The 134,135-nt window shown below is 41.1% G+C and overlaps 2 protein-coding genes and 1 long non-coding RNA gene across 4 annotated transcripts; 1 reads left to right on the top strand and 2 right to left on the bottom strand.

The window, feature by feature from the left end:
* Positions 1–12,560: 12,560 nt before the first annotated feature.
* On the top strand, positions 12,561–49,087 carry NAALAD2 (N-acetylated alpha-linked acidic dipeptidase 2). Of its 2 annotated transcripts, XM_076328329.1 has the most exons (19): positions 12,561–12,642; positions 14,184–14,295; positions 17,360–17,546; positions 19,537–19,638; positions 20,393–20,518; positions 21,190–21,376; positions 22,485–22,578; positions 22,860–22,958; positions 25,165–25,250; positions 25,851–25,970; positions 26,396–26,478; positions 30,025–30,088; positions 32,755–32,822; positions 37,904–37,995; positions 39,384–39,474; positions 41,300–41,564; positions 44,965–45,046; positions 46,011–46,103; positions 47,785–49,087. In XM_076328329.1, exons 1-19 carry the CDS (start codon positions 12,561–12,563, stop codon positions 47,972–47,974), a joined length of 2,223 nt encoding a protein of 740 aa, XP_076184444.1. In that variant the 3' UTR covers positions 47,975–49,087. The 2 variants fall into 2 exon arrangements, with proteins under 2 accessions (XP_076184444.1, XP_076184445.1); XM_076328330.1 differs by lacking the exon at positions 14,184–14,295 and having other exon boundaries at positions 12,567–12,642; positions 17,389–17,546.
* Positions 44,964–53,396, bottom strand: LOC143155497 (uncharacterized). The gene is made up of 2 exons (XR_012994426.1): positions 53,089–53,396; positions 44,964–45,052 (listed from the first exon to the last, which is right to left on the bottom strand). It is a non-coding gene; the product is annotated as an uncharacterized LOC143155497 (long non-coding RNA).
* Positions 53,397–57,515: 4,119 nt separating this feature from the next.
* On the bottom strand, positions 57,516–77,558 carry CHORDC1 (cysteine and histidine rich domain containing 1). Its single transcript, XM_076328328.1, has 11 exons — positions 77,426–77,558; positions 71,813–71,862; positions 69,703–69,759; positions 69,067–69,227; positions 68,362–68,462; positions 67,336–67,394; positions 65,183–65,253; positions 64,869–64,974; positions 63,010–63,129; positions 62,278–62,340; positions 57,516–61,738 (listed from the first exon to the last, which is right to left on the bottom strand). The coding sequence occupies exons 1-11, from the start codon at positions 77,487–77,489 to the stop codon at positions 61,595–61,597; spliced, it is 996 nt and encodes a 331-aa protein (XP_076184443.1). The 5' UTR covers positions 77,490–77,558; the 3' UTR covers positions 57,516–61,594.
* Positions 77,559–134,135: the final 56,577 nt, after the last annotated feature.

The following is a 134,135-nucleotide window of genomic DNA, read 5'->3' as shown; positions in this document are numbered from 1 at the left end:
TGCTTAATTTTTTGAGAGGAGAAGATCCTCAGATGGACTCAGTCCAGCTCTTTCCCCAAGCCCTAACCCAGCCATTTATCCAAGGGATTTGAGGTCAAATACATTATGCTCCATGCGGTTGGGGTGTTTCCCCACTCACTTGTCAGCACGAAGCTTTTCTGATCTCCATTCTGAGAAGCCTAATACTTGGTGCTGACTTCTCTTGAGACAGCTGCTGTGATTTTTATCCTTAGTTTATCCAGCACCATCTTGGATGTTACTGACCCCACTACAGAAAACCACCACAATTTTCAAAATTGTTCAAAATTGTTTCAAAATTGTTAAGACAGCCCAGCACTCGTTCTGTTTTTTCTCAATATACTGGCCTGCAACTTGTGCCTGTTCAACAGCTTCTTCAAGAGCTGGTAAGACATCTTTGCGTCTTTATCCGGGGCTTGCTGAGAGACGGAAAGACAGACAGCAGATGGCAATAATGACAGCATGATACGTAATCCATGGTACGCTGTCTGCACTTGTAAGTGTGTACCTCAGACTCCTTCGTTTCTGTGAGGAAGGAAGCAAAAGTGTCTAGTTCCGCAAGCCCTAAGTTAGACATGGCAGCATCTAGCATTTAGACGTGTTCTGAAGTTCTTGATCAGTTTTTAAATTTAAAATAAAGATGCTTTTTAGTCTTCAAGAACTTCTATGAAAATTCTGATAAGAACATTCTTCTCGCTAAATCATTTCTTATTGTCAGTCTTCTATGGAGTCTAGATATAGCCACTGCAGCCTTCAGTTCCTCAAAGACTATTCCAGGCAGAAGTAGCTGATATCGTTACTGGACAGCAAAGAGCAAAGCCTATGTAGCTAATTGCTGAAGCTACATCATTTGTAGTCAGCTGTCCAAGCCATATGTCAAAATATATGCATGGATGCATATGCAACTGTCCATTTCCTGTATGTGTCACTAGGATTATGAGTTCTAAACAAAAAACGAAAAAATGAAAGAATAGTTGTGTATGCACTGAGAAATGTTATTTCACATGACTCATTTACTAGGATGATACAAAGAAGGAAGGGTCACATTTCACATTTATGAACAAAATCAGGCCAACTGACACGTGCCAGCAAATGAAGACTTCTAGTTCATACCAGACAAGTGGGGAACAATGGTTAAATAAATAAGTAATATGCATTAAAAGCACTGTCTGTTAATAGGTTCTTGCAAACTTTGTAGCTGCACTGAGAAACATTTCCAGTCCATTGATTCTTAGAGCTCAAAAAACTGTCTGAACCAGCCACATGAGCAAGGAGGTGTATGCTATGAAGCAGTCTACTAAGGAAAGGCAGACAATGAGAAGCCAGATACAGGAATAACTACTTCTAAGCATCTGTGGTTTTTTGTTAGATCTGCCAGGGTATCTCAGGGGCATAGCTCAAGCCCTGAGTGTGAAAGCCTTTCCTATATAAGAAGTCAAGATAAGGTTTGTGTGCTAATTCTCCTTCAGTGAAGTAGAACTTCAAACAACATTAAGAAGTCTTTTATTTTTAGACTTCTACAGTGAGTTGAAATTCACCCTTAACACTGCCAAAGTGCTGTTGACAAGGTTAGCTGTTTTGGCTCTCAAGCTTTGATATTATTCCATAGGAATTGGCCAACAAAGACTGTTGAATTGAGTTTAAAAAAAAAAAAAAAATCAGTTGTTAACAGGAACAAAACCCAAAATCAACTAAGTGTGTTGAATTTACAGTTCATTGATCATCTAATGTGAGCCAGTTGTTCATGTAACTACAGATGTTTTCAGCTAGAGATGGGCATCAGCAGAGTTGTTTACTATAATCAACTTTCAGTTCTTCTATTTTCTAAATATGCTGTAATTAATACTTGGAAGAACTAAGATCCTAATTCCAGACAGCTCCTTGCAAATGCTCATTGGGCTTTTACAGTTACTGCAGACAAACTCACAGAGTCATTGATTTACATACAGCAGCAGATGAGAATTACAAGACAAGAGCTTTAGAAGTACGTAGTAAGCAGAGGGAGGAACCTAGCTGGCACAGTGGTATTGTTGAGAGCATCCTTTCCCATCTGAGCAATTACATTAAAGAATCTGGAGGAGAAATGAAAAAGGAATGGTATTTTTTGAAGAAAGTACTTTGTATCATATGATCACAAATTGGATGCTGTCAGCATTTTCCAAAGAACTCCATACAATGCCTATCCAATGCACTAAGAGTCTAAATCAAACGAAATGAAAGCATACCCATGTGTGGAAAAGGTAGAAACTATACTTGTATTAAAATGAATCCTTGCTATCATGAAATCAGCAATGTCAGTGTTACTTTGGCTGGAAAGTCTGTTGACCTGGCAGCATAATTTCTAAATTAAGATGCTGTCGACACAGATCTTACTGAAAGTGTTCATTTAGTTGAGACAGAGTAATCACTGGTAGTCAAGATCTTTGAGATGGGACCTGTGCTCATGTCTGCTTGTATGAGCAGTTTGAAATGTGCTGCTGGACTACAGACAATACTGTGGTGGAGCAGAGCAGCCAAGTCTCACAGCTGGAGTCAGAGTAAATTGTATTCTTTCACTTGATGGACAAGTGAATGTTTCCAGGGATGGGGTATCCACCACCTCTCTGGGCAACTTGTGCCTGTGTTTCACCATCCTCACCGTAATCAATTTCTTCCTTATATCTAGTCTAAATCTACCCCCCTTTAGTTTAAAGCCATTCCCCCTTGTCCTGTTGCAACAGGCCCTGCTAAAAAGTTTGCCGCCATCTTTTTTATAAGTCCCCTTGAAGTACTGATAGGCTGCAATAAGGTCTCCCTGAAGCCTTCTCTTCTCCAGGCTGAACAACCCCAACTCTCTCAGCCTTTCTTCATAGGAGAGGTGTTCCATCCTTCTGGTTGTTTTTGTGGCCCTGCTCTGGACCCGCTTCAACAGGTCCACGGAAGAAGCAGCAAATAATCCCATACTCAGCTGGGAGAGAAAAATAAATGTTTCAAGAATTTAGGGCTGGAAAGAATACAAAATTTACAATTTATGAAAATAGGAGGTTTCAGAATGTGGCTTTATTCAACACTGGAGTAGGACTACAACAAAACTTGCTTGAAAACAGTTGATGGCACAGTTGTTTGGTAATAAATTCAAGCAATACATATGTGAAGTTCATTACTTTTCTATGCCAGCTGAAGAGCATGGACTTGGATATGACAGGGTAAGTTTGCAGGGCTGGTTTATGAAGACTGTCACTTTCTTCCCTAGTGAATATTTCACTTGTTTACAAGACCTGAAGGGGTTTAGGAAAGAAAAGATCAGCCCAGATTAGCCAATAACTACAGCACCTCAACCTAGTCAGAATGAGGATTTTTTTTTACAGGGGATTTAACTTTCTGAGGGAAAATGTTGTAACTCTAGGGCTCTTCTAAGTAACAAACTTCCCTGCCACTTATATCAAACTCCCACTCATGCACTGGTATTTCTGAGCCATCAGACAGCCAAGGAAACACAAAGAAACTGCTCAAACATCTCCATCAATGGATGGATCAGTCCAGGGCACCCAAGATCTCTGTTCTTTTCCACCCACTCAATGTTACCACCTCCAAACTTTTAAAAAGTGGTAGTCATCGTCACCGGGTAAGACAGGATCCAAAAGCACAAAATTAAGAATAGGTCTGCAAGACGGATAGTGGGTTTTCTGCCTGCTCCTTTTAATTGCTGCTTAGCCACTTTATTATACAGATTCTCACTGTCCTAAGCACACCCTGTAAGCTGCTTTTGCCTCCTGTACTGCAGTTTCACCTGGCCACAGGAGGATGACACCTCCAGCTCTTTTATTCAGGCCACAACATAACAATAAAGTGATTCCTCAGGCAGTCCATGCTCAGGATCCCTTTATGGACTTACCTGATCCCACAGCAACTCACTTTTCCCACCTGACAGCACATCCCTTTCCTCTTGCCACTCCTACAGCTTTTTAGCTTTTTTAACTGGTCCAAGTAGAGGCACAAGTTATAGCAGAGCTTGCTTCGGGATACTCTCTCTCCTCTTTCCTGGACCTCCAGGGTCGAGAAGGCTATAGAAGACCACACAGCAAAGCATCAATGCTAATCAGAGAGGAGGTGAGAGAGAAACTTGCGGCTGGCATGGGTTTGCCCTGAAGAGGCCTGAGAGGTTGGGGCTGCCCCGTGGCCAGAAACAGCCGGTTCCAGCCGGCTCCGTGACAGACCCACTGCAGCCACAGATGAGCTCATCAGCCAATTGGTGGGGCCCCTGTGAAAACATAGTTAAGAAAGGGCAAATATGCTGAAAGAGCAGAGGAGGGAGTTAAAAAAAAAAAAAAAGAACAAGTGAGAAACAGCAGTGTGAGCACCTAGGTGAGAGGAGGAGGAGGAGGGGGAGCAGGTGCTCCAGCTGCCGGAGCAGGTCTTGCCCTGCAGCCTGGGGACGAGGCTGCGGTGGAGCAGATACCCCCACTGCAGCCTGTGGAGGACCCCACACCAGAGCAGCTGGATATTTCCCAAATGAATTGCAGCCTGTGGGGAGCCCACGCAGGAGCAGGGGAACAGTGCGAGGAGGAAGGAGCGGCAGAGAGGGGCGGTTAGGTACTGACCATAACCTCCATCCCCCTGTGCCGCGTGGGATGGGGGTGTTGGAGGACTCAGGAGTGAAAGGGTGAAGTTCAGCCTGGGGAAAAAAGGGCGTGGAAGCCATTGTTTTACTTTTTGTCTTTGTTTCCTACTACCTAAATCTATTTTAATTGGCAATACATTAAATTAATTCTCTGCAGGTAAGTCTGTTTTGCCCATGATGGTAACTGGTCGGCAATCTCCCTGTCTTTATCTTGACCCATGAGCATTTTCATTCTCTGTTCTCCCCCATCCCGTTGAGGAAGGGGAGTGAGCGAGCAGCAGGGTGGGACTGTGGCCCTTAGCCAAGGTTAACCCACCACAACTGTGAGTATAGCTCATTGTTTCTAAACCTTGTTCATGACTATCGTAGAAATCTTATACAGCAGCGCAGCATTTTTTATCCGCATCGCTTTTTGAAGACTGCATATGCAGAGAGATCATGGCAAATTGTGAGCAGCCACTTCTTTTAATGGAGTTAAGCGTTTGCATTGGTCAACAGCATTGACGAAGATCAGCTCTAGTTCAGCATAAAAATAAGTGTTAATCTGAACTCTAATAGAAACATGGATAGAGTAAGTTAAGATTGCTTAAGCGTATGCAACATAGGGCCCCTTATACTGTTCATAGTCTGCTAGGATGGGATTCATTTCACTGAACTTCACCCTTCCATGCATATATGCAAGTTATGTCCAAGACTCACTCTATAAAAAGCAGAGGAGAAGAAAAAAAAACACATCTAAGGTATAACTTGTCTCATTCTAAATCAATGTCTGAAGCAGGTCGAAAGATTTGTGCCTAAAAAGCACACGTTTCTCACCACAGATTTCTGACATAGGAAGCCTACTTCAGAAGGTGAGAAACTGGCGTTGTACATATCTAAACGAGATGAGGTGAGTCTCGCCTCTAATGCCTGCTTGGTCCATTCTGTGCTGGTTTACCAATACTTTTAAGAGACACATCATGCAATACCTGACTAGGTATTGACCTAGAGACCCTGACTAGGGTCTCTAGCACAAGCCACAAAAATGTAGTACCCTAGGTCATAAAAGATGTGGTCCACGGAAATGCACAAAACCCAGTCTTTAGCGTTTATCATTTGAATGATACTCAATGCCCTGTGAAGAAGCCCTGCACATCTGTCAAGGTATATAGAACAAGTAGGATATGAAAATATTGATCAGCAATAAGGGAAAAGAGGTTCACAAGTCATACGAGGACTGCGAAACCCCAGCTTGGTACCACAGAAATATGAGACATCAGCTTCACAGACCGTGTTGGAATTGAAACAGAATGATCAGGCATTCCTAGTGTGATTAAGTGACTTGATTTCATGTTATCTTTAAAAAGTAATCGAGACAAAATATTATTTCAGTGGTTTTGCATCATAGGTCAGAAAATAATCACTCATGAGAGGTACCTTAACCTTGAACTGTAGGGATTTGAATCAGGCTTCAACTCTGAGGAAGGACTTTGCTTCAAACTGAATTCAAACCTCTCTCCTCTGCGCTCTTCGTATCCTTGGGCGACAGACTGGGAAAAGGCAACTTTCCATTTAGCCAGTCCAGTCTAACCCAGTGAGCCCCACACTGCACCTCTCCTGGTGTGTTACTTCAACGCCTCCAAGTGATACGTGTGGCACCAGGGCTAACATTTATCACGACAGATCTTTCTATAATACTCTTCCTATTGTAAACCAAAATCTTTTCTCAACACTCTCTGATTAACGTAAGAATGTCACACTCGGCTTTGCAAAACATGAGGTTTATGCACTTCCTTGCTATCCATTGACATTTCTGGACAGGTCTGGCTCAAACAATCAGAGCAGGAGGAGAGGAAACAACAGCATAGATGTTAAATTGCCAATGAGTTTAAGGCTCAGCGTCTCATCTAGACAGTACTCTAATTGTGTACCTTAGTTGCTTTGTAGTATGTAATTAGCAATCTCATTGATTCAAATAAGAATAAAAAGAGTCACAGAAAGGCAGCAAATGAGATTCCCTCGCATAGTCCCTTACATAGGAATTAAAAGCGTGCTATGCCAGCTCTCACAACATAGTCTACCCCGAGACATCTGAATGACAAAAATTAGCTTAGATACTTTGGTAAAACTTAGCTTCTACTGTGATTTTGACAAGTTACTAAGATATTCATAAGATACCAGTATTGTATTATGGACATAGACTTAGAGTTATAATTTCCTGAGAATTTGAGGGTTTTTTTAAATCTATGTAATGAAAGATTGGAAAAAAATCTTCCGTAAAAGTCTGCCCTGGATTTGATGCAACATGTGGTAATATTTCAATCAAGAAATTGAGAATAGCAGCCATATGCATCCATATGTGAATCTATAAGGGATTCCGTGGATAACGGATGTTTTCTGAGACAGAACAGGTAAGACAGTGAAAAGTTTGCCTTTGATGGCCTCAGGTGATAATTTCCAGAGATGTGCGCTTGACAGCAAATGACCTTGTAGTGAGGTCTGCGTGTGTCGTGGTTTAATCTCAGTCGGCAACTGAACACCACGCAGCCGCTCGCTCACTCCCCCCAGTGGGATGGGGGAGAGAATCGGAAGGGTAAAAGTGAGAAAAACTCATGGGTTGAGATAAAGACAGTTTAATAGGGAAAGCAAAAGCCACGCATGCAAGCAAAGCAAACCAAGGAATTCATTCACTCCTTCCCATCGGCAGGCAGGTGTTCAGCCATCTCCAGGAAAGCAGGGCTCCATCACGCGTAACGGTTACTTGGGAAGACAAACACCATCACTCCAAACGTCCCCCCCTTCCTTCTTCTTCCCCCAGCTTTATGTATTGAGCATGACGTCCCATGGTATGGAATATCCCTTTGGCCAGTTGTGGTCAGCTGTCCTGGCTGTGCCCCCTCCCAGCTTCTTGTGCCCCTCCAGCCTTCTCAGTCAGTAGAGCATGGGGAGCTGAAAAGTCCTTGACTAGTGTAAGCATTACCTAGCAACAACTAAAACATCGGTGTGTTATCAACATTGTTCTCACCTTAAATCCAAAACACAGCTCTGTATCAGCTACTAGGAAGGAAATTAACTCTATCCCTGCCGAAACCAGGACAGTGTGGAGCCCATATAACACCCATATAAGGCCCTCGACATCCTTCCTCGTCGGACTGACTTACGGACACGACCCTTGGCTCGCGCCCCGCGCGTTTCCACGCGGCTCTGCGATTGACCCGTCGGTGTGTTTTCAAACCGTCCTGCCCATGTGATCCCAGCGCACCCTCTGATTGTCTCCCCGCTTCCCGTAGATCAGGAAGTGTTCCTATAGAACAACATGCAGATGTATATAGAGACATTTCTGTATATATATACATGTGAGTGTACCAACGTGTATAAATATATGTTTATTTATACATAGATACACTTTACATGTATAAATACATGTGTATTTATATATGTGTACATATTGCACATTATATATTATATTTATACACACACATATAAAAATATAGTAAGGAAATAAGAGTCATAAGGAAAGCCCCAAAAGGTTTCCCAAAGACCCCACACAAACCAGAAGAGCCAGACAATGGGTTCATAAATCAGAAACTTTATTTCGAGGTCAGTTTCAGGCAGAGAAGGCGGGTGGCGCAGAGCTCCCCTTGTCCACGGCTGTGGGGAGCTTCCAGCTGCCTGTGAGACCGTGGCGCGGCGCAGACTGGGGCTGTGTGGGCTTCCTCATCCTCAGGTCAAGGGCTTTGCAGAAAGCTGCAGAAATCTCCAGCTGAGTGGCTGAGGAAGGAGGGGACAGGAGTGCGCCAGGGTCTAGTTGTGTCCCTGTCTGGGCCTGAGGCTGTGAAAAATAGGACAGTATGTACAAACAACGGGAGCAGCCACCCTCGGTCACCATGGGCAGCCCCTGCCCAGGGCTCTCCCAGCCTCAGGCCAAGGCTGTCAGTCCCACGTCTCCCTGGCAGCCCGGAGACACCCATCCTGGGGTGGCCGTGTCACCAACCCCACCACCAGCCTGCTGCCCACTGTGACATGGCCACTACATTGCTGGGGCTGGTGCCAGGAGCAGATAGCTCAAAAATGGCACCGGCCAGGTGTTACTTTGGTTCCTTATCTTTATGTCGATGTCCTTGTAGAAAGCTGCAAATCTCTCTGGCTGAGTGGCTGAGGACAGGGGTGCGCCATGCTCTGGTCGCGTCCTCTTTGGGGCCTCTGGCCCCAGAAGGCAAAGGAAGAGCAGCCACTAACTCTTGCACCAGAGGCACCCCCTGCCTCCCTGCCTGTGGCCCAGCCGTCCCCTTCCCTGCCCTCTTCCCTGTCCTCTCACCTCTCACCTCACCCACTGGCTCGCCTCCAGCCTAGGCTGGCCCACCGCGCAGCCCTTTCTATACCCTCCCTGGGCCGGCCGTGTCACCGACCCCCCTGTGACACGGCCCCTGCCCACGTTCTGCCTGCTGTGACAGAGCCGCTATAGAACCGGGGGAGGGGGGTGCCAGGGGCTGATGGAGGGCCCAGCCCTCGGCTGCCCAGGGAAAAGGGCTGTTGCTCTTCAGATTTACTCAAATGCGGTGGGACAGATGGTAACTCAGGCCTATGAGGAAAATGACCGACACAGCCCACTGTTGCTCCTGTCTGTGTGGGGACAGCCTCTCGCCCAGGGCTGCGGCCATGTCACAGCCCCTCATCGCTCCCAGCCCATCCCACCTCCCCTTGGCCTCCTCCTTGCTGTCAGGGCTGGGGCAGGGAGAGGTGGAGCCCAGCATGAGGGTGCAGACAAATAAATGTGGTGTCTAAACACTGGGGAGCAATTCAGGTGGTTAACATACTGACCTAGTGCCACTTTGGCTGCCTGAAAGCCTAACATCCTGTGAATATACATGAAATGGGCGGAATACTGGACCTGGGAGAAATGCATACCCAGGTGGGGTACGCTAAGGCATCTGAAATGGCACCAAGTACTTATTTTAATTCCAGTTGCAGCGCCTGGAACTCCACTGGCTCCATCTATGGAGAGTTAGCTCACACCTGGCTGCACAGAGCAGGATTCAGTTGTCTGAAAATAGGCTCTGAAGTATCACTTTAGGTGCTGTGAGAAGTCTCATCTGACCTGTAGCTGCTGCACCAGAACAGGGCAGGCCTGATATAAATGCTGCCCTGTACTGCTCTGCTCTGTCTAGAGGTCTCGGATACTCCATGAGCTCCCAAATGGCACCGGGTATTCTTCTGTTAGGAACTGAACACCCTCTGTACAGAATAATTCAAGCGCTTAAAATTAGGTGCCTAGTGCACTTATCCTAGGGTATCTGGCCTCATCCCAGGAGGCCTCCCATAGATCCTGTGTCATCTATGGCAGCTCTATAGCATAGAGGAGTCGGGAGTGGAGAAGTAAAGTTAAGCTGGAAAAATTGGGTGCGATGTGGGAGAAGAGGTTTTAATTTTCGTCTTTGTTTCTCACTACCCAAGTCTATTTTAATTTGCAATAAATTAAGTTATTTTTCCCTAAGTCAAGTCTGTTTTGCCTATGATGGTAATTGGCAAGTGATGTCCCTGTCTTTATCTCAACCCATGAGCTTCTTCATCTTATTTCCTGCCCCTGTTCTGTTGTGGAGGGCATGTGATTCAAGGCATAGATTTATACTGTATAGAATCATAGAATCATTAAGGTTGGAAAAGACCTCTAAGATCATCGAGTCCAACAGTCAACCCAACACCACCATGCCCAATAAACCATGTCCCTAAGCGCCGCATCTACATGTCTTTTAAATTCTTCCAGGGATGGGGACTCAACCACTTCCCTGGGCAGCCGGTTCCAATGTTTAACAACTCTTTCAGTAAAGAAATTTTTCCTCACGTCCAATCTAAACCTCGCCTGGTGCAACTTGAGGCCATTTCCTCTCGTCCTATCGCTTGTTACTTGGGAGAAGAGACCGACACCCACCTCGCTACAACCTCCTTTCAGGGAGCTGGAGAGAGCGATGAGGTCTCCCCTCAGCCTCCTTTTCTCCAGGCTAAACAACCCCAGTTCCCTCAGCCGCTCCTCATAGGACTTCTTCTCCAGACCCCTCACCAGCCTCATTGCCGTTCTTTGGACACGCTCCAGCACCTCAACGTCCTTCTTGTAGTGAGGGGCCCAAAACTGAACACAGGATTCGAGGTGCGGCCTCACCAGTGCTGAGTACAGAGGCATGATCACTTCCCTAAAGTGTGTGTTACACTTACATTTAAATGGAACGTAATATATTCCACCGGTGGTCAATCCATGGAATGTAAGAACATGCCACAACTAATAACTAATAGTACTAGGACTGTATTTTAAGTGGTAGAAGTCACTTGGTTGCTACTGTTGTTCAAACTCAGCATTGCTGGTGTCCTTATCACTTTAAAAAGATAGAAATAAATACACTTCATACTTTTTCACTGTTGCTATTCTTACCTTCTTCATCCACTGATGTTATCATCATGTGAGCTCTAATTTAGATAGTAATCTCCAAAAGTCCTTGTCATTTTACTGTCTATTATGTGCCAGTCCTACACCTGTGGTGCTGTATAAATGCTAATAATACATCAATATGCTCATTCTTTATAAGTTCTGTAGGTGGAATTCCATCTGGTTTGTATATGTCAAGTGAGATGCTCGTGTGAAAAGTCCTTGCTTTTCAGAATTTGTGATGGCTTATGAGCAGTTGGGAAATGACAGAAAAAAAGATCACAAAACTGGACGTGCTTATTATTTGAACAGACATCCAGACGTATGCTTAAGACAGTGGCTGGGACTGGTGCAGAATACCCAAGTGGTGTAATTCTTCTCCAATCTCTGAAAAGCCTTAGTGAAGTAATTAGGACATTAAGCAGTCTTTTCAGCTGTTTCTGAATCTTTTCAGCTCAACCTAGTGTATTTAAGAAAGTTTTGATACTTAGAGCACTGCCATCTCTTTCACAAGATGTATCTACTTTGGACTCTTTTGGGAGTGAGTGGTAAGAACTCAGAGCATGTCCAGGCTCTCAGAAGAGCTTTCCTCCCTTCAGCCAGATAACTGGTCTCAGATGGGCAGGTCCTCAGTTCCAGAAAGATCAATCTTGGCTTCCACGTAGCCGTGCAGGTACTCACCAGCAGGGAGTGATGTGCAGGGCCAGGGCAAGTTTGTACAAAATATGATGATTCTATAATTCTATGAAAGTATCTTGACTATTCCCTGGGCTGAAGTTGTGTCCTTTCCCATGAGATACTGATGGATTTGGCTGAATTAGACTAGGAAAACTTGATCCTAGGAACCTTGTAATCCAAAATGTAAAAAAATAGAGAATATAGGAAATAATTCTGCAACATTTCCCAGTTGCAAATTGGATGACATCTGGAAGCATCCCCACTGGCTAATCTAAATTGTATTCTGAGCTGCTCTAAGTATTCATCACTTGCCAAGGATTAATGTAACCACGGATTACAAAGGGGAGCAATTCAGTGCTTCCTTGGTAAAGAGAAAACAAGTTTTCCCTTCCTCCATTTCATCTCTTGGCCACTTCCACTGGAACAAATACTGATTGTGATTAAGCCTAAAACAGGAACTTTCAAAACCAGAAAGTCCTGATAATTAATAGAGATTAGCCTTTAAAATAGTACTTATGCATTGCTTGGTGCACAGTCTAGATGCATATTTGTTACAGAGATACACATACAGCTACACACAAGCTGTCTTGCGGGGTGAGACTAAGAAATGGAAGTGTTTTTTATTGCACTCGGAAAATCATATCATCATCATCCAGGGATTAAGTCTGCTTAGGCAGGAGGAGAGCTTAGAATCACAGAAGCTGGGGCAGCCCTGGGGCTGAGGGGGGGAGAAGGAGGAGGAGGAGGAGGAGGAGGAGGAGGAGGAGGAGGAGGAGGAGGAGAGGGAGGAGAAGGAGGAGAAGGAGGAAGGCAGCTGCTTGCCTGCCCTCCTTGCAGCCTGCAGAGCTGCCGGCCACCGGTGCCTGTATGGCCAGGAGCAAGGCCACCCTCTGCACATGGCTAGGCTGCCCCGGGCTGCTGGGCTGTTTCTTGCTGGGCTTTCTTGCAGGTGAGTACCGAGCCACCGGGGCTCAGCCCGCAGCCTTTGACCTCTGCAGATACTTTTGTGTGACTTCTGTTGTGATTAACTCCCCATCAGGGAGCTTTTACTGCTATTTTTAGGGGTGTTATAAAATACTCATCACTGTTTTTCTAAGAGGTTGTTCTCTCTAGCAGTTTTGGTCTTTAGGGAGTGAGGAATGTAACGGCTGCTTGCTTCAGCCCAAGACGAGCCCTGGTAAATTGACAGCTTCCCATAATGGGCAGTCAGACGTTCAGAGGAGAGATTAACAGAAGAGTTTGAGACTTCTCTGACTGCAAAACCTCCAGGATTATTGTTTTATTTGTATTTCCTGATTTTTACTGAAGATCTATTTAAATGCTCCTATTCAGTTGCTATTTTAGAAATTAAGGGCAGAATGTAGAGGAGGAGGAGTTTTGACTGACAGCCAAGAGTGGAGTTGCTGAATTTTCCATCACGTACAACGAACTTCACTAGAACATTAGATTCTTTTCTGCAGTCACTTGCAGCATTTGATTTTAAGTCTAAAAGTGCATGTCTGCATCTGTCCTTTTTAAACTTGTGTTGTAGCGCACACCTAAGGCTAAAGCATGAAAGAAAAATCCATGAGGGCTATTAAATATCAAAAACATTAGTTTGATTTAGGAGATCCCTCAGCTGGAAATTTCTGGTGCTTGTGCTATTCTTACACATTTCCCCGAACATGATCTTTTGGCCATGCTCCAAAACAGGATACTGGGAAAGATGGACCTTTGGTCTGATCCAGTATCACTGTTATGTTCAGAGTGTTACTACAATTGCATTTAAGTCTAACAGGTCATAAGTATTGTGCATGTGACAGCACATATACTTGGCTTTATTATTACAATTTTCCCAGTTTGGGATTTTCTAGCTATAATAGTAAAAGGATTTGGGTTTTTTAAAGACAAATTCATATAGTTGATATACTCTGTCCTTTCAGGTTTATGACAACTGAAAAATCTTTAACTTTTAAAAACTGACTAGGGTCACAGTTAACTTTATTCTTTTAATTATTAAATAGACTAACCCCACCCTTCCCAAATCTGTAACTTTTATAATGCTGGCAGGGTGGCTGTTGAGTCCTAGACCTTCACTTTAAACATGCTTATGCAGATAGTTTTAAATATATGTATAAATTAAATAAGGGAAGTTCATCATGAGTATCAGGAGTTCAAACCTCCCACTGCAAACAGTTAACTGGGAATTTAAACTATAGTTTAAAACTAATGAGAGATGAATCTGCCTTAAAAAGGGGACTGTATTTACCAGAGATTTAGGGCGTGCTCTTCTAATTATGTCACTTTTTTGGCAATTCAGTCAATGAAGTATATTTTACTTTTCTGTTTCACTTCCATGTTCGAGCCAGCAAACGCTGACAGAGGGTGCTCTAAGCCCTGTTCATCCCTGTGGTTTTAATGAGACTGTTCAGTACTTTAAGTTGCACATGGGCTCAAATATGTGAGGACTGGTGTTCTTGCTAAGTAGGAAGCATTTCAAATGTGTTTCAGGATGGTTTACAAAACCGACCAACCCCCCCCCCACCTCTTCAGATGTCTATCAAAATGTGAGACAGAAACTCGTGGCTGAAATGAAAGCAGAAAACATCAAGCAATTCCTTCGGTAAGCCCTGTGCATCTTGGTTTTTGAATAATTTTATCTGTCACAAAAGCCAGAAAGTGATAACATCAGCTCCAAGGAACAGCCTCTGAAAGCAGAGCTGTTAAGATGCTTTGGAAGTATTTAGTTTCTACAGAATGTCTGGAGGAAGGAGAAGGGAGAGACTCAAAACCCTTCTGTTCCCTCCCTCCCTGTTTTTGAAGTTACTTTTTTGGAGTGGTTGTACTGTTAAATGTATTTCCCTCAAGCTCCATTACTGCCAGCGCTTATCACGCTTTTTTATTATGGTTTTCCATAGTCTTGATTTAATGCAGTGTAAGTGTCTGGTTTTTCCTCACGAGTGTCTGAAGCCATGACATTGGATAACTTTGCTTTGTCTCAGACTGGGATGATTTTACTGTATTTGAGATACACTGCTATTAATTACATTTGAGTGATAATCTGTCCAGTGTCTCCTTAAACTTTCTGTTTGAGTAGCTAGTCTAAGTAGAAAATGAATATATTAAAAATGCAGCATTAAAAATGATACAAAGTTTGCATGGCACTGAGTTGCGTGTATTGTTACAACGGATAATGCCTTCAGTGTGGCCATATTGGATACTGTGCTGTTAATCGCGTGCTTGAGATCCCATTATGCCCTGTCTTCTGTTTCAGAAGGTGAAGGGCCCTGTCCAAGCGCAGTGTGTGTGTATGGTTGGTTAAGTCAAGTCTTGCATGGTGTAATTGTTATTAAATAGGCCTTTTTTTGCATTCCAGTGCATCCATGCGGTTCTTTCAAAACATCTAAAATGCCAGGGATATAGAAATACCCTCCTCACTGGAAATGAGAAAAAAATCATTCTTGTGCATTTTTATATCTTCTACAGAGGAACAAATATATTCACACAAAAAGTAAACAAATATAACCTCTGGTTAGTAACATGTTGGTATTCAACATGTAAGTCAGCAGCTGCATCATAAACATCAAAGGATTGCTGACAAATTTGATTTCTGCACGTTTATTCTAAACCCAAAAGGTTTCATTTCTAACATCAATTAGCCTTTTAAGTCTATAGGCCTTATCTTATTTTGTATTTGTTGCTCTCAGTAGATTAGAGAGTTCCTGAAGATTATGTTTGGGTGAGAGTCTAGGCAACATTGAGACTGATGACAGCATGAAATAGCTCTGCAATTACGCTAAAGTTTCTTGGCCATAGGGTATTAATGGTGTCTGGTTTGTCTGCTTGCTTTGATAATGGGCCAAATGCTTCATACTGTTTTTTTTCCTAAATTCACATAAAAAGCAGGAACTGCAGAAAAACTATATTAATATACTATCAAAAAAGTTTGTTAAAAGCATAAAAAAATGTGAACTTGAGAATTTTGATCCATATTCTTACCTTTTTAAACTACTAACTCTGCTTTTATCAAGTGGGGAAAACAAACTGTGAGTCTCAGAAAATGCAGTCACCTTGACCTTAGCATTGAATCATAGCTCTGGAAAGGATGAAACTGTTTGGAAATGTAAAATTGAAAAAAGGCATCATGTGTTGTTCAGTGTATTTTTCCTGATGGCATATGTCGTGTTTAAACTAGAGTACTAAAAGAATCAAAAGGTACTTAAAATACTTAGAGAATTAAAATGCAAGAAGAAAATAGGCAACAAGCTTTGGCAAAGGTTGCTTCCAGAGCTCGGTGCATACCCGCACAGTTTAAAGAGAGGGAATGACAACAACAGAGAGCAGAAGGTTGTGGTCTACATAGAGAATCTAGATGCATTCCAATCCAGGGAGCCAGGTGGGTTTGACATGAAAGATCTGGATGTTATGATTGCAAGGTTGCTGTCTGTGAGAAGTTCTGGTGACTGAATGAGGTCCCCGGTGGCTGAAAAAGGCTGATGTTATGTCCATCTTTAAGTAAGGCAAGAAGGACAATCTGAGGGGACTGTGGGCTGGTCAGCTTCACTTCAGTCCCTGGAAGGGTGACCAAACATCCTTCTGGAATCTGTTTCCAAATACATGAAGGACACCAAGATAGTTAGGAACAGCCAGCATTTTTTTACTATTTGTAAATAATAATAATAAAAAAATCACTACTGATCAGGGTGATTGTCTTCTCTAAGGAAATGACTGGCTGTGTGTATCAGTGGAGATGTTACAGTGGCTGTAACATCCTTGACTTTAACAAGGCTTTGGACATCGTCTCCCGCAGCATTCTCATTTGGAAGCTGAGGAAGCGTATACTGAAGAACAAGTTGTTACATGGGTTGAAAATAGGCTGAACTGATAGGTTGAAGTGGTACTAATCATGGTATTTGGCACCACTGATTTTTGGTAATTAATGGTATCTGACATCCTTGGGGCAGCCGTTAAGAAGTAGCCTGTTGAGAATCCGAAGCTGGTGCTTAGTACCCGGCTGCCTCATCAGTGTTCACCGTAGCTCATTCGTTCAGTGGGCCAAACAAATTCTGGACAGATTTGCGTAGGGTAGCCCAGAGGGGATGGATATTGTTTCTGACTTTTTATCACCATTATGTATTATATCTGATCTGGATGTAAATGTTGTTAAGAAGGCTTTTATTATTCAGGCTTTTGATTAAGAAAAAAAGAACAAATCTCTGCAGATAATTTGACATAATGATTTTCAAGTTAAACTTATTAGTACATGTTATGCCAACAATGTACTAACCCATCCTCAGATACCAGAATTATTTGGAAGGCTTCTTTCTGAATGTGTAGTTTTTCTGGATCTATTTCTGCTCCTTGCATACTGTTCATATTCTTTTGCTGAATTTTTTTGACGCTGATTTTCACTGCTTCTGTGTAGATGTGGTTGTTTCTGTTATGCAAAGAGAAAGGTTCAGCTGACTTATCTTACGGCCTCCGGAAAGATCCTCTGCTGTGACTACATTTTGTGCTTACGCTGATGCAGACTGATAAACAATCATGTTATACAGCTCAGACTTTAACTATAAGACCTTACTTTCCATGCATGTGGCTTGAAGATAAGCTTTATACGCACTGATCGGAGTTCACTGTTGTGCTTCTCTGCATTTGCTGCCTATTAGCGATTTTCTGTTTTATTCTAGCTCGTTTACCAAGTTGCCTCACCTCGCAGGAACTGAACAGAATCTTCTTCTTGCCAAACAAATTCAGGACCAGTGGAAGGAATTTGGACTGGATTCAGCAGAACTCGTTCATTATGATGTGCTTCTTTCATACCCAAATGAAAAGCAGCCAAACTACATCTCAGTAATTGATGATCAAGGGAATGAGGTGATCTTTTTAATGATTAAACTATATTTATGTAAGACTTCTTTAAAGAAACAGAATCTTCCTCTGTTTTCCCACCCACTCATCCCAGCATGTGCTTTATAATATGATAAAAAATACAGCACAAAGGGAACTCATATTTAGAAATGGTTTTCCAGACTGTGCAGCAGGACAGAGTAGAGTGGCTGAAATCTCAGTGCCTCATACGGTAGAGAGAGGATGTGTGGAGAGGCTGAGATTAACACCAATAGACCATAACGTATAAGAATGGCCATACTGGTTCAGATTAAGGATATATCTAGGCCAATATCCTGTTTCCATAAACAACCTGAAGTGTATGCCCAGGTGTCCTGGTTTCAGCTGGGACAGAGTTAATTTTCTTCCTAGTAGCTGGTACAGTGCTGTGTTTTGGATTTAGGGTGAGAATAATGTTGATAACACACCGATGTTTTAGTTGTTGTTAAGTAGTGCTTACACCAGGCAAGGACTTTTCAGCTTCTCATGCCCTGTCAGTGAGAAGCTGGGAGGGGGCACAGCCAGGACAGCTGACCCAGACTGGCCAGAGGGATATTCCATACCATGGGACGTCATGCTCAGTACAGAAACTGGGGGGAGTTAGCCGGGGGAGGGGTGACCGCTGCTCGGGAACTGGCTGGGGATCGGTCAGTGGGTGGTGGTGAGCAATTGCATCGTGCATCACTTATTTTGTATATTCTTTTATCATCATTATTATTATTATTGTTATTATTTCCCCTTCCTTTTCTGTCCTATTAAACTGTCTTTATCTCAACCCATGAATTTTACTTTTTTTTTTTCTCTCTGATTCTCTCCCCTGTCCCACTGGGGAGGGGGGGGATTGAGCGAACGGCTGTGTGGTGTTTAGCTGCCTGCTGGGTTAAACCACTACAACAGGGAAGTTTAAGAACAAATTAATGTATTTAAGGCACGCAATTCTTCCAGTGTCTAGCTGTTTTCAGCTCAGGGTTTCTCTGAGCATGATGCAATTAGTCTCTTTAAGAATCCTCATTAGACCTCTTCTCCAAGTATTTATCCAGTTAGTAACCCTTGTTAGATCTCTTCCAAGTACCTGTCCAAACTCTGCTTGAATATCTGTACACGTTTTGCTTCCACAACATGCTGAGGTAAGGAATCCCACACAGATACTATCCACTGTGTGAAGTACTGCCTTGTTTCATTTGCTCTGAACCTGATCCTACTGGCTTCCTATGGTGTCTCCTAAGTTAATGTTGGAAGTAATAATGAACTGTCAGGCTATAGTCACCTTCTCCATTTTGTACACCCAGGGGAATTAAAGAAGTAGATGTAAAATCTGACAAGGAGCCTGAGCGAGGAGAGGAGATGGGACTGCTAGAGAAGCATCATAGCACATAGGTAGGGATGAAGAGCCCTGGTAGAAACTGAGAAATATGTGCTTGGGGATGACTTGAGCTTAGAGGTGAAAGAATGGAGAAATTCTTCCAGAAACTCCCTTAACACAGTCTCCCATGTATAATCTCACAAGGTGACAGAGTGAACGTGAACCTTGAGGCAACATGAGTGTTACAATAGATAGTGATGAAAGGCAGCATGTTTAACTGGAGCGTAACTAGCAAAGAGGTGAAGAGAGGAGTAATAATACAGGTGGGAGTAATCACAAAAAATACCTGTGATGGCGTGGGTGAACTATGTGTCTTTTTATTGTCACCATCTCTTGGCAATTTTCAGCTACTTCTTTGCTTAGGTTCAGGCAGTGGCTGATGAGCACCTTCTGACAAGCGATCTATCTCTGTATTCATATCTGCATTCTGCTATAAAAATTCAGCTATGTATCCCTAGCTGGCTTTTTGTTTGAACTTACACATGATAGTTAGAACTGTATTTTTTGCTAACAATTTATGGAAACTAGCATATCATTCGCAATAACCAAGCTTAGTGTGCAAACTTGTGCCTGGAGGTAGGTGTTTGACCAAAGACTTCTGTTGTTTGTTGATAGATTTTCAATACATCATTGTTTGAACCACGTCCACAGGGGTATGAAAATGTTACTGATATACTACCACCGTATAATGCTTTTTCAGCACAAGGAGTGCCAGAGGTAAGAAAAAAAAGAGTAGGAGTATTATTAGCTGAAGTCATATTTTGCAAAACACTTAATGTGTAGATTGCTCCAACTTCTCAACATATTTCTTGTAGTAGTTTTAATTGACCATTAGTATAAGAGAACACGCAAGGACAGCTAGGCCACATATTGTGCGAAGGTTAGAAGTCTCCTATTAGAAAAAAAGCTTTCTCAAATTGCTAGAAATCTGAATGACATAATAAGTGAAAAGCTTTTATCTTTATGGAAAATGATGGATACATCTTAGATTATTCCACATTACTCAATCACACGGAGAGGACTTGCATTAAGTGAATGTCTTCAAAGGCTATAAAAGTCCCTCACTTAATCTGATAATTCATGAAGGAACAAGTCAGGGACAACACTGCATTGCATAGATGTATTAAATTATATAATAGTGAGTGTTTGTGTATGCAAGGAATACCACTATTTTTTCATGGCCACAGAAGTTTGTCAGTTTAGCAAAGTACATTGGTTTAGTTTCCAACGTCAGTTTATAGGACTGCTGTTAAGTGCAGTATAATATAGAAAGGTCAGCAGTTTGAACCAAGGCTTTCTATAAAATATTATGGAAATATTTTGCTATTGTTTTTATGGGCACTGGATCTCATTTGTAGAAATGCAAAATAACTATGTCATACATAGTGAATCAAATTGTGTATTTCTGGAAACGGATATTTTGTTTGTTGAATGACCAGTTGCCATGAAACTGCTTTTCTTTTCTGTGCAGGCAGATCTCATATATGTGAATTATGGCCGCACCGAAGATTATTTTAAGCTGGAGCGTGAAATGGGAATTAACTGTACAGGAAAGATTGTCGTTGCCAGATATGGGAAGATCTTCAGAGGAAACAAAGTAAGGGTTGTGTTTTATTTTTCCCTCTGTGGGTCAGGCATTGCTCGTGGTAGAGCCAGTGGGAGTTAATGCGGGCTTCAAGTTGAAACATATGAGCAGAAGGAAGCCTGCAATGTACCCATTGTGACTGCATTCTAAGAATAACTTCCAAAACAATAAAACCAGATGAATGTATTAATCTCCTGAGACTGAGATGACTGCAAACTCCTTAGGCAGTTCTTGCAAGAGATTAGTTTAGGGAACTGAGTAGTCTGCAGAGCCAAGGCTTTTAATACTTTTCATCCATAGAACTGCAGTATTTTGCAGAAGTAAGTATTTGACAAGGAGTCTGATGCAGAGAGATTGAATAACTAACTCTTCTGACTTTAGACAACAACTCTGACAAAATTGGTGGTCCCACGACAGTGGGGATAGTTGTCAGTTTTGTGCCTCAATTTTATGTCCTGTGCTTTATTTCATAGCCTTGAGCTATGACTAAAAGTGTGACACAAATAATGAACATACTGTGTTTCACTGTGGTTTGTTCTTCTGCTGAGTCTCTGGTCATTTTCACTCTTCTACATATGTAACTTCTAAAGCTATGTCCCCATGGAATTAAATTGCAACATTCAGATTTATTACTGCATTGAAAAAAAGAAAAACGCATTTCTTAAACACAAATCATTTCACAGGTTAAAAATGCCATATTAGCAGGAGCCCAAGGGATCATACTTTATTCAGACCCTGCTGACTACTGTGCCCCAGGAGTAGATGCTTATCCAGATGGCTGGAACCTTCCAGGCGGAGGAGTCCAGCGAGGCAATGTGTTAAACCTGAATGGAGCTGGGGACCCTCTGACACCAGGTTATCCTGCAAAAGGTGAGTGAAAGTTCTGTACCCTGAGCCATCAAGTACTTTATATACGTGCTGAAAGTTATTGTGGCACTAGAAATTCATCTGTTTTCAGTACAGATGCAGAGAAAAAAGCTTCTTAAAATTATTTTTAGCAGTAGTTAATTTTCCTGTTGCAGACTAAGTTCTACCTGTATGTCATTTCAAGTGGTTGCTTTTGAGTTAGGCAGGAAAAGTGAGTTCTTAGGAAAATCTCTTTGTATGATCCCAGCCTTGTAACTCTTAGAAAAGCAGGACATGTAGGTTTACAGACTGTGAAGCAGTAGAAAATGGCTGATAATTAAATATCTGTGTTTCTCAAGAGGACCAGTTTAAACTAGATTATAGTCTATTATCAAAGAGGAGTAATAGCCTTGCTTGGAGGTATGTTTCCTTGCTGATCCTAAATTCCAAGCAGAAAAACAGTTTAAAATCCTATTTACAGGGAGTAAAATTTCTGTAATAAAAATAACAGTAGCCTGGAGTCTTTTGAAACTTGGCACCATGTACTTGTCTTGTCCTTGTAGGCATCCTGAACTCAGTCTGAACTAAGGTGCCTACCAGTCCTGTCTGCTGATGGGATGGGAACACAGGGGTGCTTCTGGAAAGCTCACTGGCTTGTGTGACCATTGTTGGGGGCATGAGACAACACCATACTGAAAAAACAGGATAGACTGTGTGTGCCTGGCCTACCAGATTCAGAGAGACATTGACTGTCTTCAATATAGGTAAATGCATCTGTGGATGTCTTCTGCAGCTTGTCAACAGGCTGCACAGGGGCCGTCTTCCCCTCACACACCAGCTTGGTTATCCCACAGTCAGTTTTGAGGACATGTAATAATATGGATGGACAGCAAATCTAACCTTGCATCACATGTGGGGATTTCTCTTACACAGTTGTGCAGATGCACTATTGGGTTTGTGGTTCTGTCATTACATTTTGGTTTCCTAGAAGCAATATCTAAGAAATGATGTAAGAATCAAAAAATTGATGCATGCTTGTGGCTACTGGTGGCTGCACTGTTCAAAAGTATTTCCAGTTTGGTGAAAGTTGCTAAGAACACTATAAACTTGACATTTTGTTCTGGTTTCTCAGAGTACACTTTCAGGTACAAAGTTAATGAAGGTGTAGGGATTCCCAAAATCCCAGTTCATCCCATTGGATATCACGATGCAGAAGTATTATTACGGTGAGTATACATCAGTCCTCCTCACCAGAAGTCAGTATTCACAAATGTGCGGCGAAATTTTTCATACTAAGATGGTAAAATCTATGCTGTTACTTGTATTTATTGCTCTTTTGTAGTAGTGTATGCTTCAGAAAATGTGGAAAATTCAAAGCAATCTGTTTCTGGCATAATGTTTTTAAGCATTTAGTAAACCCACCTTGTTTTAGGTGCAGTAATCATTAAAGGAATTTAAGGTTTTAGCCTACTGGTCAACTACATTTGTCTTGGTTTTCACTTAACAGTTCAATGGGAGGACCTGCAGCTCCAGACAGCAGCTGGAAGGGAAGTCTCAACGTGTCTTATAACATAGGGCCAGGATTTGCAGACAACTCTTCTACAAGGTCTGTTTTAACACTTGTTTATTTATAAAATATTGCAAAAAAAATCTCAACAAGAAAAAGACTGTGAAACAATACATCTAGAGATAACTCTGGAGAAATTTACTTCCTTCTGAGTGGGCAACACTTGGTGATAATTATTCGAATTTGAAAATAAATTATCAAAACTATGGTTTTGGTCAGCGTCCCCAGTGTCAATGGATAGACAGATTCAGAGGGTATAGGTCCAGCCCTGTCATTCCAACTTCAATCCTTACTTTAAGGTTCAGACATTGTTTCACTGGTCCTTTTAAAAATGTCTATATAGCAGTAAGTAGACATTTTTTAATACTGTTGAATTAAGCCTAAACCTCCTTCTCACTTCAAGTTTGGTCTTTCTTTTCTGTTTCTGATGACCAAGGAGACAATAGGACAGCCAGCTTGTACCAGTCCAACGGGGAAGGACTGACAATTCAGTAGTTCTACATGTTTCCCTTGTCCACTGGAAGCCTCCCAGGGTTTCTGTGAACTTAGAGCTGTGAAGTGTGGCAGTAATTTCGGAGTCCATCAACTGTTCTCCAAAGCTGGTAGGCTCCATGGTTGAAAGCCCTGAACAATAACAAGACGGAAGAGCCCAAAGCACATGTATCTTACTAAATTGTTTGGGAGGAACTGGCCTTTGACCAATTGGATTAGCAATACTATGTTTGTGGTTTACATTTTTTCAGCTCTAACAGAGAAATACAACTGCCCAGGTCTCCAGCACTAGCAAGAGTTGCTCTCTAGCAGACCAAGCCACATAACAATTGCATTTGGTGAGCAGGGATTTGACTGGCTGTCAAGGACTGTCACAGCATTCTTCCTTGTTTGTGACTGATGAGATAAGCTGCAATAGATAAAGCTAAAGATCACTTTTCTATCACTTTTTCACATAAAAATACGTTCAGCTTACTTGCGAAATTATTCTATGAGGACTGGTAGCGGACAGCAATGAACAGTGTGTAAAAATTGGTGTATCGTTATCACTGCTCCACCTCTTGCAAAACAAGAGCATGCCTGAATATATAATTTTATGAAGACTTCATTGATCATTATTCTTTTCTGCTCTGCTTTAACACTAGCTGAAAATGAATAAAGTAGAAATAAATAAATAAGAAACAATATTTGACATAATTAAGGTGCTGTTTGGAATGTCTTGAAGAGCAACAATGAGAAAAGAAACAATATGATTCATCCACAAAACATATACATGGGAAATATTTTTGAATGCACTTTTTACCATCTTCCTACCTGATGGGGTAACAGTTTTTGTAAATATGGGCTAATCCTACATATGCTTCTTTCTCAGAGTAGCTCCATATCAAAATGAACCTTTTGAGTCTAGGTAGAAAGTCACTTGCACATGGAAAGTGTGCAAGTATATGCATGCTCAAGGCCCCGGTGTCAGTTATTTTCTGGGCAAAGATCCAGTAGCTGTCCTGAAGTAGGTTTTGATTTTGACAGCTGTGCAGATTTGCTGCTGAAAAGATAACTTCAAATGTGAAACTCTTGGGGTTTTGCCAGACACAAAAAAAGCATTGTTTGATGCTTTGTTTCTTCTACAGGTTACGAGGGGCTGAATACTACATTATTTTTAGCTCTCCTAATACCTGAATTTCCTTCCTTTTTATAAAATTTCACAAGTGGATTTTACTGGGGTGGGAGGGATGGAGGATTGACAAATCTTGATCACTTAGATCTGCTGTCCTAAACAGAGATTTCAATTTATTCCTGGATGAATATTTCTAATGACTTTCTCTCCAAGTTCTATCTTATTACATGGAATTGTGCTACAAAACCAGTGTATTCTTCATAAAAATATGTATATCCACAATTATCACTTTGGTCAAAATATAAATGTATTTTTAATTACTGTATAATGCTTTTCAGTTTACTCCTCTAATACACAATTATCCGATTGACTCCCATAAATAACAATTCAATAAATTCTGTAAATGTTTGAAAGTTTATAGATTGGCTCACTTCATAGGGTTGTTTCTAAGGCATCTTTCTGTCAGCAGGTTAACCTGAAATAAAAAATGGGACACTGATACAGCATGACAGTTAGATCAGTGCTGAACACACAAAGCAGAACAGAACAGAACAAACTTTCTGGCTTACAAGCTATTACGTTGACTTTTTATTGCCTTCTCAGTCAGAAATGGTTACTCCATACTGCTTTTCATTTCAGAAAAGTCAGAATGCATGTTCATACAAACAATAAAATAACACGAATTTACAATGTCATTGGCATCCTCAGAGGAGCTGTGGAACCAGGTGAGCATCGGGTGCTTGAGGATTTTAATTCCTTCTTTATTTTGTGTTTGGTGAAATTGTTCTCATGTTGCAAGAAACTTGAAGTTTTTTAGATAGCCAGATGATATGGAATCTGAGAAGCCCTTAAGAGTTGTCCTGTCCCTCCCATCACACAGTTTTTCATTGGCATTCCCAGGAGTATATTTGAATGAGAATGCTAGAATGGTAGATGTCAGAGAATTTTTTTATAACACCTGTCATTTTACAGTTGGTTTCCCCTTACGTCATTCATACATTTTGCCTTTGCAAAAATTAACACAATGGAAAGTACAGAAAACGAGTAATGATTTGGGACCTCAACATACTATTGTTGATACTTAGTAGCAGGCCATATACATGAAAGACTTTTAAGTGGAAAAATATGTATAAAATATTTCTTGTCTTCATTTATATACTTCAGTAGAGTAAGTGAATGATTGCAGATTACTTTAAAAAATAATTTTGTAGCACTGGTATTAAACTTCATATTTCATTTGATACAAGTAGGGATACAACCAAGGGAAATACAGGTAACCTAAACGCATTTTTAATTAAGGATGGTTATTGTGTGTTTGTTTCCAGACAGATATATTATTTTAGGAGGTCATAGAGACTCTTGGGTATTTGGTGGTATCGATCCAACTACGGGTGCAGCTGTTCTGCAAGAGGTTGTACGGAGTTTTGGTAAAATGAAGATGGAAGGTAACTTATTTATTACAGACATAAAATGATGGATATGGAAAACAGCAGCTTTGAGGAACTGTGTTGAATGTTCCCATAAGCAGTTGCGTTGATTTAACTTTTCACCTCCACAGAAAGTTTTACTTCTCATTATGAAAGATGCAAATTCATTGAAGAGATGCATATGTAGCATTGCATCTTAGTTGGCTGAATTTATTCCCTCACGTCTCTCATCAGTGTAATAATACCCTTTTAGAATGAAAATATTGCATTAAGAAGAAATGCCTCTGCAATAATACGTTCCTCTAAGGAGTTGAGAGGATTTTTTTTTACTGCTATATCAATTGAGTGCTATTTTTTTAAAGTCATTTCAATTAACTGTGGTGATCTTTCACTAGACTTTCTAACTTCAAGTTGAATTTTCAAGTTTAACTATGTGATTGCAGGTTGGAGACCTAGGCGAACTATTATTTTTGCTAGCTGGGATGCAGAAGAATTTGGATTGTTGGGTTCCACAGAATGGGCTGAGGTAAATAAAAAATAGCGTAAAGAAAGCAAAACTTGAATGTCTGTTGCAGGCAGCTGCAGTACCCAGTGGCATCTATTCCTAGACTGCAATCAATAGCTTCAAGGTAAAACTGGAGCACAACAGACTCCTTCAGGTGCCATGAGGCCCTCATGTATTTATACAAATTACCTACCTAACTTCTTACAACATAAGGGTACTAACTCTTCTAAGATTTAAAAATCTACTTTGATTCAAAGTCTGTCGCGGATGGAGTGAGACTGCACTTCACTCATAAGAGAGAAGCAACAATACTTTATTGATAGAAAACAGTGAGTTAAAGTGTGAATTAACAAAGTTCAATGGTAAATGTGACAGTGAACAAGATTCAATGGCAAGGTACACTTGATTATTTACTGCATAGAGGACAGGGTCAGACAAAACTGTCAGGGAGACCCTCCCGTTGAGTCATGAGGTTCAGAAAAGCCTCCCTTGCTTTCTAAACTTCTCAGAGAGGAGTTTAGGTGCGGCTGGATCCAGTCCTAGTCCCAGTCTTGGTCAACAGTATATGTCTAAAGGATTATATACGCGCAATCAATCCTTTATATCACTTAGCTAAGATTTCAAAGTTTAGCATGCTATTAGTCACTTACCGAGGATCTGTCACGGCAAGGAATCTCTCAACCTCGAGGACTAACCTTGAGAGGCGTCCCTACTCAAGGGGAGATCCCACCATGCAGCCTGCTACTGTGCAGGAGAGCTCAACGGGCTCTTGGGCAGCTCACTATTTATAGGGGTAAGATGATTGACTCATAGTCATATTTGCACACTGATAACTGTGGTTAGGTGGGCGTATTTCTCACAATAACCAAGGGCTATTGTGTTGTTATCTGGCTCCCAAATCCACTTAGTTAATGGACAAAGCTATCACTATCAGCATCCATTAACAACTGCCCCTGGTAGTTATCGCTTGAGCAGGGTTACAGGAGATAAAGGTCAGGTTGGGTGCGGGAGCACACCGTCACACTCCATCCGCGACATGGTCTCTATGTAGAAATCTATCCCTTCATTTAACAGAATGATAGCATTTTATATAACCTAAATTGGTTTAATTTCTGACTTTCTATTTGAGAAATTCCTTAGTTTCTATAAACAAAAGTCCAGATCATGTACCTGTGATCCATAAGCACACAAAGCCCTTTGTGTGGAAATTAATCCTCCTGGGCAAATGAAAGGGTAGGTAATCTATGACTGAATTGTTCCAAATTCCTGTGAAACTTCCAGTATTGTAGAGTCTCAGGGGCAGGACAATCGATTAATTCTGTATTGGGATCCCTGACTATATTCCTGCCTGATAGAAGGATGTTGGGAAATTCAGAAGTGAGGTTCCGAATGTTTTTCTCTTCCTTTCTCTGTTGGGCATGTTCAGTTCTTAACCCTGTAAGTGGATTTGTTCAACCCTGGTAAGAAATATAGGTCTTATGAGAGTTTTCATTGCTTTGTCTGTAAAATCCAAATTAGAAATAGAGCAGGCAGAAAATTGTCTGATGAAACACATTTCTGCTGAACTATGTCAATTTATTAGTACTGAATGGTTTAACAGAAATGTGTTGTCTGTTCTTCTGTTAGAATTTTATTTACAACGTTGTATTTAGATATGTGGATAGAGCTTTCAAAATCTATAAAATAAAATATTTTAATCTTTTTGTTTTAGTTTATTGGCATGTATTTCAGTAAACCATAAAATTGCATAGCAAAATGACACGTGTCAGAGGAGGGAACAAAACCAGAGATATGCTCTCAGACACCAAAGGGATTCCATCATTCTGCTGTTAACAAAGCTGATATTTCTATTCCTTTGGATTTGCACTAATTCTTTCTCCCATAAACTGTTTGGCTTCCAGCTGCAATAGACTCTCTGCATCTTGCTGTTGGTTTATGGGACATTAGATGAAGAAAGCATGATTTAAATTATCTTTCAAATCATTTACTGAGAGATTTTAAAGAGTTGGCATTAAAGTTTCATCCCACCTGAACTCCACTAGTAACAAAAGTATGCTGTATATAAAACTTTATTTGTGATTTCTTTGTCTATGTATCTGTGCACATAGACAGCATATAGATGCTGTCAAGAAAAAACACACAATTGTTTTAACTATGAGGAATATGAAACAATGATACTTAAAAGATCAATTTCTTCTGAGCAAGTCATGAATACATTAGGAGTTCTTTTTATGTTTGATTTGTTCACATATTGCTACTGCTGTTCTGTAATGTTTTTTGTTTAATAATTTAATATCTAGTAATCTATCATCCATTATTTCCTGAAATGGCAGCTGTACTAGATTAGAAAGCCATGAGCACAATTCATATTTGAACCTCAATGTTTTTATATTATTGCTTTCTTGCTTTATCTTGGTGGTGTGCATTCCTCCTCTTTGACACCTAGATTAGATTCAATTTATCTAGAGACATTCCTCACAGTTTACACTCATGTTTCTGCAGCTGCCAGATCTGTCATCTACTAAATCTCGAGGAACATTAACCCATGATATTCACCGTCTTCAGTGTGAGAAAAAGACTTGTGCAACTGTGGCAACATCCTTTTGTTACATAGACAACCTCCATTCCTCATAAATGAAGGAATTTCTCTATGTTGCAAATATGCTTTTGCATATATGCAAGGCCTCATGTAGGCGTATACAGGCTTGCTTCCTCCCTTCATATTCTTTTGCAGAATCTCCTCTACTGTTTGTTTTAAAGATATTAATTTGGTTATGAAGCTATCAATTACCAATTCAATTTTTAGTTCATGTGACTTACAAATGATTAGTTGGGTTATAAATTGAATGAATCAAGTAACAATTACTAACCTAATTAGAATATCTATCACAAAGCCAAGACTTAGTAAAATACCACTTACTGATTAGAATATCAATTTCAAACATAATTACCAGTTTGCAAAAAATTAAACAAGCATGTGTATATATTTAGCGTGAAAGCAATGCTTGGTTGACTCAAAACAGTCAGTCAAATTCATTTTAATAGGAAATGTCAGTGCTTTGACTCATCCCTTTTTGAAATGGAAGAGTGTAGAAATGACAGCAATACTCGCTTTATCAGTGTTAACACTGAGTTCAGTGCTGGGAGCTCACACGAGTAACTAGGGATTAAAAGCGTGGAGGAATTCTGGCTGACCTCACAGTCACATGTTGCATGTTCAAAAAGCACTGCAAGTGCAGAGTTAAGACGCATGTATAACCTTAATTTACCCTGTTACAACGCTGTTCAGTAATTTTCCTGTTCCATCATGCTCCTGTGTGATGCAGCAGGCAGCACCTACATTTTGTGGATGTTTTCCACAACAAATTAAGTCCCAGAAAGCAGGAGTGAATTTCATATGCTCAGATCATTGACCCATCCTCAAACATTAATATAATCGGTAAAGTACATAGTGCTACTTAACCTGACTGGGTTCTTAAAGGTAATGCTGTAAAAAACAGTGCACTTAAAATGCTCTTGACTAAATGTCACTAATTGAAAGTAATAATTGCACTTTTACAACCCCAGGAAAATGCCAGAGTCCTCCAGGAACGGGCAGTTGCTTACATCAACACAGATTCTTCTATAGAAGGTGTGTCTTTTATTTTTAAACTCACTTTACTTCACAGATGTCAATTTTAATAGTTCACTGTGTATTATTTATTGCATCCAGAGCTGGCAAACTATTAAGATAGATAATGTGATGTTCAGAGTAAGTGTAGCAAATACAGAATTAAGTGGAGAGAGAGAACAATTTAAATTCTCATGTTGCTTTCTTGTTGCAAATAGCACCATCCATGAGCTGCAGCCCACGTGTCTGGACTCCAGAATGTCTCCTCTGGAGGAGTTTAGTATTCTGTGCTAATGAACTGAGCGGTCTGAATGTTAAACTCTCTCTTAACTGCATTAGCTTTAATTTACAATTACAGTTTTAATATATGACAGACTGCTCCTTGTTCTGCTTGCAGCTCCAGCTCCTTTCCCTGTGGAATTATAATATTTTGGGACACTAATTTATTATGATCTTAAGATAATTTGTGTCAAGACCTTAGGCTTTCATTTTGTGGGGGTGGGACCCATTTTGGTGCTTTGGGCCAGTGTGGTCACCTTTGTTCATTGCTATGAGCAGGGAGAATATGCAGGGAGTTACATATGTATTATGGCAGGGCTCTTCTAGAAAAATAAGCGCTGAATAGTGTTTCACAAAAAACCTGATCCACCATTATCCAATTTACTATGCCCTTCAGAGTATGAGAAGAATCTGTCATACAGGAATGCTGCTTAGAAGCTGTACTTTGAGTTTTGGGCCCAACACTATGACCTAAATCACAAAATCCTTCTTAAATTATACTGAGCTTTATTACAGAAGGACTTCATTTACTGTTGTCTGTGCTGAGACAATAGCCAGTAAAGTCCTGTGAAGCTGTCCTGTGTCATAACCTCAGTTATTTAGGGCATTGATCTTCCCATGTTAAACCAAACTTAATTGGGCTTACTGTGTGTGAATAAAATGGATATCAACAGGAATATTTAAGAACTCTTTTTATGCCTGTTAGATGAAAATTTTGTCTGTCACAAAAGGATTGGAAAGAAAGAAAAGCCAAACCCAGTTTCTAAATGCTCAGTTGGAGCTGGGGTATAGGGAGGGTTAGAGCTGTTCCTTCAATTATGCAGCCTACATGTTGTGTAAAAAGTAGAGCAGAATTTCACGCCTAGAAGATCTCACGAATGAAATAATAGCTTTACAACTGCTTCATATTCTCAGCATGGACTGTAACACGTATTTTTCAGTTGGTTTGCAGCCAGCGTGCTGCTGCCTTAACAATTTTCTTCTAAATCTTGATTATTCAAACATGTCTCTTGCTTTATGCATTAAAGAAAATGTGAAAGTAAAACCACTGGAAAAGAAATATGTAATAAGGAAAAGAACACCGTGTTCAGTGTGCTGTTTTAAGTATCTTGGACATCTTTCACCTGACTGAGCATTAAAATCCCCTGTAGAGCCATAGCATCCATGTACTCTGCCGATTATTTTGTTTATCATCATACATCTCCAGAGCACTTCTTATGCCACGTTTTGGACAGCAAATTATTTCTATTCATTGTCCTTTAGCAATGAAAAGAAGAATAGTGGGTCATCCTTTTGAGCATTTTTGTGACTTTAATTTCCAGTTCTCAAATATAGACTCTCCTTGGAAACATTAATAAAATTATCTAGTATTTTTTCCATCATCATGGGGTTTTCTGTAATTGTCAGTCTAGTCCTCTTGTGAGTACACACTGTGCAAAGGTCTAAAGCCATATCAAAACCTAATAACTGTGTTATCTGAGAGCCTATGTTTTATTATATCAAACCCTTCTCACCCCTCTTCCCCTCTTTGTTGTTGTCCATATTTGAGGGCAGAGGTGTTCGCCCAGCTGCTGTCCGGTGGCTGTAGTCTATAGAGAAGACTGCTTTACACTCCTGCCTGCCTCAAAAGTGGCGATAGTTTCTTTTTGATGGGGCTCTGGCTGCTGTAACTGATAACTTTGGTATGAGATACTTACCTAGCTCAACATAGCCCGCAGGCAGCATGAAAACCTCATGGGTGTAAAGTGCAGAAGCCACAGTGTGGTGGTAAAAGGGGAGATTTAGGAGCCAGTAGATGAAAACATTACTGTGTATCTTTGTTGCCTCCTATTTGGGTGAGACTTAGTTCTGAAATATAAAATGCCAAATGTCTTGCAAGTCTCTTACTCAGAAGATGACCTGTCTTTCAGATACAGTCTGCAAAAACATTGAAAAAGTACTCTTTATGATAAGAGAAGAAGAGCTGCATTGAAAGACTTCTTAACACTTCTTGCAGGGAATATGTCTTTCCTGCTGCACGGTTCCTGAACGCACTAACTTTATTTTTAACATCCTACAAAAAGTAGGATGTTACCATTGCCTTCTGTTTAACACAAGCTTCAGGGAGTGTATGAGTGACAAGGGCTTGCAGCTAATGAGGGATAGTTAGGCATATTTTAGAACTATGGGAAGGCTTAATTGCATTACTGTGTATGTACTGTAACCAATGCATCATTGTCGTGTAGTAGCAGCAGCTTATACAATGTGACCAAGTAGTGTCTTTCTGTATATAGTCTGAGGCACGTTCTCAATTCTTGCCTTGGAGTCAAGAAGTTTGTCTAAGAAAGGACTACAGGGTTTAATCCATTAAGAAGATAATGCCACTGGTACATGAAGGGAAAATTTCCATGTCTTTGTTTCATTTTCAGGTAACTACACATTAAGAGTTGACTGCACCCCTCTTCTCTACCAACTGGTGTATAATCTAACAAAAGAGGTACAGAATCAGAGCGTCTATTATTTGTGACTTTCTAAGAATGTAAAACTGCAAGTTTATTGGGTAAAATTGGATTATTGTATAATACTGGATTTCTCTTATTGCTGTGCTGGAAGAATCTTGATCCCACCAAAATCAATAGCAAAACATCCCATCAGTGGTACACAGTCCAGGCTCACAGTTCCTCAGTATTCTTAGAAAGGTTGAAATGTGTCACTGACATAAGTGGAATATTATTTGTAATATATAGTAAAAATAATAATAATAAAAACAAGATAATAAAACACTTGAGCAAGATCAATTCTCTAAAGTGATAAGCATTCAAGGAATTAAATTGCATTTTAGATTTCCATTTCATGTGCAAAAGATAATCTATTCATTTTCACATTGGCTAGCTAACATTTTCTCTCTGTTCCCCCTGAATCTCCTCCGTATCTGACTGAGCCCCTGAAATACTGTGATAAATATTGAAGGATTGAGCGGGTTTTGTAACAGGCCAGATGTATGGATTTGCATGATTCCTTTCCTTTCCTTTCCTTTCCTTTCCTTTCCTTTCCTTTCCTTTCCTTTCCTTTCCTTTCCTTTCCTTTCCTTTCCTTTCCTTTCCTTTCCTTTCCTTTCCTTTCCTTTCCTTTCCTTTCCTTCCCTTCCCTTCCCTTCCCTTCCCTTCCCTTCCCTTCCCTTCCCTTCCTCCCTTCCCTTCCCTTCCCTTCCCTTCCCTTCCCTTCCCTTCCCTTCCCTTCCCTTCCCTTCCCTTCCCTTCCCTTCCCTTCCCTTCCCTTCCCTTCCCTTCCCTTCCCTTCCCTTCCCTTCCCTTCCCTTCCCTTCCCTTCCCTTCCCTTCCCTTCCCTTCCCTTCCCTTCCCTTCCCTTCCCTTCCCTTCCCTTCCCTTCCCTTCCCTTCCCTTCCCTTCCCTTCCCTCTCCCCTCCCCTCCCCTCCCCTCCCCTCCCCTCCCCTCCCCTCCCCTCCCCTCCCCTCCCCTCCCCTCCCCTCCCCTCCCCTCCCCTTCCCTTCCCTTCCCTTCCCTTCCCTTCCCTTCCCTTCCCTTCCCTTCCCTTCCCTTCCCTTCCCTTCCCTTCCCTTCCCTTCCCTTCCCTTCCCTTCCCTTCTCCCCTCCCCTCCCCTCCCCTCCCCTTCCCTTCCCTCCCCTTCCCTCCCCTCCCCTCCCCTCCCCTCCCCTTCCCTTCCCTTCCCTTCCCTTCCCTTCCCTTCCCTTCCCTTCCCTTCCCTTCCCTTCCCTTCCTTCCCTTCCCTTCCCTTCCCTTCCCTTCCCTTCCCTTCCCTTCCCTTTCCTCCCTCCCCTCCCCTCCCCTCCCCTCCCCTCCCCTCCCCTCCCCTCCCCTCCCCTCCCCTCCCCTCCCCTTCCCTTCCCTTCCCTCCCCTCCCCTCCCTCCCCTTCCCTTCCCTTCCCTTCCCTTCCCTTCCCTTCCCTTCCCTTCCCTTCCCTTCCCTTCCCTTCCCTTCCCTTCCCTTCCCTTCCCTTCCCTTCCCTTCCCTTCCCTTCCCTTCCCTTCCCTTCCCTTCCCTTCCCTTTCCTTCTCTTTCCTTCTCTTTCCTTCTCTTTTCTTTTTTAATTTTATTTTCTTATAAACTCTTTCCATCTTACTCTTTCTTCCTTGCCGGGGAAGGCTAACATGTTCAAATGTTAGCTGTGACACTTTGCACACTGAAGGGCATTCTGCTTCGCCTATGAAAATGTCCATGTCCCTAGTCCTGCAGGGCCCTGGGTAAAATAACTTACTTTCTGTCTGCAGCAAGCCATTTACCCAGGGATATGTTTTTCTGCAAAAGATAAACAAAGTTAAAAAATGCTCTGGTACTAAAAAATAGTACCTCACTCGTGATCTTAAGTCAACTATTGCTGAGTTTGAGTAGAAAACTTCCATTGAAGTACCATACGAAGTACTTGAGACTGGCTCTTTGAAAATTTTCCTGTTCAGTGTTATTTAAGCTTTTAACAGTAGAAGTATAATGTAAACAATAGAAAACCTGACAACTATTCTGTAATTCCATGCTGTCTCCTTGCTAAAAAACTCCTAGAAGTACATCATATTCAGCCATATTCTTCATAGCTCCATTTGTAAAGGGGATTATTTTATGGTAAACAGTTGTCAGTGAAAAGTCTGACTATTTCTTGAGCTCCTTAAAGCCACTGTTGGAATATCTTAGATTTTTTTTTTGTTAGCTTGTTATAGACAAAATTCACAACTACTTTTTCTTTTCTGTTGTTCCACAGAGCAGGATTCTGCAACAACATTCTGATTCTCTGCTGTTCTCTGCTTTCTGTAGACAGCCAAAGAACACTTTGCCCAGTTTTATCATATTGTGTCTGTCCAAAGAATCTCATCTGCAATCCTTTTTTTCTAGAGGAGTGTTTTCCTCTTTTTTTACTGCTAAACCTGGGACTGCCTCTCATCTTTTTGAAAAATAAAATTGTGGTTCAATTTTTACAGTGATTCAACATTGTATTTTTCATTTCAGAACGATCTTTTCTTTACAGTGTTGATGTGCCACCAGTGACCTCCAGTGATCCATAAATCACAGGCTGTGAAACCTTTCTCTAGAACACTTACACTCTTTTGAACTTTTCTGTAAGATCATTCATAGAGATCGTTGGAATTTTCCTAAGGAAAAAGATGTTTTGATGGACTCTTGGAGAGAAGTCAGGGATACCAAAGGGTGTTTGCTGAAGGACCACTTCTAGCTAGGACAACGTTTCTGTTGACATAGAAACATGTATACAGATGACTGATAGACCCTGTAGAAATGTGGCACATCTTTTACTTGGCTCACTGCTTCTAGCATCACAGGATAAAATTCATTTAAGGGTTCAAACATCTTTATTCTCCAGGTCTCTAAAAATTCCAGTGAATTGGATTAGCAAAAGAGGGAGAGAAACTAAAGCAACAGCTAGAAGAGGGAAGCACTGTTTTGCGGAGGGATGTGCTTAATTTTCTTAATTTTTTTTCTTCACTTGAATTTGGGTAACCTCTTACAAAGATAACCAAAGACTACAATCTGTACCTTTGCTAATCTATTGTGTCTTTTCCACTAATCTGAAAAAAACCCTAATTTCTGTAAGGGCTAGAAGGACTAAGGCAGAGTGATTATATTCTTAGTTTTGCTATTTCAACTGAAATGCATTTGGGTTTGGATGACATTGGGAAGATAGATGTACACATCAAAGCCTCAACCCATTAAGTCTTTGCATATCCTGGTTGTTAGTTTCTTGAATAGGAATAGTGAGAAGTCCTGTGCACCTCAGGAGTCCTAGTTAATTCTTGGAAACAGCATAAATGGGACCAAAATGTTTCCTATGCTTTGCATTAGGCTTTTGCATGGGATTGAATTTCATTCAGAAAGCCCAGTATGTGAAAGAATATTAGTGCAGATGTGGGTGATTATGCATGTCCAAAAGAAAGTTATTTCTGTTCATATTAAAGAGTCCAACATCCAGCTATCCAACATCCCAAGACCTCTTTGCTTTTCTTGTTTTTCAGTGAGCCACTTCTCACCAAAAGAATGTAGTGTACACATGAAGTGGTGTCTTTCAAGGAGTTCTGCATTTAAGTGTGGTCCTCAGCATACAGATGGGACATTCAGCTGTGGAAAGTCTTTTTTGGCCCTGGTCTACTGCTAGGCTTTAGACAATTGGTAGCCACCGGCCAGCGTCTGCAATAGTTCAACTCCAATTCCCCTGTTCTGATCATCACTTCTTACTTTGTATTTATACTTAAAGAACTCTGCATCTTCCCTTGAGGTAGCAGTAAGCTTATGCTGATTCTAGATTTGGATCTAAATCAGGGCAAATAGTATGTTTTATTAGGCTCTCAGTGTTGTATGAAAAAGCTGGCCAATGTTTTTTACATGACCAGAGCCATCAGAATAACATCTCTGCCAGAGCATGGAGTGCTTTTACTCCCATATGTGAGAGTTCAGCTTGCTCTTATTAATGTACCGTTTTCAATTTAGCCCTAGAACTTCACCAAAGTGCTCTGAAAATGACAGCAGCCAAGCAGTTACTTCACAAAGTTGTTATTTTTCTGCTAGCTGCTGACATAATCTCAGAGGTCAGAACTTCTTTCTGATTTTCAATTTGGAGTCTGTATATTTTTCAATGCAGAATTTATGTCTTGACAATACTGCGGGACCGTGTATCTAGCCATGAACATTTATGCTTTGTATTTTGGAAAAAAAAAAAAAAATCCCACTCCTCTGCACATCATAACTAATCTTATATTTAAAGGACCATGTCTATTAAAGATTGTTTAAGTGTAGATGGAGACCAGGGCCAGAGTCTTGATTAATTTTTACCTCTGCTACAGATTTTCTAAGAGCTTTGGTCAACTAACTTTATGCTCTTTCATAGTTTTCCCGGCTGTATGATGGCTTTACTAATACTTACCTTTTCCATCCTGGTTGCATAGCTTTTTGATTTTTTTTAAGGTAAGGGTGGGACCTACATTTGTACTTACAGTGTCTTGCACAATGGTGCTCCAGTCTTGGTTGCATCCCCTTGGCACTGCTGTAATATAGTTAATGACTGGTTTTGGCCCTTCCTTCTAGCACAATTCTTCTGTACCCTTCCTACAGCAAAAAGCAGTCAAATTTCAGGCTCAGCCTGTTGAGAGAATATTGCTGCTGCACGGGGCAAACCTCCACAGGGTTAGGGCTGTCATCTCCCTTTGCCTGCTGAAAGGAAAGCAGCTGGGGCATCCTGGCTGCTGGAGGAGCTCCATAGTGCTATATATGCTGTTGTGTGCGTACATACACAGTGCTATAATAAGGTGTTAAGAAGTCCTGGAAATCTCCAGGATCCACTTCCCCCAGAAGTGGATGAGCTCCAGCTAGTGTTCTTGAGCTTTTAACCTGCTCTTCCCCACTGTATATGGTTGGTTCCTAAGATGCTCTTCATGGTTGGGATCCATAAATGTATGTAACAAATGTAAATAGTGTATGTACACTTCCTTGCATGCAGCAATACTGTTGATTAATAATGATGCAGATAGCTGTAAAGGTCTCCTTTCATACTGAATTGTTAGAGGTACTACCAATGATTTTATAATCTTTTCCTCTCCAGATTTTAAGCCCTGATGAGGGTTATGAAAATAAGTCTCTTTATGAGAGTTGGCTTGAGAAAGATCCTGCAACTGAAAAGAATAGCTACCCCAGGTAAGTTGTTAATCTGTTTTTTCTTTCTCAATAATTTCATCATATCATAGCATGGCTACTCTCCAGAATTTTTCAAGATGTGCTATTGATGACAGCAATACAAAACCTTTCAGTACAAGGTGACTCTCTAGCAATATCTTTTAAAGTAAAATAAAATAAAATGTTATGACTTTTTTAATGATGGTGACATCTATGCCTGCTGTAAAATGAAACCTCACACTTTTTAATGGCCTTTTATTAGTGGAAAAGCAATTTGGAAAGCAATCAAAAAAGACCAGGGCGGGGAAAGAGTTCAAAATATAGTTTAGTCACCCTACTAGATGAGATAATATCAAAATTGTTAGGATAAGCAAATGCTCAGTTGAAAGAAACTGCCTAGAGCGGTAATTAAAAAACTCTTGTGATACTTATTCTTTCTTTATACAATGGATGTAAATTTAATACATTACAAAGCTATATCTGAAGGTATTAAAACTCTAAAATGCTGTTTGAGCCTGTGACTTGTAGGGCTGTGGCATTACTCACGTAAGGTAAATAGAACTGCCCCTTTGTGTGATTTGACCAAAATGTTCTGCGTGTATTACCCTGTCTTTCAGGCCCTGGTAAGATGAGTTTCTAGATTCATTAGACTCGCTGAGATTTCTTCCTTTTGAAAAAGCTGCCAGACCTGACCTTTCTCAGTTGATACAAATAGTTCCTTGCAGAAATTTATACTAACAGAAGAACTTTAGCTGGGTTATTTTTTTTAGCTGAGAAACACCAATTATTCACCAGGCTAGACATTTAAACCTAAAACTTAATATAAAACTTAAATAAATATTTGAAAATACTTGGAATATTACATCTGTCTTTATCATCATTTTCTTCTTTTCCTCTGTCTTGCCACATCTACCCAGCAGATGGCAATATTTACTTGTAAGTAACATATAATTGTGTCTTCTGCGGTAGAAATTATTTGTCTTTGCTTCTACTGTGGAATATGCTAAGTATATAAACACATCTGTCTTTACATATATTGCTGCCCAATTCATATTAGTTTGGAAATAAATGATTGAAGTTTTAAGATTGCAGAGACATGTCTGATACATTTTTATGGCTCTTGTGCATAATGTGTACTTTTTTTTTTAAATGTGGTCAGTGCCATAAACAGGATTGCTACCTTTAAAAAATCTTCCTAGCTATACAAGATACTGAATTAGTGTGGTGGAATAAAATCAGTTAGAGTAATTAAGCTTGCCACTCATCTAGTCTCTGATCTTACTAGTGTCCCTGATGTGCCTTCCAGAAGAACTGACCTCCATTTCTTTGAAAAATCTGCATTTTGCATAAATTACTACCGTACTATAAAGCAAGAGCTCTCACTGAGATGTTGTCTTTTCTACATGTAGAATAAACAAACTGGGATCAGGCAGTGATTTTGAAGCTTACTTTCAGCGATTGGGAATTGCATCGGGCAGAGTCCGTTATACCAAGAATAGGGTAAGTCTTCCAGATTGCTTGAAGAAGTTTGATAGTGCTGAACAGTCATACTTTAAAAGCATTTATTCATAATTAATAAAAAATCTTCAAAGAATCTTTGACTGGTTTGTATATCAATGCCATTTTTTTAATTTAGCAAGAAACCTGAATGTTTGGAGACTAAAACATGTTACAGTGTTGTGTATATTCTATAGGCTGTCAAGTTCACATAAAGATATTTATAGAATCTGGTTGGAGGTGTATATTCCATTCCACCATACTATTAGTAGCCCCTTTAATCTACAAATCTTCCTGGATTGTGTTCAGAAATAACTACACAAGATAAAAAGGGGCCATGATAGAGGATTTCTGCTATCCAAAACCCCAAACTGTTTTCACTGCTAGTGAAGGCAATCTCTGTACAATGGAACTGAAGGCAGGTCTGTGTAGGCAGAGAGAAGGAAGCCTGCTCACTTAATCTTGTGCAACAGTCCATGGATTCAGGTTGGTTTAGTTTCTTAAAATGAACACACAAAAATGGAAGGATAGTAAATTGTGTTTTGTAGCAAATAGCTTTTTTGATTTGGAAACTGTGCAAAACATCATAGAATCATAGAATCATAGAATCATTGAGGTTGGAAAAGACCTCTAAGATCATCGAGTCCAACCGTCAACCCAACACCACCATGCCCACTAAACCATGCCCCTAAGCGCCTCATCTACACGTCTTTTAAAAACCTCCAGGGATGGGGACTCCACCACTTCCCTGGGCAGCCTGTTCCAATGTTTCACCACTCTTTCAGTAAAGAAATTTTTCCTTACATCCAATCTAAACCTCCCCTGCCGCAACTTGAGGCCATTTCCTCTCGTCCTATTGCTAGTTACTTGGGAGAAGAGACCGACACCCACCTCCCTACAACCTCCTTTCAGGTAGTTGTAGAGAGCGATGAGGTCTCCCCTCAGCCTCCTCTTCTCCAGGCTGAACAGTCCCAGTTCCCTCAGCCGCTCCTCATCAGACTTGTTCTCCAGACCCCTCACCAGCCTTGTTGCCCTTCTCTGGACACGCTCCAGCACCTCAATGTCCTTCTTGTAGTGAGGGGCCCAAAACTGAACACAGGATTCGAGGTGCGGCCTCACCAGTGCCGAGTACAGGGACACAATCACTTCCCTACTCCTGCTGGCCACACTAGTTCTGATCCAGGCCAGGATGCCATTGGCCTTCTTGGCCGCCTGGGCACACTGCCGGCTCATGTTCAGCCGGCTGTCGACCAACACCCCCAGGTCCTTCTCTGCTGGGCAGCTTTCCAGCCACTCTTCCCCAAGCCTGTAGCGCTGCATGGGGTTGTTGTGACCCAAGTGCAGGACCCGGCACTTGGCCTTGTTGAATCTCATACAGTTGGCCTCGGCCCATCGATCCAGCCTGTCCAGGTCCCTCTGCAGAGCCTTCCTACCCTCAAGCAGATCAACACTCCCGCCCAACTTGGTGTCGTCTGCAAACTTACTGAGGGTGCACTCAATCCCCTCATCCAGATCATTGATAAAGATATTAAACAAGACCGGCCCCAGTACTGAGCCCTGGGGAACACCGCTCGTGACCGGCCGCCAACTGGATTGAACTCCATTCACCACAACTCTCTGGGCCCGGCCATCCAGCCAGTTTTTGACCCAGCGCAGAGTCCACCTGTCTAAGCCGTGAGCCGCCAGCTTCTCTAGGAGAATGCTGTGGGAGACAGTGTCAAAGGCCTTGCTGAAGTCCAGGTAGACCTTTGAGTCGTTAAGTGATCAATACATCCCTTAACTGCAGTTAGAATGCAGGGCACTGACAAATTTCCTTGCTCTTTTTCAGAAAGTGGACAAATTCAGCAATTATCCTGTTTACCACACTGTGTATGAGACCTTTGAGTTAGTGGAAAAGTTTTACGACCCCACCTTCAAGAAACAGCTAACAATTGCCCAGTTACGAGGCAAACTGGTTTATGAACTGGCAGATTCCCAGGTCATTCCATTCGACTGTAGAGATTATGGAGAAGCCTTAAAAGGATATAGCAATAGAATTTATAAATTGGCCAAGAAACATGAAGAACAGCTGAAAACTTACAAAGTATTGTTTGGTGAGTAATAGCCACAAGACTATTTCTTAAGTGCATTAATTGGAATTATGCAAGGACATGTTATATCACAGAACCATAGAATAGTTTGGGTTGGAAGGGACCTCTAAAGATCATCTAGTCCAACCCCCCCTGCTGTGGGCAGGGACATCTTCAACTAAATCAGGTTGCTCAGAGCCCTGTCTGTTATAGCTCTGAAAATGAACTCCTTACTTTCCTGTTTCAATCCTGTTTTCCTGTTTCAATCCTGCCATCATAAAAAAGAGCCTCTAATTTTCTTTTTCTAAACATAACACAGGTTTAGCACATTATTGTCTAGATGAGAGGGTTATAACAGTTTTCATGCATATTATTACAGTGCTCATGACCAGTCATGGACCACAATCAAATGCAGAACAAAGAGATATATCAGCCTGCTTCTCACTTTCTTGCTTAAAAAAGAAGACAAGTTAAATGTTTATGGCAACTGCCTGGAACTTGAGAGACACAGGTGCCCATTCCTCCTCCGCCAAAGACTTCATCTGACCCTGGGAAACTTGCTTACCATCTGTCTCAGTGCCTGGATACCGCTTTTAGGCAACAGAAGCACTTCTCTAACTCTTCTGCATAAGCATATCCATTTGCTGAGCACCTGAACACATTGCAATGAAGCAAATAAAACCAGTCGGAAGCAGCAGGGTGTCCTGGATCCCAGGCTAGGATAGCTTCCACAGTAATTTTCTTTCTCTCCCTCTCTCTCTCTTCTTTCTTTCTTCTTGTCTCATTCACCCCTTGTGTTTCTGGACCAAGGAGGATTTTTCAGTCAGTCCTAATTCACTTGCTAACTAAGGGACCCATGGTTTAGAGACATTAACTAGCTTTTTGGAGATGCAGTACTCTTTCGGGTTGTGTGAAACATTAGAAGTAACTCAAATCGAATCCTCATTTGGAGAAAACTAAAAATGATGTTTAAAACTTCATGTAATGGCTTAGGTGAAAAATTCTTGACTATTTTGAAAAGTCACCCTTTTTTGTAAAAAGGCCACTGGAGACAGGAAGCCTTGCATGGTGGATCATCTGGTCTGAGATTTTGCATAACACAAGGATTTATTTCCATATGTTCTTGTGTTTACTGCAACATATCTTGTAAGGAAACACCAAGTCTGGACCTTCTTTTTGCAAAATTTCTGTTAAATCATTTATTTTCATTGTTTGGGTTTCTTTCTCATTTCAGATTAGAAGTTGCCCAAACTATCTTCTGACCAATGCATCCATTTTTGTTCCTAGATTCTAGAAGCAATCTTTTTGTTAGCTTCCCCCCAACAAGTATCACTGAACCCTCTCCTTAATAACTGTATAGATGTGTCACTTTGACCAGTTTTTTACAAGGCGTATTTTTTAGTTTGAAAATACTCTTCTCTGATGCCTGATCAGTTTTAAATTATTTCTTGAATGAAACTATAACTTTTAATTTTTGTTTATTCTATTACACCAGAGTGCATTAAAATGCATAGGTAGTTTTTACAATACTGTGAAAATTAAAATTCATTTCACTCAGAATTTTCATAGGATTGCCTATTGACAGCACTGAATGTCAGAAAATTGTTAATTAAGCCTGAATAAATCACATAATTGGCTTTCAAAATAATAGATTAGGGTTTTTGTTTGCCTTTGGATTCACATTTCAGCTGCTCCTCTGCAACAATGAAGGCTGGAAACCTTTTTTCATTAAATATGTACTTGTAGTCATATGCTATCATCAGGAACTAAGATTTGCAGGGAGAAAAAAAAAAAAAGAAACATTGTGATACTTTCTAGAAAAACCACCACTGACAGCACTGAATAGCGAGTGAACATGAGCACAAATTCTCTTACATATTTTCAGATGACCTTTCTTTTTTTTCTCTTAAATCCCCTCCTACTGCTTCTGAAATATAATCTGTTGCCATGATACAACCATGATGTCAGCAGGGCAGAACTCTGTCCTCTGGCAAACTCAGAACTATTGCCACAGTTGTGGATGAGTGTACATTCTCACTCTCACAACATGACATAGGTCTGTCTATACTGCAGTCCGTAAACAGGTCACATCATACATAAAATCTGTGCCTCTAATGTAAACTAAACAAAAATATTAATACAAGAACAAGCAAGTGTAGGCTGGTGATGAATAAGTGAGTTTGCTAGAAATAGAAGAGCAAACGAGACTGCAGAACAGCTTTCAATAGGAGTCCTGGGAACAGAAAGCCTATCACGCTAAACAGTGTGATAAATCTATCTACAGAAAGCCTATCACACTAAAATAGTGTGATAATTTTATAAACAGTGAAGGGCCATAGTTGCCAACAGAGGACTGGATTTAGGAGATGACCTAATCTTATGCCCCATATTCCTGTACGATCAAAGAGAGGATACTCTGGTTTAGCTAAAGTTTTCTGAAACTCATGGGCAAAATGTACAAGTTGTAAACCTTCCTTCTTTGTAATTGAGTTAAATTTTGATAAGGCCAGAAGTTCTTCTTCTCATAACATCCACCTTTTACTTATTCTACAAAAATTAGTTGTATAAATTGATAGTTTTCCCAGGTCTGTATTAAATAGACCCTTCCACAGGAAAATCGTCACAGCTGATACTGTCATTAAAAGAAAGGCCTGCTGCTTCTTTGTCTAAGGTATTCCACATGGCTTGGATGTACTGCCAGGGACAGAGCAGGAAAAAGCCACTGACTTACCCGCCAGCCTGCCTGCGCATAGTCAGGCGTAACAGGCAAAATCCTGGGGTTTGAGTAGCAGCACTGTGGGACGGCACGCAGGGTCACGGCAGAGACATCTCCTATGCTGTAATGTAGTGCACGTGTGGAGCAAGCACGGGACTTGGCTACTTCAGTCTACCCTGTCTATCACGGTGTTCCATAACAGTTGTGTCTTTTATGCCTCACCTAATACTATTTGATATACATATCACACTATTCCATTATGATATGAATAGGACATAATGTTCCAAGAGGGAAATCCTGCTGTCCTTCCACAGCCTGCTGGAAGAGCTGGTATTTTTTTGTGTAAGTCAGGCTTTTTATACCTAAACGCTGCAGTGCACTCCTTTGTTAAAAAGGAAACTGCAGAGTTCTCCATTTGCAATGCCAGCCAGTCTTTTCCTTGCCAGGCAGAGGGAAGATGTATACTTGTGAAAGCTTTATCAAGCATTCTGCTTTATTGTTGGCCTCATTGCACAAGGTTTTTGTCTATTACCGCTAGTAGTGCAGCTCTTTAAAGTCTGCACTAGGGAAACTAATGAATTATGGAAAGACAACAAAATTAATGCAATTATATGAGCAAAACAAATGTAGTTTTTCACTGGGCAACTGAAAGGTGTATTGGGCTCAGCAGATATTTTGAAGTTGCTCACAAAGTCCTTCCTTTTCTAGATCCTCTTTTTTCCGCTGTGGTGAACTTCTCAAAGGCTGCTGCTGAATTTCACAGGAGACTTGAACAAGTTGACAAGAAAGAGTAAGTCTGAAAAAAAAAAAAAATTATATATATATATATATGTGTGTGTGTGTGTGTATATCTGCCTTAGGTACCCAGGCAGCTCTGGTACCAGGGTGGCAGCTCTTTCTTTCCGGTGACTACACAAGGATTCTCTCTGATAACTGTAGAATAGAGCCCTTGAACTCTGAGACAGGCAATATCTGCTAAGATGAATTCTGCTTCCCATGATGAATACTATCAGCTGTGGAGCTTATTACTAGTATCAGCTTGTTGTTAAAATTATTGTAATACATGGAAAGGCAGATAGCAGTGAAAGTTAAAGTTGGAATGAGCTCTGTATTTAGACACCTATGCTTGAGTGTTGTAGGTGATGCCAGAATTTGTAGTTTCAGCACACCTCAAGGAGACAGGATGATGCTTCAGAGTATCTAAGATATCCTTATGATGCTTGTGAACCTAAGGGCCCTATGGGACTCCCGTGCCCTCTGAGTATAGTGGATGGTGGCCAGGTGCTCCTACGCACCTCATATGGTACCAGATAGTTGTGTTTAGGCAACTGAATCCCATCCTTACTATGTTACTGTATAGATTAGAGTAGAAGTTTGGACACTTGGCTTATGGGTGGACACCAAAATCTAGTTATCTTTATCTTGAACTAAATTGCAGCCTTCCTCTTCCCTCTGTTAAGTGGGATGTTTCTAGTGCCATTTAATACTAAGTAAGTATCTGACACTGTCAGAAAGTCTCCCATTTTATTTTGCATAGTGTGAAATCTTGTAGTTTAGTTTTCTAACACAGAAATCCTAATGCATTAATATAACATGTATTGAATATCTCCATTTGCAAAACGTCATCTTTTTGCAAACTGTAGACCATCACTGTAATGTTTTTTTCTGTCCAAAGAAGAGGAAAAGTGTTTAAATGAAACTGGGAAGTCATGTTTCCTCATTGTGTGAAATGTCTCCGTCTCCATTTTCTGCAGTCCAGTTGCAGTGCGAATCATGAACGATCAGCTGATGTTTATAGAAAGAGCTTTCATTGATCCTCTTGGCTTACCAGGAAGGAAGTTTTACAGGTGAGGCAACAAGTTTCTTGACCAGCTGTCTAAGGCACCGTATTTTTTGCAGGGGAACCCCACCCTAACTGACTGGTCAGTTGAACTGCTGTATAGGCCTCATATAGGAATTACAGCTCAACAGATTCTGTTTTAGGTACAAGCCAGTGAGTAGCAGACTTTGTTTATAACCCCCAAGGAGAACTCCTTGGCTGCACCAGTCTTGTGGTGCCTAATTCCTCTTCTTGGGTCTGGCACTCTGTTTTTATTAGCCATCATACTCTGTGACTTTTATTTGCAGGTGTGTAGTACTACTTCTGTTACCACTTCCTCCTTTAAACCTGTACAAAGCGAGGATTCAGTGGAGAATCAACTGTACGGAAAGAAAGGAGAAATGAGGGTAGAGTAAAAGGGAGAAAAGGACGAGAACAGATGTGTAGTGAGGGTCAGGTGAAGAGAGAAGTCCAGAAGAGAGAGCTTGGAGAGAGTGACCTTTGAGCACAGGATAGATAAAGGTCCATGAGCTGTGCTGCAGAGATCCATCTGTCCCAGCTTTGGCTGCTTCTGTAGATGCTCCTACTAGCTCAAATCATTAACTAGTTATTCTTGAAGTTTTCTCTCTACAAGCACGTGGGCCCGTAGAAAGACAATGTGTGGTGCACCACAATACCCTTTATAGAAGCCCAGTGCATTTATTAGTAACACTTGACAAGAACCTAGCTTCCACTGTCAGGTGTGTGACTACCTCACTTTACTCTCAGTATCCCCCTTTTCCTAACGACTGGATATATCTGACTCACTGACTGACGGCTTTCACACCAAGCCAGAAGTCCCTTGGGCAGGTAGAACTGAGAATCACACTTCCATCCTTCTAGGATAAACTGTCATTCACGCTTTTGGAAGAATGAAATGGTTGTTTTCTACAGTTCTTGTTGGGCATTAGGTATCATTTAGAGCTGTCTGGTTTTTTAATTTTTTTTTACTTGCTTGCATTTATTAATGTAGTTTTAGTGTTTATTTTGATTTGGGAGGACTCTTTTACATGCTACAAATGTGCTTTGATACTTCATATGAACAAAATCAATTTCAAAGCAGATCTGCAACTATTCATTATTTAAGGAAAAAAAAAAACACCAACAAATAAAATTGATAGTTTTGCACAGTTCTGTTCTAATATGATCACTTCTTCTCTGAAGAATTCATGCTCTTCTCAAGAATTCTCCCATAGATTTTTTTTTTCCCCTCTTTTTACCTCCCTTCCTTTCCCAGATCTGCTGACCATCATTCAACTGCTTAGTTATTTTTGAGGTTTCTGTTCCCCTTCTCATTGTACACCCATAACTAGTTTTGTTCCCTGTTCCAGACTGCCACATGAGTTCAGCAGGTTTGCTGAGCTCCCATTTTCAAAAAATTTAACATGGTTTCATTCCTAATTAGACAAACGCATCATCTCTTCCCAAGGAGAAGGCTACCTTTCCTAAATCTCTGCCTTTTCCCATAGATTTTGCCCTTGGGGCTGCTTCCTCCTGTCTTTTTAAAGACAGGTATGGGTAGATTTCCTGTGTGTTTAGCAAGTTCTGATCATCACAGGATTCACAGCTGCTTTATGTAGCACACGTACAGTTCCCTACCATGAACACGCACACCGTTAATGGTTATTTTATTTAGTATACCTACATTTTTTTTCTTTCTTTCCCCACAGACATGTCATCTTTGCTCCAAGCAGTCACAACAAGTATGCTGGAGAGTCCTTCCCGGGGATCTATGATGCCATGTTTGATATTGAAAGCAAAGCAGATCAGCATGAAGCCTGGGAAGAAGTTAAGAGGCAGATTTCCATTGCAGCCTTTACTGTGCAGGCAGCAGCAGAAACGCTGAAAGAAGTAGCGTAGGATGATGGCTTCGAAAAGCTCAGTCAAACAGCAAAGCGTGAAATGTGCTGTAGTCAGGCTACTACAGTGACCCAGTCTCTCCTGACTGCCTACCTATCTGAGTTTCCAACCTTCTGAATGCATGCAAGTGTACTGGTAAGGTGAGCAGGAACTCTGTGTATCAAAGAACTCCTGAGCTAGAAATTACTGTTTCTCTGATACTGACAAAACTGTAGATTTAAGAACAACCCTAGATGGAAGCAAATTTGGGGGTGGGGTGAAGGAAGAATCAGTTCCCAATTACAGTTTTCTGGAGGATCTGCCAATTTTGAGGACCCGTTATTCTGGATGTACAATTACAAAACCAGTTATTTGCCAAGCTACCTGTAAATCTTGTCCGTGGCAGTGATCAACAGCACACATTTCAAGAGAAAAAATGTGAGATTCCTCAGCACGTGGATTTTTCTTGTTCTGACAATTACTTTTATAATATAAGACATCAAAGGCATCTTTGCTTTTTAGAATCTATTCTGCAGGACTCATGAGCACTTATTATACTGATTTGCTTTCTTATCCTGAAAAAATAAAATACCAGCCCTCCTGCCGATTGCCTAAGCAGTACTAGCTGTTCTTGATAATCAGAGAAAACAGCTGCTTACACGCAGAAATCCAAAAGCATTTTCTCGGGGAATGAGTGTCCATCCCTCTGAAAGACACTGTGCACCTCCCTCCTTTATCTGCACGTTGGGATATGCAGACGGCGGGGGATGACCAAAAGCTGACCTCCCTGCTCCTTTTGGCACTTTCACTAGTCCCAAACCCATGGCAGCTTTTGCTCCTATTTTTTCCCAGGAGATCTCTTTCACGCAGATGTCTTCTTCCAGTTGAGGGAGCTGGAGGACATTGTCACTGTTGACACGGGGCTTGAGGTTATTCTGTCTTCAGATAAGACCTGAAGAAGGTTTCCCATCAGGAGTTGCTTCTACTTTCAAAGAGAAATCGAAATGCATGAGAAGGGTAATTGTACAAAACTGTTTAATTTGTAAAAAAATTGATTCTTGCTTCATTTGCCCTTTAAATGTACTTCTCATCTACCTGCTTTACAACTAATAAAATTGCTAGAATTTTATTAAATCACATTGCAGTTTGTGGGAGCTGATAATAACCAATTTCTTCTCTTATGTAAAATATACTACAGATTTTCTCACAACCATAAAAAGCACCAGGTTGTGGGAATAAAATCCTTTTTGTTTTATGGGGAATAGAAGAGATGTGGTACTAAAAAAGACAGAATTAGAGAAACAGGACAATTACTAGGCTACAGGAGGAGTTGTTCTCATCTCAAATGCTTTGAATTCAGACAAGGGAACCAGCAATTATTAGAGTTGAGTCCTTTGGGAAGTTGTTTTGGGGGGTATATGCCACCAAGGAGAGAGGTTTTCATTGGCATCCCTTCCAATAAGCCTCTCTGAAAGACAAAGGACTGTGTACCTATGGCTGTTGTGCTCATAATTTACTGTTAAACTGCTTTTCACAAATCAAGCCTTAGGCACATGAGGAGGCAATTACACTTCCACAGTCCGTGCTTTACCTCTTCTGTTGGAAAAAGTGGTGCTTAACTGACCTCGTCAGCATGCACATGAGAGACATGAGTAAGTCAATGCTGAGGACACCGGAACAGCGACTCCATTTTTGTTGTTCTCCCTACTTCTACCTAACTGGGGCCACTCACAGTTATTAAGTCGTTCCTCTCCACATCTGTAGCTGAAGGTGTTGCTGAAGGATGTGATACCCTGTGAATGGTGCCCCGTACGTAACTGCACTGCTTTTTCTTCCCTTTTCCTGAATCGCCCACTCTTCCTGCTCCATCACAGCTTTATGTTAACTGCAATGGGCAGTAACCGAACGTGCCCCCAGGGAAGGGTTAGGACATCTGGATGGTGGAAAAAAAGCCAGTAGTGCCCCTTCCTTGTGAACAGCAGCCAGCTTTGGATCTGTCAGCGGTCACTGCTGTATGATCATCAGAGGATAAGGCAAACAAGGAATTTCCACATAAAAAGGAAATATCTGATGAAGCGTGCTTCTTCCTTCATTTACAGAAATTTCTTTAGTGGTATAATCCAGTGAACAAATGTTTCACCAGTAAACGTACTTTTTCAGTGGTAGTTATGTTTCGCCAGTAAACATACTTTTTCAGTGGTAGTTAGCCTTTGAAGTTCTGTCCCATTACGTTGCTGCTGCAAAAGAACATATTATCTCTCCTTGTTTCTGTGTGCAGTTTGAAGCTGTAAGAGTAAATTACAGCTCACATCAGGCTGAATGCACAGCTGGCATCGATAGCTTTGCTCCTCTTCTCAACTTAATTGATGACTCTGTATGAATGTACGATTCTTCACGACCCGCTACATCCTGAGAAGTATACAAAATGGCTTAAATCTACTTCCATTCCTCTCTATAAAGTTCTACCGAGGGAGAATGATATCCAAACCCTTACAAATAAGGACACCAAACCACTTATAAATAGCTGATACTAATTGATTTCCATAAAGTCCCATATTCTTGGTGTTGAAAAGATCACTTACTCAGAGCTGAGATTGCCTGCCCTGCTTCAGTCAGTAGTATCTCCTTTTCTATAGATGGGTGACCAAGCAACTGCTGCTGTCTCCCAGCCCAAAGGCTGCTGTATTTGCGTAGCTCTGCCTGCCCATAATTTCAAAGCGTGGGGGGATTTTTCAGGCTCTCCTTACAAATGGGTAATGCTGGATCACCTGCTCTGTCCTTCCCTAATTCCATTTGCACAGTTCATATACTCAACCTGGCTGAAGCAATCAGTGAATCATATAGCTGGGCAAAACAGACCCTTCAGCCTAGACTGGGGCCGCAAAACAATTTGGCAAAACTAAACTTGGATGAACCAAATATCACTTGGATATTTGGTTTGCCAGTTGTCTCTGGAAAATCAGTTTCAAAGGGACAGTGTCAGGAAGTTTGCTGCAGATTCTCTTATGGTTGAAATACCTTTGGTTTGCCTTTGGAAAGGAAGCCCTAACACTTGATCAACTTAGTGATGGCTGGAAAGCGGGGATAACCTACAGGCTCCATTCTCCACTGAGGAAGTGGTAAACACAATCCAGTTACAACACTCATTCATTTGCACCAAAAATGGTAGTAATTTAAAATATTCTGCTGTGTTTTTCAATCAATCAGTAAATAGAAATAGAACCGCCTAAAAATGCTCTGCAGACCTTAAGCTTAATAAAAACTCAAACTAACTCAAAACCTTTGAAGATTAAGCATTTGGGATTAAGTGATGCCAGTGCTTCTCTCAACACCCTGCAATTTGGCAACCCTTCCCAAAGCTGACTCATGCATCAAGGGACTGCCTTTGTGGAGCAATGAAATTAAAATTTCCCTATCCCAGTATCCTGATGACTGAAGTACAAGTACACTGGCTGAAGAAGTTTCATAAATCTTCTCAGTGACTATACAGTTCAGGTGTTAGAACAGGGCATTTGGACTTGTCCGTTTTTCTGGTTCAGCCAAAGCCATTTGTCAAGTCCAGGTCAGACTTTTCAATTGCTTCAGCTGATCTAAAATTGCATTCTTTTACAACAGTTGTAAAAATAAAACACACTGGGTAACTCAGTGTATCTATTAGGGAAAAGACATTGCAAGAGAAAGGTCCTAAAGCAGTCAATCAGCCCGTTAAGCAGATTATCACAATCAGTACCGGTGCTGTATGCTGACTTCTCCACAGACCCGATTTCTATTATTCTGTCCTTCTTCTATAGATAACCTGTAAAATAATCTCTGCATAGTCATAAAGGCCAAGAGAGTGTGAACTCTATGGACTGCGTAGTATTTTGCAACAGAAGGGGACCTGCACACGTGGCCAGCAGCCCTCAGTGACCCAAAACCCTTTCCTTATGTGGAGGAACTATTGCTGTTCCTGTCCACGCTGCCTAATAAAAATATCGGGCAGCAGGTTTCAGACAAAGGGATTACTCACATTAGATGTGATTATGCGGTGAAGCTCATTGCTACAGGAGCTTGCAAAGGGTGAAATGGGTTAAAAAAGGATCAGATGCATGCAAGGAGTGCTCATGCCTAATGATCCAGGGGCAACCTTTCATTCGGAAGGCCCTTAAGCACTTGGGAATTAAAGCATATGCATGCATGAAGGGATTAAAACATACCTGCTTTACTCCTTGCTTTAAGCATTTGTCATGGAGCGATTATTGGGAAAGACAGTACTTTGCACTCTCTCATTGTAGTGCTTTCCACTGAACAGACAGCCCCTTAAGTGCCGCTGCTGGTCCTCTATTTGTGTGCACTCGATTGGAACCCATGAAAATTAATAAATGTATCTTTAAAAGGTTGCTTGTTCTCCTCTTTAAACCAAAATAATGATTAAATATGTCAACCATGGGTCTTTTTAGAAAAACAAAATTGCTTGAGAGCAGAAATGGTTCATCCTGCGGTGGTGTCATTCAGAGGGTAAGAGGTGATGTGCAGCATCTGCAGAGAAGAGCTACTGCAGTGACCCCACATTATTCCTAAGGAAAACAGCAGCAGGGTGAGATTCTGAAAGATCCTGACTGTGTCTGAAAGCCACCGAGGACTTTCTGCACCTCCCAGGCAATGCTGTAGAAACCCTCAAGGAGGCAGAGCTGGAATCTCCAGGTGATACAGCATGAAAAGCACCCAGGGACCTCCTCTCTGCAGCTGGTAGGAATAGGATATACTCAGCATGGCCCGGTTTTTCTCGCTCTTACTCTAAATTCCTCTATTTTCATTCATGGGATTTTTAACACACAGTTAAGAGTGCCATTAAGAGACCTGAGTGATGGTGAACGTCACGGACTTCCCTACGGCAAAGCAGAGAAGACCACACTAATTAAATGAAATACAGAAATCTCACTTCTGCTACGCTGTTCTCTTCTGAGCTGAACCAAAGTGCTGCATTCCTCACTGAGCAACACCTGCTACACAGAAATTATCCTTAGAGAAACCAGTAGGAGCTGAATTTAGTGAGCAGCCGTTTTTTAATGCAAAAGACTGTTTTCATTGCACCACTGGGACTAAAAACAACTCCAATCAAGCAAGAGTGGCTACCGTTTAACCCTGTAATTTACCTGCAAGTCTATGATGTATTAAAGTTGAGCTCTAAGTCAAGTTCAGCAGTTACTTCTGTTAATCAGCGTCAGCAGGAGGAACTTAGAAAGCCTAAATGGTTTAGGAGCTGTCTGTCCCATGGATTGCTTCTGTATTTGCTTGTGCCAGTTATAATCTGTGAAGTCAAGGCGGCTCCTGTCAGACTCAACACAGCGTTTGTCCTGATGGATCCTACACCCTTAAACATTTTCTTCCTCATCCAGGAAAATCTCCGAGCTGTTCTTCAACCCAATCTGTAAGGCACATCCTTTTTCTGGGTGAGTTTGGGGAGCTCAAAGAATGGAGGAGGCGGAGGACTGGGTTGTTAGGCACCTCATGCAGGAGGGGCTGGACCTGGTTCAAGTGAACTGCAAACACGTTACAACCTTCCATAAAGGGAAAGAACGGGAGAGGCGATAATGGGAAAAGCATTTCATAGGAGGGTATCAGATAAGAATAGACTTGCTATGTTTACATGGCACCTTCCCCAGATGTGCTTTGCCAGCTTGCTGACAGCAAGCTGCCATCCACGTTACCTCCAAACTTGGCTGTATTTTTAGAAGGAAACTCAAGCCACAGCTGCTGGACACAGACGACGGTTGTGACAACACACCCTTATGTAACCCAGAAGCAGCAGGACGTCAGGCTGGGGACACACGGTCAGCTGCGAACACTGAGCACTGAGAAACTCGGCTCCCTCTGAGATCACTCGTCCCCTTCAGATATTCCTGGAACCAGCACCCCCCTCCTGAAACACCGCTTTTGCTTCCTCAGCGCTCTCCGTCTCCCGGACCATGTTTCCGTACTCTTTGCACCCCAGCCTGCATGCCCTGGCACCTCCTGCCTGCGCTAAAACACCATCTCCAGCCCGCAGCCCAGGCAGCATTATCCTGGCTCCTAGCCTTGCAGAAGCCTGGGCACTTGCACAGCGTCGCCCATTGCCACGGCAGAGGAGTAAAACACAAGCATCCTGCCTGTCTTACTACGGGCAGAAAGAAACATGCTTTATAAGTAAAGACAAGTCCATTGTCAGTATACTTAAAATCTTAACTGTGTGATCAAAGAATGTTTAGTCTCTATTTATTACCGAAAAAGAAAAAACAAAGAATGCTATCACAGACAAACCTTTCAATAACAAAGCAGTTAAAATGATCATGAGCTGTTTATCTTCCCGGGGTCTCCAATACCCTGTGCCCCTTCTCTACCCGTCCCATGCCCATGGTACTCTACACCACATCCCATGCCCCAGCTTTCAAGGCCCCTGCTTTTATCAGGCTTGTATTCCTCTGCAACGTGATGCTAGAATCATAAATACATTGTTCTACACAGATAAATTGCTCGTCACTAGTATCTGTATAAAAAATACGGTTATACCATACAGCTACAAAAGGAGAAACCAAGGTAAAACAAACAAGGCAATAACCACCCGGTCACGAGAAAACTTGTAACAGCCAAACAAGCTAAAACAAAGCTCCAGGCAGGCGAAGAGAAGTTCAGACAACACAAGCCTGGCAAGTCCTGAGACCCCGCAGAGCTGGAACAAAGCTTGTGGCCTGCTACTAGCCGTGGCAATACTGTATTTATCGAGCTGCCAGCAGAGATGGGCACTCAGGGACTACTTGGGGGAGGTCCAAGTTTTTGAAAGAGCAATCGTTGAGGACAGCTACATAGTCGCATACTTACTTAGTATCTAGTCCTGGCAAATCTGAAACACGGATGGAATGGACTGAGCTTTTCTTCCTACATTTTGAAACCATCCCAGTTCACATAATTCAGCCTGATTTGACTTTGGTTTTGCAAATATCAATCATTCTTGTCATCTGCAGTCTGATAAATGATAACCTGCCCGAGGACTAGACATTTGTGTAGGATTCAGAGTCTAACTGCAGGACTCAGCGCTTGCCTCTCGGGCAGTATTATACTCTGTTTTGTACTAAAACGTAATTACCAGAATACGGAGCAGCTTTGGCAAAATCCATCGGCTCTCTCACGGCTACTGCTCGTTCTGCAGACAACTATACTTACAGTTTCAGTGAAGAATACCTACAGTGTATGGGGGGAAAATGAGGACGTACGACACTGCAGATTGCAATATACCCTGAAAAGTTATGTTTACTTAAGTACCCCCATGGGACAGTTTAAGATAAACCATATGTGCGTTATATAATAAAACTGTGAAAGGCAAAACCTCCTTAAAATGATACATGCTTTAGCTTAAGAATTGTGCGCTCTGCATTTCGGTACTGCCACTCAACCACGTTGCAGTTTTTGGCCACTTTTCATTGTACAGGTCCCAACCACACCGCAGTCTTCAGGCAACGTGCATCAATGGAACGGTTCGATAATAAGTGCAATAAACCTAATTGTCTGCGTTCTAAAGTAAAATACTGTTGAGGAGAAATAACAGCAAAAGAAGAAATGCTGAACAATGCCACTGTGCTCACATAGCAACACGGTGAACCTTTATAAAGAGATGGGGAAAAAAATCATAAAACACTCTGATTTGAACAGTTCCAGTGCTTTGGCTCATTCACAGTTGGAGTTGTTGCTTTGTATTAACCTTCAGTCTTAGCATGTTTTCCATGAACATTTTTTTTACAAACATGTGAAAACCTTTCTCTTAAAAATTTATTTTCAACCACATTTTAAGATTCTCCATTCATTTTACCAGCTTTATCTTCTTTACAGCTGTTAACTGCTCTTAGAAAGCACAGGCATCCCATTTAAGTTATAAATCCATCGAAATAAAGCTTGTACCAGAAGTGCTGACAGGCTTCCGATTTGCAGAGCTACAATTAAAGAATAATTCGGAGCTGAACGCTTTTGTTGTAGGTTTTGTTCATGAGTAGACACTCCAAATGTTAACTGCTTCCACGGATGAAGGCAGAACATTTAAAGTTTGGGTTAATGTTTATGTATACAACAATGTAACGATTACAAGGCATTCCCTTAAAAAAAGAAAAAAAAAAAATAAGACCCTTGGGGTCTAGAAGCGCACAGTATCAACTCTGCCTCTTATACACGGGTCTGATTTTCAAAAGGAAGAACAAATTAGGTTAAGCGTATTAGGCTAGAAGCACATTAGGTTAGTTTTCTCCCAAGCACTGAATTCAGCAGTAATATCGCAGTATCGATATTTATCATAAATTTAAAACACATTTCAGAGAACAAGGTTTGTGGACTAAAAATATTTCATAGATGGTTGTAAGGCAACAGCTCTGCCTCCAGCCAGCTTTGAATGACTTTTGTTGCAATGCAGCTTTTATTAATATTTAACAAGGAACTAATTTTTCAAATACTTGTTTCCGGCAGGTAACAAAAAAATTTTTATTCAAGAGGATGCTTCCTTCTCACACAGAAGTGCAGCGGCTGCAAAAAAACCTGCACACTTTCTGGATGGCTGGAATCAGTCATCACATGGGTTGATCGACTAAGCTAAAGACAGACACATTGACGCATTTCACGTACCTCCGGATTACAGGTGCCTGCTCCCACAGCCCCTTTCCTTTTAGGCTCACAGGACTGACTACAAATGCGTAGTTGACAGTGGTCGCGTACGGTAGTTCTTCATTCCTGTTCATGCCAACGTTGTGTCAGGAAAAGAAAACGTTCAGAAGCTGAACAGAAAACCATTGACTTTGTGAACACGGGTTGAAATCTGTGCTGCCTACGGAGAAGTCTTAAGGGCCGTACCCTCTGCCCGCCCATCCCCCTTTCTGCTGACATCCTATCTCCCGAACACCTACCCTGCACTTTGCAGACAAACTCAAGAGAAACTGCATTTGCTTGACTAACAATCATTTGGCACAGTAACTGTGGATTAGTTTGTAATGTCTGTGACGGTATCTTGGTTATCTTTGGTTAAAATACCTACCCAAACTTTGACAAAACACCACGTTTTTCTTACCACAGAAAATTCTAGGCCCCAAGAAGTGAATCCTTTTTCTCTCCATTGTGGGAACGCCAGAGGTTTGACAGGTGTCTTCTTCCTTTTCCCAAGAAACCAAGAAAACTGAAAAAAAGCAGCAGAGCTAGAATATCTCCAGCATTCTTAGAAACAGCCCAAACGTTGTATTTGGAATTATGCTGGTTCCAGTAAGTTTGTGACAGCTCGAAATTCTTGGACAGAACAATTTCCGTGGATGAGGCAGGCCCCCACCTGAGTAGCCACCCTTACTCAAACTGCTGCAGAACTCGCCTATCTTGACTGGGCTGTTGCGCTAAAAAGCAACAGGCAAAGAAAGAAACCAAGGGGTGGGGAAAAACCCTTTGCCACAGTTTCCCTCATATATAGGCCGACCTGTGGAAAATGCCCACTTACATTTTATTTCAACAACCGTGTTGCAAATCCAAAGGGAAGTTCTCTCCCGTAACAAAAGAAGTAAAAAAAAAAAAACCCAAACACAACCAGCGTGTAATAAGAATTTTATTGAATACATTTGGAAAAAAAATGGAGCATGAAGACATGAGATTAATTTCTGCGTGTAAGTTTTGTGAATGTGCAGAACCGAACAACCATGCAAAAAGACATCTCCCCCCTTCAACTGCAATTCAAGACTCTTACAATGGCAAAATTACCGCCTTAAAACAGTGTTCCAGACACGTAACTCATGACTTTAAAAAGGGTCTCGTTCCTGAACGGAGATAAAAAGAATTTTAGCAGCAATAGGGAAAGACCAATGATTAACAGGTACAGTATTTAACCAATATTCATGCCATGTTTAAAGAATGCAAGCAAAAAATGCATCGTCCCGTAGAATAAGTAGATTTCTTTTTCAAGGCAAAATTCCTAGTAAAACTAGTCCCTAAACTACTGAAATGGTGACTTGATAGTGTACACGTTCCAGAAGATCGTCCAATGGAAGATTTGTCATTACATCAGTGCCACATAAGAGTCAGAGTAGCTGAACAGCCCAGTGCTTAACAGTATATTAACATTAAAAATAAATTCCAACTCCTCCAAGAAATATTGTTACAGATATGGTATGTAATGCTAGGTAGGAAAATGGGCTTATACATGAGGGAAAAGATTAAGATTTCTGTCACAAACTTGTATACCCATGAGATTTTTCATATTAAAAAGGGATTGTGAAGGAAATGCACCTGAACAGTCAGTTCTGAGACACGTAATACGCTGCCTACATGTGGAACATGGAAACCCGCACTGCAACACTACAGCTTTCAAAGACTCATTAATTATAAAAATATAGCTAGGCTGTACCAAGTCAACCAACTTCTTAGGTACAGCACAACTTCTGAAAACATGAAAAAAAAAGGGTAAATTTAACAGCCAGTATTCCAATACATACAGGTTTGCAATTCCGTTTCACTACTATTAGACAGGTGAAAGCCTATGTGATCAAAAATCACTTAGCTTAGTTTTCAAATCTTGCTTTTCAGAAAGTATTGTGATTGGTTTGGTACTCTACAGCTGGTTTCACCTTCTCTCCACATTTACTAATAAAAGCTACAGCCAAACCAAGATCCCATCGAAGCATCAGCTACCGCTATCCACGTCAAGCTGTCATTTCATGAAACACCGGGATCAAACATTGGTGTGTTGAAGCCTGTTCTGAGCAACTGCTCAAAACGCTCAAATTCAGGAAGTGATACAGCTTTTGCAGCTCGATGATGGATGCAGACATATGGTTACACAAAGCTGCTAAGAATTAATGCAGTTAAACAAGAGACTTACAGCAGCCTATACCATCTGAAAGTTTATCCCTTTATTTTGAAAGCGTCGCAGGCCATAGAAAACTAGGCTATTATTTGTAAAACCTATACCTTCTTACCTGATCAAAGCTGGGCTTTCTTTTATTTGCTTACATTTTTAAACGGATGAATTTTAAAAGTGGTTTTATTGCCACTGATGGGGAAAGTCATTATGGAACTCCTGAAGTATCTTTAATTTTGTGCTGAACGTATGAACAACAGGAAGAGAGTAGGAGGAATGAATAAAAAGCAAATGCAAAACTGAGGACCATGTTTACAGGAGCTTTCTTCTACTTATGGACACATTGACTCAGCTACCAGCAGAGTGTAGCTTGAAAGAGCGTAACAAATAGTTACGGGGTCCCAAAGCCTGCAGCATTAACAGCAGAAGGTCCATGCATCCACATTTCTCTCCATTTAGTATTTAGAATACTAAGGGAGAATATGACTTGCTTAAAACCAGAAATTCTGTTTTCCCAAGAAACTCCATTTCCCTTGTAGTTCTTTAAAATGGATTTTACATGATGTAAACCTACTGCACGTGAGGATGCAAATAAAGTGAAAGTATGTTAAAAAAGGTGGAGCACGTAAGATATGTAGGGTATTTATATATCCATATGGACAGACACGTTTGAACTTGCTTGTTAAATAAGAACTTTATCCTGGCATTCAAACACTGCTCATTTTGCTGTCCAAGTTCAGAGTTCTGCATACAAAAAGCACAGATGGCACGCTAGTAGCTACAGCTATCTAGAATTCTTCATCCACTGAAGTGATTGTTCTCAGTATTATACTAGTAAGAGCTCCACTTGTTGGTTCAGAACACATCAGGGAACATCTGTTCCATTTTTAGGGGACCATTTGCAGGCACACATTTTTGTAAGCTTGTACCCTATCACTTCACAGCACCTAACATATTCAAATTTATTTAAAAAGAAAAAAACAAAGGCGGCATTATTAGAGGTTAACAGAATCTTTTAGGCAGACCTTAAGAGCTGGAACTTTCAATAGGGGCCCAAGGGAGTAAGCAACCACACTCCCTCCAAGTCAATGAGGAAACAGGATCTTGAAATGAAGGTAAAGAAGCACCAAAACAAATTTCATATATACAGCACTTGTGTTACTTTCTTGGTGTTTGGGGATGGTTTCTTTGGTAATGTATTTCCTACTACTTTAAGCATGAAGTAGGGTTTCAAGTACTGCTAGAGACAGAACTCCAAGCTCAAGTCCAATCATACCTGTTGGAAAACAGTAAGATTCTTAGAAGCCCCTATTTAACTTCAGAAAGGCTTTACTGTGTTCTGCGTTTCTCCTGGCGTTATTCCAGATCTGCCAAGGTAGGTAGATGAGCATCCACACATTTCAACAGTCCACAGGACTGCTTGTTTACATATATAAAGTTTTGGCACAGTAAATAATGGTGTACATTTTGCATGACTTACATACGAAAACATTGTTTTTCTCTCAGCTGCAACCCCAAATTAAGAAACTATTTCAAGCAGAAAAAGAAAGCAACGTTACTGCATGTATTGCTGCTTGGACAAAAGTATCATCTTGAAAACTATCCTGTTTTCAGCCACAAATCTTTACTGATGGAGAACTGAAACCAAAAATAAGATCTTGATTTCTAATCACAGTGTTTTACTTATGCTGTTCAAAAGAAATAATATTTTTAAAATATTTTAATTCAAAGGTATAATTATGATTTGAGACAGACATTTTAAAGCTTGTGGTTTGTTTCTCCTAAGATTTCTCCTGTAGATAAATTTAGTTCTTAGACTATCATCCTCAGAAACAAGAACTATGCATATCTACATGGAAATAATTTTCCTCAGACACCTACAGTGTGTACTGGCTTCTCCTACTACACATATCCAACTACTTTGAAAAAAGATTCATAATTTTGAGTGTTGCAGAACAGGGCAGAAAACACATTCTAATGACTATCAAATATATACAGCACCTTGGTAATTTTACAATAGTCTGCTGTTTGTATATTGTCCACAGCTGAGATGTTAAAGTTAATCAGCCATTTCACCGTCCATTCACTTTTATATTTAACAACTCAAATACCAAATGTACAGGACTAAAAAAAAAAAAATCCCCTCTTGCCAACTTTGTTTTTATTTTAATCTGATCTCCTACTTTTACACATGAAAGACAGCAAAAGAATCAGCAAGTACTGAAAACCTTAGCAAAATACCTTTTATTCCATCCCTCCACAGCCAACAGGTATTGAAACAAACCTTAGTTTCAAAGACAAAAATGCAAGTCTGCAAGTGTTCTTCCATATTTATGTTTACGTACCTTTTTATTCTAGATGTAGAATTGGATGTTAATCACTTCATGAACTCAGATTTTTGTATCTGTGTTACTGTATGTGCCATAACGAACAGTGCCGAATTTAACACGTGCTACCCAGTAGATCCAGTCTAAACTGAACACTTGAAAAATTAACACTCACAGTGGACTGAGAACACCTCTATTTGGCTAGTCAGTGCATGGTAGGTAAGGCTGTAAGCAAAGGGCAATAGCTCTTCTACTCTAAATCCCTATGGAGACACTCCAACTACAATAAATATACTCATGGGAGCAAGAGCAGAAATAGCTGTTACCCTTCACGTTTACACCTCCATTTACTGTACATCAAATTTCTTTGTAGAATGGAACATATGATCTAGCATAAAAAAAAATGAATCGATATAAAAGTTAAATATTTGATTACAGTAGCAAGTCACCACTTCATAATGGGAAGTAACTCGTCTCTTGGAATCATTATTGATCTGAATTCTCTTTTTTTTGTTGCGTGTTGGATACAGGTAATTCAAGACTTGCCCATAATAGGGGCTCTGCTTTTCTCATAGTAAGCTCAATCTTTGTAGCTGTCATGTTCACGTAACTCCTCTTTACATCGATTACCTAGAACAAAAAACATATTTCACACTTCAATTTAAGAAACAGACTGCTAGATATTTGGGAATTAAGTTAGGAAGAGTATCTTATCACTAAATTTCAGTAGATGTTTAGGTAGATGGTGTTCCCTCTGTTACCTGGAAAAGTCAACCCTCTCCCATTCCCAAGCCATGAACATATGCCTGTGTAACATATACATTGGTCTAACACATACATAAGCATGCGACTACATAGTGTCAAGGGTTTCTGCAACACCACTATTGCAGTGTTGGGATCTTAGGACAAACCGGGACAGGAATGACCTCAGAAGGTCACCTTCTGCTCAAAGCAGCATCAACTATGACATCATACCTGATCACTTGGGGCATTAGATTCAGATTAAAGTGTAGATTATTGAATGATATGCAACTGAATTTCTTTCAATAAACAGAATAACGAGGAAAACCAAACTGTTTTGAAAGACAGGAAGCTGAGGGTTTCTGTTTTGTTGTGGTTTTTTTTTTTTTTTTTTTTTTTTTAAATAGAAAAATTATTCTTATACTTACTCCCCATAATTTCACACTGCGATGAAATTCCTTTTCTCCTTCAAATACAATATGGATATTTAACTTAACAGGAAAAAGAACAGAACATTTTGTCAGGCTAATAAAACATACACAAGCATGTTTAAGCAAAATATATCACATTAGGACTCAGATTCTACAATAAGCAAAGTGATCAAATTGTCCCTCAGACATAGAAGTGAAAATCTATTCTAATAGATTCTGATACAGTACCATAGTCAATAGTGGCCATATATACATCCTGGAAGCTGTATCATTTTCTCCAAATGTGTGATTAAGACATCAGAGAAGCGTTTTAACACTTGTTTAACATTAGTAGCTGTGAAACTGCATACCGTGAAGAACTATATTAAATTACATTAAGCCAAATACAGTGAAATTATGAATCTATAATTATTTACACATATGGTGATGCAAATCCATCACACTCAGGTTTTAATTGCGGAAGTAGAATTAAAGATTTTTTTGACATATTATATTGCAGCTTTAAAAAAAAAAACACCAAAAAACATTAAAGTACAGATGTCCAAACAGAAGAGAAAAAAAATGCTACGCATACTTGAACAAACAGAAATGCCAAGAAAAAGTCATTACTGAATAAGATTCTTATGCTATTCTACCTCTGCCTTGTAAATAAAGCAGAAGCCAGATTTACCTAACTTCAAGCTGCTGTAAGAATTAAAAACAGAATTACAGCTTAAGGTAGATACTCACCATTGTGCTATTTGCTTCTACATAGCTCAAATCAGGAACAGAGTTTTTAGCATATACAGAAATAGTCACTTCTCCTCCAGTCTGGTGCCAATCATGCCTGCATGGAACTACCTTCTTTCCCTATATAAGGAAAAAGTTACAAAAAAAAGACTTAAAATTGCATTCAGGAGTATTTTTACAAGATTAATGAGGATAAAAGCCCAGGACTATTTTAATAGCCAATAAGCACAGCTAATAAAGGACTATATTGCATGTTCACAGGAGATTGCAAGACTCCACTTACATCTTTTTTTTACTAAGTATTTCAGCTACTGGTCCCTGACAAACATTAGAAGTGAGAAAACCAATGCTTTACGACAGAGACGACAGTAAGAAACTGGGACATTGTGATAGAAAAAAATAAAAAATAAAAATAAAAAACAAAACAACCAAAAAAAATATGTTACTTGTTGGATTAACTTCCTTTCCAAGACTACAGTTATCCAGCAGGTAGTAGAAAGGAACCGATCAAAGAAAAACAAAGCCATGACTCCAAGAACCTTTCATATTACTGCAAAAAATTATTGAATATTACCCTCTGTTCTCTGATGCAGGAAAAATAAACAGTTAAAAAACCCAAAATAACAGCAAAAAGGTAAAGTCAAAAACCCCGTTAGCTAGAAGCCCATTATCCCAATATAGACACATTTAATACACACATAGTTTCTTAACATCTGGGTAAATTCTTTACAAGAATACTCTCCTGCTTTAGGCTCACAACTTCAGCTTTTTTTTTTTTTAATCCCTCCTTTCTGTATTAGAAAATACTTCTTAAACACAAACATAAATCTTCAAAGCCAGGAGAATTCCATGACTTAAAGGAAGTAAAGGACTTGTGAAGTAATTGTTACAGAATGAGGTAACAGAACTATACTTTCTATAATATACCTTTATTTCCTTCTGTTAAATGTTACTGATGTTTGCAGTATCAAACCCATTTTGCCTCAGCAATAGACAATATATTCGTAACGAGAATTTTGTGTCCACCTGCATCCAACATGTGACCAGCTAAAGTTTTTGAAGTGTTCAATTCCATTATTACATTCTGTAATATTCTCTAAGAACCTTTTTAAACCTTGAATGGAAATATTTTTCACCTTGTAATTCTGCAGTTTGTTCCCAACCTTGCAATGAAATACCTACAAACTAAACAGATGCTCTCTCTGTATTTGTTATACTGGTAGCCAAACCAAAACACTGCATTAGATTCAGACCAGAAAAATATTCAGACATGTAAACAGAATCCAGATTAGATAGAAAGAGACCCTTCCATCCCCACCCATGGAACCTCATCGTCCTTACCTGCCCTGCCATCCCTACCTAAACAACAACTCAACTACCGTGAATGAAACTGGAAGTACAGTTATTTTACTACAGAACATGTACGGCTGCTCGCTTCACGGTCTTTGGGGGAGGAAAGACTTCTAATCATCTTATTTTAAAGGAATATACGGAATATATTCTATATAGAATTCCATATATTCTATATGGAATACCACAGACTTCCTTAACTCACAAAGCAGAAGACTGCTATTTTTTTTCCCCTGAGTTTGCAAAAAACACGTTTACTATAAAATAGTGATACTATATGTATCACTAAAATGAAAGGTTGTACTCTATTACAAGTAAACTTCTACCACAGATTACTTTAAAATCCATTTCTCTGTTGTCATGCTGTGCATAATATCCTCCATGTTATTTCAGAGGTAGTGATCTGTAACAGCTTGACCACAGTAATAACTCGATGAAGCTACTAACTACATTTGAGTATTCGAAATTCAGAACAGCCAGCTACAGAATGCAACGTTAATGCTACTTACTGCATCCTTTTTAGTCCATACATGTGTTCCTGTTGTGCAGCCTTCTTGAGCTAAAAATGTATTGAAGTCAGATGTTTTTCTTTTACAACAGCTCCAATACTTCATCCTTGAAAGTTTGCAAAGTAATTAAAAAACAGTATTTAGGACACTATTTACTGTGTGTACTTAAGATCTTTCCTTTATGCAATATTACTGTTAACATTGCCATTTTTGACTGAAGAAGAAATACGGAATGAAAACAAGGCAACATGTACAAAGAAAGCAGGAACACATAATAGACTAATTAAAAAAATTGAAGTTAGCTGAATACTAACCCTTCATGAAATATAGGTACACCAGAATGGTATATACATACTTCTTCTGTGCTGTGTGGTCCTTCGTATGTCTAGTAAAACAAAGCATTTAAAGTGTATTACTGTTACAGGATGTGGACTAAAGGAAAGAACAGAACAAAACAAAACACAACCCACAAGAGAAACATTGAACGAAGTACTACAAAGCTTTTGCATAAATAATCTAAATCTAATGGCTTGTCCTAGCTTTTCAAAATAACCATTCAACCTTCATTCACAAAAGGTTCCCTGGCACTCCTTCTAACAAGCTATACTTTGTATTAGTTCAATGGAGTACATCAAGGATGACATCATCTATGCTCATAAAGGTCACTTTAGATCCTCAAAGATATCCATCTTTAAAAATACTCTGAATATTCAGAGAAAAGAAGTACTTAACTGCAAAATAAATTAAATTTATCATTCATAAACACATGGATTCTGAAAAGGAACTAAAACAATATACAACTCTGCCACTCAATATCATATCAGTTCTTCCTAACGCAAACAAGAGACTGCTATAAATTCTTCTCCTACCAGTTTCAGTAGAAAATGCAAAATCTGTCAGATGTCCAACGAAATACCTATTTAAATTCTACTATCCCATTCTGTACAACACAAGGGTGTCAATGTAAAAAACCTTGCAGTTTAAGTGACCATGTAATATAAAGACTAATTTTGGTGCTAGAAGTATTAAAACATCTTCTTTGTGGATTCTTGGTGAATGGAGTTAAATCCAGCTGGCGGCCAGTCACGAACGGTGTTCCCCAGGGCTCAGTTTTGGGGCCAGTCTTGTTCAATATCTTTATCAATGATCTGGATGAGGGGATCGAGTGCACCCTCAGTCAGTTTGCAGACGACAGCAAGTTGGGCGGGAGTGTTGATCTGCTCAAGGGTAGGAAGGCTCTGCAGAGGGACCTGGACAGGCTGGATCGATGGGCCAAGGCCAACTGTATGAGGTTCAACAAGGCCAAGTGCTGGGTCCTGCACTTGGGTCACAACAACCCCATGCAGCGCTACAGGCTTGGGGAAGAGTGGCTGGAAAGCTGCCTGTTGGAAAAGGACCTGGGGGTGCTGGTTGACAGCCGGCTGAACATGAGCCGGCAGTGTGCCCAGGTGGCCAAGAAGGCCAATGGCATCCTGGCCTGTATCAGAACTAGTGTGGCCAGCAGGAGTAGGGAAGTGATCGTGCCCCTGTACTCGGCCCTGGTGAGGCCGCACCTCGAATACTGTGTTCAGTTTTGGGCCCCTCACTCCAAGAAGGACGTCGAGGTGCTGGAGCGTGTCCAGAGAAGGGCAACGAGGCTGGTGAGGGGTCTGAAGAAGAAGTCTGATGAGGAGCGGCTGAGGGAACTGGGGTGGTTTAGCCTGGAGAAGAGGAGGCTGAGGGGAGACCTCATCGCTCTCTCCAACTCCCTGAAAGGAGGTTGTAGGGAGGTGGGTGTTGGCCTCTTCTCCCAAGTAACAAGTGATGGGACAAGAGGAAATGGCCTCAAGTTGCACCAGGGGAGGTTTAGATTGGACGTGAGGAAAAATTTCTTTACTGAAAGAGTGGTTAAACATTGGAACCGGCTGCCCAGGGAAGTGGTTGAGTCACCATCCCTGGAAGTATTTAAAAGACGTGTAGATGAGGCGCTTAGGGACATGGTTTAGTGGGCATGGTGGTGTTGGGTTGACGGTTGGACTCAATGATCTCAGAGGTCTTTTCCAACCTTAATGATTCTATGATTCTTCTGGCAGGAGGCATTAACTGGTAAGATCTGCAGATGCTTCTGACCTATACCCAGATTATCAAGAGCAATTCAAGTGTTAACAGTAAGCCACCTCTCACCAATATTATTTTCAACATTTTAAGTTGAAGCACGTCAGTATCGTGGGTTTGGCAAGCTTACTAATTAGAAGTTCAGGACAGGCTTAAAAAAAGTAATCTTAGACTTACTGCATCCACAGTACAAAACAGCCCACATCTGTCCATACTGAAGTATGTTATCAAATGTGCATTCGTTAAGCCTGGTGGACTTTGTGCCATTTCCAAATCAATTTGTGGCACACAAAAACACACCCAAGAAAGGAAAACAAAACTGCGCACTTAATAGTTTAGCAGCTGGGTTTAAGAGTGGAACTGAACCACTTACTTTTGAACAACCTGCATTTTTACATGCCGTCCCAATCTTGATTTCATCGCTGTCTTCCTCTGTAAACAGAATCGTATTACAGAAAATAGCAACTGAATTGTACAATGTACTAAATATTTTGCTTTTATTGAGAATTAAAACGAGCTAAGGAGTAGATTAGGAAAAAGAAACTCTCAAGCTGTCTATTTTCTGCCTGGCACTTACATCTGCCAGAAAGGTACAAAGAAACAGAAGTTATGCAAACATTCCAAAAGCTGTATTACCTATGCATCAGATTCTAGGTTCTACAACTTTACATGGTTTTAAGTGGGGCAAAAAAAAATGATGAAGAGGATTATTACAATCATAGGGGAAGAGAACAATCACTCATGTTGTTTGGTTTTGTAAAAGTAAGAATGTAAAAGGCTCCAACTGCTGTCTATAAATACACCCAAGGAAAGAATTTGGATACCAAATAGAAAGAAGAGCTAAATGACAGTTTTGACACAAGAATAAGAGTATAAAATAGCCACAAACGTAGGTTGAAATTAGAAAGTATTTCTTAAGGAGCAGTGTAGTTCTGGAACCAAATTCCAAATAAACTGTGGGAAGAAAAAAAAAAAAAAAAAAAAAGAGGAAAAACAGACGAAGGAGAGCCAACTAGACTTCAGAGGAATTTAATCAGTTTATGAAAGGCTTGATATGACATCATGTTTGCAATAACATAGGAGTAGAGTTCATTGCTTGGGAAACTCTTGAAGTCATACATTCAGAAATGGATGTTCCCATCATGTCCATTCTAACCAGAAAATCTCACAAAATAGGCAGTTCAACTAATTTTAACGGGAACATACTGCTCCTAACAACCAAGTCTCCACATTGTTCACATTTCAATTTTGATTATCATTCCCTAGACTGGAAGGTATTTCCCAGACTATTAAGAACAAGAACATAATTACATGAAATAATTACTTCAGAAACAACAACAGAATAGCATTTCATTTATTTGTGTGACAATTAGCGTATATACCTACTTAACCTCCTTACCTTTTTTCTCTTCATTTTCTGATGACAGTTTCAGTTTATCTAGTGCTTGCTTCAAGGAAGCTGACACTTTCAGCTGCAAATTTGTCATTGGCTCATCTGGGCTAAAAAAACGTCCATGTATTCATGTCAGCTTCATGAAAAGTAATTTAAAAAAGACAACAAAATAGTAACTTTTAATCTTGCTATAAGGCTCTTCCTTTCTAACCTCCCTTACAACAACAAGCAAACAAACTAGATTTGTAAATGCCAATTCTTACTGTTTATGGAAAAACAGACTAGAAATTTAGAAGGCAGTCTTGGACTTCCAACAGGAAATCCTAAATACAACAACAAAAATAAATCAGAGAGATTAAGGAATCTAAATACAAGCACCCTAAAATTATTTTTTATGACTGTAAAACACTAAACACAACTGCTAGTGGTGTTCTAAGCTACGAGGCTTTAGACTGCAATTTTTGTTTCCTGTGAAGCTAAATGCTGAGAGATCCAGTACTTCTGGATCAGAAGTATCTTCTCCCAACCAGAATTCTTTTATCTCATTTTGAAGCTTAAGATAACATCATCACTGCTACCAAACCCAAGCTCTTCTGAAGTTAATTTGGGAATTTTTACACTGTATGAGATGTGTAACACTGAATAACCAAACGAGCTTTAACTTGGCCAACTGACCACAAATCTGGCAAAACTTAGTTTCGCATACTATACCTTGGCCTTTTAATTGTTTCCAATGGTTTTGGTGCCTGAATTATGTGTTCTTGAAATTTGGGTTTCAGTTCAGCTAGCTCCTTTCGTTCAGAGGTAGTTTTGACTTCTGGTTTAACAGGTTCAGGAGGTTTCTCACTGTTATGGAGACCCTTTGTACAGCCCTATTATGGAAAGCATATGTTTATATATATGCAGTGTAGTTTCTGTGCACAATTAAAAATTATCAAAAACTGCAACAAGTTTTCTCGATTTATTTCTTCAGCCCCATCTTCTCCTTTAAACCCACTCTAAACATTGGCTGCAAAGGAAATCTTACAACTAAAGTGGGAAGTATCTTCATTTGGACATACGTTAAAGAAAAATGCGTACTTTGCGTAATCAAGCAAAGTAACAAAAAATATTCACCTTCCTTCATTATTAACAAGTGTCTAAATACGTTTTGATAGAACTAATTATAACCGTTAAAGCTTGAAAATGAGACTCGACTTCAACATTGTATCAAGAAAAATAGTGCATGCAAGATTAAGACAGTTTTAACAGAAGTACGCAAATTTTAAACGTGAGCACATGTACCATTTAATATTTACCACTGTCATTTGACAAGCATAAAAATTGTAAATAATCATGAGTACATACCACAATGCTTAAGAAGTCAGAAAAGTCTGTTGTTCTTCTCTTACAACATGACCAACCCTATAAACATTTTGGAATAAAAACAAAACAAGCATGACTACTTTACTTGGCAACAGCTTATAAAAAGCAAACGACTAATTATATTCCTTTATAAGATGTGGCACATCATGATTAGAGATTATTTTCTTCCCTTCTTTGGACAATATTGTCATCACGTGCATTTTTAAAAGCCATAGAAACCTGCTACAGCTGCCATTTAAGTTCACTCATGCTGTCTTAATCAGATAGTTTGGTGAACATGAGGCAGTATTTCCATGACAAGTTAGGTGCCAACTCTGTAGGACAGAAAACAGAAATGTTACTTTGCATCATAAAGTAACACGTAAGCAAAACAAACAAATACTATACCTGAGACTAGGTTCACCTGTGACATAACATACAGGCCCCTTTCCTAAAATGATGAGGATTTTTTCTTTCCTTGAGCACTAGTCAAGTCTTTCAGCTGCTTATTTCCCACCACAAAGCTGGAGATCTGCCTTGCATAGCCATCTATCCAACTATATCAATAAGAGCACTTTTTATTATATAAACCAGAAATCCAATTTTAGAGAAAATTATCTTGCCACTGTGAATAATGTATCTTACAACTTGAAGAACCCTATTAAAGGCAACAGTTTGACTAAAATGCACCACTGCTTTGAGAGCTTAAGCAGTGTGGCACAATGGGTTTTAGGTAAGTGGTTCTAAAATACCCTCAAAATATTAACTTTTTCCACAGTCAAGGAGACAAAAGGTTCACCCTGCCCACTTAGACTATCTAGAATTCATAACAGGAAGAAAACTGCCCATACAAAATTATGATAAATTTTTAATTAAGCCAAGAGATAGGATAAGGAGAGGAGGGAAAGTAGTACTTGTTTTAAAAACGTTGTGTATGTAAGAGAAAGAGGGAGTAAACACAATCTTTTGAGGTAACTGTATAATTTCTGTCTTTATAACTAGGTAGAAGTTTTAGATGCTGTGTTATGAATACAACTATAATTTTGTACAAAACAAATTGCCATAGTTGAAGTAACTGTATCGTATTTGATCTAACAGCATCCGTCCTAATTTGCAAGTAGCACACTGTGGCTGATTCCGGAGTCACGTACTGCAACAGGAGCAATAGCTCACACAAAACACGCTACCCAGCACATACGCGCAAGCTTCCATGAGCCTAAAAGACACCACATTATGGGACAGGGATGAGACGCACTGCCAGTAGGAGCAGTTCCTAAATACCAAGAAAAAATGCTTGCCCCAAAGCTCGGTTAAATAGCAGTTTGGTGTCCTAAGAAAGGTCACTTCAGCTACATCTGTATTAATACAGTAAACAGTGCCAGGCTCCATTCCTGGAGACCACATTTCTGGCCATACACTATTAAATTGTTAGAATGATTTCCAGTACTATTTTGGCAGTTTTGTCTCAGGTAATTCCCTGTAGGCACTTTGGATGCATCCAGTAGATCCTGAAGTAGGAAAACAGTTTAACATAATGAATATGGGCTATGCAGTGGGCTTAAGCACTGGACACCAGCCACAGGTATATTTAATTCACTATTGAAGATGTAGCACAAGAATCCTGCACAGCTGCATCAGAGGCATGAGCAACCAGTCCCAACTTAATCAACATACTAATTTGTCAGATTAACAGAACACAATTATTTTTTATAGTAGGCAAATGTCACATACGTATTAGTTCACTAGCCACATAAGGCCACAAGCAGCTGGTTTGAATTCCAAGCAGGTTGATTAACTGAAAGAGTATGACACCTCTCAATGTCTCCAAAGGCCTATTCAGAGAACCGAATTAAACTGTTGAGACATCTAAAGTCAATCAATAGGAAACATGTCATACAGACTTGCGTGGCATTTAGACCATATGAGTACAGTTTTTAACTTCTTCTTCAGGTTTGAGTAAGTGTGCTTTTCTAATTTCATGGGGTTGCTCAAACATGATAGGCTGGGCATCAGTTTCTACAACTGACAGATTTGGGATGAAAAAGGAAAACAAGCATACTGTTTTACATATATGGAAAAAAGATAAGTCTTAAGAAGCTAGTTGCATACTTACTTTGAGAGCATCATGAAAGACTGGCACACCTGGATGATATGTGCATGAATCTAGAAGAAAATGACTATTATTAATATTCAGGCATACCAAGAATCCTTATTCATCTGATCACAAACCCAGCAAAAATTTCACACTTGCAATTCACGTATGCTATGAGCTGTCCCACTTCCCCAAGTGCATGTAATTATGAAGGAAAATACAGACTCCACAGAACAAGCTTTTTGAGTGCATATATTAAACCAAAATAATCCAGATATTTTCTTCTTTATTATACAACACAAACCAGAAAGCAGGCATCTAAGACAAACTTCTACTCCATATGCAGCAAGTAAATTTTCTATGGACCATCCCTTGCCTTCATCAATAATTCACCCCTATGACCACTGACAGCCATGAAATATTGGTTTACAGCATCAAATACATCTATTTGCACCCGATCAAGGCTTTCTACCTAGAAGCACTCTGTTAAAAAATTCTCTTAACACAAAACTTGAGTTCTTTATTTTATCCATGATAATTAGCTTGTTCTTTTTTCACTATGGTATCCTAGGTCACTTAAGGACTTGAACCCAAAGGCCAGTCTTCCACATACACAATTCAGACATGTCAATACTATTAATAATTAATAGGTTCTGTACAAACACTACACTGAAACATGACTTCCATTAACTGAACTGTTTATATTTACAGATGTTTATCAACACTACAGCTTTTTATGTAGCAACGGTTCCTTTTTTACTTAACAGATTTGTTTTTTCCAAGTGTAATATAATTGCTCTGATTATATAACTTTGACATATACTGCATGGATAATATTTTAATGACCTGACTAAAAGCGATGGGAAACACTAGCTCTCTTTCAGCCTTTAAAGCAAAAATTTTGTTGTTGTTAGAAACAGCTAAAATTAAAAGTGACACAAACAGTAACAATTTTTATAATAAGTCTCCGTAAAACAGAAGAGTGAAAAATATCACAATTCACATAATAAGAGGCAAAAGAGAAAAGTGATAAATAACTTCATTAGTAATCTACCTACGGATATTAAATGGGCTTGAAGACAAATAACTTTGTTGTTTTCATTTTTTATAAATATGTAGATTTTTAAGAAATCTTCCTTAGTATCATTTTCTTTAGTTTTATATTCAGTGCCTAAGTCTAAGGCACTAATATAGTCTGACAGACATGTTGCTTTGAGATAACAGTTCCCACTTTAACTCAAAAGGCACGTATTTTGGGACATTAGTCCTTCAGCTGGACTTACATACATATCCATGAACTTCTATCAACTCCTTCAGTTTCAGGATGAAAAACATATGCTTTTGTAAATGTAAACCTCACAGGAAAATAAAAAAGAAAATTTGTATAAAGAGCCCAGGACTTCACTGCTAAATCAAATAAGAGTAAAAATTTAGGTTATTCTTTTCCAAAAGTACAAAAGTATGTCATCGTAAGCATCATGGTAGTAAAACTAAGCTCTGTTTGCAGCAAAGATTATTTCTGAATCGGAAGACGTAAATTAATATTTCTAATCCCTCACAAGCATGTGTGTTTAAATGAGGGAGGTGCTGTTAGTCAGTGCAACATTTTTAGAGACCAAAACCATCTCACGATCAATTAACTCAAGGACAGCTATCCTCCAGCTTGCAAGTCAGACACAGACAAGCATCTATTTGTCCATCTGGCCAAGTCCTATCTTTTTTCCTTGCTTCCTGAAGCCCTCTCTGCAGAAAGTACATCATGGAGCAAATGACAGCCCACACTCTGTGGCTCTCTCATGAGGGCCATTCATGTTCCACAAGAGAAAATGCTGAGACAAGGAGTTGTGCAGTACCTGAAAAAGAGGCAGTGGGACTTGTCCACTGAGCAGTCTGACCATTCTGCGTACCAGAGGATAGTAAAATGTCCCTCATTTTCACTCATACTGAGCCCAACAACTCTTACCTGATTAAAGTTTACATCCATAAAACATCCCATCTCAGACTAGGTGGGGAAAAATGGCAATTTAGTACACATTAAGAATCACCTGAGCAGTTAGAAGCATGTCTATTTCTGATTTGTCAGAGTTCACTTCCAGCCTTTGGTTGCTATTCTACATTTTTCACTGCAAAAAAATCAAGTCACTCTCCACTGCTTTTAATACCTACCTTTCCTTAACCAGGACAAAGAAAGTTTTTCAAAACAAAGCATTTTCTCTCACCCTCAGATCATTTTTGGTGATGCAAGCACCACAAATTTTCAGGTTGTTTGGTGGGTTCTTTTTTTTAATGCTGATTTCATACCCAAACCAATCCCACTCTCACAATGCACACACTGCTGTCTGCTGTTAACTTACTGCTGCATCCTTGCTTATTCATTGAAACACTTTATTAGTCTTTTAGTTATATGTGAAAGCAGAAAATGGTACGGGTTATCCAAACTTCGAGGTATTTACAATGGGATTGTGTTGAATTCTTGAGGACATGAGACATCTGTCTGTATACAACTTGCAAAGTGACCTGCTATCTTGTGGAAACACTCCAATACTTTGCAAGCTATGCTTTACAGCCCCAAAGCAATGGAAGGTCATTAAACCTGACAGACCTCATTCAACACCTTGGGGAAGTTCATGCCTTCAAGTGGTTGCTGAAGCTAGGAAGCTAATTCTACTGGACTTCTTCTCACAGTGTTGGAAAAAAACATAGAAAACAGGACAAACATGGCATGGCAAGCTTATAAGTAGTTCACAGAGAAAGGCTCAGCCTGAGAAACAGAAAGCTGTGGGGAAGACAGAAGATCAGAAGGTGCACTTCATGGGAACAGAGCTTGAACTGTGGGGACCAGACAAGGTTAAAGAAAGCTGACTTTGGGCACGCAGACTCAAAATAATCTAGGCTACCGTTTCTTGCAACTCCATCTCACTCACTCCACCTCAGAAATATATAAAGTAAGTTTTCATCAGGTCTGTGATCATGTTTATCCTGCAGGTGCAACATCACTAAGTTTGATCTAAGGAAAAAGTGTATAAACAAGCACGAAAAAGTACGTGCTTCTGCTCTGGCAACGGACCAAATTAAACCGCATTAAGATTCAAATTATAGCCTAAACCAAAAAATCTCACAGTACAATGAAGAAATTGAGACAAACACATAAAACATATATACTTTCCCTCTGTTTGTGCACACCACCTTTACAACTGTCATTAAGCAGCACTGCTTTCAAACCTAAACCAAAGTGAGCATGTACTACCTCATACCACTGTTTTAGCAGCAAAATTTGGCCTGGCCTTGAAATGGGTTAGAAATGGTCATATAGCCATTCACAGGTAAAAAAAAAAAATTAAAAACCTACTACCACTTTTGAAGTTAAGTTCTACTTTCTATGCCAGATGCTGTACAAGTCTCAACAGTATGGATTAACTAGTACTTAACATATCTAAAATGCATGTGAAATCTGTACCTTGCCAGGCATGCCATGGATGAATTCATAACTGTGTACTCAGTCACAACTGTAGACATACCTTTAATGCCTTCCCTCAGGCTGTTTTTTCTGCCTCTTTTTAAGAGGCATACAGTCCTTCATGTCAGCCAGTTGTCACTTGCTCATAGTTTGGAAACAATTAGAGTTTCTACAGAAAATACATGCATATATTATTTCAGCCATCTGGTTCTAAAGAGAAGATTAATGGCCTCTTACATCAATCATCACTATGGAAATATCTATATTGCAGGCTGAACGTAGACAAAAACCTGAAAGATCCAATGCTGCTTGAGGCCAGCAGGCCTTATTTTCTACCTATTTTAATTTTTAAAAATTCCTATTAATATATTGATCCTAAGCTTAACTATTAGATTATGTCAATGCAAAACTTCATTATTAAAGGGATAAGTATTTTGGTGTTTGTATAACACATGTAATAGCCTTAATCCCCACAATATTTTAGAATTAAATCCCCACACAGTTCTGAAACACAAGCAAACATTTGAACTTGACAGCTATAGACAGATAAATATGGATTTAGATGCCTAAGTAGTAATCACCCCATTGACCTTGGTGAACTTTAGGGATGCCAAAAGTTATCATCACTCTACTTCCGCAGATAATGTCAAACTTGGTTTTCTGAAGTGGTCCGTGAATAACTAAGTTTACCTTTAGAACTGCTTGGAGCCTAGGACACAGTAATTCCAGCAAATGTTCCAGTCATTTACCGAAACAAACTTCATCTCAAGAAGCTGGTTTCCCCAATCCAAGCACCACACAGTTAGCACAGGGCCATGCCAACCAGATCGGGTCTACTACAACTTTGATCGTAGACGTAGGAACGCATGGTAAAGAACTTTTGTTATTTTAATAGTGAGAACAGGTCACAAAGACCCAATGAGAATTTTTAATATAAAAAGCCCTATCTGCTTTATCTTTTGGGGCAAAGGGGGTGGGGTAGGTGGAGAGATCACTAAATGGAAGCCTTCCACAACTGTGCCTGCTTTTTCTGTTACTAACATTAGCAAGTCTTACTCAAAATGCTGCCCCTCTCTCTGGAAATACTTAGCTGAGAAAAATAAACACACTTTATGCTGTGGTTCTTAATCACAGAATATGCACATGCTAGAACATGTTAGCCTACTTCTAATCTTGTGGGTCACTAAAAATGAAGCTAACACAAAGAGGCGATTCTAGAAACTCAGCCAACAGAGTTACTTTACAAACCAGTTGAGGGCAAGCCTGCTGAGAACTCACATCACCCTTCTGCAGCCCCTGTGGAACTATAAAACCTAAAATTACAGCGCTTTAAAGATGTTTCACCAAGTACCGGATTCCCAGTATACATCGAGGAAGCACTACATGAGTTCACAGGACTTGGCAAAGCAGACATACATGTATCATAAGACACATTTAATTACCTGCTGCAAATCCACATACTATAATTAAAAAAACCCAGTAGTTGATAAGACAACTTCTATGTATGCAACACCCACAGAGGCCCTCAAAAGAAAAACGTCTGTTGCTCAAGGCCTCCAGCTTCCACCTTTAGAATATATCACGGTAACGTACAGAACTGCTTCTTATCGCCTCTCTTCCCTCATACTGCTATGAACAGTTTTATTATCATAGAAGAACCTTGAGCCAGGCTCACCGCCAGCCCCGCACCTCCGCTCTGAAGGGACAGCTTCCAGCCCGGGCAGGTTTCGCTGTCCAGCTGCCGCGAAGCCCGCAACCGAGCAACCTGCGGCAGCGTTTCACCACGCCGGACCACCCCTCCACCCCTAAAGCGACAGAAAGCACCACATGAAAACACGAGTTTCCCCGGGGAGAACCGAGCCGGGACCAGCACCGTGCAGTAACAGACGGGCGAAGGCGAGAGGAACGGACGCACACCCCCGCCGGCCCGGGCTTTCCCTGCCCCTCAGTGCTGACCGTCCCCAGCCGCCCGTGTGACAGCTCCGCACCGCGACGTGGCTCCAGCAACCGGGGAGGACGTAGAACGTGGTGGGCACCCTGGGCACCTCAGGCCCTCCCTGCAGACCCCTCGTAACCCTCCACCTCCCCCAAACCGAAAGCTGGGGGGGGACGTGTGCAACGAGGGAGGCACCCCGCGCCCCGCTTCCCCCTCCGCCGCCTTTCCCCGCCGCTCTCACCCTCCGTGTTGGTCTCGGGGTCGAAGCGCTGGCCGCAGCCCCGGTTGTAGCAGAGCAACGACATGGCGGCGCAGCGGCCGGCGGCGCTTCCTGCCCCACCGCTCGGGAGCGCGGAGCCCGGTGGAGCGGGAGGCGGCGGCCGGAAGCCGGGCAGCGCCGGGGGCGGGGCGGCTCCCTCGGCGGAAAGAGCCGGCCGGAGTCTTCCGGAATCTTCACGAAGCTTCGGGGTAAGGGGAGGGCGGGCAGCCGCGGCTGCGCAGGCGCCGCCGCCCAGCGCGGGAGCCGTTGCGAGCGCGAGAGGAGGAAGAGGAGGAAGGCGAGGAAGGCGCCGGCTGGCAGGACGCCGCGGGGCGCATGCGCACGGTGAGGCGGGTGGGAAGCGAGCGCGTCGCGGTGCGCACGCGTAGTGAGGCGGGGCCGGGGGGGGGGGATGGCGCCGGGCGTGAGCGGGAGCTGACCCCCGCGGCAAGGCTGGCGCCGGGGTGAAGTATCCCTGGAAAGCCCTTCAGCCGCAGCAAGAGGAGGCGGACTGCCGCCGGCCCACAGCGGTGCTCCCCGTCCCCAGGGCCCTGTCGCGCCGGGCTGGCCGCCTCAGCGCCCCGTCCGGCGGCTGGGCCCGGGCGGTGCTGAGGGAGGCTGGCCACAGCTTGCCCGACGCGGACTGTGGAAACGCCGTTGAACGGCTGCGCTCCTCTGCGGTCTGGAGTCGTCAGGAGCCGGCGAGCACCTCGGCCTGTGACCGGTGCCGTTGCAGGGGTGGTGGGGGTATGCTCGCCCTCTGCCCGGTTTTTAATTTTTTTCTGAGAATGTAGGTTGCCTAAGCCACTTCAAAAAATATTTGGCTAAATAAAAAGACTGTAATTAGGAAACTGTGGATGCTTACTTTGTAAATGTTTATGATACATGTGAGTTTAATTTAAAAAAAAGTACTTTTGTGTATGTGTTAAAGGATTGTCTCATTTGCACAAAGATAATAACATCAGAAACGACTAGGAAAAAGATTCTTTTTTTTAATGTTCTCTCAGTTCCCTGAAAGCTACTTTGAATGCTCCTGTCAACTGACCAATTTGTGTGTCCTCTATAAGTATGCCAACTTCTTTGATGTATTATAATAGGTTGTATATGATAATTACAGCTATCTACATTTCTGCAGGCAAATACAAATTGACTTCTTCTAATTAAATATTCACTGTGCAGTTTTTAAAATAGAAATGCCTAGGTGTTTGTACAGCATACAACAAATCCTGAAGCACATGTTCATAGAATGAGCAGATTAAGTGATCCCTACAAGTGCTTCTTTAAAGGGAGTTTAAGGATCCAAAATGGATAATCGGGAGACTGCTTCCAATGTAGCCCTAAACTTCTGCAAACTTGTAAGTTTATGCAAGAGGCGCTCCACTTTCTTCATTATCTGTATATCTTACATAAAGATACACATATTCTTGGTCAAGAAACACATTTTCTTGAGCCATCAAATGCCAAGTGCTTGCTTCTGATCTGAAGCTCCCACTGAGGCCTATCGTAAGACTGGGAGGATAAGCTGCTTAGTTTCAAGCAGAAAAAACATTCTTTTGCTGTTTACCGGGAGCATTTAATATATAAATATATGTGGTGATAACAGTTTGGAAAGAAAGGAGAGAAGTAAGGATATAATTAAGTTTTATGCTTCCCTTTTCATATAGAAAGCATTTAAGTTGTTTCTGTTTGTTGGATACCTTATTTTATAAGGAGAAGATTGATGGAAACTTTGCATAATTAAAGTAGGTGTATTTGCATTGTTCTCGTAGGGCCAAGAATTGTTCTTAAAACATGAAATTCACCTTGTTCGCTGTGAGTGAAAGTACCACACAAGAATAAAAGTTTTATTTATATCCATAAAATAAGTTTTGTGCTATTCCTTTGACTGGTTGCATTTCATCCGTAGTGAGCAAGCACACTTATGTTTTAGAAGGAAGCAACGTTTTTTGGCTTTGTACAATGCAAACAAGTTATGCCTCTGCAGAGGCAGCAGCAGTTTCTGTTCTGAGAATATTTGTATAAAAATTCAAAAAGTGTTATTTTACCAGCATGATATTTTTGGATTAAATGGTAGCATTTCTATGACCTTAGTAATGGAGTTTGGTTCAGATACTCACAGAGAAAACTTGTGGGGAGAAAAATAAAATTCGAAATCCATACAGTTCCCAAGTATCATGTGGTGCTATTCCACACGTAATTACTATCTCCCTGATAGGGACACATGCCTTTAGATCTTCCAGAAACAAACCCATCGAGAATGTGTTTGTTTCATAGTTCAAAATTCTGTAGTGTATCACTGTAAAGAAAATGAAAAACTAATCTGAAAACTCAGTTTGTTGTTAATTTTAACACACACATAATTGGTTCTCTGAAGGTTTCTGAGCTGTATCTGTCGTCTTTGTACGTGATGTTAAATGGAGTTGTTTCACAGAACAGCGTACAAGCAAATAGGGGTTTGTAATTAAGTGGGTCTTTTGAAATCGCATATATTCTGCCCGCACAAAACACTGCAGATTCACAGTACACAGTAATCATCTCTCAGAGGTCTGCGTAGCTTCAGAAAGGCAGTTTCCATGCTTGATAGGAAGGCGTAGGAGATTTTTCAACCCAGTTTTGAAAATTTAGGGAGTAACTTGTTCAAATAAGATTCAGATAATCATCTTGTGTGCATAGTAATAAAGTGTCATTTATTCCTGTGTATTTTGTGTAGAAACCTCTGGTTTTTAACTGAGATTCAGAATGATACGGAATAACTGTCTAATGGTTGGTTACTGGATTTAGGGTCGCTAGAACTTTTAAAAGTACATATATAATTTTTGATGAGTTTTGTCCTTTATTTTCAGTTGCAAAGTCTTCTAGAGTGTTACACGAACTTTATGATATCTTTAACAACTGGATCTTGTATTTGGTGTTCTGAGATACTGTATCTGAGAAATAGTGAGAGACTTGTGTTCATATAACTTTTTTATTTAATTTACACGTGCTCTATTTTTCTCACATCAGAAGTTCTACACTTAAAAAAAATATGGAAGCAGTGTTCTACGATGAACAGACATACACAGGAGAATGTCCTGCTGCTCTGGACTTGTATATATGTATGCATTTGGATAGACTTAAAAAGTTGGTGGGAAATACTCTGTCAGTGCCAGTCATACTGATGGTAAGAACACAGGTTTTTTGCTGATCGTAGATCATTACGAAATGTCAGAAATGCTCTGATCAAGGGGGATTTTGAAGTAATTCTAGAGAAAGTTAAGACTTGATCATAGTTTGTATAATTCTGTGGAAAACTGCCATTTTTGATACAGGGTCACCAAGGCTAACAGAAAGGGATAGGAAAAATCAGTGGCTGCAAAGGGAAGCTACACATCTGCAATCCAGAAATCAGATGCACAGTCTTAAGAGTAGTGGTGATTGATGGGGTTATTATTATTATTCCATCACTGGAAGCTTTAAAAGGATGATTGGTTTTGTATGGTATCTGTTGGTTTTATGTATGTGTATATATACACACATATGTATACGTATATATAAAACAGTGTCTTTCAAGCACAGATTATATATCTGAAGCAGGAATTGCTCCAGGAAGTTCCCATGTCTTGTTATTCAGGGGGTCAAATTAGATGATCAGACAGTGAAAATGAGTTTCTCTTGTGGTGAAGGAGTTCAATCTCTTTTTCTCAGAGAAAACCCGTTTTAATTTGGGATTCATTATCTGCAATCTGGACCAGAAGATTGAAGTGTCACAGCAACACATTCATTGTGACGGTATTTTCTTCTCTTTCTAAATCGTCTCTGCTTCCCCCAAAATGGTAGTTGGACAGATTACACTAGTGCAACCAGGACTGTGTGTTGCCTTTTAGAACGCAGAGCTACTGCCCATCCTGTGGTCTTGAGAACCCATGAAAAATGTTTGCTTATTAAACCCTGGAGATGACCACTGTCATGTGAAGCTTTCCCATCCTTTACACTCGTCTACCATGAAATATTATGCATTGTGTTATTCTTAACATTTGTGTTCCTAAAACCAATGGTTCAATACTTTAAAGACTTGTCATGGAAGTTTTCAGTTCAAGGCACTCTGTACCAAGTAGGAAGCCTCCACCAAGAACTGTATTTGCTACTGTGGACCAAACAGCAATGAGCAGAACGTGATGTTGAATTCTGTCAAAAGATAGATTGAAAGGGAATTCTTTGTCAAAGACAGCTTTAGGCAGGCAGAAGTGGTGTCTTTTCATTGTGCTCTAAGCTTGAAAATATATCAGATCTGGTGTGTTTTAGCAATGTTATCCTCTGTTGGCTCTCACTGCTAGATAGCATGTCAGTGCACCCTTCTCTTGGACACTGAATGCATGTGGCCTGACATGATGGGTGTGTTTTCTGGCTGATAGCAGGGGGGGTTATATCCCCTTTTTTGCACAGAGCTAGATCCTGTGCAAAGATCTCCTCTGCCGAAAGCCATCCTGAGTTTCTACCAGTCAAAAGTCATCCCATCTCGCCCATGCTTAATGGAACTTACACATGAGATGGTCACAAATTTCCAAGCATTTGAAATGGCAGGGTTTCACTGTAAAACCCAAATCTGTAAAGAAACAGCATGTTTCAGTTCACTTCTCAAAATGCAGAATCTCCTGATTTGCCTGCCAGTTTGTTTGGTGAGGAGCCTTTCATCCCGCTGTCTGCAAACCAGGACGTTGTTCATGCAGAACTGCTAATCCTAGGATTGCAAAAAAACCCCAAACTAAACCAGTTTTGAATAAAACTGAGAGAGGGTCAGGAGAAGATTGTCAAGACTCTAGCTCCGGACTAGGGCTGCTATGTGGGTGGCACGTGAATGTTTTGGCTTCTCATCAGTGCCAAAGGGCATTTTGGGCTCCCTCAACTTCCTTGGAACAGATTGGGAGTCCTTGAAACTTAAAGGGGTTCTGGGGGCTCATTGAGAGTCAAGGCAGGTAGCTCTGTTTCAGATCTGGAAATATCAAAATGTGAAATAATTAAACAAATCCTTTCTTTAGGAAGCTTAGCAGAGGTTTAAATACAAATGTAAATCCCTGAAAAGCTAAGAGAGTCAAAAGCCTGCAGAGTTTGCAAGAAACTGTCCAATTCAACGGAATATGCTCAGATTTGATGGGCAGAACATCTTAAAACATCACATCTCATGGAGAAGCAGAACGCTGGCTTTTTAGGAGAGAATACTTTTCTCCCCCTTCTGTGATTGCTGTTGCTTACATTTTTTAAATGCCAGTTTTTCCCAGGAGGTAAAAGAGATTAAACAGCACCTGCTTCTAATAATCCACCTGAGTGCTTGCTGCTAAAATATGGCCTGAATTTGAGTAGATGCTTCATTAAGGCTCACCACCTGCCTTTGATATCTAGCTTTAGCGTAGGCTTGCTGTGTGATTGTAAGAATTCATTTAAGGCAGAATTTTCAAAGGTGTCATCTACGTAACCTAGGTGCCTGCATTTCATTTTGAGAAAGGCTTAGTCACTTATGGCTGGATTCTCAAGGGGCCTCTGAAACCTAGAAAACATTCTAATTTTTAATCAGTTTTCAGAGGTCTGCTTTCAGGTCCTGATAAGGAGACTGGAAATTTCGTTATTGAGTTCAGTAGGACGTGGGTTAAGTCCGAATAATACATTGATGCCTCCCCACCTAAATTTTTCTATGCCTTTGACCTAGCTACAGAGAGTAAAACCTCTTTGATGCAATCTGTACAACCATTCGGTAGAGTGGTACTTTGTAATAACTTGCAGTGATGCGTGTATTATAATGATCTTTTTCATCCTTCCTGCAGCTGAAACAAGGATGGAATACAACAAAATCTCTGAATAATTGAACACAAATGCTCCGATGAAGTTAAAAAAATTCAGCTCTCTAGATGAGAGAAAATACTCAGATAATTCATGGAGGTACACATAGTGCACTAATGCTATGACCCAAAGGAATTTTGAAAATGAAGTTGATGGATTACATGAATACTGGTGGGAGAAGAACGAAAACTAAAGTTAGATCAGATATTTGAAAGTTACAGTGAGTAACATGTTCACTTTTATGTTGTGGATGTTTTCACAACCACCAAACCGAGTGTTTGAGCTTCCATTTGCCCCATCTCTGGCTTTTTCCTCCTTTTATCCTGGAGGGGACTAACACAAGTAATCTGCTGTTGCGCAAGTGAAGGGGGAATTCAGACCACCTGTTTCAGCAGCAGCAGGCACTTATATTAGGAGAAATGACCTTTGATTAGTTACGGAAAATAATGATGACCTTTAGTTTACTCCTGTATTCTTTGTTCATGTGATTACTCCCACTTGGTCAGCATTGCCAAATTCATTCAAGGTGCTCTCTTAGACAGTTCCCCAAATCAGATGTTGTTTTAAAAATAACCTTATTTAAAATATTTAAATACAGAGTTTGTTTTATTTATCATCATGTTTCTGAACCTTTACTCTTACATCTTCAGGCTTTTCTTCAGCTGAAGGTTGGATAGTTACTTAAGAGCAAAAGAAAGAAGTGCTGATTTTGTTATGAACTCCTGAAGTTTTAAGAATAAATTGTGGCAATGGTAGAAAAAGTCATAACACGGCTAACAAGACTGTGGTCGGGATTATGCTCTTTTTTTCATTCAATTTACTGCAAGCAATTGTACTCAAGTAAAAGCAGCCATCCAACATACCGATCGTCTTTGTTTCTGATACTGTGAAGTTAGTGGGACTAAATCACATGTGCAAAGGGAGAAGTGTGCAAAAGGCTTTACAAGACTGCACCTTTTGTGAATTACTGTTATAGCAATGTAAACAATGGACTTCTCTGTTCATTGATAGCTTAATGAAATAAATCGGGTTGAACCACGACATTTTTTTTGGAGGGATAAGAAGTGGAAAAAACCCACTTAGTTTTGTGTCAAGAAGTTTAATTTCAATTATGATAAATTTAAATCTTCTTAATTACAAACCAATGATTTTGAAATCCTTAAAAAATTTTCAAATTAAATATTTAGGCTTTCCAATTTGTTTTTTCTTTTTGTTAGAAGGGTTTGCAAAATGAAGGTGTAACTTTTTTTGTGTGTCTGTCTTATTTCTGTATTAAAGAAAATGGGGCAGTAATGTGTGAAGAGTGCAGACTGAAAAGACAGCAAATACATTACGAGCTCAGTGTAAGCTGGTTAAATAAGTGCTAAGTATTTGTCAGCCAGAAGGTGGTAGCAGAATTCTCCTGTAACAGCTCTGAATTGTGTTCCAGCAGGCGTTCTCAATACAAAGTGATTTTGAAATGCAGTTCAGAAAACATTTTTTTTTTTTTTTTTTTTAGTAGCAGGAACAAATAGCATTGACTACTTTTTTCATTTGGCAGCATCTTTGAGTAGAAAAGTGTCTGCACTTATGCCTGAGATGTCATGCGTCGGGAATGCATGTGGGATCTGTTACTTCGGTTTTGTCTCTGTTTTTTTGCAATTGTAATTATGGTTTTTACAGACTTTTTAATGCCAAAGGGAGGCATTTATGGGCTGAAATGACAAGAGATTTGTTTTGCTCGTAGTATCGCAAGACTGGAAGATGTCAGTACCATGAGAAGACCTGATAACACGTTGTTTCCATCCAGAGGAATTCTGTCACTCTTTCACAGATACGAACACAAATGCAGAGAGCATTCTCCATTGGCTGGGACTGATGCAGCACCCCAGTCATACTCTTCACAAGCGTAACGACTTGAAGATGCAAAGGGATAAGTTTTATTACTCTGTTTTATTATTTTATGATGGACTTGTGATACTCATGTGACCCCCTGATAAGTCAGTTCACTGTGCAAATAGCCATTCCTATTTCAGCAGAGACACTCTTCATCACTGAGAGAAACTTGTGAGAAATTGAGGCTCTGGAGCACAGCCTGTCCCTCATTTCCCTCCAAACCATTGTATCATGGCTCTGATGATACTCAGTACTCCTGTGCAGACTTCTTTAAGAAATCATTCTGTATCTTAGAGATGGTTTCTACGGTAACTAGTCGTGGGGGTTTTTTAACTTAGTGGACAGTTTGGAAATGGAGGGAGCAGAGTTTTAATGTGACATTAGGAAGAGTCTCCACAGTAAAATAAGCTAGAAAGATAAAGCATTCTGTGCTTGATCTGTTTATCGGTGAACTGAAACAGCAGTTCAAGAGAGCATCAGTCTCACTGCCTGGCTTATAAGGCAAGCAGGTGGAGCTGCTGGAACTACACAGGAAAGCAAAGAAAAAGGAAGAGCCCCAGAGCAAGCCCTGCCACTCTTACAATTTTGCAACTGGTGGTCTTTTTAAAATTAGCAGCTTTTTAGAGTGACTGCAGCTTTCATAATCTCCTCTTGCCGAAGTTCTGACAGAGAAAACCATTCACCCAAGATGACAACAATAGAGCATTATTTCATGTGTGCTCCTCTCCCTGTTTCTTGTTCTTCGCAGTATAAATATAAAATTGTTTGGGGCAGTGTGTATAGGGCAGTATGTGTGGAATCGGTAGTGGAGCCACAACAACTACAGTGATGAAAATACTGATTTAGAACACAGCAGAAGATGGCAGGAAATACAAATAATGGGTAGATATAGGTATCAATACAGATATAGAATATAGGTGCTAGAATACAGGTATAGAAAGCATGGCTAAAAAGACCCAATATGTATGTACTATGTGGAAAACATGCCAGGATACTGAGATAATCACAACGTTCAGACTTCTGTTTTGCACGTATACAGGGAAAGCATATTCAAGGGTAAGGTGTCTTTTAGGCAAAAATGTAGGCGTTGCAAGATGCCAAAGGTAAAATTGACTGTGGATTCCATTGTAACACCTGGGTGTTTGAAAAACCCCAGAGTAGTTTTGCCAACAGCCCTGTTTTCTGTTGAGGCAGAAGCTAGGAGAGGGTTAACCCAAAATGAACTTATTCAATGAAAATACAAATGTTTGTGTAATAAATAATAAATTTCCTAGGATTATATTTAGAGATCATTACCATGATGCCTACCAGTTCTCTGTCTGTATTTAACTGTTTCATCTCAAAAGAAGGAGACAAAATGTTTATTTTGGGAAACTGAAACAATGATAGGAAATGAAAGAGAGTTGATGAAAGAAAACATGCTATTAATGGAGTGCTTTCGTACTTTGTCAGTACTGTTACAAACAATACATTATCCTTCTGGTTTTTTTGCAATATAGGTGAAAAAAAGACCACATTATTCAAAAATGCTTTGCAAATATGGAGTTCAGTTCAGCATAGTACTGAAGTGCACAGTGACTGCACTTTCAAATGTGCAGGGTACAAAAGCATAATTTCTAGATAGGCACAAGTGAATATTTTAGAAATAATATATAATTCCTTTATCTCCAAGTCTGTGAGAAGTCCTAGTGAAACCCAAAATTGTTCCCATTTGCTTTTAAATTGGTACTTGGCATCTCCTTTGAGATTATTGAATGTTATTTTATCTCCATATAATGCTGAATGACTATTTGCCGAAAAACTGAAGTTCTTTTAAGATGCCTTATGTTGGACACCAAATTAATTGGGGTAACTGAACTCTATTAGTCATCTGAACGTCTTGGTCTGTATTTCCTGCTCTTACTGACTTATTAATGGGGTTGCGGTAGGAGAGTAAGAGGGCAAAGAAGAAAATGTCAGCGCAGTTATTTGGAAGAAATGCTTCCATCTGGAGAGCAATGAACACCGCTATTCTTGCAAAGAGGCTAGAGTGTACAAACCTTCTGTGGAGTTGCTTTCCTAGAAACGAAGTGAAGACCCTATTGCAGTAAAAAGTGGAAAAGGCCACATTCTGTAAAGTGTCCTATGCTGAACCCTTTGAAATTTTCCTCTTGTTGCTGGCAGTGAGAGACGAAGTGAAGAATGAGGAGACCCAACTGCTGCTTGTCCTCCACACTGCTCGAATTTCCCTTTATCCTCTAGCTCTTAACGGAAGTGAAATCTGTAGCCTGTGTCTATTTAACTGTAAATAAATGGATGTGTCAGTCAGTGAGAAAATTTAAAAAGGAGGAAAGCTCTGCAACTGATCATATGTAACCAGTGTGAGAAACTAAGCACTGAAACTGCTGACACCGATCATGTCGTCAGGCATGAGTAATTGGAAGTACGACTGGCAAAACCAGGGTACTCATAATTTAAGCTGCCTGGCTGGACTCGCAGTTCTCCAAAGCAGGATGCAAATAGTCATGTGATCAGCTGTTTAAGCCTAAATCCATAGTAAAAATAATGACTTATTGCATAAAGTATACAATCAGGCAATCAATTACTGGAAGTCTAACACAAAGCATCAATATTTTTGTGTAAGAGAAGCCAGAGATCCTTGTCTTCAGACACTTGTGGTTGGAGAATAGACCCCGGTGGGTGCAAGTGTATTGCACCCTGAACTTGTGCTGGCAGTAGAAGACCACAGAGGCTTTGGAACAGCTCTTCTGAGCGGATGTTTGGCTGGAGAACAAGCGATATGATGGTCAGATCTGCCTTAGGATGGTCTCAGCACTGTAGGTCGAGTCCTAAACAAGAACAGTGCCCTGCAGTAACACATAGTGGTGGATATGCTTCTGAGCAATGGGCACATGTGAACTACACGGTGTAGTCCGAGCACAACAGCACCTGCCTGAGGGTGGATTCTTGGTCTAGAAAGGCTGACACACTCAATGTAAAAGGTGAAGACATTACATGAGATTAGATTGACAATAGATTTTCTCAATTTTGAGTTTATTTGGTGAAATTGTCTGGGTTTTTTTTCCCCAGATTGTTTCTCAGATCTCTACAGTTGATGGCCGTTTCCTTTCCATGTCATTTGCCTTTATTACGATGTGCCATAATCCCTGCTTAACATCCCCATAGAAAACTATAGCAGCGAGCAAAATATTTATCTGCACACTGCAGCCTGTTTCTGAGCTTAAGGTGATGAGATGTGTATTTTCCTTACAATCTTCTAGTAATTTGAGTTACTATTCCACATTGGAAAAACAATCTCATCAGTAAGAGCTGTGAGATTTCCCTGTTTTCACAGTTACGTGAATGCCACCCTTCCTGAAGTAATAATCACTCGTTAACCTTACATTTGCTGCTCTTTCAGATTTCACAGCCAGAACTGACACTGCTGACAGCTTGATAAACTGTTTGCCACTTACAATGGCTTTGCCTCTTCCAGGAACACTCTTTTCTGCGTATACTCACTTTGAAGAACCGCCCTGATTTTAATCTGAAGCTTCTGTGCAAATTAGACAGCCTTTGCTGCTGCAAAATTACTGAAGGTAAAAAATGTGAAATTCTGGCTCAGGAAAATGTTGCCTGTAATAAAAGAATGGTTCATGTGGAAGAATATTTCTGCAGCACTAATAATATGGGTGCCCCTTGATGTGGGTCCTGGTTTCACATATGGGTCTTGGCAGTAAGACAATACAGTTGGAAGATACAGTTTGCAGGTTATATCTTAGCATTGCATTTCATGGTCTGCTTTGATAATGTTCTGTTTGCTTTTCAGATAACTTGGTGACAAGTTTACCGACAGGTGGTGCTGCCGCACTAAATCCTGTGTGTTAAGTCTTGATTTGGGAGAGGAATGCTGGCACTTGTATTTCAACATCCCAGTAATTTCTCAGGCTCTAAAGAAAAATATAATGAAATATTACTCACGTATAATCTTTTCCATGTATTCCTGGGAAGATAATTACAATAATGAATCAGGATCTTTTATTATAACAATGTTATTGTGCTTGTATATAGCATCTCTCAAAACAATTAGATTCATCCCACGTGGGAAAGGTCTTGGACTGTCTGACTCTTCTTGCCTCTTGCAATATACAATGTACCTTTTCTTACTACTCGCTGAAGTAACTATTTCCATACATAATGCTTGGGAACAGAAAGACAGAAAAATTACTTGTCTGAGTCACATGGGAAGTCTTCGTCAAGGCAAGGAATTAAATCCAGGTAACCTGTGTCATACCTGATTTACTTGCTGTTGGTCAGGTGATCCTTCCTTAGGAAATAATTTGGGAAAGGATGTCTGTCCTGTCTGGCAGTGACAGAAACATCAGTGTAACATCAGAATGAACAGGAATGCAGTTATGCTCCTCTGTCCTTTCTTCCAGAAGCAATGAGGCATAGCTATTTTATTACGTTTGTTGTCATTAGTCAGGGCTACTGCTTGTTTGTCTGAGGCTACCAGTAAACACAATGTGATTCATGCAAAACTGCTCAAGGGATGGCCTGACTCCAAAAGCACAGTTTAGCTTTTATTTGGCAGTTGTTTGCTTAATGAAAAAAAAAAGTCTATGAAAGCTATGAAAAATGAATCTGTGCTGTAACACACAGCTTGTAAAATTCACTTGATTTATCCTGCAGAAGATATTACAGTATAAAGGAATAATGAAGACAATGCCTACCTTCATTTTCTTTTATTTTTTGGTTATGCTGTCATCTTCCATATTATTGCAACGGATTCTGGCCTACGTGGAGTCACTGTAACTAATCAAATGTCTTTATAATCAAAGATGATCTGTGATGCTGAGCTTTGCAAAGGACATTTTTTTCATCTAATTATAACATATGTAGAATTTTCTTTCCCTTATATGATTACTCTGATTTAATCCTGAACTGTATGGGAGAGATACAGTGGCACGGAGCAGTAGAGCGTTTGAAGAGGCATAGTTACCTCTCCAGAAGTAGGGCATCATTCATGAGTACTGTGTTACTGTCGTAGGCTGATTACTGGCTTTGTCTTCTGTTCTGTGGGTAATCTAAAGCAATGATTTCCTTCTTGGGGCCACTGAATCTCTGGAGATCTTTGGGCCACTTCCTTGAGGTCCTTTGGCCCAGGGGAAGGTATCGGAGAAAGTCAAGCTTATTGTTTAAATATGATATATACGGACTGCCATTTCTGATAAAAAAATAAATTATTAGGGTTCTACAAAGTAGGAAGGTTTGAAAATCATTGATCTAAATGATGCTCCCTGCAGAAACTGGAAGTACAAGGGTGAGTAACACAAATGTAAAAATGCAGAAACAAAAGAGCTTCATGGTGGGAAGGAAGCCCAGATTTTTCTGACCTAGCTGAAGACAGCTAAGAAGACAATTGCCTGGAAGCTCTGAAATGGCAGTTCTGACAGTTGGATTAATCTCCATTAGCACTTTAATTTGGATCGAGAGTGCACTTTTGAAGTGAATCTTCCAACCATCCCCAGTTTCTGTGCTTTGGTTCAGAGTGGTGTCAGAGCACTTAAACTAGAACCATCTCAGATGAAACCAGGCTGGAAGATGTACTGCAGGAGCACACCTAGCCCATTTTAGTTGGTAGTGAGCATGCAGGGGACAGGACTGGACTAGAAATAGTCTGAAGGAAACCCCCTGAAATGCATGTGGTGCGGGCATCACGTCCTCAGTGCCAGGGCTTTTGATCTGCTGATCCATTCCTGGTGGTCACCACTACTTGCTAACACAGGCGCAGCTTAGCAAGTAGTGTGCAATGGGGTTCCACCACTGACCACAGTGAGGCTATGGGCCAGTCTTCATGTGGAGATGCATGACAGCCTTCATACTTTCAAAGTAGCCTTCTCTGAGAAGCAGGTTGTCTCTCACAGATGTTTGTGTTATAGGTGAGACCTAGGTGCGTGCTAATTAAGCCTGTCATTGCCAGGGAGAGAACAGCACTGCTGAACTGAGCTCCAGCCAACCAAGGTGATCAACGTGGGTGGCAAGGGACTGTAGCCGGTGGGCCCTGCCATTGAGAAAGGGGACAGCTGAAGGCCAGGTCCCAACTTGCTGACCAGCAGGAGAGCAAAGGTCCTGAGAAACTTGAGGACTGTGGCATTCTCCCTGCTGGAGCCCCAGTTATGCACTATTGTTCTCCTAAAATGTTCATATTGTCTTGCCCAAATATTTTATTTTTTAAAATTTGCGGGTCCTGGTAAACACAAGTTGGTTTAGCTCTCCTACGTAGTGTGAATAACTCTCTTCATTCCTTGATATTGCTTCCTTCAGGGTATTTAAACTGTTTTATCATCTCCCTTCAGGCTCGTTTTATCTGACAGTGTATATTAGACTCCTGTTTTCTCTATTTTTATGTCACAGTCTCCAATCTTGCTTTCATTTATTTGCCTATCTGTCTTTAAATATGTGGGATAAGCTAGCATACTGATATGGCATTTTGCTAAGGTAATAGAAAATTTCATATAATTCTAGGTAGATCATTACTGCATCATATAAAGCTCCTCAAGATATAAAGCCCCTCAGGATCCAACTTGGACTGTTTTAAAGACACCTGCTGTTCCAGTTTCTTTTACATACCCAGCTTTGTTAAATTATATATCTAACAGAGGGGGTTTTTTGGTTTTATTTCAGGAAGTGAGATCTATAGAAAGTGTGTTTATTTAAGTGACAAGTTGAAATTGCCTGAATTTTTTTTTTTTTTTACTTGATATTTGTTCTCCTTTGCTTACAGAGAAAGTCTGCAAAGTCTGCAGTCTTGCAACAGGACTGGTATGGATGCCTTTGCACTTGGGCATAATCTCATTAGTATCACCAGGACTTTTTACAGGCATTAAGGTGCACCAATATAAATCCAGTTTAGGGATTAAGGCATAGCTATGACATCACATAAACCAAAAGAAAAGCCTTAGCTAAGGAAGTGATGCATGGTTGGAGGATGAGAGGCAGCAGGCCTACGTGGAAACGAGAGATTCACAGGTTGCCCAGAGAGGTTGTGCAGCCTCTGTGTCTGGAGGTTTCCAAGACCAGACTGGATAAAGCCCTGCACAACCTGGTGTGACCTCAGAGCTGACCCTGCTTTGGGCAGAAGGTTGGACTAGAGACCTCCTGAGGTCCCTTCCAACCTGAATTTCCCTATGATCCTATGAAAAAGAATGGCTGCGGATCTACATGGTGTTGTATGGGAAAATATTAATAGCCCACAGGAGTAAATCAGTGTTACTGAGCCTCCTTCTATAATCGTTATTATATTGGGTTTGTACAAGCTCATGAGCGTAAAGTGAACAGGTTTTCATATCTCTAGCAGTTGGGTTCAACCAGTTGCTCCCATAATATTTACTATGGAATATTTTGTTGGTTATATCTTCAAGATGGTGGAACCAAATTTACAAACATTTATAGATGTTTATGGTTGAAAGTAGAGCCTGATTCTGGAACCATAGCACATTTTACAGGTAGCTTCCTGAAGCAAATAACCTTTTATATGACCATTTGAATCAGTCAGGATTTATCACTGTGAAGGGGCCAAGGCCGTAAAATATAACAAGGCATAGACTCCCTACTAAAGAATCTTCCAGCCTGCTTTAACATCATATAGCATTTTATAATGCTATGGCAAATTCTATAGCATCTTTCTGTAAAGGTGCGGATTGCCTACTCACAGAGAATAACCTTATGTTCTGAACTACCGAAACTACTGGGGGTTTTTGTATAGATGTATTTTTCAGAAGATCTTCCATCTAAGTGTAAATTTAGGCCAAGGCTGCTTGGCATATGAAGTTGGAAAAGATCGTGACACTAGACAGCACAGAACAGACTCATGTAAGATAATCCTAAATGTGTATTAAATCAAGAAGGAGGGGGTCAGGTATATTACACCGTGGCAGAATGAGATGAATGATGTTGATGTATTCAGGATGAAGCCACTGAAAAAAACCTGTTGAATAAACAGAAATAAGGCACAGACTTATCGGAGAGAAAATTTCTAGATGTAAACATGCTTCTTGTCCACAAGGGTTTCCATAGAGAACTGACTGAAGAAACCACCTCTTGACTTGTGCTTTGATCTACAATTCACTCGGCTCCATTTCGCAGTGCAATCAGGTATGTTGATTCCTCTAGCCACCGGGCAGCTGCCCATTTTCCTTCCTCCCTCTCTCCTTTCTCCCTCTCATTTTTCTTTTCCTTCCTTCCTGTCTTTCTTTTTCTCTCTCCCTTCTCCTTCCCCTCACATATCTGTAGAGTAACAACCTACAGACGTGACTTTCCCAAATATCCAGTATGTTACTACTATATTAATATAGAAGGGAAGGTATTAACCATAAAATCATGGGCAGATCAAGAAAAAAACTGGCATGTATCACATGGGACCACAGTACTCAGAATGGGGTTTTTATTTCTAAGGAAGAATTATGATACGTAAATTAAAGGCAGGAGTAACAGAAGAACGGAGACACAGATTGCTGCATGAATAATACTTCTGTAGTTCTGAACAATGAATTTAAGAGTTTTTCAGATGGCTCGTACAGCCACCTCTATACCGGTCGTATAGGAAACCATATCCTGTTCTGTCCAGACATTTAAAGTATCCATCTGCGGCCTTCTGTTCAGGAAGCATTCCTGACAACCTGATACACTGGTGAAGGGAACATCAGAAAATTGAACACAGACAACATTGTTGAGTCAACCTGGACAAGTGTAGGAGATGTAGTTGCTCACCTTTCATAGACAAGTCAACTGAGAACATCAAGTCTAATGTTCTCTAAATTATGAAAAGAATTATTAATTGTTTTATGGCTAGAGAGCGGTATATTCAGAGGCAGGACTTTTTGTTTTCATGTATGGTGCTGAAAATAATGGAGCAATGAAATATCCTGTTTAGGACTGTAATAACAATTAATCAAAACTGGGCATGTTATAAGGTATGGCTTGGATGTTCATCCGATGCAAATCAGCTCTTGTTTGAAATCAATAGAGCTGTGGCAATTTATGCCAGCAAAGGGCTTGGCTCTTTTTCTTTTGAATGAATAATACACCCAAACTATTAATTTTTCTTTCTTATAATAAGTGCCAGATTTCAACCTGTTCATTCACAAAGCTGTGGAACACAACCAGTTGTAAACCACCCTGTCGCACGTAATTCATTGCTTTCTAGGATAGCGTTTATCATTGTCCATTTTTCTCTTCAGTGTCACCCAGGTGAAATAATGTAATTGTGAGTTTTGGCATGCTGCTAGTCTGAAATTAAAAGTTAAACAGGACTGGAATCTTTTCTTATCTATGCCTCCAAAAATCTGGTGTAATGCTCATGGAGTCTTGAGTGTTACAGTAGTGTGAAATAATTCCTGCCCTTGGATATTTACGGACATGAAAGAAAACAGCGGATCTAGGCTGGTGAGGAGCTGGGTTTGACAGAGACAGAGAAGTACTTTGTTGGAAATAATGCTGCGGCATTGTAGCAACAGCATAGCAGATCTCAGCGGGAGACCTTAGCGGGGGGATGGTGATTATATTTTAAAACAAAGCTGATTTCGTTCATTCATGCACACATTCCCATAAGCATGCACGAGCACCAAGGTATGTGTGTCCAAATAGTCTGTCTACCCTTGAAGCACCAAGATGCTGGTGTGCAGGCAGCCAGACCGAGATTCCCGGCGCTGACAGAGAGGACAAGAGAAACGGGCCAGTTCCTCTTCACATCTTCCGGGTTCCTCTTAGGCTGGTGATTTTGGATACGCCTTTTTTGTTCCCCTTACAAACTGTCAGGGATTAGTCTCTGCATCCTGTCCCACCTGTGAGTGATCAGGATTTACTCACTGTCTTTTGTTTCCCAGTCTGGGTATTCTGAGAAGAAACAGAGAGATGTGCTGGGATCTTGATGACCTCCTATCTAAAGTGACATCAGCACATGTCATTCTTCTAGCCCTCCTCCTGCCATTTGATCCTTCTGGTGCTGCCACACCCATACATTTTTATTCATACCAATTTAAATATCTCTGCTGCAATTCTCTACAACATGAGACAGATGCTGTTCTCCCAGTATTTAACATGTAGACATTTATGATGAACTGTGATGCTGAAAAATATGTTAATAGGAGCATTACAGAACTGATATCCAACTCTTGTCATAAATCGTCATATTAAATATCAGTATATCATCACTGGTGTATTACTTCCCACTAGAAGGAATGTTGCAATAGCAAGACTATTAGGGGCTTGAAGACAAAGGTACATTGAGCTTGTTTCTCACTTATCCACAGTTGAGTATATCTCATAATTTGGGTAATTGCTGTTAAGAAGCATTAACATAATCTGCATCTCTTCTTATTCTTGGGACTGAATTAATCTCATCTAACTATAGACATCCGCAGTGCTGACATTTACTTTTGAGCTACCCACCCGAAGTTGTGTTATTGGTGAAGAGAAACGGGCGCTTCTAAGGTGCAGTTCTTTTGACCTATTTTATGACCCATGCCTACTTTAGCATAAGAAAAATAACAACTAAAAATGTTTTTTTTTTTCCCCACTGATTGTAAAGGAAGCTTACAGAGAGTAGTTCAAATATAGAAATCTACATTTAGTTAGTAAATATCACCCCAGATGTCTGCTTTGTGTAATAATGGCCCCACAACTATTATTGTGACCAGGTGCGGACGAAATAAAATTTGCCTGCTGCCCCCAGAAGAGTCACATCAGTGATGGAAATATTTCTGGAATATAAAGAATTTGAATTAAAGTGTCTTTTCCGTATGTATAGGATAGAATGATTGACTTCCTTTTGGGTGTAATTAAACGTATTTCCATTTAGAGTGGGGGGACAAAATCCATTTATAGAAGGGGAGGATTTGATCCAGAATCCGAGTTTTTCATCTGGCACATGATAAAAGTCAGTCAAGTGTCTCTTGCACATGAGAGCATTTTGTATTCAATTTGCTTCTGAATGATAACTAAATTGATAACCCGTTTAGCTCCTCTAGCAGGTGGAGATCAGCACCATCACAATTATCAATGGCAATTACATTGTAGCTGCTCTATTTTTTGTATTTCAGTTTTCAGTGGTGACTACCACAGTTTTGAACTACTGCTGCTCTTGCTAGTTTAAAGGCTCAGATTTTAGCTTTTCTTTTCCAAATGACCAATGCCTATCTTGGTCATCACTGCTGGTAAGTTATAATGGCTGTGCAACTCCTGTTCAGGCATTATGGCCAAGAATTGCAAACGTGGCTACTGATTTCAGTGCTCACTCTGCAATATTTGGGTCCAGCCAGAATGACATGGGTCTTCCCAATGATATGGCTGGCAGCTCCATACTGATGTTTGAATATCCTAGTGGGACCAAAATAGTGCTATATACCTAAGTTTAGGCAATTGAATCCTGCTCCAGCTGCTTTCGAAATTCTTGGACAAAAATACCAGACAGGTTTTTTTGAGCCCTGTTTCAGTAAGGTAAAGGAAAAAGTAAATAATTTGTCATGAATGGGATTCCCTTTGAATGACTCAAGGCTCATTCCTCTACTGAAAGCCACCTTTCCTGCCCCCTCAAAACCCCAAACCCCAAGCTCTTTTCAGCATGTACAATTACTATTAAATCTGATCCAGATGTTGAGAAATAACAAGCTGGTATTAAAAGCTCAGTGGAAACATTTCAGCAAAATGCAGAGAAGATGGTCACAAATGTATATTGTCCGATGCTGCACTGCAAGTGCTGAAGCATTATTCAATTTTTGACTGTAGCACACATGTTAACAAACCAAGCCTGATTCTTTCTTTTTCTTTCTTCTATTTTTTTTAATGTTAATTTCTTCGTACAACAGACCTTAGCAAGTCATCCACTTGTGATGTTCAAAGAGCTTGCCTACAGGAAAGACTGAGTTCTTTGAAAAAGCGTGTAGGATCAGGAACACCAGTTAATATTTACTGGCTTGCAACAGCAGATGCTAAATAATAATTGGTTGCACAGCAACATGAAAGTCAGAATATTGCACAAAACTACAATTAGTCCTTGAGACTTTCCTCTGTTCGTAACAGGTTCTGCCGAAGCAGATAAAGAAGAGAGGGGATCAGAAACAAGTGCTCCTTCAAAATAAAAGTTGACAGCAAAAGGGGCAGTTGTAGCATGTGGCATTTGAAATGGAGAGAAATTGTGTAAGAAGAGCTAAACTTACCCATAGGACAAAGCTCCTGGAAGCATGCTCAGTCCCAGAGCATTCTGCTCTGCTGCAGAATGAAGTCCTATGAAGTAAGTGAAAACGGGCAACAGCACAGGTGTTCAAGGGCAATTCCCTATGTTGGTGGCAGTGTGAACAGTGTGTTTGAGAGGCAAGCCTAGCAAAGACTACTCAGTTTCTGGGGGAAGCTCTTTTTGTAAGAAGAGCTACTAATATCACTGCATGAAATAGGTTTGATGACTGCTTATACAGCCTTTCTGTAAAAGGATGAGAACATGCCATGGCTTTGCTCCTTGTATATCCCATCATCCCAAGTCAGTATAGAAAAGTCATACATCTACATGTTTTTTCATCTACTGTAGATGAAAAAACATGATTCAACTTCCTTGTCAGGAAGGACTACTGGATTTTTTCATTCCTCTCTCTTTAGAGAAGAACTTGCTACATCTGCTGAGTGGGAGCCTTGACAAAAATTGAGAAACAAAAATGGGGAAGGAGGAAGTCCTTGAGCATTCTCAATTATGCGTCCCATCATGTTGACACTATTGTTCTAATTTGCACCAAAATTGACAACACACTTTTTTGGTGCTGACTTAGGCCCCTGTTCAGCATTATTACTAAGTCAAAACCAACAGTTTTAGCTGTACTGGAGAATGCTGATCGCAGGTTCTGTTACGTTATGTCAATATTCTTGTGTCATCAGTGCTACACTTTCATATTGCTTATCATAATGATCTCCCTCCTGCTGTAGTCCACGCTGAAACTTTGCACACCAATGGTCAGGTCTCGCTTTCCTTGTGCACACAATGCATTAGAGCCAATGGCTCAATAGCAACTGGTTGCAAGGTCAAGCCCGAAATTTGAAATAACCTTTGCCAAATCCATAGTCAGTGAAATCAACATTATTAATCCTGTAGTTTCCCCCTTATATAACCAGAACTCTGAACAGCACATATGGAATAGCACAATACTTAATGAAATCTGAATTTTATATGTGATGGATACTGGCCCAGAATGAATAAGGCAGAACATATTCAGTATTTGCAGGCAGAATGTGTAATTGATGCTAAGGACAAACCTTCCTTGACTTCAAGACAACTCCTTTAGAACCTGTATCACAGCCTTCCTTCCAAACCCCTATCATTCTTAATTAGATTACAGTAAATATTGATAGAGAACAGAATAAATATCCACATGGCAGTGCTTTATCAGGACCTCTCTGGATTTGTGTCTTCATTGCATTCTTATGTTTTCATGGTCTGAAAGAAAATGCCTAGATGCTGTTGGGCTGCATATTTCATGTCAGAAATGCTGGGAAAATATGCAGGGGTGGAGGGGGAATTCTTTCTGCAAATGGCCAATATTAGCTGCGTACATCATGTAAACTTTATCCCATGCCACCAGCATGACTTAAATAACTGAAGGTCCTCTGCTGACTGTCTTCACAGAATGACAAATTTTACCAGCATCGTTAAAATGAGAGTTTAAAAGTATGGACAGGAATTTAAAAGATAGCAGTGGAGCTCTTACTCTGATCTGTTTCACACAACCCTCAATCTGTGGAACTAATGGAATGGCAGGGTGGGGAATGGTGACATTCTCCTGCTCTAACTCAAGCAGCTATAAATTTGAAGACCAAATCTGAATGAATCATCACAGGTTCCTTCTATAGTCAGTGTGTGATTCATCTCATGCTAGCACAGAAACTTTTAAACTAGCTCCCAAGACTCCAAAGTTTCGGAAGTCACCCGTTTACAGCCTTCTGCGCTGCGTATTTCCAGGACCCTGTTATTGCAGCCATTAAGAGTTTTTTAACAATTTCTTTCAAGTGCTTGTAGATAGTTATTTCATAATACTGGTGAGCAGACTTTCACTGCTGACAGATGTGGGAGTGATTCGAAGTTATTGCCAAGGCTTCTGAATGCTCAGGGTGGAGACTCCAAAGGTAAGGTATTTCCATATATGAATTGACACTAAAGTAGAGTGATTTACACAAAGGCATTAGATGATAGAAGAAGAAGGCAGTCTAAGTCCAATGCGTGGATGTGATTCTCATTCATTGAATTCAGCGATTTTGCTGAATTTTCACCTGTTATAACTTAGTGTCAATAGCAAGAACCAGGCCCTGTGTTTACCACACACCTCACCTTTCACAGGGATTTTCACAGTAATGGTTACAACAATTTCTTATTGCCAAACATCAGCAAAGTGTCTTGGGGCTGTATTTTGACTGTTCCCAAGTTGCCTAAGCAGTCTGTTGCAAGATAACTCTTGCATTAGGTGCTTTTCCTCAAAGGCACTGGGAGTATTTTTCTGTCTTCACTGTATATGGAGCCAAGACCTGGAAGTTGTGGACTATAACATAGGTTAGCCACCTGCTAGGTTGTCACCTGCTTTTTGAGCTTTGGCACCACAGTAGCTATGATGACGAAGTTTAGCACCTCTATTAGGTGGTTTGAATGTGGCCTGGAGTGCCTTTTCACTTGAAAAACAATTGACAATAACAAAATCCCTAGGTGGACTTTTCTTCCTCTGAGTATTAAACTCTCTTACGTTAGAAAACTGGTTTCATGGTTTAGTTAGTAATTATTACTCTTTTTCTTCATAAGTGGCTTAGATCAACATTTCATTTCACAGTCCCAAAGTGAGCAAATGCTGTTGTGCAACTAAGCCTTCCCATACACTAACAGTACCACCAACTGCCTTTTTGGGGATCAAGTAACTGAGAAATGTTTTCACAACCAGTGAACATCAGAGTTATATATTATTTCCTAGTAAACAGAGACATAGCAACCTCACAACACTATAAATTGGTTTCTTAATAGTAAAGAAACCAATCTCTCACTTTGTCAGTCAGCAGTGGAATCTGATATTCCCTGCACTCCAACTCTGATAATATTGTTTATTATATACCCCCAGAGGCTGTTTCCACACTGATCTAACAGGCATTAACATCAACCAGTCTACTTGGTAAATAGCTCTGAGGTGCTTTATTGCCTAGCTCTCTGGTACTCTACTTCACTTACATACTAATACCAGCCACTTTTAACCTTCTACTGACAGAGGGAATAAGTCATGGGCAGTCTCCTAAAACAGGGAAGTGCTATTTTAATTTCATTTCTTTTGGAGAGTATTTTGATGCCCAGGAGTGGTGGTGGTGTTGGAAGCTAAGGGCTGGTGCTTGAATAGGTCTAAACTGTGACAACTGTAATAGATGCAAAGGACCTGTACTGACTTAGACCAGCCAACGTGATAGCCCAGAGCTCAGGGAACAGGTATATGCTGGGCTGTAGCACTCCAGCCTTCTGTGTGATCAGCTCAGTGCTGGTGGCAGCAACTCTCAGGAGGAGAAAACAGCTTCCTCTGGTCTTCTCATTTCATGCTCTCCTTGCTAAGATCACACACACAAAAAGAGGTTTGGCAGGCCTTAGTTTGAATAGTAGGGTTTGCAGTGTGAATCCTTGTTCCAGAGTACATTTCCCAAGGCATTAGGAGACTGCAGCCCTCCAGCTCCCACACATTAGCAGTGCTGGGTGGAAAAATGCTCTGCATCATGGGAAGAAGGGGGTATTATGCCAAGATGTCGTGGCTGTTTAAGAGGAGGACAGAAACCTAATCTAGAGGCAGGCAGATGGAGGCTTATGGATAGAAGGAAAGAAAATTTCTGTACGGGGCTTGCTGACTATGCCAATACAGACGTATCCCTTTTATGAGTGAGGAAAGGAAACAAAGTAAGACCTCTTTGAGCTGTTATAAAATGAATGTTTGGGGCAAGAAAAAAGGGGAACCATGGCCTCACTGAAACCTGAACTAAAACTCCAATCTGTACTAAGAAACATTGCTGTGGGGGCACAGATGGAAAGAGCCTTTGCCATTAATGCCAGAGCACATGTCCTGCTCAGGACCCAGCTGTGATGGGAGAAGAGATTACCACCACCATCATTCCCCTTGCTGGTGACTGTTGTTCCTGTAGTTCTGCTTTTGTGAAATAGTTGCCTTTAAGCAAAAGTAGCTGGGTTAGAATAAAGCGTGTTATATCCTTAATCAGTGCTACCATGGGGGAAATTGAAAAATGGCATGTAAGCTGCTCAAGCGGTGGATGGAGAGAGTAACATCCAGCTGGTGTGTGGCAACATGCAGCCGAGGTAGCATCATCCGTGGGGCAGCTTGTCTGCTATTACAGACAAGACCTTTGTTTTTTAATTATTTCTAATTTGTTTTGCAAAGCCAGGATGTAGCTTGAAAGGCCTCTATAAATAACAGCGGAGTATAAAGACGATCTCTGATACCTATTAACTGCACTCAAAACTAACCTGACTGGAGAATCCAAGTATATTGCTTGGGGGAAAAAAGGAGAAAAAGAAGGAAATCTGGTTTTGTCTAAATATGTCCTTTAATTAAATTAGGTTGTATGTATATTGTAGACAGCATCTAATGTGCTTAAGCAAGTGCTACATATGGGGATGTAGTACCTCTAGATTTTTGGAAATCAGGTACTTGAGTTTCATTTGACCAGGAAATTTTCACTCACGGTATTTCTCGGTCACACCAATAGATGGCAATCTGCCTTCACGTCCCTTCGCTTCTTCAAAAGGGAACTAAAAGGTGAGGAGGAAAGGGAGAAAACAATTTTTCTCAAATGCTTTTTCCCTTTTGTGTCAGAGTTTCAAAGCTTAATGTTCAAATGCCCTGGAAATGAGAAATTATCTGAAAACTAGTACACTGCGTGCTACCACAGCACAAATTACCCCATGCTGTCCTGTCAGATTTAATCTGCCTGAATCATTTTTGGAAGGGATGATATGGGATTTAGTTACCATGTGAGCTAGTAAACTGAGATTAACACTGTTCTTGATACTATTGCATATTTTAATCTATGATTCAGTTTATTGCCTGAGTTCTACATTGTGAAATCTTCAACAGATATCAAAAAGATTAGGGAAAAAAAAAAAAGAAATGTCAAGTCATATAAAAGATCCCTGATCTTCCCATCTGATTCTGCTCTGTGCTACAGTACTGTAATTCAGAAATAACAGCAAAGAAAATATCTCGGTGTCAGATTAGCAGATGTGATGCTAAAATTAAAGCCTGACTGTTTTGCTTGTTTGCTCTGCTGCGATTGTGGGAGCACTTGTGGAGTTTGGAGCTAGTTTTTTGGTTTGATGGCCTCAGCTTTGCTTAGAGCATCAGACTACTGAATTAATTTAACCTTTTTACTCCCTTTATTTACTCATATACTACCACTACATGCACAGAGCCCATGGGCATGAGAGATTTTTTTAGGAGATACTTCCTACAAAAACTAATTTCATTGCTGCTGATTTGGTTAAAAAGTGAAAAATAAAGCAAAATGGATGCCTTTGCCCTGACTGTGTGGTTCTCTCCACCAAGGAGTAAGCTGGGGCCAGCAAGTTCAGTTCATTTGGAAAATAATATTTATTTCAGCCGCATTATCTTGTTGATCCAGGGTGTTCCTCTTGCTGCCCTGCACAAAGAATAAGACTTTATGTGGAAAGCCACTAAGCAGGGATAGCAGTTGCTCTCTCTGGCCTGATAGTTCTTGCTGGGACAGAGCTGCATGGATGCCAGGAGGCAGGATCCTCGCTGGAAAAGCGGAGGCATATCACGGGGAGCCACCCAGCCCTGCCACAGCTGGCCACAAAGACCTGGGGCTGCAGCAGCGCTCAGCACCCGCTGCACGCTGCTGCATGAAAGGCTGCCACGCCGGGCATCTGCCACGAGCTCTTCACCCGCCGCCCTCTGGTTCATCCACATTCCTTTTCCTGTCCTTCCCTTGGAGCACAGGTCTTCACAAGACCTGCTTCCCTCCTGCAGCGTTTGCACCGGGCTCTGGCTTTCTGAAGATGCGTGGGGGTCTCTCAGTCAGTCTGGCACCATCTGGAAGCCCCAGGCTATTTGGAAAGAAATGTGCACTTCAACACTACATACTTGTTTCTGTTGAATTCTTGGCATCCTGTAATTTATTTTATCCTTCCTTTCACCAGCAACGGGAATATTGCAAGTCAGTAAACAAGCTTTAATCTACAGCCATTGTTAACTAGAGAATGCAGGTAGTGCTGAAAATAAATTGCATCTACTAGCAATGCACAGCATGAAACCAGAGGTTTCTTATGTGGCCTTCCTCTTTACCAAAAATAGTGCCTTGTATATAAAGAATAGCTATCTTATTTAAGTTGCAAGTATTTGTTTTTGTGGGATGCTCACAGCTGACGAATAGAGGTGAAGCTGGAGAGGGTATTGCAGATGCTAACGGCAGCAGTAGGGCAGGTAGAACAGCAAGCTAAAAGAAAATGAAGTTTCATTCACAATTTACCCATTCTTCAGGTTTCCAAGTGTAAACACATTGTACTTCCTGGGAATAAGATTGCCACGGGCCTTCAGGTACAGAAAACAGCATAAAGCGCTTTGCACCGTTCTTTACCTTTCACAGCAGCATTTCTGCTCTGAACGTATGCTGCCGTTTTATGTAGACATTTTATGTATTTCATGCATGTCAGAGCTTAGGTGTTTCTTTTGTAATGGGATGTGCCATTTACTTCCAGAAGGAATATTATGCTGCTTCTTTGCATTTTATGAAGCTTTTCCCTTTAAGAAAAAAAAACAAAAAAACAAAAAAAGCCCAACCATAGTCAAGGATTATGTGAAGTGAGGCGAGAAGAGACAAAACCTGGCCTTCAGCTTCAGAGACGAATTGCCATAATTCGAAGCCAATACCAGATAAACTGCTGAAGGGTTGCTGTTTAAGCCTTGGTACAATTACCTCTCATCTTTGACCTGAAGGGATTGATTACCTAATTCTGGAGTATTAATGAATTTGCTGAGCTTCTCTGCAGCAAAACTGTGGGCATGAACTTTCTCTTGCCTGAAAGAATGGAGGAGAAATCTCTGAGCTTGTTTTCATGGCTCCAGTTTAATTGCTGATATAGGGGATTTTGTCATCTCTGCAATGAACGGAGGTAGAATCTACGAATGTTGTATTTCCTCCACAAAAAATGCAGGGGGGGGAAATGCAAGGAGGGAATGGGAAATAGGGGAAAATATACTAGCATCATTTTCCTGCTTTCAGAAACGTGTTTGCTAGTACAGTTAATAAATATTAACAAAGTACAAGTCTCCATGCGGCCCCCAGCCAGTTCCCCAGTAGATCCATAGCACTCTGATCCGAGTGAAAAGGTGTCAACTTCATTAATGGCAGCATTCTCCAGATACACACAAATTAATCAAGCATGTTATGAGAAGTTAATGGGAATAAATTAATAGGGTATTTTCACTACCTTTTGTAGATATTTCTGAATAAACTGGGATGCTTATTCCTGGAGCTAGAGAACAAAGTCCAAAGACCACTAAGTCAATAGTTGTCTTTTTATTCCTTTTCAGTGAACTTTGGAGCAGGATCTGGTAGTATAAGCACAGCAGAGAAATGTGGCCCTGGCTACAGTGCCAGGCTTAAAGTTACAAGACTCAGCTTTAAAGTCAGACTGCTCATCTGCTGCACCTTACAGGTCAGCTCACCCTCTGTGCCTCAGTTTCCCCCAGAGGCTCCTTCTGTCTTTCTTCCGGGTAGGATTGACTCTTCTTAGTAGGGATTTGCTGAACCTCAATTGTGAGGGGGATGTGGACTTTCTGGGAGACCACTGGGGGTACTGTAACGCCATATGTCAGGCTCTGACTTGTAATCACAGGTTAGGAAATTCCTGGGTGGCAATCAAAGCCCAGTGTGCATTGCTGACATCCACACGCTCTGTTCTGTCTCACTGCAGACCTTTGGCATCTCCCCTGTTTTGGTTCTGGATCCTTTCAGAGCACAGATTGTCAATCCCACCAAACAAGGGCAAAAGGACTAAATACAAGCAGTTTTCAAAACAAATGCAGAAAACATCAGTTCATGCAACATTAAGTTTACTGTAGCAATGCTCTCTCAGTGTCGCTAGCTCAGCCATGCTGCGTGTCCTGTTTATTTGATAGCGTGCTTGCACATTTAATGTATGAGTTTGAAAAGGAAAAACTAGCTTAAGGAATGTAACTTCACTTGTCATCTGGGGAAAGTTACCTTGTTAATTTTCTACTGTTCAGCATTCTGAGCTCTTGAGGAAAAGCATCAGGAGATTTATCCCTGCCAAAGGATATGGCCTTTGGTGAACTGAGAAACATAGCGTGCAGTTTCTGTCTTAAACTGACTGTTGCATCGCTTGTTATATTTATGCAAATGTCCTCTGGCATAGAGCGAGAAACCAGGAAGGTTCACATGCAGACTCATGGGGATTGTATCGGTTTATTCCCTAAAGAAACACATACTCCCACACAAGCATAGCTTTTTCCATAATGGAGGAATAGGAAGGATCCTTGTATCGTATTGGAATGACTTACTATCAAATGGAAGCTACGTCTTCCAGTGGCAGGGGCAATGGGGCCAAGACTGGTCCCACAAGAGGAAACTGGAATTATTCTGAGTCATCACTCCTATTGAAACATCTCTGTTTAGCCAAGGATCTGTATATGGGCACAGGAATGATAGATAGTCATATTAATTCTATCCTTAGTCTAAGCTGAGACCACCGACATTAAAATGTCACAGCATTTTTTCTGTAGCATCTCCCTAGGCCCAGCTAGGTTTCTGTGTATCCCCTAAATGTAGGTTTCCATAATATAGCATGTAGTGATGTCTTTAACATGTTGCCTTGGCTCTCTCATTTTTCTGGGTTTATAGTATTGCTGGGCTTGGGGAAAAAGTCCCTTTAAGGAAGAAAGCTCTATAAAGAAGAAATAAAATAATGATCCCTGAAGTACCAGAAGAGAGATACAGAATCCATTGCAACCCCTAAGAAGAGATTATGCAAATCAACCTTTTTTTTCTGGGGAAGAAAGAGGGAGCAACGTAAGAGAGCTGGTAAAAGAGCTTCTGAGAAAGGGAGAATCCTTCTGTCATGCCAACGGCAAGCACCTTTTCTTTCATATGATCCCCTCGATGCTTTTCCCAACTTCCTCCCTGAGATCTCTTGTGTCAGCAATAGATTAAAATTCATTGAGGGTTCGGATACACTGAGTGTCCCTTCATTTTCCCCAGTGTTTTCATGGCTCAGTATAGTACATTCTTCCTCTTCAGCCTTTAAATCCACTTCTGCTCCCCTTCAGGAAAACCTCTGGTACTTTCAGAGAATCTCTGGTGGATTTTCCCAATCTACTTTGGCTGTTTTTCTTGGAAAGACTGCCTCTTGCATTAGTAGCTCTCTCCCCAAGCTCCAGTGAGGAAACCTAAAATGTCAGTTTATGTCCAGATAATTTTGCAAAAGGGTCTTATTTACGTGAACCTTTTCTGCAGGACTCTAAAGCATTGCAGCAAGGGGGGAAATATTTCAGTAATGGAGATGGGATGCACAATTTATTGTTGTTTCATATTTTTATTTCACTAAGAGTATCTGATACTTCCTGTAATAAGACTTTGCCTGTTAAGTGTAGCCCTGGCTGCTTGGGGACAGGGTGTGCAGGGTACCAGACATGAAAACAGTGATTGTGTCCTTCCTGTACTCCTCCTAATGCCCTTGTGCCTTAGCAGCCCTCAGGGCAGCAGCTTCCAGCCGACCTGGACTGTGATATGGAGAGTGGACACAGAGGGAGCAGAATTACTGGGATGGAAGTGACGGAGAATGAGTGAAAACAGGACCTGAAGGATATGGATTGGAATTAGAGGGCAAGGAGCAGATCTCTGGTGCACTGGAGGTAAGATGGGGATGTCTTGGACAAGGATCCAAGTTGGGAGGGACCTGGGACCGAGCGGGCAAGGAGCCTGCAGCAGGAGGAGGAGTAGGGAGTTGAGGACTGGACATGACTGATCACTGACAGCTGGGATTGGGGTGAGGAGTCTGAATGGAAACTGGTGTGGCAAGAGTGAGGAGAAGTGACGAGGATGAACCATGTGGCGTGGGATGGAGAGCAAGAGGAGAGCAGGATAACGTTAGAGTGAGTCAGGCTGTGGCAGGAGAAGGGAAGGGCAGGTGCTTCTGCGTTCACTCACTGCTCGCCTTCCCGCACTGGGCAGGAGCACAGGCTGGAGCTTCCAACCCATGTCTCCTCATTCTCTGCACATGTGAAGGCTTCCAGCAAAGAATCTTCTCCCCTACCTGTGCTGATCCACATCAAAGATGACAATCAGCTGTTGCTATCAATTACTGCATTAGTTTGAACTGGTTGAAAGCTATTTTGGTATACTTATGGGATCCAGCCTGGCTTGAGCTCTGTGATTGACACCATTGATAGAAAAGCTTCTGGCTTTTCTGATTGTGCAGTTTGCCTGCATGTTGCAGCAAGAAATACTTTCCTCAGATTCCATTCCTTCATTTGCACATTTCAGGTTAATCTCTTGGCCATTCTTACAAGCTGAATCTAGTCTGTTTATTTAGCTGGATAAATGTCTGATATAAAATCTCATTAGCCCAACAATTACCTTTGACACCATAGATGAACAAAGTCTCTTTGCCATGTAAATTAGGAAATCACACCAAGTCCCTTCCAGTTCTGAGAGGGCACAGTTTTGAAAGACATTAAAAATGCAGAACATCAGTTAAAGTCATTAATATTTCTGCGGTGGGTACGGTTCATATTGGACAGCCTGGATACCACCAGCCATAGGATTTTATTATAATTCCTCATGATAAAGCTGTCCCTATGCATCATATGCAGACCAAAAGCCCAGTCGCGACATTAATCATTCCACTTGATGATTCTTTCAGCTCTCCCTGTATGGCATTTCTCTGGAAAATAGCAAAAAGAGTGACAAGAACACAGACTGATATTCAGAAGGGAAAATAGGAAGGCAAGTCCACTTTTTGCAGCACTCCCGTCAGAATACCTTTTATTATCAATTCCCGTTATTAACCAGTATTAAGCACTATTAATGCAAAAAATGATTTACAGTGCCAGAAATTTAGATTTGGGTCTTGATTCCCTCCTCCACTTCTCCTGTATTCTCTCTGATGCAGTGAAAAGACTCTCTGTTTAGTGAGTGTGCATGAAGCTCGAGATTTCAAAGGAGCTCAAGTCCCGTTCATAGCCAGTGCCGTTTGGGTGGCTCTGACACTTTGCTGTTTGGAAAATCTAGCCAGAATCTTTCTGAAGTGACTGGCATCTTCAGTGTTTGGTTTCCCAGTCCCTCAGGTCCTTTTACAAATATTATCCAAACGGAGTATTGCTTGGAAGTGGGAGCTTTTTTAATGGGCTGTGTTTGTTCAGAGAACCTGTGTAAGCTAACATGAAAGGGTGTGTGCATAGAAGAAAAAGAGCTTTGTATGAAGTTTTCTATTCATGTAGCTGTGTTGTGGGATTCTTTCTTAGTAAAAGGAGCTATGTAGTTTTTCCCACACAGTAGAAAAATAATTGGATTTCAAACAGACATGCCAGAGCCTTGTTTACCCAGATGCTGTTCCTTTATGATACAGCATCTCCTTTAATTCTGTAGGGCTGTTCTGGCCATCCGGGTCACCAGCAGCCTCATTAATGAGTGTACAGTTACAGTATGCCCAGAGTGAAAACTATGACTGGTAAAAAGAACACATTGTAATTAACCGTAGCATAGATCTCAATCTAGGTAGATGTTTTTTAATACTTAAATTACATTTAACCACTCTAATAGAGATGAGCAGAAAGCAGGAGAAGTAGAAAGAAGCAAAATAATGATGTGATTAATATTCACACTGTAAAGAATTCATGCTTCCCATCTGTCAGAGATCACTGTACGTTCCATACCTATCTGTCCACAAATCAGAAGCAGACTGATAATTTGTAAAAAACATAGTCATTTATTCAGAGAACTGCAACTCTCTTCATGTTTTAGCTTTTTGTCTGTTATCTTGATTTTACAAATGTGGTTATTGTCCATAACTCTTTCCTGACTTTTTTGTGCAAATGCATTTTCAGCCTTGGCCAGAAAGTGTTTGTGCAAGATTGTCCTATTAAGTACAGTAGATCTTGACTGTTAAGTGCACCTCTAATTTCTGCTGAAAGCAGTGGGATTTACAGCAACGAGCTTTAAAGACGGTTCTCCTGCTAGGCCTGGATCACTTGCTTAATCTCTACAAACTATATGTCTTTTGCTAGAGTAATTTCTTTGATCACTACACAAATCTTTTTGATTAAACAAATGCGTTCTGAGCCCAGAAGTCCTTTATTGCAAACATTTATACTGTTGTCCCCCTGACCTGAGCAGTTAGCGTTTGGGACCCGGCCAGGATGTTTCCATTAAGAGGAGAATTTGATGACAGGAATCAGACAGGTTTTTTGGTGCTCTCCTGCTTATTTACAACGAATATCTGCAAAGCTATGCTTCCCTGAACGTGGCAGAAACCACAAGAGGCAGCTTTTGAACACAGTTTAAAAAACCCAATACCTCAAGTGCCTTTAACTTTGGCCCTCTCTCAGGGCCACCTGCACAAAAGCGTTTCATTTGTTCACCATTGGCTTTTGTCTAGCTCCCGACCTCTGTCACCAAGGACACCTCTGTGTCCTTGCAAACGCTGTCCTGCTGCCCTTGGGACCGGGGTCTCAGCCGACACACATCAGCTGTGCTGAGGTTCACTCTTGCTTGTCTTGGCCATCAGCTAGTGCTGCCACCAGGTACTTTCTTCCATAAAGGAACGTAATTTCCCCCCCTGTAGGTGAAAGAGCAGTATTTAACTGATGCTGTGGTAAATGGCACAGCTGATACCTTTTAATGACATAATATAAATTCACTATCACACAAGGTTATTGCATGCATAAAAACTGGTGCAAAAGAAAAAAGCTGTGAATCAAGACTGATGTTTTTTGTTTGTTAGCAGGTAAAGGTGATTGCAATTATTTTTAGATGAAAAATGCTGTTTATACAATGTCAAAATGTTATGCTTTTTAAAAATAAATTCTGTTTTAGAAAACAAACTCTCTTTCCCTGGCTAGGGTCTAGTACGATTATTTTAGTTTGGGTTGGTTCAGCCCAGGTAAAAGTGTTTTATTCTGTTGAGCTGCTCCAGAAGATTTGGCTTGCTCTGTTTAGCAAATAGTTACACTGCGTTCCCACTTTGTGCATTGGTCCATGAGACGGCAGTTTGAGATGCTATCACCTCTGATGATCTAGAGGTCTCCAAAGGATGGTTTCCTTCTTTCACAAGACAAAATGGATTTCTTTCCGAGTATGCTCTATGTTTCAGGGTAGAAATAATCTGACTCCGGTGCATCATAAAATATGATAAAACAATCCAACTTGTGAAAGGGAACATGGGCATCACTTTCCTGAGATAAAATGCCTGTGCAGTGAGGTGTTATAATGAAAAAGTCCTACGGCTGTATTAAACTAATTCCAAAGCAAGCGTGTGAGATCATATCAGTAATGAACAGTGAAGCTGTTTAACTGAACTTCAGTCAAAATATTTTATTCCAGATGACAATGTCAAAAGAAAAATTTAATTTTTGCATAAAAATGTTCTTAATTCAAATTTTCTGTCGGCATGCAGCACAAAAAAATGCTGGCATGCCTGTTTTTCCTTCAAGATGAATTCCAAATTTTGTTCACCTCTGAGTGTAATCCCTTATTTGCAGATATAGGCCCTTTGACTGTCTATATTGTTGCTTATTTTTATATTAAGTGTTGACATAACATGCCAGTAAAATACAGGTTTCAGATGAATCTCTGAGTTGTTACCCCATTTTTTTCTTAGCCTGTGAGTTCTCAAAGTGGAAGCCATCTTTCAGGAAGTGTGTATGGACACTCGTTTCTCTTTAAGACTTCTGGATATTAACAATTTTATAACTTACATTATCATGCATTCCATCTCTCTTTCTCTTTCATGTGTTTCTCCACTCTTGTGGTTTTCAACTTCTTTCAGTTTTGGACTCCTAAGACTTTTTTCTGTGGAAGTGTAGGCCTCTGTATACCATATTCTAGCCTACTGACAGAAGCCTTTTATTTCTTAGTTACTCTCTGCAGATCCCTTAGAAATTTTCCATGGGGTGCCAGACTAAAATACCACAGATCTGCTGTCAGACCCACATCCATTGGACTGTCCTTTTCTCTTTCCCTACTGCATACGCATGCTTTTACTTATAGTATATATTCTTGGGAAATGCAAAGTTCGTCCCTGGCCAAGGGATTCCAAAAGAAAAGCCTTTGCCACGATTACGCTTTTCAGCTTTTATTGACTTTGAGTCTTGAGAAATTTCCTGCTAAAGACTACTGAGGTCTTGTGCTAGTTAGAAAAAGGGAAGAAATGCTCGTTTTTTAATCAAAAGAAAAAGCAAACTTTAAACAGTCAAACATCAAAGTTTCCAAGGGAGTCTGAGCACCAGGAGACTAGACATTGCTCAGAACCAGTAGGCTCAGTTTTCAATTCTCCTTTACACTATCGTCTTCAGTCCAAACACTCTTCCAGTACCACAATTGTTTTCTACATAGCTACAAGGTCTTTTATACTTGCATTAATATTAACAGAGATTCTCAAGCTCTTAAACCCTATGTCATACTGTGAGGACTCTGCCTAGACACCTGTCTGAATCAAGACCACACTGAAGAAATAGTGACCTCTCTTTTGTGTCCATGTCACATATCTCAGTAGTAGAACTCGAAAGTGCTTGCGAGACCTCTAATGGTGCACATGGTGCTGTGTATTACAGAAATAACCAGAAATCAGACAAGAGAGATTGAAAATATATAGTTAGGAATGGTAGGCTTGTGTATTTGTTGTAAAAAGTTACGTGAGCCATGACTGTGCCCTTGTGTCTCCTTTGCCTTGGTTTTTTACTGTGTGAACAGCAAAAGACCCAAAAGACCACAAATAACCTGCCTTTTTGCACCTGTTTTATGGAGAATCCTTTGAAATGGTGCAGTATATGATGTGCAGGCTGTTTTTGTGGGGTTGTAAGGACTTCTGTTGTCTCCTTTGGGTCTCTCCTCACAGAAGGGTACTACCATACTGGCTGACAAGGAAAGCACTTGAAACAAACTCCATATACCTGTTCCACCTATTTTAGTATAGCAGAGGGGATACTCCTAGCTGCAATTCCAGGCTCTGCCCGAACCCTCTGTGTCCCACATTCAGTCTATTGATGTCCTCCATAGTATGAGCTTATTGGTGATCTCAGTGCTCTTTCTTTCTGAATATAAGAAAGTTATTAACACTGAGTTAGCTTCACAAACAATAACAAGAAGCTTCAAGGCAATGGGTGCAATTCATTGTAGCCATTGGGAGCAGCCAAACTGGCCGAAAGGGGGCTTTAGAAAGCTATGCAGCTCCCCAGGTGCAGAGAGTATCTCAAGGCACTGCATGAGCTCTGCTGATTATTCACCTTGTCCAAGCTTTAGAGGGGCAATTCAAGACAAGATGGTGTTTGGAGCTTTTTAACGAGCAGGATGAATCATGGTTCAGGCATATATGATTATGATGGCTGTGACTCCTTGACAGAGCTCTTTGAATCAGGGATGTTGCATGGAGTAGACATTGGACACCACAGACAGTGGCTACAAGGCAAATTCTGATCAAGGAGAGCACAGACGCTGTCTTTGCATTGGCTCAGGAGTCTTCAATTTTGCAAAATGGAAATATGAAAAGTTGAATGGGAAGAAATCCAGTTTTGAAGCTCTCAGAAGGGAATTGCAAAAGAACTGATCTGTTTTTAAAAGCCTTAAATCCCCTGAAGCTTCTGATTAATTTATTGAAAAAATGTTCATGAAAGATGTAACCAAACCCAAATCTGTTGCTTCAGTAAAGAATGTATTCAGGATGAAAAGCCCAGGGCTCTGCCCTGCCAGCACAGAGAGAGCATTTCAGCTGTCATCCGAGTAGGCACCTGTCACTCCCATCAGAGCAGGAACGGCGTGATTTCTGCCCTAATTTCTAGAACATCAGTGATATTGAATGGAGGTCTGGGTGCTCAGACACTATGCAAACCAGGACTCAAAACTACAAACGCTGCCTCTTTTTCTTTTTCTCTGCCCTTGTGAAAGCCTCAAGGAACATGAAGTCATCCCTAAGTCTATTTCTATTCCCCAGGCTTTTCTTTCCACAGTGATGGGCTGATCCTCACATATTTGCATGATGGCCTGACCCACTTTGAACAAAGTTATATGCTGATCAGTGAAAAACAGAATACTCTTTCCTGGCTTTTGGATTATTATTCAAAAGGAAAGGAGACCCAGAGCAGCATGCTATGTTCACTGCTGCATGACAACATTTTGAGTAGCCAAGTTGTAGTAAAGCAGACACATGGAGAAACAGGAGTCTGCCTTATGGTACAAAAACTTTCTCCAGGCATCCAGCTTAGTAGCGTCCAGCACCCCGTTGTGGCAAGAGCTGTGGGACACGAGTTCTATGTATGAAAATGAAGTTTGCTCTTTAGTTATAATTGTGGTTTAGCTGGGTGTCAGGGCTGTGCAAACCCAATGCACTTAAGACATTAATTCTTTGGGCGGTCCAGCAGCTCCTCCTGGCTTGTCACCTGCAGGGACGAGACAATGGACTGATTTGAAATAGTGGACACTTTGAGGTAACAGCTTCAAACTTGGTGATTGACTGAAGCTTCACAGTTAGGTATTTGGCTGTCACAGGAGCTCTCCAGGACAATTCTAGACATTCCCCAACTCAGGTCCTGCGGTGTCTAGTCCACTTTGAATACCTAAACGTGTTGATTAACATCCTGAGTGGAGTGTCCCAAAGACTCCCCTAGATGTTCCTGCTCTAGAAGTGATGAACTTTTACATACGTAAGACATTATAAACACACAGTAGAAACTGTTCCTGCAGAAATTGTCACAGAAAACAGTCTTTATGATGTAGTCAAGATGGATTGTGGATGTGCTGGGCTGGTCACATAGGACTGTGGCCAGCTGGGTTATAAAAACTGATCAGAACAGAGGTTTGGGGTGCCTCTCTCGGTCCAGCTGAAGATACTGCTGCAGATACCAGGTACCCTTGCAACAGAGACTACTGTCACCACTGGTCAGAAACCTGCTGTCACACTGGGAGTTTTTATTTCCTATGCAAGCATTACTCCGTGCCAAGATCCCCCCAAATTATTGTTTTCTTTTAAAAAACACCCTGTCCTGAGCATCCATGTGACACCTTCTTCCTTACACTGTGGCACGTGGGAGGGTAGGGATCCCAGCATGAGCCTGCAAGCAGAGAGAAGGGGCTTCTTTGAAGACAAGACCTGCACAGCCAAGCCTCCGACCGCCACCACAGCCTGCGGGATCTCCCTCTTACAAGCGGTCTGCTCAGTGGGCATTTACCTCATGGGCACCTTTTCTGCTTAGTGACTTCTTTCCCCACTTTGGTTACATGTAGGGACTGATCCAAGTCTGAGAACCTAAAACTGCACCAGGTAAATTGTTGAGAAAAAGCAATTTCCCTGCTGGGAAATCAGTGCCAGGAAATCAGTTTGCTTCAGCGCCGAGTTTAGGGCAGCAGTAATGTGCATGGAGGTGAGAGCCTGTTGGACACCCCTCTCCTCCCCTGTCATGCCACCATGATGCTGTGGTAGGCATCAGGCTGTACTACTGGAAGGGACTCAGGCTCCTTCTTCTCATGGTAGTCAATAAATTCACCCTAGATATCTAAATAACAGTATTAGAGGAAAATGTTTTTTACTTTCCATATAAAACAGATATGAAATATTTGTGGGAAGCTTTAGGCATCTCATAATAAGTATAACTGAATACTAAGAACCTGAATACATGGATGATTTGGCAGTTTTGATTTTTTTACTCCCACATAAAAATCAAGATTTTTCTTATTAGGGAAAGCAGATGCATTCCACAAAATTGTTCATTCAGTCAAACCCCTAGTTTCCTACTGAAAAAGAATATATTTTGATGGGGATATTTTTGCCATCCCTTCTAAGTATGCATTTGGGGGTTTAATGTTAGGTGAGCAAATGAAATAATAACAAAAAAAAGGTAAGGTTTTTATCCTTCGTTTTTCCACTCTCTCACATTCCGGTTCCATTTCATCAAAGGTCATTCCACCTTCCTTATTACCCTGATGATGAAAGGAACAGCTGTATCAAGAAATCACATAAAATGATTAGCTGTATTGCTGTGAACTACCAGACACAGTGTCCAGGTAACCCCTGCCACCAGTTACAGTGTTGTTCTGTGCTAAAAATCTTTGTCTAGCAACCTAGTCCAAACCTGCTGCTTGCACTGTTGAGTCTTGCTGTCATGTACTGTTCTTCATGCATACTTAGAATTCTATTTTGGGATTTAATATCTATTTTCTCTATCAAGGCTGTAAAGATTAAAGTAAAATTTAATTGATAAGAAGCTTTTTATCCTATCCTAAATTTGATTTAACTGCAAAGCGAATAGGGCTCAGTAAATGTTTTTTCCCTGGACAGTGCTTAACATAGGTTTAAAAGCAATATTTGTAAATTACTAGGCTCTTTTATGTTTCATGCAGATGATTCTGTGTTATGTTTATGTCACTGCTCTTGTGACTGTATTAATTGATGATTGGACTCGATGATCTTAGAGGTCTTTTCCAACCTTAATGATTCTATGATTAGTGATTCTATGAACTGCAGGGACTATACAACATCTAATGCTGAACCAGTACACGTGATGAACCTGCAGTTCACCAGATCCAGTGCAAAGGCTTCCTTTTGATTGCTCTTACTTTAAAGCAAAAGTAGAGGTACTGCATATCATGTATATAAAAAGGAGAAGATCAGCTCCATCTGGAAGGTCCAGTCCTTCAAGAATTTGCCTCACCTTGCCTCCCCAGGACTTTCTGTGTCAAAGGTTCCCACAAGCAAATTTCCTGACATTCACAGATCTTTGGAGAAGGAGATACTTACTTGTTGCCTTTATGGGACCCAGCCACAATAATAGAAGCATGGTTTTGTGACAATTGTAATGTGCCAAACATTTGTCAAATCCTTGGGAAAGCTGTCTCTATTTGTGCCTTAACTAAACCAACACTCCTTACTGATAGCAGAAAACCCCAGCAAAAATTATAGTAAATAAAATTCAGTTTGAGGTTGTCCCAAACTAGTCTGACTTGCTAAAGGTTCCTTGTTACTTTTGAAACAACCCTTTCTGTGTAGGTTACAGCGTCTGTAAATGAAGAATATCATGAAGGGTTACCAGGACCAGACCAAATATTTCTGTCAGTCAAGCAAAATGGATGTATGAGGGCCAGTCCCACAGGCCCTAATAGAACAAAACCCTTAAACATGTGCATACATTTAAATCCAGTTATATTTTTGCAATCGCCATTGGGTACAGAGTAGAATAATTGAAAAATTATTCAGAAATAAAGCATGTGCTTTGCCAAATTAAAGTTGGAAATACATAAGCAATCTACTAGATTTCTTTTTTGGGTCATGATACTGGGGTTCACTATCCCCAAACACATCCTTTGAGACTGCTGTGTAACTGCCACATACTTTGGATAATAAGGATGGTTAAGAAAGATCCCCCTTTTATATTTACATTTGTCCTGCACTGTAAGCTCTGCAGTCAGTGCTATTTATGAGAAATGGACTTGTGGAAGCTGTGATACCATCCTGAATGAACACAAATGCTTCGTTTCAGACAGTAAAGCAGGGAAGAGAGGCACAAGTAACCTCCTTGTTCCTTTCTCTTTCTGATAAGTACAATCTTAGCCTTTACCAGCTCTAAATCTTACTGGGTGTTGATTTTGCGCCTAAATTTGGCAGGTATTTAAGGTGCCAAATAGCTAAACGGGTTGAAATGGTACTTCCTCTTCTTGCTGTGTTTTCGAGCTAAAGTGCAGTGGCTACCTTGCTTCATGCTGAAGTCAGGGCCGCCAGCATGTGTGAGTGTGATCTGAGCACACCCAGCAGATCAGATCTCTCAGGTTAGTTTACACAAAAAGGCACCAAGATTTTGAATCCCAAATGGCCCTAAGCAAGAGATGTGCTTGAACCTGAGCAGGGATGCAGGAGTCCAAGACATGCAGCATCACAGCTTTAAGCACTTGACTGTAGGTGGGCAAATCGGGGCTGGGGGGTCGCTCAGCTGAAATAACATGCCAACAGCCTGACTGCTTCTTTGGCTTTTTCTGTGTGCCCAGAAATGAGGAGTTCTCAGTATGTTTGCAAGAGGGTGGGATTTAGCCTTGTGTCTGGCCTCCTCTGGCAATACTTCCTGGCCAAGCTGTGGTTGCCGGCAAACGTCGGTGACAACAGCTTCTTGTCATCGATATACAGGTGAGGTCTTGTATGTTCAGGATGTCACAGCTTTATGTTTTATACTTAAACGTATCAGAATTCACCACTTCTCCATGAAAGTTCACTTAAAAGAATCACTAAGATTAGAAGGGAAAACAACTAAGCAATATTTTTAATAGTCATTAATTCATATGAATGGCATCAATAAATAACATGGCAAAAATAAATATGGTAACAGTAAATTGATTTTTGTTGTAGTTTGTGCAACAAGTAAGTACTCATTTGATCTCAACACTACTGCTGTGACATAGGCAAATATTTATAGCCTTATTTATAATGTGCAATATATAGTGCAGAGAAGATGTGTTCTTTACCAAGGTCAAGGAATCAATAGGGAAGAAGGAAGTTGCCTATAGGACCAGCCATCCTGACACCCATATGAGAGCACTTCTGACTTCCCTATGATTTGGTCTGTGCCTCTGTTAAGTGATTTAAGAATGAGATTTTCAAGCCTCTTTGAGACATTAGTTGTAATTAGAGCTATGCCTCCCAGTTCCTTTTGTCCACTTAGGAAACCTACGGCATATTATTTTTATTGGCATTGCAGCATCTGCAGTTATAGGCTGGGGGCAAATATGTAAAAAAAACCCCAACAAAACAAACAACAAAAAAACCCAAACACAAAAAAAGACAATTTCTGCTTCCAGCAGCAGCACAGAGCTAATCCCTGCAGTGGGCATTTGTCCTGGCTAGCTTTAAATAGCCAAAATGGTGAGGGCTTCCACATCTTTTAAAACTATTTCACAACCTTTGCTAATTTCTAATGAGATTGAATTAGCACCTTCTTTATTTTCTAGGGGCTGCATCTTAGCATCAGGGTTGTCGGAGAGTAGGTGAGGATGAAATCATGTAGCTGTGCGCGGAGAGAGGAGCAGCCCTTGGAGCTGCACATGCCTGGCTGGAGTTCACAGAGCATAAGCCAATTTTTGCGCCCACAGAGCAGTTCATTTCTTGGCAGCTGAATCAGAATAAAGCTCCAAGGCTACAGCGGCCCACAGCCTGCTGTGACTCGGTGACCACAGAACCTAATTTGTGCTGGATAAAGCTCTAAAGAGATTAACTGACTCATAACATATGCTACTTTACCTTCTACAAATGAACCTCAGATACAGTGCCATGTTTCTGATCTCTCTCTAAATTTTGCAAATACTTCACCACTTTTAGTCACGGATATAGGGGAACCTGAAGAAGAAAAAAACCACCCCCTCTAGTTTATCATTCATACATTCTTTGCAAGCACTTCAAAAGACTATATGCTTTTTTCTGCCAGGAATGTGACATTTCACATTAAGGAATCTATAAAAAATGCATACATTCATTTTAGGGAACCTCTGAGAAACAACAGTGCAGGTGCGTTACCTGCAGCACAGCCAGGTAGGAGAGGCAGGTGCATCCAAGGTTGAGTTTAGCAAGGGATGGGCCACATATAAGTCTATAAAAGTCACTGAATCTCTTCAGTCTCCCCAGGACCATAAAGAGCTCATTGGAGGTGGTCAGCAGCTCAAAAGAGGGACCATCAGGAGCAGGAGTGTCAGCCAACAGGGTCAGGGTGTTTCTAAAACAGTCTGATGAGTGGCTGAGCTGCGAAGCAGATACACTCTGTGGTTCAGTGGTTCCCGACTCCATACTATGGAGCTGACCCTGGTAGCCCACACGCAACAGTATTACATGGAGGAGGAGGTGCTGGTATTTGCCCAGATCTCATTCCAGCATGGAATTTGAATGTGGGTCCAGGGAAATGCAGTATGTATAGCATACAAGACAGCGAGGCTGTCGTGAAACCCTACCTTCCCAAAGGATTCAGAGAAAGGCAGCCAGGATGGTCTCAGGTACAGGTCATCTTCCACAAAAGCAATGACCTGACATCATTGGTCTTACATTTCATAAATCCTTTTGAAAACCCAACCCTGTTCTACACTGTTGAAGTAAAAGGCATTTATTATTAGTGATTTCAAATACAGCTAACTTGATTAAATTCAAGGCATTACATCCTAACAAAATAAAAGCAAATATCAGCACAAACAGCCATTATAAATGAGCTAATAAATACTGAATCAGATAAATGATGTTGCTGATTAACACCTCTACATTTTTAGCCTACTTTACTGTCATAACTTAAAGCCAAATATATCTGCAGACTTCAGGAGCAGCATCCAGATGAGGCTTAAATAGGAACTATTCCATATTAAATGACACATTAGAAAGGAATTTGACTCTTATAAGATAATACAGACCTCATACACTAAAACCTCTGTGTCTGCTCAGAATTGGAAACTTTATGGATTTAAAGTTACCGGTTAGGATGCTTCCTGGTGTTTTTGTTTCATGAGATTTTCCAAAGGCTCTTAAAAATCAGGGCATCCAAATCCAAGTGAGAACTGAAAACCTAACTCCTTTAGTGTCTTTTGAAAAGCATAGTCTTACACTGCTGTTCTCAGTAGATATATGTCAAGAAACTGAATTACTGCAGTTTACCTTCTAGGCATATGCTGCAAAGACCGAGCAAAGTGTGTCAGCTGCCATGATGCAATTGCATGCACTTCGCTGTGGTGATCATGGTCAGCGGCTGTGGGCGAGCTGATGAGCAGGAACTCATGCTGCAGTAGATCAATTGCCAGACATTGTGTGAAGACAGTCTAAAGTCCAGCTTAGTGAAGTTCCCAGTATTGATGCATGCAAGGGGGCAAATTCTACACCATACCCTACCAGTGTGTCTCAGGCTGATCCAAACCCACAATTAGTGTTCTCTCATAGATCAAACTTGTTTTTCAGCTCAAAGAGACAACCAGCCTGCACAGGCTGCACATTTTTATGCTTACAAAACTGTTTGATTTTTGTGTCTGGAATCCTCTTAACTCATATATTCATTGGTCTCCTAAAATGCATAGTGGGCTGGGCAGATCAAGTGCTTACTGTAGCTGATTAACTGGGAATCTTCTTCCTCTCCCTTTTCTTTCTAGACTTCTAGCAATGAAGCTAGGTCTTACAGCACCAGAAAAACAAAACTCAGAAGGTGTCAAGCTGGTAAGATTGACCAAAATAAGTCTGAAAAACAGACTTATTTCTGCAAGTGAATCAAGCTCAGAAGTGAAACAAGCTCAGAAGTTTCACCACCTGAGCATAGACCCTGTGCTCCCCAGCCTGTTAAATGCATGTATTGGGTCTAGGCCGAGGTGAACAAGTCAATTGCTTAAAGACCATAAAATTGGCATAGGCCCATTGGACTCAGTGGAACTGTGCAGCCAAGGATGCTTATTTAGCTCAGGGGGACTGGAATGATTTTAATCTAGGAGGATTTGAGTGTTATAACCTCTCTGGTAAAAACCTGGGGGAAAGAAAAAAAGAAAAAAAAAGAAAAGAAAGAAAGAAAAAAATGAGAGAAATGCAGAGAAGGAGAGAGATTGTAAATATCATTGGCAGCAAGCAGACTAGAAGCAGCTGTCTCTGGCAGACATGTTTCATTCACATCAAACAGAGCTGCGGATGTTTGGAAATAACCCACATTTACTATATATTTAACTATAAGCTTTCCATTTGTTTGGAGGCAATCAGGGATTTATGCTCAAACAAGAACTTTTCTCACCCAGGTTTTGTTCAGAAAGCACCGTTTTCCTGTGGCACCAGCATGCGAGTGCCAGGATGCCACATGGAGCACATGCAATCCACGGCGGGAGAAGGACTCCTGATTTCACAGCTCTTGGTCACACAGTCCTGGAGGTAAATGGAGCTGTTTCCAGAACGTGCCCTCCTCCAGGAACCTAAATGCTTTCATTAGCGGGGGGGGGGGGGGAATAGGTGAAGATGACCTTGTGCTTTGGATGTGATAGTTGTTAAACCGTGGCATCTGACAGCCATTACCACTGCTAACTCCTCAGGACTCCTGTGAGCAGCGTTTCCCACGAGGGACTCTGTCATCTGCCGTATACTCACAGGGATGGCAATCAGTCTGGGGGCTCAGAGCCCATCCTGTATCATCTGCAGAGATCCTCTGTCCTCCTTAATAAGAACACTGAAAGGCTGTAATTTTTGCCTTACCAGCTCTGTCACATTTCCTCCCTATTTGATTTCTTTTCTTTTCAGTTCTTCCCTATGTAAATGCTTCCCCCCCACACACACACACACATGCACTCTAGCATTTTACTTCTAGTGTTTAAGGCCTTAAATAATATAGTAGTGCTGCTGTCTACTTGCAGGACTGTCTATGGACTCTTGTCACATCACGGCTATTAAGATCAATTACAAGGAGAATATAAGATGATAGAATGTAATTACCTGTGTTGGAGGCTTGCCCAGACTGCCAGCACCTGCATTCCTTGGGGGGGGGCGGGGGGGGGAAGAAACTTTGGAATGTCTAAGTGGCATCAGGCAAGCTACCTTGGTGTGGATGGTGCTCTTTGCTAGTGCTCTTGAGGCAGGTCTTGAACCTCCTTTTAGGGCTTCACTTTGCAAGCCATGAGGCTGCTTCAAGGATGTTCAAGGTCAGGTTGGTCAGGGCTCTGAGCAACCTGATCTAGCTGAAGATGTCCCTGCTCATTGCAGGAAGGTTGGACTAGATGACCTTTAGAGGTCCCTTCCAACCCAAACCATTCTATGATTCTGTGTGCCTGCTAGTCCCAGTCTTGCTGGAAGGAGGTTGTGTGCACCTTGCAGAACTGCTTTGTACCATGGATACAGTTGTCCGTGGGATCTCACAGTGAGACTAGGAGAAAACTGCGAACCCCTGTGATGGTAAGTGGGGAAAAAGGGCCTGATGATCTTCTCGCATTAGGAAAAACAGGGTCCTGCTGGAGATTGTTCATACAGAAGTAGCGGAAGGTGTTTGCTTTCCAAAACAGATCACTTCACTGAGCTGTATTTAGGGTATAGCTCCACCAAAGAGTATAGGGAACAGGCAACCAGGCACAGGGAAAGGCAAACATCTTTTATGCTGGTTTTGCCTAATGGGGAAAACTCAGCATGAAATTATGCTTTGAAATACCATAATGTGGAACCGCACTGCCAGTCTCCTGAAGATCACCTCAAGATAGTATGAGACAGATTTTCAAAAAGGACTGAAAACATTCCCTCAGCAAAAATCACTCTTGTTTTTAAATTATGCAACAGAAATACTGCTTCCCCAAATAATTACACACACCAGAAAATTGTGTTCCTATTAAAAAAGATCACAACTTTGTGTCTTATTCAAAGAAATACACGCATATGGGCCTGCTATTTATGTATGTAGGCACCATGATAAATCCCCATGATAAATCCCCAGATGAAAGTAACAGTTCAGAATTTGCTAAAACACTGTGGTGTTATGGAACACTTTCAAAAGTGTGGATTTGTTTTCCACCTTTTTCCCCAATAATAAATATTGGACTTACAGTAAGGGCTTATAACAGAGCCACAGTAGTACCGTAAAGCATAGGATTTACGAGCCAGATCTGTAGAACATAAATTTTCCAACAAGGGCCGTAATTATATAAAATGCTACATGAATCCAACAATGTGAAGAAACCTATTTTTAGGGCAAAAGTTTTCCAGTTATCAGTGTTTCAGTCTTTGGCTGGGAATTAAAAACCCTGCAGGACAGGTGTTCCACAGCTTGTTGGAACTGGCACGTGTCTCTCTTTTGCTAACTAGACACAAATCCCTCTCAAACCCTGGGAAGGGCTCCCATTACCATGCTGTCCTGGTCAGTTCTGGGGTGTCTCTGGTACCAGCACTGGTGTTAGCACCACAGATAGTCCAGGTCAGGGTGAACAAAAAGATAAGAGCTGGTGGTAGGAAGCAGGGGTTTATAGGAAGAAGGGACCTGACTGAAGTATTTTCATATCCTTAATGGTTCTGAAGTGCTATCAAGTCTAGCACAAGTCTTCACAACACCTAAAGAGCTGCAGGTTGTCTCCCTTGAGCAGATAGCTATTTAGCCTAAAACCAGGTCATACTTTTAGGTCAGCTCCAAGGAAATGCCAAGTCTCAATTCCTATTTAATGCTTCTCAGTGGATGAAACTTCATGAAGTATTGTTCTTCCCTTTCCATGCACTGGCTCTGTGCCAACTTCACAGGGAACAAACAGATTTTACTGTTTTTCTGTCACCCCCAGATCACCAGTGCCAGTTGTGAATATAAACATTGTGCTAGTGAAATCAACTGGAAATAACCTCAGAACTGTATTTTATATATTCTCATTTAGGCCATGCTCTCTATAAAAGCAATAATCTGCTCTCTCAGACTGCCCTGTCCCTATGTCCATATGTAAGCCAATTAACTCCTGCAATGAATTGCTCTCACTGCTGTTCCTTTCTCCCTTTGCTGCCTTTTGTTTTCGCTACATCTTATCACATAACTTTTGAAATTATCATAGAATCATAGAATAGTTTGGTTTGGAAGGGACCTCTAAAGCTCATCTAGTTCCAACCCCCCTGCCGTGGGCAGGGACATCTTCAACTAGAGCAGGTTGCTCAGAGCCCCGTCCAGCCTGACCTTGAATGTTCCCAGGGATGTGGCATCCACCACCTCTCTGGGCAACCTGTGCCAGTGGTTCACCACCCTCAGCGTAAAAAATTTCTTCCTTACATCTAGTCTAAATCTACCCCCCTTTAGTTTAAAGCCATTCCCCCTTGTCCTGTCGCAACAGGCCCTGCTAAAAAGTCTGCCGCCATCTTTTTTATAAGCCCCCTTTAAGTACTGACAGGCTGCAAGAAGGTCTTCCTGAAGCCTTCTCTTCTCCAGGCTGAACAACCCCAACTCTCTCAGCCTTTCTTCATAGTTCCATCTCCCTGATCATTTTCGTGGCCCTCCTCTGGACCCGCTCCAACAGGTCTGTGTCTTTCTTATGCCGAGGGCTCCAGAGCTGGATGCAGTACTGCAGGTGGGGTCTCACCAGAGCAGAGGAGAGGGGCAGAATCCCCTCCCTCGACCTTGCAGACGACACCAAGCTGGGCGGGAGTGTTGATCTGCTCAAGGGTAGGAAGGCTCTGCAGAGGGACCTGGACAGGCTGGATCGATGGGCCCAGGCCAACTGTATGAGGTTCAACAAGGCCAAGTGCCGGGTCCTGCACTTTGGCCACAACAACCCCATGCAGCGCTACAGGCTTGGGGAAGAGTGGCTGGAAAGCTGCCCAGCAGAGAAAGACCTGGGGGTGTTGGTCGACAGCCGGCTGAACATGAGCCGGCAGTGTGCCCAGGCGGCCAAGAAGGCCAATGGCATCCTGGCCTGTATCAGAACTAGTGTGGCCAGCAGGAGTAGGGAAGTGATCGTGCCCCTGTACTCGGCCCTGGTGAGGCCGCACCTCGAATCCTGTGTTCAGTTTTGGGCCCCTCACTACAAGAAGGACGTTGAGGTGCTGGAGCGTGTCCAGAGAAGGGCAACGAGGCTGGTGAGGGGTCTGGAGAACAAGTCTTATGAGGAGCGGCTGAGGGAACTGGGGTTGTTCAGCCTGGAGAAAAGGAGGCTGAGGGGAGACCTCATCGCTCTCTACAACTCCCTGAAAGGAGGTTGTAGCAAGGTGGGTGTTGGTCTTTTCTCCGAAGTAACAAGCGATAGGACGAGAGGAAATGGCCTCAAGTTGCGGCAGGGGAGGTTTAGATTGGATGTAAGGAAAAATTTCTTTACTGAAAGAGTGGTGAAACATTGGAACAGGCTGCCCAGAGAAATGGTGGAGTCCCCATCCCTGGAGGTATTTAAAAGACGTGTAGATGAGGCGCTTAGGGACATGGTTTAGTGGGCATGGTGGTGTTGGGTTGACGGTTGGACTCGATGATCTTAGAGGTCTTTTCCAACCTCAATGATTCTATGATTCTATGATTCTATGACCTGCTGGCCACGCTTCTTTGGATGCAGCCCAGGATACACTTGGCCTTCTGGGCTGCAAGCGCACATTGCTGGCTCATGTCCAGCTTTTCATCCACCAGCACCCCCAAGTCCTTCTCGGCCGGGCTGCTCTCAACCCCTTCATCCCCCAGCCTGTATTGATCCCGGGGGTTGCTCTCACCCAGGTGCAGGACCTTGCATTTGGCCTTGTTAAACCTCATGAGGTTCACACGGGCCCACTTCTTGAGCTTGTCCAGGTCCCTCTGGATGGCATCCTGTCCCTCTGTTGTGTCGACCACACCACTCAGCTTGGTATCATCTGCAAACTTGCTGAGGGTGCACTCGATCCCACTGTCTGTGTCCTTGATGAAGATATTAAACAGTACCGGTCCCAATATGGACCCCTGCGGGATGCCACTCATCACCAGTCTCCATCTGGACATTGAGCCATTGACCACTATCCTCTGGATGTGACTATCTGATCAATTCCTCACCCACCGGACAGTCCACCCATCAAATCCATACCTCTCCAGCTGAGAGAGAAGGATGTTGTGGGGGACTGCGTCAAAGGCCTTACAGAGGTCCAGATAGACGACATCTGTAGCCCTTCCCATGTCCACTGATGTAGTCACTCCATCATAGAAGGCCACTAGGTTAGTCAGGCAGGACTTGCCCTTGGTGAAGCCATGCTGGCTGTCTCGAATCACCTCCCTGTCCTCCATGTGCCTTAGCATAGCTTCCAGGAGGATCTGTTCCATGATCTTGCCAGGCACGGGGTGAGACTGACTGGCCTGTAGTTCCCCGGGTCTTCCTTTTTTCCCTTTTTAAAAATGGGGGTTATGTTTCCCCTTTTCCAGTCAGTGGGAACTTCACCGGACTGCCACGACTTCTCAAATACGATGGATAGTGGCTTAGCAACTTCATCCGCCAGTTCCCTCAGGACCCACGGATGGATCTCATCGGGTCCCATGGACTTGTGCACCTTCAGGTGCCTTAGGTGGTCTCGAACCTGATGTTCTCCCACAGTGGGCAGCTCTTCATTCTCCCAGTCCCCGCCTTTGCCTTCTGCGGCTTGGGCGGTGAGGCTCGAGCACTTGCTGGTGAAGACCAAGGCAAAAAAGTCATTAAGCACCTCTGCCTTCTCCGTATCCTGGGTAACCAAGTCTCCTGTTTCATTCCAGAGAGGGCCCACATTTTCCCTCATCTTCCTTTTATCCCCGACGTACCTATAGAATCTTTTCTTGTTGCCCTTGACATCCCTGGCCAGATTTCATTCTGTCAGGGCTTTGGCTTTCCTAACCTGATCCCTGGCTGCTCGGACAATTTCTCTGTATTCCTCCCAGGCTGCCTGTCCTTGCTTCCACCCTCTGTAGGCTTCCTTTTTGTGTTTGAGTTTGTCCAGGAGCTCCTTGTTCATCCAGGCAGGCCTCCTGGTGTTTTTGCCTGACTTCCTCTTTGTTGGGATGCATCACTCCTGAGCTTGAAGGAGATGATCCTTGAACACTACCCAGCTTTCTTGGGCCCCTTTTCCCTCCAGAGTTTTGTCCCATGGCACTCTACCAAGCAGATCCCTGAAGAGGCCAAAGTCTGTTCTCCTGAAGTCCAGGGTAGTGAGCTTGCTGTGTGCCCTCCTCGGTGCCCCAAGGACCTTGAACTCCACCGTTTCGTGGTCACTGCAGCCCAGGCTGCCCTTGAGCTTCACATTCCCCACCAGCCCCTTGTTGTTGGTGAGAACAAGGTCCAGCATAGCACCTCTCCTCGTTGGCTCCTCTACCACTTGGAGAAGGAAGTTATCATCGACGCATTCCAGGAACCTCCCGGATTGCTTATGCCCTGCCGTGTTGTCCCTCCAACAGATGTTGGGGTGGTTGAAGTCCCCCATGAGGACCAGGGCTGGTGAACATGAGGGTGCTCTTAAATGTCTATAGAGGGCCTCATCCGCTCGGTCTTCCTGGTCAGGTGGCCTGTAGCAGACCCCCACCATAATGTCACCTGTCCCCGCCTTCCCTTTAATTCTGACCCACAAGCTCTCGGTTGGCTCCTCATCCATCCCCAGGCAGAGCTCCATGCACTCCAGCTGGTCATTGACATAGAGGGTGACACCCCCTCCTCGTCTCCCCTGCCTGTCCTTCCTAAAGAGCCTGTATCCCTCCATCCCAACACTCCAATCATAGGAGCCATCCCACCATGTCTCCGTGATGCCAATAAGGTTGTAGCCCTGCAGGTGTGCGCGAGTCTCTAACTCCTCTTGTTTGTTCCCCATGCTACGTGTGTTTGCATCGAGGCATTTAAGTTGAGCCCCTGATGAAGCTGACTTACTGGCTGGAGTTCCTTTGTGCTGCTCTTCAGGCGCTCTCCTGCTGACCTGTGCTCCTTCTCCAGGCTCTGGGCATCTATTGCTGGCCCTGGCATCAAACTGGTAGGAGTTGGATGGATGGAGGTTCCCCTCCCCCAGCATCCCTAGTTTCAATCCCCCTTCACCAGCTTGGCAAATTAGACCCACATCCTGCAGGCAGGTCCACAGGAGTGGAGCATTAGGCTAGTCAATGGTTTCCCCAGCTTCTTTAATCACAGAAATCATAGAATCATAGAATTATTTAGGTTGGAAAAGACCTCTGAGATCATCGAGTCCAACCGTAAACCTAACACCGCGAAGTCCACCACTAAACCATGTCCCTAAGCACCACATCTACACGGCTTTTAAATACCTCCAGGGATGGTGACTCCACCACTTCCCTGGGCAGCCTGGTCCAATGCTTGACAACCCTTTCGGGGAAGAAATTTTTCCTCATGTCCAATCTAAACCTCCCCTGGCGCAACTTGAGGCCATTTCCTCTCATCCTATCGCTTGTTACTTGGGAGAAGAGACTGACACCCACCTCGCTACAACCTCCTTTCAGGTAGTTGTAGAGAGCGATGAGGTCTCCCCTCAGCCTCCTTTTCTCCAGGCTAAACAACCCCAGTTCCCTCAGTCGCTCCTCATCAGACTTGTGCCCTAGACCCTTCACCAGCTTCGTTGCTAAGTTGCACTGGAGCCAAATGCCTAAAGGGGGTTGTGATCATGCCCAACAATTTATAAAAAATTTTAAACAAAAAATAATGTAAATCTTAAGAAAAAGTGGATGTAAGCCATAAATTTAGCTTCTGTAAGATGCCTTCAGCTCTTTGTCTTTGTTTCCTCAAACCAGGGAGTGCAGGATTGTCCTACTTCACAGAAAAGTCATGGCAATAAATGCATTAAAGAGTAAGACGTGGATAAAGTAGCACAACAGAAACCGCTTCATATTCACATGCATGAACACATATGTACCTACAGTTTGCAGACACACATAAAATAATAACTCCAAAATGCTTATTCTTAAAAATAACTGCTTGTTTTTTTATACCGATTTCATATTTTTCTGAAGCCTAGTTCATGAGATTTGGAAGTGACTGCTCCGTGGTTTGAAACAGTCTCCAGACATCTCCCAACGGTTCTTTGCACTAGACAAAACTAGTGGAATCTCACCACTGAACTTTCAAAGGATATTAAAATCTGCCTTTGTGTTCTGTTTTATAAATTTAATCTACCATTTGCCATTTGCACATTTGTGATACTAAAAATGACTATTTGGTGCTTTCCCCTCAGAAGCTGTACATTTTTTCCTCCATAGATACCGTTTCCAAAGCTCATATTTTTCACTCCAGCAAAGCACATGAATGAGCTATTTAGCCATATAATAAAGTAACAATGAATGAAGCAAGAGGACCAATTGGATTGGTGCTATTATTTCAACAAAATCCTTTCAGCAATTGCCTCTCTCTTCATAGACACCTTCACAGCATTATTTCACTAAATGACACCATGAATGTAATTACTTTGATTCAGAGTGTTGGAATCACACAGGTAACAAATTACACTGCCCTCTGATGGGTAATAATTCAATAATTCAGTGGCCTTATAACAGTTTGAAATAGCCTATTCTCATTCACAAACATCATATTTACTGCTGGAAATAAACCATTTCTGCAAAGTGAAATATTAAATCTATATATCTTAGCACATGTAAGCTCCCAAATGGATCACCACATAACTGCATACTTCTGGTGTTTTTAATATTAAAGGGACTGCAGAGATGCTGAGCCTCTTGGGTTACTCCATCTCGGTAGATGTGTACATATATTTTGCCTATTTACTACCTGGTGAATCGAGACTTTATCACAAATATCAAGCACCAATTGTGCACAGAGTGAGGTTTGATCTCAGTGGCACCAGAGCTATTGGAATTAATCCTGAACTGGAAGCAGAATCTAGATATGTGTCCAAAGAGACATTCCTCAGACATGACTCTTCTCTTCTGTGCTCCAGCATAAATGAAGCACACAACACTGCTAAAGCCAAGACAGTATAAAACAGGGGTGAAGAGGGGAAGAAACAACGCTGCTTGCTGAAAGGTCAATTCAAAGTTAGACTTTTGGGGTAAAATGAGTAAAGCCCAGTGAGATTTTCAAATACATTAAGTGCCAAACTCCCAATTATGCATTCTCCAAATTATATTTAGACATCTAGGAACTTGTGAAAATCCCACAGACGGATGTCTATCTTCACCTTTAAGGGCCTAAATATTTTGAAAAACTTTAGGTGTCTTAATCTACTGTGGTGTGATTTATACAAACTGTATTCAGCTCAGCAGTGCAGCATTCCTCCAGGCTGACTGCAGGAGGCATCAGTGAGGAAATTTGCAGACCGTAATCGCTGGGTTTGGTCCTAAATAAAAGCAGCAGAAGCTGCTGCAACCCCTTTTTTATCTAATACTTGGCAGCTTGGGGTTTTTCTCCAGGATGTGGCAGATATAGATTCCATTTCTGAATTTACCTAAAGATGTCCAAACTTCTGCTTCCTTGGGACTGCCTTGACACTCTTCTTATCAGTGATTTGATTGAATAGCTTTCAGTCTTTCCCATGGAATCTGTGCCATTATACATGAAGTATTTAAAGTTGTGTTAATCTCATAAGAGCAAGACGTGCCCCACAAGTTCTCAACTGAGAGGCAGCATATGCCGCTGAGAGCAGAGGGGGCAGAGGGCTGTCTGCCAGTCACTTCTATTAAAGTATTATTACAGCAAGGAGGTGATTTTCCTCTCAGGTGAGGACTCAGTCCCTAGACAATGGAGTCATTCTGTCTTTGTCAAAGAATTTCCTCAACCAGAACTAAAGTCTGCTATTGTAGTATATTTTTCCCAGCTTCCTTTAAAAGCAATGGTCATTTAGATGGTTTTGTAAAAGTCAGTGTCACAAGGTGGATGTAAAAATATCACTTTACGAGTTGCAATAACTGAATTCCACTAAGGAAATGTACCAAAACTTTGCAATAAATGGCCACAAAGTTATAATAAGATGAGGGATGAATCCCTCAAGGGAAAATGAGAAAAACGAAAACAGATGAAGAAGAAAATTAAGCTTATTATCTACCAAGACTCAGTGCTGCTTACCAGTATTCAGACATACATCTCCGTAAGTCTAAAAAAATCTGTAAGATCGTGAGCATGCATAAGCACTATGGATTACCGTGCACATACAGAAATGCAAACCCACATGCAAGGAAGGGTAATCAACGACCAAAACTTTCTCATGTGTTTTTGAGAGGAAGAAAGTTTCTGATAACTTCAGGTTTCCAGTGATAATACCTATCATCTCTAAAAATCTGGACATGTACTTTAATACTTACAAGTCTGACAACCCTTTCTTATGTGATAATTTCCAGGCAAAGATCTCAGTACAAGTTTAGCCTCAACAAAATTTACTTATCCTGATAATACAGCTATGAATTCACAAATTCTGTTCATACTTTAAAATGAGAAAACTGAATAATAAAGACTTCAAGAGACCATCTCATTGCAATTAGCAGCGCGGAAGAGAATGGAAAACTCAGTCAGAACTGAGTAGCACTTCTTTAGCACTTCACATCCTTAAAGCTAACTGTGTTGTATGTCTTTGTAGGATTAGGAACTAAACTTTTACTGTGATCTACCATGCTGAGATCTCTGTCTAGCATAGAGATGTTTAAGTAGCATTCCTCTGCTTAGAGCGGAAGAAACTCAGTCAGTCCTGCAAAATAAGTCCAAGTTTTAGTCACTCCATTAAAACCAATAGCAAAAGTCTGAGTTAGTGAGGCTGTGAATTGACCCACCTATGCCATGAGCCAAAACAGTGTTGACTTTTCCCCACCATGTAACATCTACAACAGTTATTTCAGCTCTCAAAAGCATAAAATGAGTCCTATGGATAACGATTTCAACTGATCGGAAGCCAGAAAAGTCAAGATTAGCTTATCTGCTGCTGTCTGTCCTGTCCTTATTGCAGCTTAAGGATCTAAGAGTCCAGTCCTGAAGTGGGTTTGAAGTAGAATTCAATCCCAAAACCTCCTGCTATGTTGCTACCCAATTCTGAAGGTAAGTAACCCCAGCAGCTGTCTCATTTTTTTAACTTTGATGTACCCCAGACAGTAGCAGAGCAGCTTGGCCTCTCTGTCATGCTTAAGCTTGACTGCGATCCCGAGAGCAGACACTCCTGTGCCTGCCTCCCTTGAGGGATTTTCTCAGGAACAGAACAAGTCTGGCACACTTCTGTAAGATTAGTCTCCATTCAAAGAGGAATGATGTTTGCTGCTGTCCTCTAAAACTCAGTTGAGAAAGAGTTTTTGCTTCCTCTTAAACAACAGTATTTGGAAGCAGAAGACCCTTATCCTTTTGACAGACATCAGCTCCCCACTTGCCAACACTCAGGGAAATTCTTTGCCTACCCAAGCGCACATAGGAGTTGGAGGGAAATCGGAAAGAGAAATTCAATCCCTCCTGAGTGCTTTTCGGAGACAATTCAAGATTCATTGCCTTGGTGAAGCAAAGGAGCATGAACATGGCTGTGTAGTTTATTAAGTAGGGCAGTTGTTCAGGGTAGGAGAGATCAGGGATCTCCCCCATAATTATTCTAATGCTTTTTCAAATGATTGTTTAATATTAAATTCCACTTCAGAGCCAAGCACCTAAAATTTAGAGGTCAGAACAGTCATTGACTAAGTTTATTTTTGGAGTTAGTGCTAAATATAGTGTGTTTGCCATCTTGTTTTTGCTAGATGGAGACATTTATGTACAATAATACACTTGAAAACACAGAGTTTTGTGGGAAGGAATTGCCACACTGAATACCTTGGTTTATGCTAGGTGAGAATGCCTGCTACAAATTCTGCAAGACTTGCCAGGATGCATTTGACAGTCATCCTTGTCAGCTTTTCCTCCTGATCAAATAAAATCACCCTCTGACTGGTATGATGATGATGACCTAAATTCCAGTTCTAGTGAGAGTTGTTGAAACTGAGGGAGATGGATTGAGGACTGAGAACGAGTTGTTTACAAAGAGGCATCGCCTGGCAGCACACTGTACATTTTAAATATTTCTTTTTACTATGAAAACTGACCATTCAATAGGGGCGCCCAGACAGCTTTCTGTTTTACGGGAAATCAGTTTAGGGTTGCTCATCCATATTCCAAGCGAAAAATAAAATGCTAATAAACAAGAGTGTTATATAACAAAATAAAAATAAATTCTGCTAGACCTTTTCAAAACAGAAATCTCAGCTTTTCTCGCCTATTATGTGGGTTTAGTACGTTTCAGATCGATATTTTATATGTGGTGTAATAGCCCTCGTTTTTCTTTAAACAGGGTTGATTTGAGGAAGGGAAGGCAGAAAGATTTTATTGCTGTCTAACTGTTATTGATTTCAGAACAGCTGAATTTAGAGCAAAAGAGACTCCAGTGAAGGAATACATTTTTATTTCACATGACATATTCCCTAAGGAGAACACAGCAAAAAGAGGGCAAAGAAGGATTTGGGGAAGCTCATTAGCACAGATCATAAAAATCAAAGAAATCATAGGGAGAGAATTTAGGAAGGCTGGCATGGCCACTCCAGAGGAAGGATCAGCCATATCTGTGTCTTTCCTGACAGATGATTCTCTGAGCTGCTCTTAAAAATCTCCCATGACAGAGAGACTAAGATCTCCCTAGATGATTTGTCCTCATGCTTAAATAGCCTTATAGTCAGGAAGCTTTCACTGACATCTAACTTAAATTTCTGTGGCTTTAATTCTACAGCTGTCTTTTCCCTTTGACTTGTTTCCCACAGAGTTATGAATTCTCCGAGTTTGCTATTTGCTTGAAGTCTATTGTCTTTATTCTCCTTCCTTCCTTTCTTCAGACAAGAATGCCATTGTTCAATGCTCAGTGCCACCTTACCCTCCCTCTACTTTCACATCATCAATTCCCTGTTGCTGCCATAAACTGTAGAAGACGATTCCCGCAGCTTCCTGTCTCCAGTTTATTTCAAGAACTGGATAGTCTACGTTCTGCTGTATTCCTCTTTCAGCAGGTATCTGGATAGCTGGCATCTCCATTACTCCCAGCTTCTGATGGTTCTTCTGGTTGCTCAAACTAAACCTTTCTTCTTGATCTTTCTGGCTTGGTAGTCTAAGGTAGAAAGAGAAACTGTGGGATACATTCATATCATTAAACTTCTCTTATCATCGTTATTCAGACACTTTCAGTCAGTCTAGTCTCTTTATCTGCTGAACCTGGAACAAGTATATATATTTTATAAAGCAAAACTCTTCAGATTTTCCTGTTCTGTTCCTCTTGAGCTGTAATTTTCTGTATTAATATTCTAGCTATGCCAGTTATCCCTCTATTTATAGCAGCTAAGTAGTAGTTTTTATTATGCATTATGCTTTTAGTCCATGCTGTTTA

Source organism: Aptenodytes patagonicus, chromosome 1 (assembly GCF_965638725.1).
Source record: "Aptenodytes patagonicus chromosome 1, bAptPat1.pri.cur, whole genome shotgun sequence".
NCBI lineage: Eukaryota > Metazoa > Chordata > Aves > Sphenisciformes > Spheniscidae > Aptenodytes > Aptenodytes patagonicus.
The sequence above is the reverse complement of the archived record's forward strand: the minus strand, read 5'-3'. Positions and strand labels throughout refer to the sequence as shown.

Coding starts and splice junctions, on each gene's coding strand:
- NAALAD2 (XM_076328329.1), top strand. CDS start 12,561: ATGGCCAGGAGCAAGGCCACCCTCTGCACATGGCTAGGCTGCCCCGGG. Junction 17,547..19,536: donor TTGATGATCAAGGGAATGAG/GTGATCTTTTTA, acceptor GTTTGTTGATAG/ATTTTCAATACATCATTGTT. Junction 22,959..25,164: donor GCAGACAACTCTTCTACAAG/GTCTGTTTTAAC, acceptor TTTTCATTTCAG/AAAAGTCAGAATGCATGTTC.
- CHORDC1 (XM_076328328.1), bottom strand. CDS start 77,489: ATGTCGTTGCTCTGCTACAACCGGGGCTGCGGCCAGCGCTTCGACCCC. Junction 64,975..65,182: donor GTACCTATATTTCATGAAGG/GTTAGTATTCAG, acceptor CAAACTTTCAAG/GATGAAGTATTGGAGCTGTT. Junction 62,341..63,009: donor TAGAAGCAAATAGCACAATG/GTGAGTATCTAC, acceptor TTTCCTGTTAAG/TTAAATATCCATATTGTATT.